Here is a 121,896-nt window from a genome sequence, read left to right on the forward strand (position 1 = left end):
AAAATGGAAATGGGGTGACGAGTGCAAGCAGAGCAAAGAGCAGCGATAACTGCAAACCAAAGGACAGGTTTTTACGTGAATGAGGGACTCCTGGGCTACCCCTCCCTGACAGCGCTACGTACCCACTTCCCCATTCCCCACTCCGTGTACCCATCTGCGTTAGCGCCGGCCAGCCACTGGCCTCCTCCTTGGTCTTGGAAGACACAGAGGCACGCAGATGTGCAGGATATCTTTCAAGTCATCTTCCATCCCCTCGGAGCGAGAGAGGCCTCGAGGCCTAAGGAGACAGGCCAGGCTGTGAGTCAGAGTCAAGAAACCTGCAGTCTAATAACTTATTCATGACCAACCTTTTCAGAGTTTTGCAGTTTACAGAGCGTACTGACCTGCAGAATTTCACTTGATTCTCATCTCAGCTCAGAGGGACTGGCTCAAGGAAGACATCAGATAGGAAAATGCTTGGAAAACTAAGCAGTGCTACAGAGTGGAAAACATCACCATAGCAACGCTAAAATCTTTTTATTTCAGACTTCATTGATTCAGAATTGGTGTTAATTTGCACAAGGGTCCAGGCTGAAAATTATCTTTCTGCCCACTGTAATTAAAAAGCTTTGCTAAGCAAACTAACGGCATGGCCAAGATTGCCAGGGGTGGGTATTGTGGCACTACTGCAAGCGCACTGGACTTCAATTAATTTTGAACAATGCTCTTTTCATTAAAGCAGTTCTGGCGGGACTTTTACAAGGCAATAAAACTTTGTCAGTCATTTGTTTGAGCTTCTGAATATTCTAAAGAGTAAGAAAATTACTAAGCAAATGAGTTTGGGGCCTCACAGAGAGAACGTGTTTGAGAAAAGACTGGACAACCATTTGGCCAGGATGTTGAAGAGGAGATGCTGGTACCAGCTTGCAGTTTGGATTAATTCTGGCAGTGAAAACACTTCCTTTTCCTTTCCCCTAAAAGCTCCATGATGCTGACTCATGCAGAGCGATTCCGGCTGCCGTGAGGGTGGATCCTCGTGATTTCTCACCTCTAACCCCACTCCTCTCAAGGCACCTTGGACCAGGCGCTGAAGCACTCCAAAACTTGGGGACATTTAGAACGTCTTTGAATCCTGTGTCTATAAGCTTATGGAGAACTACAATAAACGGCAGCCAACACTTATTCAGAGCTTATTCTGTCGCAGGTCTTTGCTAAGTGCTTGTTTCCACAGATGAGAAAACTGAGGTTTTGGTGGCTTGCGGGATTTTAGTTCCCATGACCAGGGATCGAACGCGCGCCCTTGGCAGTGAAAGCTCAGAGTCCTAACCACGGGACCCCAGGACAGCGAGAATCTACTTTCTCTCTCCAAGTCTTGGCCCCAGGGGCTCTTCCACATCACCATGGAGACCGCCCTCCCCTCCTCCTGGTGTTGCTGCTGGAACATCTGTAACCTTATACTATCAGGCCCCCTGCTGCCTCCATGGCCCTGCTTGACATCCTACTCTCTGCGGATTCTTTTCAGTTTCTCTTTCTGCCCCCAAACCCACCAGCCCTCTCTCCATAACCTCCAGTTCACATTCCTGCTTGGCTAGAAATCTCTTGCGATATTACTTGCCCACTGCTGGTCCAAAGAGCGACAGCCAGATGGTCCCAGTCACGTGGTATCACGGTGGCTTCTGATGAAGGAATGTCCCTTCGTAGAGGGCTTTGGGCTGGTTCCATCACTCCCACCTCCCCCACCTGTCCCCAACCCCCTGAAAAGGGAGCTGTAGGCACTGGTGCATTAGGAGGCCTATCCTGCCCAGTTAGGGACTCTGCTTTCAGACACAGGCTCTGAGTAGGAGGGGCCTTAAAAGTCATCTAGTCCAAAGTCCCTATGAGACGGAGGTCCCTTGTACCACAGCCTGGCCAAAGCATCATCCAGCCTCTTTTTAAATACCCCCTGTGACAAGGCACCCACGCCTTCCAAAGCCATCCAGTCAGCCTGTGGTCTACCCTTCCTGTAGAAGGAAATTCTCCTTCTATTGAGTTTGAATCTGCTGTAGCCTGTATTCCGCCAAAGATACAATCACTGGTCCTATTCTATTCTTCCAGGGCTTAATGGACCAGTTTAAGCCCTTTTAAATATCATGCCCTCTTAGATAATAGAGGACAGTTTCCTTGCATTTTCCCTTCAAGAATCCAATTCCCCCCAGTTCATACAAGCATCCCTCATGTGACTTACTTTGAATTATCTTAGCACTTACCATCCTGCCTGGAACCTGCTCCCATTTACCTATTTCCCTCTTAAGATGCGGCCCCAGAGAGGAGCAGTTGTCTGGGTGACAAGCTCCCAGCCAAGTGTGGCTAAGCCTGCTCCCATTCCAGATCTCTGGTTGTTCCTCTTACACTTTATTCTAGCCGGGGCTTGCACGGTCCCTGCTGAGTGCTCCTGCTGAGTGGCACATATACTCAGCAATGCTTCTGCTTTTAGGATGTGCGTATTTATTAAAACTGAACCAGCCAAAGACCACCAGGGACAACCGTGGTCTGGGACACGCACGCACGCACGCACGCCACAGTCAGACTTCCTGGCTTGCTGCAGTGAGGGAGGACACTCCAGAGGCACGGTGGCCAAGAGGGAGGAGAGAAGCAGCCTCCACCAGGAGTGTGTTCCTGCAGAAGGATTCTGAGGGGGCTGTGAGGGGAGAGCGCTCTGGTCTGGACTGGTTGCCTTCTGATTCAGACTCAGGGGAAGTGGAGGGATGAAGGGCCGTGAAGAGACCAGAGCGGCTTAGTAACTGGGTGTCCGCAGTACTGAGTGGGTTTAGCAAAGCGGGTCTGGGGCGCCACTGGGAAGAAAGTGGTGGTCGCTCGTTCTACAGCCACTACAAGACCTTGGGAGAAACCAGGTCGCCTGTTAAGTTTGCAGCTGCTTTTATCTGCATCCTCCCAGCCTGATTAACTAGAGGAGTCCTTTTTCCTCTTTCAGTCTGCGCTGATTTTCGCTCTCTCAATCCCAGCTTGACGCGTATTCTTTCAGTATCTTCATGGATTCAAGAGGCTTTGGGAGGCAGGAGTGGCACTGAGCGTACATCCTCACATTCTGCCGTGTGTTTCCAATGAGAGTCCCAGGTAAACCACGCAGGCCCAGTGGCGGTGCTTGCCTGACCCTGTTCTCTTACTCCTCCTACTGTCATTCTTAGGCCTCACTTGGACTGTGGCCACAGTCTCCAAGGGCCCCCAGACCTCTCATCTGAGCCCCAGATCCATTCATCCAACTGTCTGCCCAATAGGCCCACTGGGAAGTCCAACAGGCCCTTCAAATTCAACACCCCCAACTCACCTCTCTTGTCTCCCCCCAGCCACCCTTGATCACTTGCGCCTGTCTCAGGGTTGCTATTGGGTGCACTCGGGCTCCATCCACCCAAGCACCCTCCTCACCCAAGACGCCTCCCTCCCCACCACGTACAAATTGTGGCCATAGCTTATTGGTTCTTCCTCCTAAATATATCTTTTAAACCTGCTTCTCTTCTCTCCCTCGGGTCCTTTGATCCTTTGCTTGGATTAATATAAGAGCCTCATGGGACTTCCCTGGTGACGCAGTGGTTAAGAATCCCCTTGCCAATGCAGGGAACACGGGTTCGAGCCCTGGTCCGGGAAGATCCTACATGCCGTGGGGCAACTAATCCCGTGCGCCACAACTACTGAGCCTGCGCTCTAGAGCCCGCGAGCCACAACTACTGAAGCCCGCGCGCCTAGAGCCCGTGCTCCGCAACAAGAGAAACCATGACAATGAGAAGCCCGCGCACTGCAACAAAGAGTAGCCCCCGCTTGCCGCAACTAGAGAAAGCCTGTGCGCAGCAACAAACCCAACACAGCCAAAATATAAAAATTAATTAATTATTTTTTAAAAGAGCCTCATAACCCCCCTCCCCCCTCCAGTCTCGTCTCCCTCTAATCCACCGAATGCCCTGCTGCCAGAAAGGAATCTTAAACATGCACATCTGATCCTTTCCCTACCTGTGTAACGTCCTTTCATAGCATCTCATCACCTGGTGTGAGACCCGAAATATCTTACACAGCTCACGAGGCTTTTCATCTGATGGGCCCATTTCCCCAACCTTGTTTTCTACCAACCTTCCCTTCACCAGCCACAGAGAACCACCGACTCCCTGGACTGGCTGCCCTTCATCCTCTCCCACCTTTGGGCAAGCTGTTCCCACTGTCTAGGATGTCAGAAATACTGACGACATTGTTACCAATGGTAACGACACTGTTACTATTTATTGATCACATACCGTAGGTCAGGCACTCTGCCAATGAATTCACATGCATCAACGTAACAATTCTGTAAAATTGGTGCAACTGTTATCTCCATTTTACAGATGAAGAAACTGAGGCTTAAAAGAGGTTAAGAGACTTACCCAAGGTCACACAGCTGATAAGTGGCTGAGCCAGGATGTGAATCCAGGTTTCAGTGAGACAGATTCCACTGCATCTCCTCCTGCGTACGTGATAAATTCTAGTCATGCCCTAAAACCCAACTGCCACATCCCTGTAGCCTGAACCTGTCTCTCGCCTCTCCTTCATAAGCAGTTAGTTTTCCACCTTCCTGCCACTGCATCTTGTACCTAACTGTGTTATATCAACCATCTCCCTGCTGGCCTGGGACTGCGGGTGGTGCCCACCCATGCGTCACAGTCCTCCCCAGCTAAGCGGCCAAGCTCCACACCGTGGGTTTTGCCTACAACCCAGGCTGTGGCTGACCAAACGTGGAACAGACATCTAACCCCAAAGGGCTAGTGTGCGGGCTTGGACTATAGCTGTGATGCCTACGTTTATCTGCCTAAACTGAGAGCTCCTGGAAGGCTGTGTCGGCCATGGAGGTGCTCCACTCAGATCTCCTTCCAAAGCTCCTGCTGTCGGAAATGTAACTGGCCGACAGCCTCCAGCCGCTGCCTTTTATACCTACCATGGCGTTCCCGTTTCTTCCAGTCTGTCCTCAGCCAGTGAGTACACCGCAGGTACTGGGGCTGGTCTGTTCCTGCCCCAAAAGGGGCTCCTCCAACTGGCAACCTTGGCTTGGGAAGCTCTCTGTCGGCCTGGCTGAGACCTTCTCGGACCTGCATGGCGTCTGATGCTCTTCCTTCCTGCTCTCCTTTCACAGGTGTCAGACGTGCATCAAGTCTGAAGACTCTCCCCACCTGCCCCTGCTCTTTCGTCCTTTAGCTTTCATTAGCATTTCCCCCAGTAAGTTTCTTGCACATCACATTCTGTTTTGGTGTCTGCTTCGTGGAGGACTCTAAAACGACATAGAAGCCAAAACCATCTTTATACAGCTGACACATAGCAAGTGTCCAATAAATGTTCGTTGACCAAGCAGTCTCCCTGTTGCTGGTTCTCCCCCACCCATCCCTATACCACTTCCAGAACAGTCCTCCTAGAAAGGACTGTGTGCACGTCACTTCCTTCCCTCCCCACAGGCAAAGTAATAGCAGATAAAAGAGGAAAAGATACAGTGGTTTAAAGTATTTTTAAATGTGGCAATTAATATTAACAGTGATACTAGTGATGTGGAATGCAATTTCTCAAATTGCATTATGAGTTTTTTTTAAAGGAGAAATTCAAAATGGCAGGATAACTTTTGACCATTGAGTCATGAAAATGGGTTTAAAAGTGGTTTTAGAAAATGGGAACTTCACCGGAGTGAAAGTGCCTCTGTTCCTCCCACCCCAACATGATTCCTTTGGGAGCTGTATGCGCCAGGCTTGGGTGTCTGCCTGATTGCCTCATTGCTCTCCCCCTGGGAAGAGCTCAGAACACTCGGCTATCCCCTGAAGCACCTGTTTCCCCTGTCATTAATCTTGAATTCAGGTTTCAGGGTCTTCCACAGTTGCCCACTTCCTGTGGGTGGCATCAGGGCTGCCAAGTGTTCACTCCAAGGGGGTACCATTCCCATCATAATTTCTCTGGATGGCAGCCCCTTGAGTCACACGACGCACAGCTCTGTGTGGACTCCTCTTCCCCAGGGCAGCCTCCAGGAAAACTTCTTTCTCCCCCAGACTCTACAGCTTGAAACCAACCCAAAACAATTCTTCTGTGATCAGATGCATTCTGCTTTCCCTGGCAAATTTCCTTGAAAAAGACTCTTCATGCAGTGTTTTTGGCATGACAGTCCAAGACAGGGTTATAATAAGCATCCTCTTGAAGCCTTAAATACAGTCTCTGGCGCTGCAAATACCATTATGACAGACTTGCATTCTCAGTCCCAAGAAATGTTGTGGGCACTGGAGCTCAGAAACGTCCTAGGCGTGGAAGCAGGCTTTATTCTTATTCGTGTCTGGGATCCAAGGAGAAAATGGCAGGGTTCCAAGTGCCAGTTCACACAACACTCTCACGGAGGCCGAGGGAGGGTCTCTGCAAGTGTGCTTCTGTGATGAGAAGGTGAGCAGAACACATCTGGGTGGGTCGCGTGGTGCCTCTGGGCCACGGGGCGATGGGAGTGCAGTATCAGGGTCTCAGGTTAGCACGTTAATGGCCAAAAGCAGAAGCTGGGGAAAGGCCTCAGCGTTGCCGAGTGGTCAGAAACACTCATGGTTACTGCTGGAATTGGAGACACGCGGCTCAAATGACATCGGAAGGTTACCAAGGGGTTACCTCGCTAGAACCACGAAATCGAAAGGGTGAACGTCAGGCTCCCTGTGTGCCCCACCCTCCCCAACTCCCACCCTTCCCTCATTCTCTCCGGGTAGTTGCCCTGGGGCCTAAAACCAGCCATTCCTGGGGCCCAAGGCAGACTCCTCCTCCCAAAATCAACTCCGATACTTATTTCAAATCCACGTGTACCTTTGTTTCACAGAAGATGAATGTGTTTGAGGAATTCAAGTAAAAATACAAAAATTTTGAAGCCTTGTATTTTTGTTAGGAAGGAAGGCCTAGTTGAAAGGACTTCAGTTGAGAGTATTTTTATAAATCACACCCAGTTTGGAAAGCTAGCTTTTTCATCCATTGAGTTCCTTAAGGCCTGGATAAAACTGCATTTTCTTAGGAAACTTGGAATCCTTGTGAGTCGCCTTAGCTTTCAGGATCTTTCAGAGAGGGACACAAAGTTGGTGGCCCATGAGTTGGCTGTCTGGGGGGCACTGTCAGCACCTTAGTGCTTGCACAATACCAGCCTGGACAGTGGGGTGCAGTGAGACAGGGCCAGAGTCCCAGGGGATGCTACTGCCATGGCCAGAATGTCGGCAGTTTCCAGGGCACCCCTTTTCCCCCAAGGGCAGCGACTTGTCTGCTGCAGCCCAACCTGGGCTTCCAGGCTTCACCAGAGGCACGGTCTGGGAGGGACGAGGCAGAGGATTTCCTCCCATGAGCAAATTCTCCATGAGTGGCACCTTTGCGATCATTTTTACAAGGTGATATTGTAACACGATGGTTACTTACACTGGAGTGAAACTTCATTGCCAGAAGCAGAGGGAAACTGAGGGTCAGCCTGCTCAGCTAGCCAATGACACCTTAGTGATTGTATTAGTCAGCACCAGCTGCCGTAACAAATACAACAGTCTGGGTAGCTTAAACAGCAGACATTTACTTCTCACAGTTCTAGAGGCTGGAAGTCCAAGACCAAGATGCCAGCCAATTCCGTTTCTGGTGAGAGCTCTCTTCCCAGCTTGCAGACGGGGCTACCTCCTTGCTGTGTCTTCACATGGCAGAGAGAGGGCAAGCAAGTTGTCTGATAACTCTTGCTATCAGGGCACTGATCCTAACAGATGAGGGCTCCACCCTCATGGCCTCATTGAATGCTAAATACCTCCTTATAGGCACTATCTCCAAACACAGTCACACTGGGGGGTTAGGACTTCAACATATGAATTTGGGGGTGGGGGGGATAAACTCAGTCCACAGCAGTGGTCAAACAGTGAAACATTCAAGAATGATGGTACCCTTTGAGGTATTTGCTGCCCTTCCAATCAAAGTCTCAGGCCTCATCCTCTGGCCTACCCACCTGAGGCTCCTTCCCCCATCTTAGAATCTGGTCATGCTTCTGCCATATCGCCCAGGGGCAGGGTGGGCACCCCTGAAGCCTGGTGCAGGAACAGGCCAGCAGAGCTGTCTGGACAGCAGTCTGTGGGGGGAGCCCAATGGTCAGGTCCTGGGTGAGCCTGGAGGAAGGGGAAGAGGAAGCAGAGGGACAAACCTCATCTGTTACTCAGCAGAAGCATGAAGCCACCTGGGGTCAGGACCCAGCAGCCTTATAAAGTCTGTCCTTGGGCAGACTTCCTCATACATTTCACAGGTTAAACCATTGAAACTTGGGGGCTTCCACATGCCTGGCCTATAATGTGGAGACCATTCATCATGTGTTAAGGCCAGGTTAATCTGCTAAATAAGAAACACTTGGGTTGGGGGAGGGACGGAGTGGGAGTTTGGGGTCAGCAGATGTAAGCTATTATGTATAGAATGGATAAACCACAAGGTCATACTGCATAGCACAGAGAACTATATTCAATATCCCGTGATAAACCGTAATGGAAAAGAATACGAAAAAAAATGTATATTTATGTATAAGTGAATCACTTTGCTGTACAGCAGAAATTAACATTGTAAATTAACTATACTTCAATAAAAATTAAACAAACACCTGGGATTTGTCTATCATTACCAACAGCTCAAATTATAAGCAAAGCAAAGTCTCCAGTCCCCTTTATTCTTCCCTTTTCACCCTGGAAAGTTCTGTGGTCTCTATTCCTGTTCTCCTCAGCCTGCACTCCCACCCCCACTGCTGGCTGCTGTCCTTTCTCTGCCTTTGTTTTATAGCAGTGAATGGTAATGACCCTCAGAAGCTCAGGGGACATTCTTCCATTGTTAGAGAATCCAGCTACGCCACTCAGGCTGCCCCCACTCAGGACTGTATTCTTCTAGCCGTGAGTCACTGCTGCCATCTTGTTCCTGTGCTTCCTGCGAGGAGATAAGAGGAGGAAAAAGAAAGGGGCGGGGGGCACCCGGCCGGCTCATGGAGCACCTGGAGGCCTGGGTGGGCTCCGGCCATAAAAGTCTGCAGAAGATGGAAAAGGCAAGAAGGGGAACTGGGCTGTTGCCCTGAGCAGGGGCAAAAGCCGTGCCTCTGTGGGGGCAGGGGTCACATTGGGCCGCACAGTCCTCTAGGTAGGGGGCCTAGGGCAGTACCATTAACACAAACGGCTCTGGGCTCCAACAGGCCTGGCTTTGAAGTCCAGACTTACTGCTTCTAGCATCCTGGACAGGTTCCCCAGCCTCCTGGAGCCTTCCTTTCCTCATTTGTACAATACGGAGCCCGGTCCCCTTCATAGGATCATGGTAAAGGCTGAGGGACATGACCTATGCAAACCACCTAGAACACGGCCTGGCATAAAATAGGAACTGGGCATTTAGTAGGTTTCCTCTTTCTCTCTCAGATCTTCCTTCTCTCCTTCCTCCTCCTAATGGGAGAGCAATCATCCCTAAGCAAGAGTACCATCCTCAGAAAGGTTCAGCAGTGCCCAGCCATCTCACAAATGCTGGCTGCCACACACACAAAGGGACTGTTTTTGCTTAGAAACGGAAACAACTGGGGGAAGGTCTGGGAACAATGAACCTTGCCCTACACCAAGGGGGACCTCAGCCCTCTCATTTGTTTGATCTCGACTCTGTTTGGCAATGGTTAATTCTCACATCTCAGATTCGTGGCAAGAATTTGAATCCCCATTTAAAGGCAGCTCTTATCATTCAGCTCCATAATCATCATTCAAATATTTATTATGTTCAGGGCCTTCTTCCAGACATTATATATTTCCTTCAGTCTGGAAAGTGGAAGGCTGAGAGGGGCTGCTGAGAGGTCCATAAAGTCCCCAGGGACACACGGGACTTGGGAGCAAGTCCTTGTTCACCCAATCCCAGCAGCGTAGGTCCAGGAAGAGATTGGTGACATTGGAGCAAGAGGACTTTTAGGTTACGTGAAAGGAATGTATTTCATTTCCAGCAAGTAATAAACTCATAGAATTCATTACCCAAGAGGGAGCTGAGTGTAAGCATAGAAAGGACATCAAACGAACTTTCAGGCAAATTCATGGTTGGCTGATCTCTGCGTGGGGTGTCCCCTGACCTTGCCACCAGGAAGGACATCCAGCATTTGGCAGGACTTAAAGAAGGAGAACTCTGTCCCCTTGGGCCTTGGGTTCTGGTCCGTGCAGCAATTCCTATGCCCATGAGAATGTCCTAAATTTCTTAGATTTGTGATTTTGCAGTGTCATTCATCTGAACTGGGGGAGAAAGGGGGTAGCAATCCTGGAGAGAGGGGACTTTCAACAGTGGCATAAGAATCTCCCAGGCAGCAGACCTCACTGTCATTTCTTTTCTTGTCTAAAATCCCAAAGGCCTACACCCTGTTAAGACTGAAGCAATTTCATAAGAGCCTGGAGCGTTTGCATTGGAAGTGAGTTGCTGGACCATTCCACGTACTGCAGTTTCTGCCCTGAACAGTTCTGTGCAATAGCAATTAGATTCAGAAATAGAAACAGTGACGATGCTAGAAATGCAGTTGCTGAGCTATGTATCTTTGAGGCAAAGAAGTCTATATACCTGAGGACTGAACGTTTACTTATTTATGCAACAAATATTTTGAGCACTAACACTGAGCCATGTGCTTTGAATACAAAGATGAATAAGACATAAAAATATCTGTCTTCTGAGAGGTAGGCTGGTGGGGAAAACAGGGAAACGGCTCTCATATTGTGGGTGTTATGAGAACAGGAAAAACAGGGGGTCCATCCATCTCTATCTGCAGGAGTCAGGATTCGAAGGACTGCCAGGGGTTCCCTGGTGAATGTGAGAAGGGGAACCGGGATTCACGCAGACAGGAGAGTGTGGAACATTTGAAATGCTCAAAGTCACTACAGGGGGAGCTCAGGCCACCTGAGACAAGTGGGAAGGAGGGGATTCTGGAAAGAAGACACTGAGGGTGGTGGTCCAGGCTAAGGAGCGGGGCGCTGATTTTTGAAGGGAAGCTGGGAAGTGTATAATCAGATTCTAACCGTAGGGAGATCATGGGATGACCTAGATGAGGATGAAGCTAGAAACAATGACGGGAGTAAGGTGATTTGCAGGAGAGCAATGACTGGGGACCGAAACAAAGCCCTGAGGCTGGGCCAAAGGTAAGATCAACGGGCATAAGGGGGAGGGAGAGAAAGGGGGCGTTTGGGAACGACTTCATGATTTCTTTGAGTGGATGGAGGTATCATTGAATGGTAACTGAATGCTAAGGGAAGAATGTGACGGAGAAGATAACGATTAAGTTTGATATGCTGCACTTGCTTTCTGTATGAGGCAGTCAAACTGAGATACCCGTCAGCTGGTGTATATAGAGATCCAAGTCCCAGAGAGAGATGTGGGCTAGAGATCCCCGGTCCCAGGGGCATCAGCAGGTGGGGATGAAAGTTTGCCAAGGGAGAGTCCAAACGTGGACAGAGCAGTCAACTGAGGGTGCTGCGCCACAGAACACTGAGGGCAGAGGAAAGTGAACTCCCCAAGGAGAGCAAGCAAAGAGGTGGGAAGAGACAGGCTTCTCAGAAAACAAAGGAAGGGTGATTTCTGAAGAAAGGGGAAGTGTCAAATGATGTGTCAAATGATGCAGAGGTCAAGGAATGTAAGGACTGAAGAGAAGCCATTAGACCTGGCAATTAGGACCTGGGTCCTTATTGCTGACCAGGTGGAAGAAGATTCTGTGGGAGATGCGGGGAGAAGCCAGAAGGCAGTGGGTCAAGGAGTGAATGAAAGGCAGGAAGTGGTGACAGCAGGTAGACTATTCCACCCAGAAACGCAGCTAGGAAGGGAAGGAGAGAGCTTGGAGGATGAACCAAGGGGGAAAGTTCAGTAGAGGAGACTTGAACATAATCAGAAACAGACTGTTAAGGAGATTTAAGAGAGAGAGAAAATAGATGGATCAAGCACGCGGAAGATGCTCAGAGTGGAGCTCAGCTCTCATGTGTCAATTTTCCCTCCCTGTTCCATTCCTTCTCTGCAACCCTATGACATCCATTTGGATCACTCGTCCGTCTTCAGACACTGCTTTGCATTATGGTTATTTGAGTGTATATCTTTATCTTCTGTAATTAATTTTGTATCTCTTTCAGGGCAGGAACTCTGTCTTTAACATTTTTGTTGTAATCCATGGAGCTTTTAATTTTTTTTTAATAGAACTGAATTTCATAGTATTTTTTAAATTAAGGCATAACTTACATACAGTAAATTACTGGACACAAAGATAGTACAGCTTGATGAATTCTTACATACGTATAAAGCCATGAAACCACTATTCCAACATACAAATATTTTCAGCACACTTGAAGGCTCTCATGGTCCCACCCAGACCGTATCCCACATCGAAGTAACCATCATTCTGACCTCTACTGCTACATAGTTTTGCCTGTTCTTGGTCTTCTTATAAATAGGATCACCTGGTGTATGTTCTTTGTTGTCTAATTTCTTTCTCTCAACAATATGTCTTTTGTTGTGTACAATGGTTTAAGTTCTTTTTTTTTATCTGTGAAGTAGTCCATTGTGTAAATATATACCACAGTTTTTCTATCTGTTGATAGATGCTAGGGCTTCTTCCAGTCTGGGGCTATTAGAAATAGTGCTGCCATGAACCTTCTTGGCTACATACATTGGGGTCAGAGCACTCATTCTGTTGGGTGTATGTCCAAGAATGGTACTGAAGGGTAATAGGTTGATATTTGTTCAGCTTTAGTAGATGCTGCCAAAGTGTTTGTGCCAATTTATATTCCCTTGCAGTGCACGAGTGCTCTGGCCCTATAGTATTTTTTATAGTATTTTTAAATAAAATGCAATTCAATGACGAATGCTTAAAACATTGAAAAGAACCACCGCTTTTAAGAACCATCAACACTCCAGAAGTATCTACTGATATGTTAACAATTACCGTGTAAATAACAGATCACTTCCCTATCCACTAAGACTTCTATCATAGAACCCCTGGTTGGTCTAGTTTGAATTGAGGTAAGTTCTCGAATATAAAATAAGTGCATTTCTATAAAATTAATTTCTATAATGTACTATTGTCACTAATTTTAAAAAAGGTTTCTTGCCTCACATTCAGATCCATGAGATTTTATTTTAATACTCCATCATGGATCTGATTTTTCTGGGAGCTGGCAGAACCGCCTTATCCTAACATGACGTATGCATCCTGGATGTCTCAAGAGACAGCGTTAATTCAATTATTTATTCATTTGTTCACTCTGTAAGTATATACTGAGCAGCTACTCTGTGCTAGGCACCGTACTAGTCACTGGGGGGTGTGGGGCGGGGGATATAAAGAGTCCTCTGTTATGGATTCTGCCCTCAAAGAACTTGGTCTAGAAGAAGTCTTGGATACAAAGAACTTAATACAGAGGAGAAAGTTAGCAAGGCTCATACTTCATCGAAAGCTTTTCTATGAGAGCAGAGCCGTACCAACTTCGGCGGGAGTTTAGCAAAAGAAACTGTCCTTTGATAGGTCAGTTATCTGTCTGAGTGGAGACAGCAAGTCCCCTGAGGGCAGATCTTTGTTTTCAAGTCACTTGAGCGTTCCCTCAATGTAAGCTTCATAGGCGCCCATTATCTAGAGGGGAAAAGACATGACAAGAACTTTACTGGGTGTGACAAAGTCTACTCTTTTAAAAACCCCTAGGGAGAAACTTCCTTGCTTGAAGTCAAGGAATCTCTGGGAACCTAGAAGTCCTAGACCCTGACATGCTTATAATCTTTCCAATTATTGAGATGGTTCCAAATGGTGTTAGCTGGCCGTAAAGGGCCCAAGGACCCCCAAGAGTACCTCAGTGAACTCAACGCGAGGCCTAGCCGGTTGCTGCAGGAGTGCTGATTCTGGCACGGTGAGCAACCAGGGACAGAAGCTTTGCTCTCTGGACCCACTATGCCAGCACAAAGGACCTGCTTTGGAAACAGCAGCTGAGTATGCCAGTGTGATCTTGGAATCCAAGTCAGAGCATCCTTAGCTGAACATCATTTGGCACAGAGTGGGAAGTGAACATTTAAAAGCTGAATTCCTATTCACACTTCAAGCTGCTGAAGAGCTGCATACCAATTATAGGCTTAGCAGATACTACTGGTTATTGTGGCAGAGTTTTCATCCCATATTCCCTCTAGACCCCTTTATTATTTCTTGAGCACATAGGCTTCTGAGGCCTTCCTACAGGAAAACTGTCAGAGAAAAATGACGGCTATGTATATTCTGCCTCTCACAATATGTATTCTGGGATTTTTCTGTACCATCCTCCTAGAAATACTTTTACTTCTCTCCTGTGTTGAAACTTCTGCTCCTGTTATATCTTTCCCTTTCTCATGTAAGGTTGCAAGGGAAATACATTCTTTGAGACGTTGGGTGTCTGAAGATGTCTTTATTCTATCTTTGTACTTTCTGGATAATTTGGCTGGGTATAGAACTCTAGTTTGGAGAGCATTTCCTTTCAGAATTTTGAATGCATTGCCTCATCTTCTTTCTGTTTCCACCGATGCTATTGCGAAGTCCAAAGCCATTCTCACTTCTGATTCTTTGTATGTGACTCTTTTCTTTCTCTAGAATCTCGTAGACTCTATTTCCTCCAATTTTTTGAAAATGTCCAGTGAGGTACCTTAATATGGATCTATTATTATCCAGCGTGTTGGGTATTTGATGCATTGTTTTAAGCAGGAAACTTTTGTCTTTTTTTATCTCTGGGAAATATGGGGGAGTCATTTCATTTGTGAATATCTTCTTTCCATTTTCTGTTTTTTCTTGTTCTCTCTCTAGAACTCCTATTATTTATATATTGGACTTCTTGAACTAGTCTTCTAATTTCGCTTTTTCTTCCCAATTTTTAAAAATCCTTTTGATTTTTTACTCTACTTCCTGAGAGACTAACTATTGAGTTTTTTATTTCTGCTGTTTTTAATTTCCAATAATTCCTTTTTGGCCTCTGAATGTTCCTTTTTTGTTTCACCCTGTTCTTTTTTCTTGGATGCAATATGTTCTCTTATCTCTATAAAGAGGTAATTTATATACACTTTAATTCTCCTCTCCTTGCATGTTCTCAGTTCCCCCACACATTACTTTTTTTTTTAAGTCTTTATTGAGTTTGTTGCAATATTGCTTCTGTTTTATGTTTTGGTTTTTTGGTCCCAAGGCATGTGGAATATTGGTTCCCTGACCAGGGATCAAACCCTCACCCCCTGCACTGGAAGGTGAAGTCTTAACCACTGGACCACCAGGGAAATCCCTACCCATACACTACTTTTATTTTTAATTGTTGTTTGTCTTGGTGTTTATTGTCCACATTATTAGCTCTCCTCAGATAGTAGTATTGGGATATCTGTTCATGATTAAGAGAGTAGAACTATTAATCTGATTGGAAGTTTGTAAGTTGATTGAAAACTCTGGGCAAGTGGGTGAAGCTTTGGACTTTGTGCTGCAATGTAGGATTGTTGGAGAACCTCCTGTGTCAGTACTCCTACTCTGTCCCTTGCAGGTTACACAGATTCCCTAAGCACTCTAAGTGTTTAAAAGAGTGCCTGACACATAGCAAGCAAGTACTCAATACTTGTTATTATTCTGAAAGCTACTGTTATTGTTATTGTAGAAAATACGTTCACAGAGAAGCAAATATATACACAATTCAACTAATCAAAAGCCAATACCCTTGCTTGGATCTTCGTACAGATTCACAAAGGTGCAATCATTCTCAGAGAGTTGGACACAAACTTTAAATGGTGCTCTGATGCTTCGTGGTTGGGTGGATGATAGAGAAGGTGAGTGGAAGGAAGATGTTTGGGGCCAACCTAGGAGAGGTGGGGAGGCAGCTGATTGAGAAGGAGGAAGTGGCTAGAAGGGATGCCAAATGGTCATGGTGGCTTCCAGAGAATACTAGTGGTTTCCTCATTTAAGCTGGTATCTAAACAGTCGCTATCTTTGCAGTTCTAGTGGAATGGGTTTTGGCACGCTTGGGGGCAGATTTGTTAATTAGCTCCATGTCTCCTTGGGTGGCCATCAATTTTATGGGTGATAGCACCAGAGGACCAGCTCTGCCAGGGGAGAGAAGGAATATTCCATTAATCTGGCTATGGGTTATTAAGCCACTCTTTCTTCCTGTCACCGACAGATTGTGAATAACACTGTGTTCTCTCCCACCCTCCTCCTCTGCCTCCTCTTCTCTTTCCACAGCCTGGGGAGCACAGTGAATCTAGAAAAGCCTCGCTGTTCTCAACCTGGTGGGTCCTGGCCTGTCTGGCCCTTGGTAATGGGAAGGGCCCCCTTCTTCCTCCATCCTACACCTGTTGGTCCCCAGCCACCTGGGAGTCCCCTCCAGAAACCTGACGTGCAGCTTCTGCAGTGCCGGACCGCTGGCCAGAGTGGTGGATTCCTCCCGGGAGTTGGTGTAGCCTTTGGCACGGGATCAGCTCCTCGGGTCGTTGATTTCAACTGCTCAGCATCTTGTCTCAGCTCTTCTTGTGCGTCTGCCTCTCTCAATTCAATTCTAATAACTTTATTGGCACAAAGATGCGGAGAAAGGACTGCCAAAGTCAATAATCAAGTTTCTGCAACCGAGATAATTTTTTTTTTGGTGGTGGTTGTTTCGTGCAGATAAGAATTGTGTGGACTCATATTGGGTTTTATCTTTGGATTATTCTCTCGTAAGACAGCACATATTAGGAGGTCTGAGTCAGATCATTTCTCTCAGTTATACAGCCTCATCATGCTCTACTTCTTGGTTTACGCTTGTTTGTTTGCCTGTCTCTTTTTAACACAATTATTTTAATGACAAGAAATCAGGTAAGCGAATTTTTATTGATCACCTACTACGTCCTAGGCAGTGTGATGGGGTATTTAAAAACATACACTATATTTTATCAAGAGCCACAGTCTGGTGCCAGACAGACTTGATTCAAATCTTGGCTCTTCCCTTTATACATGCTCTGTGATCTCGGACCAGTTACTTAACAGCTCTAAGCCTCAAGTTACTCACAAGTAAACATGGATAGTAATGACACTACCCATCACTGCATCGTCATAAGGATGAAACACAATAGCATATAAAGAGCTCAGCCTGGTGACTGGTACAGAGTAATTCTGAATACGTGGAGATTAATATGGTTTTTATACTAGTTTTTGGTACTTTCTTTTACCCATCCTCATTTTATCCTCAAGACATCCCTCTAAGAGAGGAAAGAGAGATTCTTTTATTCCCACCACCTATTCATAAAGGTTAACTTAGCATCATAGCTGGCAGTGGGACCTGAACATACAAAGGCTTCAGTGACCCTAAAGCAATGCTCCTTCTCCTATACTTACACCTCAGGATTAAGAAAATCTGAAAATGTCCTCAAAATCGAGAGGGGAGGGGAAATAAAGAAGAAAAACTGGGAAAATTCATAGGGTCATCACAAACTGAAAGTTGGAGTGATGTATTTGTTAGACACATTAAATCAAAATGCACACAAATGAAGCAGAGATGGAAGAAAGAAAGTTCCATGTAGCCCCAGCAGGACCAAACAACAAAAACAATGTGAAGCACGCTATCTATAGAGAAGGACAGACAAAACAATAATCAGAAGCTCCCTTGTAAGTTAAGGCCAGGAGAATGGTGTAGGGAATTAAACACTTTCAGCTTATCCCAGATCTGGTGCAAAAACAAGACAGGGAGAGGGAAGGGAAGAGGGCCATGGAGTGAAGGATCAGATCATTCTCTGCAAAGACTGTGCATTGTCACGAAAATGGTTCTGAAGATGAACATGGTTGCTAAGATCATAAACTTTGCATTCATGTAACCACAAGCTAGGAAGTCAGTGCATTCTGGGATTGTTCGTTAAGTCAGGATGCAATCGGATGAGAGGAGGGAAAGGTGCCCATTTGCTATAGATCCTACTTTTCCCTCTCCTCCCAAGGCGCTGCGAATCTGGAGGTCCTGCACAGTCAGCTGTCTGCTTGCATTGGGAGAGGCAGGGGAGAGTCCATGCACTGACTGCCTACTCTATGGAGACAGGAGCCAGGTCTGTCCACCTGGGACCTCAGCACCTTGGACAGTTTGCCACCTTCTGTAACTCTTTGTTGATGGATCCCTTGGGAAACTCTACTGGGCATTTTGCTATCCAGTGGTAAAGGGACAGCTGCCAGGGCAGTATGGCATGACAAGGAAAGAATGCTATGAAAATCTGAGAAACAAGAAAGGAACCTGGGCCTTTTACACTGAAAGAAATTTGGGAACGATGGGAAGGAGTGTAAGGTGAAGAGTGAGACATGGGTACCACAGTGAGGGAACAGGAGCTGGCATTCCTGTCTTGAAGGGTCTGAGGGACTTGGAGCAGATTCACAGAGGGGACCAATCATGGCCTGGGATAATCCCAGGGGTGGGTGCTCGCCTGGGACAAGCAGAGGAAGGAGCAACTGGAAGACTGTCCTGGTCTTTCAGCTACATTGGCATGTCCCGACTTCACCTACTGGGAATAGTGCTTGTTGATGGGTTAGGGGTATTTCAGTTGGTGCCTTTTTTCAAAACAGCTGCTGAAAAAAGGTACAGGGCTCATCCATGAGCTTGAGGAGGACATTTGCTTATGGAGAAGGAATCTTCTGCTCCCTGAAACCACAAAGCCTACTTTCCGGCCTGTCCTCATGGGGTACACTGTCTTGAATTCAGTAAATTAAATTGGGAAGTAAGAGCCATCACACTGTTTGGATTTACTGCCATTTGAGTTTTTAAGCCAACATTTGTAAAGTGCTGTGTAATTTAAAACAATCTCGTACATTATCCACTTGGTTCTTGAAATAACTCTGCTAGTTCCATTTTATAGAGGTAAAATCAAGGTCTTAAAGATTCAAATAAGGTGCCACAGCTAACAAATGTCCATCAGACTTCCTGATTTTGCTGTTTTGTTTTGCTCATTTCCTCACACATAATTTTTTTTCACTATACTAATCAAGGTTATCATGAGGCTATAACTTAGAGTTCATGAATGAGTGACAGAGCATCAGTGAATCTCCTAAAATTATTTGCAGAATTTGCCTAAGAGGGCATATTTGCTCTTTTTTCTGGGGGGGAGAGGTCACAGTTTGAGCAGATTCATGAAAGTTTTCGTGATACACGAAACATTAAACAGCACATCATAAAAAGAAAAACTGTATTGCTGAACACTTTTGCATCCAACACGTACCCCCATCCACTCCAGTGCAAACTTAGTCCAAACTAAGCCCTTTATAATTATTCCAATATTTGGAATTGGGCTACATAAAACATTCAGATCAATTGAATCTTCACTTTTATTGGAATGTTTTGGCTCTGTGTAGACACAGCTTAGCTCTCTCTTGTCCTCACTGTTCCCTGTGTCTTTTCCTCCCATTTACCACCCAGCCTGGGGAAGGGAGAAGGTAGACAGGCAAGAAATGACGTTTCTGCTAGCCTCCAGCCCAGCCTCTTTAACAGACATTCTTGGTTTCCCACCCAGAATCCCAGTTTGTCTGTTTTTCCTCCGGGTGGTCATGGACTTTCCTGAACTTGGCCCTATTCCCAGGCCCAGCACATCAATCTTGATAATCTCACCAATTATGGTAATTTTATTCCCCTTGCTAGGAACTGGCTTAAGAAGGAACATGTGGGACTTCCCTGCTGGTTGAGTGGTAAAGAATCTGCCTTCCAATGCAGGGGACTCGGGTTCGATCCCTGGTCGGGGAACTAAGGTCCCACATGCTGGGGTTGGGGGGCGGGGCAACTAAGCCCTCGCACCACAACTACTGAGCTCGCACACCTCAACTAAGAGAGTCTGCGTGCTGCAAACTACAGAGCCCACGCGCCCTGGAGCCTGCGTGCCACAACTAGAGAAGAGAAAACCCACATGCCACAACTAGAGAGAAGCCTGCAAGCTGCAACAAAAGGTGCCGCAAGCCTCAAGGAAGATCCTGCGTGCCACAACTAAGACCCGACCCGACACAGCCATAAATAAATAAATAGATAGATAAACAAATAAATCTTAAAAAAATAAAAAGGAGGAACATGTAACTCAATTCTGGTTAACAAGATTGGAGGGTAACTCTTCTGGGAAAGATTTTTAGCCTTTTAAAGAACTACAAAGAGTACAGAGGTCTCTTTTCTACCTCTGAACACGGCTGCACACAGATCTGATCCTTGGAGCTGTAGCAGCCATCTTGTGGCCACAAGGGAAAATGGCCAACAAGGTGAAGACGGCTGAGCAGAAAGCACAGAAAAACCCTAGGTCTCTGATGAGGTTGTTGAAATATTGAATCAACCAAGGAGCTGCCCTCCTTTTAAATCCTGTGTTATATGAGATAGCAAATGCCTTCATTGTTTAAGCCATTTTGAATTGAGTTGACAGTGACTTGCTGGCAAAAGCATCCTAATTAACATGAGTCCCTTGCCATGGAACTCCTTCTGTGGAATGTCTTAAAGTAAGATCATTTGTTATTTTTGAGTTAGACCCGACTTATAGAGAATAAAGAGCCAGTGTAACTGGATGAACGACCAAAATAGGAGGGGTTGGGTAAGATCTCATGAATTAACCTATATGACCCCAGATTCCAAATTTTAGAAGAGACTTTTGAGATAATTTAGGTGATTTTTAAAATTCTGACCAGTGGACCCCTACAGTTATGCAGGGATGCTTTAGAAATCTACAAATGTTTGATTCAAATTCATTTAGAATTGTGTTCTACAATTTAAAACTCCTCAATTAAAAAATCACAGTTAAATATTTCACACACCAAATGCTTATTACTGGAGACAACCCAGGCATTAAATTGTGCTTCTGTGTATACAGTTCCTAACATAAATATTTTGTAAATGTTCATTTATTCAGAATGTGCAGCTCTGTACTGGTTCTTTCTATACTATTATTATTTAAATGCAGGCCTTCCCATGTCTGTTTACATAAAATTATACACATGAGTATCAAATATACCATGCATGGGCCCTGTGAAATTGTCAGGTGAAATATACCTTTACTCAGCCCCTGTGTGATCATGGTATAAGTTTTTATAAACTAATTAGGCAGGTGTTGTGGTGCAAAGATTGTGTCACCTTACATATAGTTTTAGCACCTATTATAAAATGTGAATGCTTCTCTCTTCCTTTTACAGATAATAAGCTCACCTCGGCAAGGTAAAGCTTCTGGGTTAATCCTAGGAAATTGGTCAGCAAAGACATTATACCTAAAATACAGATTCAGTGTTCCAAGCAAAATAAATGTGTCTATCTTAAAATTTTGAGTAAATATCTGACAGAGATAAGCAATGGAGGAGCTGAGACATCATTGGATATAACTGCTTACGGTTGTTAATATGATGTATCCAGCACTGTTCTAAGGTCTCACCTGTACTGACTGATTTAAACCACCCACAAACCTTGTTAGGTTGGTACAATTATTGTGCCCCATTTTACAGATGAAGAATCAAGACAGAGGCACTCAGCCAGCAAGTGGTAGTCCAGGATTTGAACCCACAAAGTTTGCCTCCAGAATCTGGACTCTCATTCACTACATCGTATTTTCCTTCAAACAGTGAAGGTTTACTTGGTTGAAAAAGCTGTTCACTGACTCCCTCCCTCCAGATTGGATGTTTGCCAGTTAAGGAATGAGAGCAGATCTTACCTGCTGTTATTGACTCCACTTTGAAGGGAAATTCTCCTCATAGCCTTCTTTCAAACTTTTGGACCTGAAATTGTAGGGTGAAAAACTGATATATTTGCAACCACTTATTTGTCTGAATTAAGGTTTTCTCAATACGATGCAACTAAAACAAATTTTTCAAATACATTGAATGAGAATTATTTACAAATTGCTAAGATGTGGAAGCAACCTAAGTGTCCATCAACAGATGAATGGATAAAGAGGATGTGGTACACACACACACACACACACACACACACACACACACACACACAATGGAATACTACTCAGCCATAAGAAAAATGGCTGAGCAGTATTTTGCCATTTGCGACAGCACGGATGGATTTGGAGGGTATTATGCTAAGTGAAGTAAGTCAGATAGGCAAAGACAAATACTGTAAGATATCACTTATATGTGGAATCTAAAAAATACAACAAACTAATAGCACAGGGAGATCAGCTCAGTGCTTTGTGACCCCCTAGAGGGGTGGGATAGGGAGGGTGGGAGGGAGGGAGACATGAGGGGGAAGGGATATGGGAACATATGTGTGTGTGTGTGACTGATTCACTCTGTTATGAAGCAGAAACTAGCACACCATTGTAAAGCAATTATACTCCAATAAAGATGTAAAAAAAAAGAAAAAAACCTACATATAACAAAAAAGAAGCTGACTCACAGTTATAGAGAAGGAACTAGTAGTTACCAGTGGGGAGAGGGAAGGGGAGAGAGGTAGGGCACTAAGAGGTACAAACGATTACATGTAAAATAAATAAGCTACAGAGATATAATGTATAACACAGGGAATATAGCCAATATTTTATAATAACTATAAATGGAGTATAACCTTTAAAGATTGTGAATCACTATATTGTACACCTGTAACTTATATAATGTACAGCAACTATACATCAATTAAAAAATACATTGATGAGGCTGATATAAAATTATAACTGTCATTGTTTTCAAATTTTATATATTCATTGGAACCTTTTTTTCTTATAGATTAACATGGTGACAAGTAATTGTTACAAAACTCAACTTATAAAGTGAATTTATGGTAATGTCCACCTCTGTCCTATTTGATAGATGTGGACCTGTCCTTCCTGTTTTGGGCAATGAACTCTGGAAGGTTCTGCGGCTGGTAGAGAGCAAATATTAGAAAAGCACTCAGGAGCAAGGAATAAAAACTCAGTGGCTTAAACAAAGAGGGGTTTGTTTCTCTCACATAACAAGAAGTCAGGAGGTAGGTGGTGCTGGTGATGGTCTGGCAGTTCAACAATATTAGGGCCAACATCTCTGTGATTCTCTTGGCCTTTCCCTCGTGGGCACAGGAAGACTGGTGTCGGCGTAGCCAACACATTCACCCCCTAGACAGGAAAAGGAGCAAGGACAGCACCTGCCTCCTCTTTCCCTTCCATCAGGAAAGCAAAATGTTTATAGAAAATTCCTGCAGCTTCTGCTAACATCGCACAAGCCAAATCTGTCACCTGGTCACTTCCAGTGCAGGGAGGCTAGAAAAGCTTCCCTGGGCTTTATAAACAAGGTGGGCAAGAGAAATGAGGCTGGGAAAGGATGCTGAGTCTACCACAGAAGCTGCCACAAAGAAAAACGAAGACTTTCCAGGTTACCTTGGGCAAATGGTCCTTTAGGGAACCAAACGATGTTGGCTTTGAGGGATTTAATAAGTGGGACATACGTACACCCATTTTAAAACATTTGATTAACTGCTTATTATGCATCTAACACTGTACTGGGTGCTGGGGAGTCTCAGAGGTTTGACTGTAGAGGCTTCTCCCACCTGAAGGAGGAGATGAGCTTGCTAACCAATTTTCCACTGTGCTAAGGAATCATGGGAAATTCTCAATCTCCATTTTTGTATAAACAATAGGGTTAGATCTATAAGAACACTTCAAACTCTAGAGTTCTCTGATTTTGCATTAAAAAAATCACTTAAGATGTTCTCTGTCCCTACTTCAATGTCACTATCAGTGTTACTGTCAGCAACATGTAATGACCCATATTTTTCTAGCAGCTTACGTGTCATGGCATTAATTTGATATGATGGGAGCAACCAGAATGTTACATGGGAATTATATTTTAATGGGAAGTAGTGCTACAATCTTCAGAAGCAAGGACAGATGGTAGAAACTTCGAAAAGAAAGGAAAAAGTCAACATTAACAGAAAATAAGGATTTAGACTATGAAGCTAGTATCAATAAGCAATTTACAAAGACGAATTTTTGTCCTTCTAAGATTCTATCACTCGTTAGACCCCCTTTCAGGAACAAGTGGCATACCTGTTTCTGAAGGTGGTTGCTCTTCGTACGACCTCAGGTATTTACCCTGAGAGACCATGTAGACACAGTCCTTCACACATTCAATAAACCTGCAATGTTGGGCTTCCCTGGTGGCGCAGTGGTTGGGAGTCCGCCTGCCGATGCAGGGGACGCGGGTTCGAGCCCTGGTCTGGGAAGATCCCACGTGCCGCGGAGCGGCTGGGCCCGTGAGCCATGGCCGCTAAGCCCGCGCGTCCGGAGCCTGTGCTCCGCAATGGGAGAGGCCACAACAGTGAGAGACCCGCATATCGCAAAAAAAAAAAAAAACCCCTGCAATGAGCACCTATTATGTTCCAAGCACTGTAGTAGGTCCTTGGGACATAAACACAAAATAAGTCTTGGTCCCTTACCTTAGGATGCTTATGTCTACTGGAAGAAAAATGGATACTTTGACTCAAATTTGCAACAAGCTGCCATAATAGAACTGTGCAGGGGAAACCCTGCAGTGATCCAGGTCAATCCCACCTGATGCAGGCCTGGGGCAGGGAGGGGTAGGGAGGTGGAGGAATGGGAAGAGTCTTCACAGGCAGAGGAGAGGTAACTTTTGAGCGGTAGGACGAGTGCAAAGACATGGAAATGTGTTTGGAAAATTACATGTCATTTCATGCATCTCCTAGAATACAGTGTACATGGGGGAGAAGGGTGAGTGAAGCATTTGGAGCATTTAGCTCATTTTGAAAGTGTTTTGGGTACCTTATACACAAAAGGATAGGCTAGTAAATTAAGGGAAAGCTTTGCTGGATATTGGTTTTTCTTGATTTCTTTTTGCAACCAACTTTTATTTCTACTATCTGTTTATTACAGGGGCTGAAGCCTGGGAACTACTCATCCCAGCCTCCTTTACCTCCAGGGTTTTGAACACCATTAACAGTCAGCCAGTGAGATGCACTTGCTCACATTTGGGGATGGAAAGGGGCTGTGTTATTCTGTCTCTGGCAGTGGCTTGTGTGTGTTTGGGTTTTGGCAGAAACAAGGATTTACAGAGTCCTCAAAGCAACCCTGTCGACTACCCGCTTCACTACCGTAGGACGGCTGTGATCATCAGTGGCAGCTTCCTGCAGTTTCCTGACCCGGATGTCGACAACAACTTTCTAATTTGTAGGACCACGGCTGCCACGGTGAACCTAAAAGCTAGCGGTAGCTCTCCCTATTCTCATTTTCGCAACAGTTGTGCAAGCATCCAATCCCCTCTATTAAATATCGCTGCTTGGAATACCAAGAGCAGTTTCTCTTTTCCTGACTGAATGTTGACTGACGCCATATAAATATAAATCAAGGTAAGGGACAAAACCATCCTTAGTGGCAGGCAATGTACTTGTTCATGTAGAAAATCTACAGTTAAATTTTAGAGCTGAAAAGAATGTTCATCAAGGTTGCTGGATATTAATATAAAAAAATCAATGCACACATCACAAACCTGGATGTCATCCTTGATTCTTTCCTCTCTGTACCTCCCACATCTAACCAATCACCAAATCTTGCTATTATACCTACTCAATATTTCTAAAACGTACCAACACCCCCTGCCACCACCCTCAACCAGACCACCAACATTTTCTCCTAGATTACTTAGTCCCTCTGGGATGCTATTTAAGGAATACCATAGATGGGGTAGCTCATACACAACAGAAACTTTTTTCTCCCTCTTCTGAAAGCTGGGAAGTTTAAGATCAAGGTGCTGGCAGACTGTGTGTCTGCTGAGAGTCTGCTTCCTGGTTCATAGATGGCTTCCTTTTCACTGTGTTCTGACACAGCTGAAGGGACTAGGGAGCTCCCTGGGGTCTCTTTTATAAGGGCATTAATTCTATTCATGAGGGTACCACCCTCATGATCTAATCATCTCCCCAGAACCCCACCTCCAATTACCCTCACACTGAGGGTTAGGTTTCACCATGAATTTGGGGGGGACACGAACATTCAGTCTATGGCAATCATCACATCAGTCTCCTAACTGGTCTTCTGGATGCAGTTTTACCTTCCTGCCTTCCTCACAGCATAGCTGGAATGGTCTTTCTAAAACACGAACTCAATCCAGGCATTCTCCTGCTTCAAAGTCTCCTCATGACTCTTAGGAACAATTCCAAACTCCTAAACATGGTTTACAAAGTCCTTCACCATCTGCCCCCATCTGCCTCTCTAGTTTGTTTGTTTGTTTTGCGGCACGCGGGCCTCTCACTGTTGTGGCCTCTCCCGCTGCGGAGCACAGGCTCTGGACACGCAGGCTCAGTGGCCATGGCTCACAGGCCTAGCCACTCCGCGGCATGTGGGATCTTCCCGGACTGGGGCACGAACCCGCGTCCCCTGCATCGGCAGGCGGACTCTCAACCACTGCGCCACCAGGGAAGCCCCCTTCCTCTCTAGTTTTATTTCTGCCTACACCACACTTCTCTCTTGAGAGCTCCAACCATACTGTAATTCTTTCACATTCTCAAATAAACCTTTTCCTAAGCAGTTGTCCATGGCATCCTCTCCATAGCCCCACCCCGCCCCCTCCTTGCCCCTTTAGCTCCTAAACAACCTTCAAGCTTGGGATTGGACCTCATTTCCTCTGACTTGGTAAACTAGGCCAAGAGTCCTGCCAAGTGCTCTCATAACTCCGTGGACCCCCAGCCCCATCATGGCGCACACCATACTTTATTATTGTTGCTTGGTTAACTGTTCTCCTTCAGCCAACTGTAACCTCCACAAAGGCTGGAAGTGTGTGCATCACTGTACTTCTGGTGCTGACACACAGAAGATGCCTATTAAATATATGCTGAAAATAACCCCCTATTCTAGGTCCTTTTCAGAGGTTGGATTAAAGGATGAGCGGGTTTGGGGAAAAGGGTGAAGACCACCAAGCCTCTACTGATGGGTTATGGTCCTGCACAAACCACCACAGAGGACCACAGTGAAGTTCATCTGTATCTCAGTAAACTCCAGAATGAGGTGAAGCACTTGCCTTGGGGGCACAACTTAGGGAGGTACCAAAAAGCTCAGGAATTGAGATACAGAATACTTTACTGCATGTGATAGCCATAGCAGAGCTCGAGGCACAAGGAAAGACCAGGAAAAATACTGAGCCTGTCTATATGCAAAATCTGCCTATTTTGTATATTTTGTTCTTCAAGTTTTTGCTTTTAAAATACTGCATTAAAATACTATTTATTCTACCGATCACTGAGTTTTTTGGCATGCTCTTAAATTTTGGACCTCAAGTAAGTTCATCACTCAAGTAAGTTCATCACTCACCTAACCGTAGTCCCAGCTCTAAGGTATCTGTAGGGTGTTTTACCAGACTCTCATGGGGAGGCTTTTTCTGTCTCCTTGTTCAATATAATGTTTGCTGTAGGTTTTTTTTTATATATATACCCTTCATAAATTAAGAGCTTCCCTCTTATTCCTGGCTTACCAAGTATATTTATTAGGAATGGTCATTGAGGTTAACAAGTACTTTTTAAGTATCTATCAAGATGATTATTCGTGTCTCTCCTTTAAGAATGTAGTGAATTCAACAGCCAAGACATGAAAACAACCAAAATGTCCATCAACAGATGAATGGATAAAGAAGATGTGATACATATATACTATGGAATATTACTCAGCCATTAAAAAAAGAATGAAATAAAGCCATTTGCAGCAACATGGATGCAACTAGAGGTTATCGTACTAAGTGAAGTCAGAAAGACAAATACCATAAACCGATACCAAATACCACTTATATGTGGAATCTAAAATATGACACAAATGAACCTATCTACAAAACAGAAACAGACTCATAGACATAGAGAACAGACTTGTGGCTGTCACGGGGGAGGAGTGTGGGGGAGGGATGAAGTGGGAAGCTGGGGTTAGCAGATGTAAGCTATCATATATAGAATGCATAAACAACAAGGTCCTACTGTATAGCACAGGGAACTATAAAAAGAATATAAAAAAAGAATGTATATATATATATTATATATATATATATAACTGAATCACTTTGCTGTACAGCAGAAATTAACACAACATTGTAAATGACCTATACTTCAATTAAAAAAAATTAAGAGAATGTAGTGAATTACATGGATAACAAGTTATATTTTTCCCAATTAGTTTAATCATAAATAAACAATATGCATATCTATGGATCAATTATCTTCTGTCATTTGAATTATAACCTTAGGTCAAATCCCCTATTAATATTCTCATAAATTAGTGTGTTGCCATTTTATTTTCAGCTTTTTCATTTTAAACTTTTCCCAAATGCAGCACATGTTTTTAAAAAATGCTATTATCAACGCAGCAGTCTTCCTTCACTAGTGGTCAGGGGGAATTTAACAGGTTTTCATTTCCTAGTGCATCTTGTTTTCTGTCACATTCTGTGCTTGAGGGAGGGCCTGGCAGTACTGACAGTACAATAACCGTTAAACCTGAAATTTTCACTACCTTTTACGAGAAATAAGAAAAAATCTCCACACGTGGCAGAATTCTGCCAGGGAAATTTACTCCCATAGAATCCTCTAACACGTCTGAATGCTGCAGAAAAATAAAGTTGGAGCTTAGGTAGCCAACTCTTTTATGTCTTCTCTTCATATCTTGGCTGGGAATATAAAGTAAAAAATTATTTCATGACTGACTCACCAAGGGCCGTTCAGACTCTTCTTTCTTTTCTAGGAGAATCTGTTGACTGTTGGTTAATTGGATAAGTCAATGTGAAGCCCTACATCACAAGATGCAAGAGGGAACAGCTGCACGGGGTAAAGCCAAGGAAGTAAATGAGATTGTCCAGGAGAACTGTGGACAGTGGTTGTGGAAGTGGGCTAGACTCGAGTGTAAGCTTCAGGAGAGCAGGGGCCTCGTCTGTCTCCATGGCTGCGTCTGCTGCATGTAGCACACGAGTACTCAGTAAATACCTAGCAATGGATAAAAGAATGAACCACTAAATCCTGCCAGACTCCACCGTCAAGGACTAGGCTAAGGGGAGGAACATGAGAAGGGATCAAAATATCCAGCAACATAGCGTCATGAATGCCAAAGAATGTTTTAAGTGGAGGGAATAGACATTGTGTTAAATATTGCCAAGAAGTTGTAGCAATTACTAAATGGTTGATTAGAAGTAAAAAAAGAAAAGTACCACAGCAATGACTTTAAAAAATAATGGTTTTGGGACTTCCCTGGCGGTCCAGCAGTTAAGACTCCACGCTTCAAATGCAGGGGGCAAGGGTTTGATCCCTAGTCATGGAACTAAGTTCCCACACGCTACACAGTGTGGGGAAAAAAAATGCTTTTGATGTTGTTGTTTGTCTGGTTCATGACAGGAAGTTCAGGAGGTAGTCTAAGATGGGGCAGTGGCTCAACAATGCCAGAGACCCAGCTCCTTTCTCTCTGCCCTTCGCAGTGTGCTGGACTTCCTTCTTGTGTCACAAGATAGCTGCTGCACCTCCAGGTGTGTCCACATCCGCAGCAAGAGGAGGCATGGGCAAAAGGGTAAGGGGCAGGCCAGCTGAGTCCGTCCATTCTTCTCAGGAACACCAAAACTTTCCCAGAAGAAGCTTTTACTTTCCTTTCTTTGTTGAGATTTGGGTCACATACTCACCTCTTGATCAATTCCTGACCAAAAGTCTTGAGGTTGTGTTACCCACCCAGCAATGGCTCGCCGCCTGACGCGCATAGAAGCCAATACTATAGCAGCAGCTTTTGAAAAAAGAGCGAGCTTTGGGGCTTCCCTGGTGGCGTAGTGGTTGAGAGTCTGCCTGCCGATGCAGGGGACACGGGTTCGTGCCCCGGTCCGGGAAGATCCCACATGCCGCGGAGCGGCTGGGCCCGTGAGCCATGGCCACTGAGGCTGCGCGTCCGGAAAAAAAAAAAAGAGCGAGCTTTATCACGAGATCGGGAGACAAGGAGACAGGAGGCAAGACTCTCAAACCTGTCTCTATGATCCAGGGTTCAGGGTGATTTTTAAGAGGTTAGGAGACTTTCAAATTTGGAAGCTGATTGGCTAGTCTTGAATTAGTCCATGAGCTACTCATGCTGCTGGAAGCCAGATTTTCCTCACTGAAGAACTTCTGGCTTCTTAAAGGGCTCTGGCTGCAACATCTCTACTCTTTGAGTTCCGTAGACTGAAGAGTCTTGGTTCCGGGTCATCCTGGAGACAGGCGTTCCCACCTTGCTCACGCGCAGTGCTGCCTCTGTGAAACAACTCCAGGTTTGATTAATCAACAACCTATTTAAGGAGGCAAAACCAGTTTAAGCTGGTCAGTTTTACGTGTTTTAATCAGATTCGTTCCCTGCAGCTGAGGAAGGGCCTCTCCCTGCAGTCAAGTGGTCTCCAATGGTGACTCAAAAAAATGGGATTCTGTTGGAGGGAAGAAGGGCAAATGCGTGTTGGGTAAACAATGGGTGTTGTCTGTTGCAAATGTTACGTTTCTAAAGGACCCAAGCAGGATCGGCAGCATAATTTGCGGGGTTCAGTGCCAAATGAGAATTTAAGATTCCCTATTCAAAATTTATTAAGAATTTCAAAACCACAACAGTGAAGCGTTAAACCAAGCACGGAGGTCCTTCTGAGTGTGGAACCCTTCTGAGTGTGAGGCCCCGTGCAAATGCATTTATACCACGTCCATGAAGTCAGCCTCAGACCCAAAGCTGCCCATTGAGCTGGGCAGTTGGGAGATCATTGGTCAATGCAGGTGACTTGGGGAGGAGAGAAGGGGAAGAGAATGCAGTAGGCAGAGGATTGAATGGGAGGTGAGAAAGTGGAGATGGCACCAACGTTTCTTGTAGAAAATAGACATGATGCAGTGGGAGAAAGCTGGCTAAATAGGGAAAGGAAGTAGAGAGTGGGCAGAGGCTGCACGTCCCCAGCAAGCCACTGCCCGGGCATTTTCTTTTTCCTTTTTTTTTATAAACGTTTTAAAAACTTTTATTTATTTGTTTTTATTTGGCTACGTTGGGTCTTCGTTGCTACACGTGGGCTTTCTCTAGCTGTGGTGAGCCGGGTCTACTCTCCATTGCGGTGCGTGGGCTTCTCCCTGTGCTGGCTTCTCTTGTTGCGGAGCGAGGCTCTAGGTACACGGGCTTCAGTAATTGTGGCACGCGGGCTCTAGAGTGCAGGCTCAGTAGCTGTGGCGCACGGGCTTAGTTGTTCCGCGGCATGTGGGATCTTCCTGGACCAGGGCCGAAACCCATGTCCCCTGCATTGGCAGGCGGATTCTTAACCACTGCACCACCAGGGTGTCCCTGCCCAGACATTCATTTATTTATTTATTTATTTTCTTTCTTTCTTTCTTCCTTTCTTTCTTTCCTTTCTTCCTTTCTTTCTTTCTTTCTTTCTTTTCTTTCTTTCTTTCTCTTCCTTCCTTCCTTCCTTCCTCCCTCCCTCCCTCCCTTCCTTCCTTCCTCTCTCTCTCTCTCTCTCTCTCTCTCTCCCCGCCCACCAGGCCAGTGTGTGTTGGAAACTGCGCGTGACTTTCACGTAGGGCAGATAGAGAGGGGCTGGGGCTGAGAGCTCCACTCACCTTTATCAAGGCCCATGCCATCAAACCAGGAGACATTGGATGCAAAGGAGAGAGCCCTGGGTCAGAAAAGCTAGGTTCAAATCCCAGTTCTTCTAGGGACTAGCAAAACTAAGTCCCTGTCCCTTAATTAGCTCAGCAGAGGACAGCAAAACATGTGTCGTGTGTTTTGTATGAGAGTGACTTGCTGCAAAGGGAAAGCAGGGTTGTTGCCCTTGGAGCAGACGCCCTCCATACAAAGCCTGGGCATCCCCTTCCTGCCTATTCCTCCACATTACTGACCCCACCCCCTCAATACTTGTTATAAGAAGGTGTGTCAATTTTAAGATATTAATTATATAATGATACTGTAAATACAAGTGGTGGGTGAGATGGGGTGGGGGTTTGTGTTGGGGGAGGGGAAGGAAGAGGTAGACCGGTTGGTTTATGTAAACCCACTCTGTTCGCTCCCACGTCCCACCTTTGCCATGCATTGGAGACTTGGGCTCTGGGTTTATGCCACTTGGTGATGTAATCAGTGCTTCAGTGATGTCACCCCCATCAATGCCAGGAGACATAAATTTCATTTCCCAGATGCAGCAGACAGCTTCTGGGCAAACAGTGACTCCAGCAATAAATATTGGCAGAGAAGAGAGACTTTTAATGGAAAAGCTTTGTGAACCTAGAGTAGCCAGGCTGTAAATCCCAAAACAAAGAGGGATTTAATACCTTAGATCAGAAGACAGAGTCATCAGAAGCAAAATAAATCATTCCAAAGCCCATTTGAAGCAATCAACTATTTAAATCTAAGTATTAAATAAAACCACAGCTAACTCAGGTTAAAAATATATATATATATATGTATATATGAAAATGAGACCGAAACCCCCTGTCTAGAAAGAAAAACGCCTTGCCTAGGCTCTGAGCTGTGTGGCCAGGCAGAGGGGCGTGTCCTCCCCCAAGGAGGGAGAAAGCAGAGCCATTCAGGAGAGGGTGGGCAGAGCCCCTCCTCTGGGGCCAGGAAGAAGGATGGGGCCAGGAGAGCCACAACTTTGGATCACACCAGATGGAATCTATCTGATGGCTACAAAAACTGAAAGTATGAAGGGAGGATAGCAAAACAAACCGAAAAAGGACATGTTGTAAGCTTACATAAAAATCAGAAAGTGTCCCCCGAATATCATATGTCAGTGAACTACATTAGGAAACCGAGTTCTATGACATATTAAGTAATTTAATGTGAATTTCACGTTGTATTCCTCTGCAGTGAGTTCACTTCAAACACTGAGTGATGCAGGAAGAAACCTGAGGCTTGTCTTCATCCTAAAAGATGTCTGGGCACCTAACACCTAACAGACCCTGACACTAAATCCTGGTTCTAGGAATGACCTCCACCACCTGGACGGAAGGAGTGTCCTCTAAGGTCTGGAATCCTGAGCAGGCAGAGGTGAAAGAGGATGCTCAGCTCATGAGAGTCCCAGCTAGATACTGATACACTCAGGACAAGAACCAGGTCTTATTCACCTTTATATTCCTCCTGCTCAGCACATCACCTGACCTTTGGTGCCCTCAAAACTTGAATAAATGAACAAATAAACTCTGGATAAAATACCTGTATCTGGGGCTTCCCTGGTGGCGCAGTGGTTGAGAGGCCCGCCTGGCGATGCAGGGGCCACGGGTTCGTGTTCCGGTCCGGGAGGATCCCACATGCCGCGGAGCGGCTGGGCCCGTGAGCCATGGCCGCTGAGCCTGCGCGTCCGGAGCCTGTGCTCCGCAACGGGAGAGGCCGCAACAGTAAGAGGCCCGCGTACCGCAAAACATAATAATAATAAAAAATAAATAAATAACCCGTATCTGAGTCTTGGCTCTGCCACGTAAAGGCCGTGTGACAGTAAGCAAACACCAAAGCTCTTCAGACTATAATTTCTTCAGGGAAGTCATGCCTGGGGTTGTAAGGAATAAGTCAACTAAAGTGTGTGAAAGAACCTGATAAAATGCACCCAAAAGAGTAAAAATTCAAGAGGAATCACTGCTAACATTAGAAATCCTTTTCTTGACCACTTACTATCTTTCCTTGCTACCCTCTCTCTCTCCCAGGTTCACACTAATTTATGGTCTCCCACTCTGACCTAAAGTGCACTGGTGTGATGGTGGGTGGGGGAGGGAGATAAATCAGCCTCAGGTTGCTAACAGTCTACACAGCTCTCTCTCCCCTAGAAGTAACAATATTTCTAAAAGTGCATCTGCAATGTTCATGGACCCGGAGACTGCCCCCTTCACACCCTGGTGTCCAGAACAGTGGCCGTGTATTAGATGGATCTGTGTGTGTGCATATGTGCACACACACACACACACACACACACACACACACACACCAGGGAGGAGTGTGGATGATCCAGCTGTTGAGGCACGGTATCTCCCAATGGCTATTAAGTGACCCAAAAGTACCCACGGAAGATCTAGGTTTACTCCCACTGAAAACAGGAAGTGGGCCTTTTTTGATGCCAAGGGTCAGTAAACTATAACCTGTGGGCAAAATCTGGCTTGTTGCTTGTTTTTGTACAGCCCACAAGCTTAAGAATGGCTTTTACATTTTTATTTTATTTTTTTATTTTTGGCTGCGTTGGGTCTTCGATGCTGTGTGCGGGCTTTTTCCAGTTGCGGCGAACAGGGGCTACTCTTCGTTGCGGTGCGTGGGCTTCTCGTTGCCGTGGCTTCCCTTGTTGCGGAGCACAGGCTTTAGGTGCGCGGGCCTCAGTAGTTGTGGCTCGCGGGCTCTAGAGTGCAGGCTCAGTAATTGTGGTGCATGGGCTTAGTTGTTCCGCGGCATGTGGGATCTTCGCGGACCAGGGCTCGAACCCGTGTCGCCTGCATTGGCAGGTGGATTCTTAACCACTGCGCCACCAGGGAGTCCGGCTTTTACATTTTTAAATGGTTGAAAAATCAAAAGAAGAATATTTCATGACTTGAAAGTTCCAGGAAATTCACATATCAATGTCCATAAAATAAAAATGTATCGGGACATCACCCCACTCCTTTGTTTACATATTATCTGTGGCTGTATCACAGTTGAAATAGGGCTGCAATAGAGACCATATGGCCCACAAAACCTAAAATATTTACCACTGGGTCCTTTACAGTAAAAGTTTGCTCACCCCAGGGGTAAGTCTTTGATTCAACAAACTTTCAGTGGGAATAGATTCTCGTGAGTCAGTCTCTGGGCTCATCCCCAGGGGTCCACTGATATATAATGCACTGCCTCCGTCCTTGTAAGGCCCAGGGTCCAGTAGAAGAGCATACAGGTTAAGCACATAGTCCTCTGTGTTCCTAGAGGTGCATGGGCCCATCCATCCTGGGACCCTGGATTATACAGAGATCCCAGAGGTAACGTGGCTCCTGCTAGAGGTCGTAGCCATTCATGCTCTCACGGAGGGTACAGTTCTGTGGGAGAGCAAGCTGATTCCTTGAGGCATACCCAGCGGTCCCTGTGAGCGCTGCAACTAAGACCCGAGGCAGCCAAAAAAATAAAGAGTTCGCATGCTGCAACTAAAAAACAAGTGAGCCTTAAAGGTAACTAAGGATGTAAAAGAAACACCTCTCGCTGCTGAATGGCAGGGAGATGAGATGGTCAGAGGGAAAGGCCCCCAAAGCAGTAACTGGCAAGGAGGGGAGGAAGAGTGGTGGGGCAAACAAGGTGACCCCGCTGGAGAATCAAACTCTGGTCGGATGCATAGGAGGGCTCAACGTGGAGGGTGAAGGTGTGTGTGTGTGTGCCTCATCCAGGAAGGAAGGTTGCCGTGGCAAAGGCGTGGTTTTGCTTGTTTCGGAAAGAGGCCCTCAGGATGCAATTTGTAATCTTGGGGGAGAGTTGAAATGGGCTATGGAATTTAGAAGCAGGTGAAAGATTTCAATGGGGCGAGGGGTGGCAGTTGTGGAGTTTGCTCTTTCGCACCTGCTTTCAGGGCCTGTTCTGCCCAGTTGGCTGCAGAGGGCCCCCGCTGTGCTGAGCCGCGGGGGTGGGGGGGGGACGACTGTGTTTACCAGTGTCTCTGCGCTCTCCAAGGCCACCTGGTATCCTGAGACAAAGGATTCACACGGGGACAGGCCGCTTGACGTTGGAGTAGCAACATCAAGGAAACCCCCAAATGCATTGGCGCTTCTACCCGCGCTATACCTCACCGTCAAGAAAACTGCACATGAGCAAACTGTGTATAATTTGAATTAAAATACAAAGGCACTAATGCAAATAACACTTGTAACTGGCATTTGTATAGTGCTTTACAATGCTAGAAGCTATTTTCAAAGGCATGATCTTCCCTAGGTCTTTACACTAATCAGGGAGGTGGCTATTATTATCAGTTCTACTGTTTCACAGTTAAGGACCATGAGACCGAGTGTGAATCCATTACTTTGCACAACAGTAAGTCCAGAGGTGGGGAAGCTCTGGGTTAGTCCAGTGGCTCAGCATCATTAGCCATAAGGGCTTTCCATCCTTCCACTCCACGCTGCTCACCTCTTGGCCTTGTCCTCAGACTGTCTTCCTAGATCAGAAGACAGCTCCCACATCCTCATACCACAACCCCCGGCAGCGTAAAGGGATTGTGTCTTCCTTGAGTTCGTTTTTAAGATAAACGGAATCTTCACTGGAAGCCCTTCCCTGCAGACTCTTCCTCCTGCCACACGAGCTAGACTAGGGTTATAGGTCGATTCTTAATGGAATCGCTGGAAGGGGGATGCATTATCAGGATGGGCTGGGATGAGATGCACTGACTGTCCACTCTAAATTCATGGCCTCTCACCTCAAGAAGGTTCGGGCTTCCCTGGTGGCGCACTGGTTGAGAGTCCGCCTGCTGATGCAGGGGACGCGGGTTCGTGCCCCGGTCCGGGAAGATCCCACGTGCCGCGGAGCGGCTGGGCCCGTGAGCCATGGCCGCTGAGCCTGCGCGTCTGGAGCCTGTGCTCCGCAACGGGAGAGGCCACGACAGTGAGAGGCCCGCGTACCGCAAAAAAAAAAAAAAAAAAGAAGGCGGCGGCGGCTCTTACTGCCGCTTTGCAGCACACCGGAGACTCCCAGACTAGTGCTTTTCACACTTGAGTGTGCATCAGTCACCTGGGGGGCTTGTTCAAGCAAGACTTGGCACCGGCGTGTCTGGTCCAGGAGGTCTAGCGTAGAGCCTGAGAATCTGCATCTCTGACAAGTTCTCAGGTGATGCTGATGCTCTGGGTCCTGGGACTATACGTTGGGAACCACTGCTCCAGATCACTGACCTTTACTGTCTTAGACAACACCATCAGCCTCTAATCTTTTTTCCTCAAACATCTAACACCTCTCCCCACTTGCTTCTTCATCTCAACTAATACCTTGCTGCCCAGTTCATTGAGACTACCTTGTTGCTGCCACCATCACATCTAACATGGTACTCATACACTCTGGTTTCCTTTCTGTAACTCTGGATGAGTGGCCATGCTCACATCGAAGGCCAATCCCTACATCTGCACACTCGACCTCATCTCATCTCCCCTATCCAAGAACATCTCTCCAAAAAGTGTTCCCCTTGTTAGCAAACATGCTCTGATACTGTCTGTCCCCAAAGAAAACAAAACGCAACCAAAAATAGAAAAACTGGACTTCCCTGGTGGCGCAGTGGTTAAGAATACACCTGCCAATGCAGGGGACACGGGTTCGAGCTCTGGTCTGGGAAGATCCCACGTGCCGCGGAGCGACTAAGCCTGTGCGCCACAACTACTGAGCCTGCGCTCTAGAGCCCGCGAGCCACAACTACTGAAGCCCACGTGCCTAGAGCCCGTGCTCTGCAAGAAGAGAAGCCACCACAATGAGAAGCCTGTGCACCACAACAAAGAGTAGCCCCCGCTCGCTGCAACTAGAGAAAGCCTGTGCGCAGCAACGAAGACCCAACGCAGCCAAAAATTAAAATCAAACAAAAAACAAAACTCCCTTGACCCCAATCCCTCCTCAACCATTACCTCAATTCTCTGTTTCCCTTGACAGCGAAACTCTTGAGATCTTCATTCTCACTCTCCTCACTTCCTTTTTTCATCCTCTCTTGAATCCAGTCCCATCCAACTTTTGTTTCCACCTTTCTGTTGAAACTGCTCTTGTCAAGGTTAACGGTGACATCCCGGTTCCTAATTCTAGTAGTACTGAAGTCCCCGTGCCCGTCTTCCTCAGCCTGTTAGCAGCATCTGACACAGCTCGTCACCTCTCATTTGGAACCACACTCTCTATTGGCTTCTGGCCACTGCTCTCTCTTGGTTCTCCTCTCTCCTCTCCGGCTGTTCCCTCTCAGTATTTCCTCCTGAGTTTTCTTTGTTTCACTGAACTCTAAAGACTGGAGAGTCCTAGAGCTCAGTCCTCTCTACCTACATTCTCACTGGATGTAGTTTCATTCAGTGTCGGGATTTTAAATGCTGCCTACCTGTCGTGATCCCCCCAATTCATATCTCCAGCCTAGATCTCTCCACTGAATTCCAGACACATAGACCTCATGGCACGTATCTCCATTTATATAGTGGATATGTCAACATTAACATTCCCCAAAACTGGGCTCCTGCTTCTTCCCCAGCAACCCAGCACACATATACCAAGTTTTTCTTCCTACTCACAGCAAATGGGGACTTCATTCTTTCCGTTCCTCACGCCAAAATCTTGGAGTCATCCTCGACTCTACTCTTTTCTCTCCCACACCACATCCAAACCATCAGCAAATGCCATTGGATCTATCTTCAAAATGTATCCAGAGTCTGACCCCTGACCACAGCTTCTACTGCCACTGATTCTGATCCAAGCCATGCTCCTGTCCAGCCTCCACTGTTACAAAAGCATCTTAACTAGTCTCCCTGCTTCTTCCCTTGCCTCCCGCCAACCCCCATCATCTATTCTTGACACAGCCAGCCAAAAGATGCCATTAAAATGTAAATCAGATTATGTCACTCTTCAGCCCAAAGTCTGGCTCAGAGCAAAAGCTAAAATCCTTACAAAGGCCTGCAAGGGATCTGGCCCTGGAAGTTTATCTGATGTCATCCCCTTCCCCCTTCTCTCGCTTCTCAGCTGCTAGGCTGGCCTCCTTGTAGTTCCCTGAACCCATCAAGCACATGCTTACCTTACACTTGCTGTGACTCTGCCAGGGGTACCCCTCCTGCAGAAATCTCTGAATCTAGCTCCTTCACGTTTCTGCTCAGATGTTTCCTGATCAGAAAGACTTTCCCTGACATCCCTAAATAAAATAGGAACAATTTCTTACTCTCACTTCCACCCCAACACTTTCTCTTCCGTTTAACTGGCCCTAATTTATGCCTAACATATTCTATAGGTATCTGCTTATCATGTCTCCCCACTAGAATGTATGCAGCATGAGGGCAGGCAGTTTGAGCCCATACCAGGTACCCAATAAAAATTTTGAATTTATTAATGGAAAGGCAAGTTCCCACAGAAAACAACAAATTAGCAGCTAACTTTTTGTTGTTGTTTTTTGTTTTTTGCGGTACGCAGGCCTCTTACTGTTGTGGCCTCTCCCATTGTGGAGCACAGGCTCCGGACGCGCAGGCTCAGCGGCCATGGCTCACGGATGTAGCTGCTCCGCGGCACGTGGGATCTTCCCGGACCGGGGCACGAACCCGACATGTCCCCTGCATCAGCAGGCGGACTCTCAACCACTGCGCCACCAGGGAAGCCCTAGCAACTAACTTATACTTTGGACTCTTGTGAGTTAGATTAGATCAGTCCCACAGAGCTCTGTCAACTTTATTTTCAGTCTGAGCTTCTGGATCTGCATGGCCAAGAAACAGACTCTGGACTACATTATCTCTCTGTAGGTGTTGTCATACTCAGAGACCTGGCCAGCAGGCTTTCCTCAAAAGAGCTCCATTTCGAAAAGGGAACCCTTGTACCCTGTTGATGAGAATGTAAATTGGTGCAGCCAGTATCGGAAATATTATGGAGGCTTCTCAAAAAACTAAAAATAGAACAACCATATGACCCTGCAATTCCACTCCTGGGTATATAGCCATTAAAAAAAAAGAAAACACTAATTCGAAAAGATACACGCACCCCAATGTTCACAGCAGCACTATTTACAATTGCCAAGATATGGATGCAACCTGAATGTCCATCCACAGATGAATGGATGAAAAAGATGTGGCATATATATATATATACACATATATATATCTCACACATTCGGTTAGCCAAAAAGTTCATTCATGGTTTTCCATGAGATATTACGGAGAAACCCAAACGAACTTTTTGGCCAACCCAATATATATACACAAAGGAATACTACTCACTCATAAAAAAGAAAGAAATTTTGCCATTTGCAACAAAATGGATGGACTTAGAAGGTATTATGCTAACTGAAATAAGTCAGACAGAGAAAGACAAATACTGTATGATATCACATATACAGGGAATCTAAGAAATAAAACAAACTACTGAATATAACAAAACAAATAGACTCACAGATATAGAGAACAAACTAGTGATTACCAGTGGGAAGAGGGATGGGGGAGGGGCAAGATAGGGGTAGGGGAGTAAGAGGTACAAACTATTAGGTATAAAATAAGCTACAAGGGGCTTCCCTAGTGGCACAGTGGTTAAGAATCCGCCTGCCAACAGGGGATGTGGGTTCGAGCCCTGGTCTGGGACGATCCCACATGCCACAGAGCAACTAAGCCCATGTGCCACTACTGAGTCTGCGCTCTAGAGCCCGCAAGCCACAATTACTGAACCCGCAAGCCACAACTACTGAAGCCCGCATGCCTAGAGCCCGTGCTCCTCAACGAGAAGCTGCCTCAATGAGAAGCCTGCGCACTGCAACGAAGGGTAGCCCCCGCTCGCCGCAAATAGAGAAAGCCCACGTGCAGCAACGAAGACCCAAAACAGCCAAAAATAAGTAAATAAAATAAATTAATTTAAAAAAACAGCTACAAGGATATATTGTACAACAAGGGAATATGGCCAATATTTTATAATAACTATAAACGGAGTATAACCTTTAAAAATTGTGAATCACTATGTTGTACCCTGGAAACATATGTAATATTGTACATCAATTAAAAAAACAGGGCTTCCCTGGTGGCACAGTGGTTGGGAGTCTGCCTGCCGATGCAGGGAACACGGGTTCGTGCCCCGGTCCAGGGAGGATCCCACATGCCGCGGAGCGGCGGAGCCCGTGAGCCGTGGCCGCTGGGCCTGCGCGTCCGGAGCCTGTGCTCCGCAACGGGAGAGACCACAACAGTGAGGGGCCCCCGTACCAGGAAAAAAAAAAATTACAAAAAATAAAAGCACCATCTCCTCTCAGATTCTCCAAGTCCCAGCTCCTTTAGTATTTAAAGGAACTGCTGTCAGGGACTTGCCCGGTGGTCCAGTGTTGAAGAATCCACCTTCCAATGTAGGGGACGCAGGTTCAATCCCTGGTCAGGGAACTAAGATCCCACATGCCACGGGGCAACTAAGCCTGGGTGCCTCAACCCGAGAGCCCACGTCCACAAGTAGAGAGAAGCCCATGCGCCACAACGAACGATGCCGCATGCCTCAATGAAGATCCTGCATGCCGTAACTAAGACCCGACGCAACCAAAAAAAACCAAAAACACTGCTGGCAAATTCTTCTGGCAAGCAGATAATCCCTCCCTGATTGATCAAGCTCACAACCAACTAATTTTTGTACATTGTTTTCCCCAAAGCTGGCCACACACGTATGCCCCCACAAAGAAACCTACCTGGCGTGGTTCACCCCCTCCTTTCCTGCCACGAGATAATACACTCCTTCAAAACCACCTGGGGCTTCCCTGGTGGCGCAGTGGTTGAGAGTCCGCCTGCCGATGCAAGGGACACAGGTTCGTGCCCTGGTCCGCGAGGATCCCGCATGCCGTGGAGCGGCTGGGTCCGTGAGCCATGGCCGCTGAGCCTGCGCGTCCGGAGCCTGTGCTCCGCAACGGGAGAGGCCGCAGCTGTGAGAGGCCCGCGTACCGCAAAAAAAAAAAAAAAAAAACCTGGTCGGCCAGATGAGGATCATTTTGGTGATTGCTTCCCATCACAGTATAATCACCTGTACCTTGACAAGTAAACCGAGTATTCTATCAGGATCCTTTACTTTTTTATCGGCATTGATGTGACTTTCTTCTTTCACATAAGCCAAAACTTTTTCTCATCCCGACAACGATGTTCTTTTGTTAAAAATAGAGAAGTTCAGCATCCTGTGAAAATGACAAGAATGTCCACGAGGAACTGTCTGGGTTGGAGCGTTGCCAGAGTGGCATTGAATACCTGCCTGCACTATCAAGAGACCTGAAGTGACCTCCCTGGGTGATTTTTTTTCTCTTCTATGAAAGACCACACTAGAGATTTTGGAACAATCCGTCAGATCATGAGATTGGCAAAAGGATGCAGAAGGACTCAAGTGGGAATGAGACAGGGCAGCAGCCTGACCCCTGCTGCACCCCTCCACTGAAAGGGATTAAATTGAACTAATTGGATTAGAAGCTAAGGCACGAGGTCTGGGATGCTGGGAGGGGTGGGGAAGGCTTTCAGTATCCTGCCAGTGGTAAAGCATAGGTGTAGCTGGTTTAGAGCAAGCCACCTGAAAATAAGGCAAATTCCAAACTCACGGGTGAAATCTTTGCCAAATGAATCATTAACTCTCCTCTTTGTAAAAAGAAAGAAAAATCTCCTTAGGCAAGAAACTCAGAGCTAGCTGGGGGCATTTAGTTTTGAGAGCAGTATGAAGGGGGTAATCAATACATGAAGTCAAAATAGAAACTTCAGAAAAGAAAAAAATACAATAAAAAAAGAAAAGAAAAGAAACTTCACCCAGTCTGGAATAGGGCCAAATGCTATGAAAATGGCCTGGGGTCACCCACTGGTAGGAGTGAAGGGAATTGAAAGTCATAGATACTCCTGATAGTTAAGTGATTCCAGTTTTTACTTGTGCTTGAGTTAGGTATTTCAACATTTTTTTAACAGATGTAGAACCAGTTGTAGGTAAAAGTGCTTCATAAACTGCAAAACCAAACCAAACCAAAAAAAAAACCACCAAAAACAGAACTGTTGTGTTTGTTATCTAGCTGCTATTATCCAAATTCATAGTTTATGTATTAAAAAGCTCAGGTGAGTTCCTGTGTTACCAACATCTCAGTTTGTGCCCATGTCCAGTGAGTCATCACAGCTACTATGCCTGGGGGCCTCTGCTCACCTTGTGAGACCATCAAGATTCAGGTGTCCAGGAGAAATTAACACTCAGAACTTAGGTCAAAAGTAGAGCCTGTCAAACTGTACTGTGCCTTCAAATCACCTGGACAGTCCTGTTAAAATGCAGATTCTGATTCCTTGGGTCTGGGGTGCGGCTCGAGAGTCTGCATTCTAACAAGCTCCCAGGTGATCCCAATGCTCCTGGTCTGCAGACCACACTTGCAGGAGCAGGGCTTTGGGCTATGCCATCTGCGGCTTTGGTTCTCTTTTCAAGGATAGAATTTCCAAGTAGGTGGATTCAGAGGTAACTGGTTAGGTCAACTGTTTGGGGCAGTGGTTCTCAAAGTGCAGTTAGTCCAGGGACCGGCAGCATAGCCATCACCTGGGAGTTTGTTAGAGAGAGGCTAATTCTTGGGCCCCATCCCCAGAGTTTCTAAACCAGAACCTCTTCGGGGGGCAGGGCAGTCGGTAATCTGTGTTTTGATAAGCCCTCCATGTGATTCTGATGATCATTAGCATTTGAGAACCACTGCTCCAGCACATTAAAATCACCTGAAGAGTTAAAAACCAAATCAAGACCTGAGTCCCATCCCAGAGAATCTGACATCCGTGGAGATTCTACTGTGTAGTCAGTGTTGGGAATGGCTGGGCTGGAACAGAACGCTGAGCCTGCTCCTAGAGGAGAATTCACGTAAAGCATCTCAGTGAACCACAGCAGGCTCGTTGCAGGTCTGGACATCTATCTGAACAGGGTGCATTCTGGGTCAGAGTATGGGTGATGCAGCATTAAGTCCTCACTTCCCTGGCTATCCCCTGTCTCTCCTTTTGCTCACCATGTGCTCTGGCTAGAGCAGCCTCCTGCTATGCTGCCACCAGTCTACAGTTTCACCCATCCTTAAAGACCCATGTCAGACCCAGGTCTTCAGAAATCCCTTCCTAAACTCTCTCGCTGGATTACATTTATTATTCTGTAGAGTTTCATGGCATGTTATTTGCAATTCTTATTTTCCTGTATTACCTTCATTTCTTGACTCTTCCTCTCCCCTGAATTGTAAACTCTTAGATACCAAGAACTGCATAAGATTCAACTTTGTATCTCTTCCTTCAGTGTAAGTGCTGCACTGTGAACCTAGTAGGCATTCAGTAAATATCTTGTTGAATCTGGAGTTAAAACAGCTGGGGTTGAGACTTCCCTTTGCAGCTAGTGACTGTGTGACTCAGTTCGTTAGCTCTCTCTTAGCCTCGCTTATCATCTGTAAAATTAGGATGTGGAACTAGATGATGTTTAAGGTCCCTTCCAAATCTCAGGTTCTATGCTTCTGTGTAGTCTATTCTTATCCCTGGAAAAATAAGTCTACACATAAACCCTACTGATAATGGGTGTAGTTGGCCACTGGGTTAGGGATGGACACAAATTCTTTGACCCTCCTCCCATAGACAGGCGGGGTGTATTTCCCCTCCACATTATTCTGGGCTGGGCTGCACTGTGACTTGCTTTGACCAATAATAGACTGCAGTGGACGTGACATTATGCCAGTTCTGGGCACAGTAAGTGGCTGTCCTGAGCAGGGTCAGGGTGAGGTGGAGGGAGGGAAAGGGTGAGGAAGAAATTGGGAGCGTTGGGACTCCAAAGAAAAGCCTTTAATAGGGTCTGACAATTGGGGCTTTAGGAGTCCCAGAACCCTTGGTGTTAAGAGATCTGAACTGTAAGAGGCAAGAACAAACCTGACTCTGTATTAGATTTGTTTCTTTTACTTTAACCTTTGTATTCTATTGCTTTTGCTACAAGTTAAGAATGTTGCCTATAGCCTGAAATATACCCGATAGTCCATTGTCAAGGCTCTGACCTTTAAAGGTGTAACACTTTTCCATTCACAGAGATAAAAAGTTGCAGAACAGAGAATAACATTCTCTTCTTGGAGGTTTATAGGAACCTTGTGACCCGCGGACAGAACAAAGGATTCTGGCACCAAGAAGTTTGCAGGACGGGACTTACCTGGTGGCGCAGTGGTTAAGAATCCGCCTGCCAATGCAGGGAACACGGCTTCGAGGCCTGATCCGGGAAGATCCCACATGCCGCGGAGCAACTAAGCCCGTGCGCCACAACTGCTAAGTTTGTGCTCTAAAGCCCATGAGCCACAACTACTGAGCCCACGTGGTACAACTACTGAAGCCCGCGTGCCTAGAGTCCATGCTCCGTAACAAGAGAAGCCACCGCAATGAGAAGCCCGCGCACCGCAACGAAGAGTAGCCCCCGTTCACCGCAAGTAGAGAGAGCCCACGCAGCAACGAAGACCTGATGCAGCCCAAAATAAATAAATTAATTAAAAAAAAAAAGTTTGCAGGAGCCACCCACACCCCCTCCTCTTTTAGTATAAAAGAAGCCTGAATTCTAACTCAAGAGAGTTTCTTGGGACCCTAGTCCTCCATCCTCCTGGTCTGCTGGCTTTCCAAATAAAGCCGCTATTCCTTGCCCCGATAACCTGTCCTCAATTTATTGGCCTGTCATGTGGGGAGCCGTATGAGTGGTAACAGCTGTTACGTAGAGTCTGGCCACCTGGCTGGAGAGACTGTACAGAGAGGGCTTGAGTCTACAGGAAGAGAGAGGGGCCCATGGAGTCCACCCTTCCAGCCATCCCTGCCAAGGTGCCACATGTGTGAATAAAACTGTTTTGGAAACTCCGGATTAGCCCCACTAACTAGCTGAATATCACCAGGTGATCCCAGTTGACACCACCTGGAGCAGGGGAATCAGCAGCTGAGCCCCGCCCTCCTTCCTGAGCTACAAAATCACAACAACCTAACCAAACGGTTTGCTGTTGAAGTCACCAAGTTTAGGGTAGCTCCTTATGCAGCCACAGAGAGCCGGGACACTGTGTTGATGGCATTATGTGAATTCTTTGCAGTTTAACATGTAAATATTTGATAGTTGTTGGAGAAAACATATAGGAATACACACGTTCAGAATAGTGGGTTGTGGGGGCTTCCCTGGTGGCGCAGTGGTTGAGAGTCCGCCTGCTCATGCAGGGGACATGGGTTCGTGCCCCAGTCCGGGAAGATCCCACATGCCGCGGAGCGGCTGGGCCCGTGAGCCATGGCCACTGAGCCTGCGCGTCCGGAGCCTGTGCGCCGCAACGGGAGAGGCCACAACAGGGAGAGGCCCGCGTACCGCAAAAAAAAATAAAATAAAATAAATAGAGGGTTGTAGAAGTGGATGACATTTTGTGCTATTTCCACTGACTCTGATTTCTCGAGTCAATTATATGGCTTGTGGACACATTTCTAGAGCAAACTGCACACCCACTAAAACAAGGGCCTCCTTGAGAGAGACGCTCAAGGCCTGTGACGTAGCCCTCGGCGCAGTGTAGGGACATGTCCGGCGGATGCAGTGCGAGTCAGGGAATTGTAACGAAGGCTTGATGAAGGTGGAGCCCTCAATCAAAGAGGGCTTTGTCTGCTCCTGAACACAGTATGGCCATTTCCTCAGGCGAAATGTTCAGTTTGGGAGAGATTTGCAATTTGAAAAGGGGGATTTTATTTCCTCCACTCCCCAGCTAATTTAAACTTCCGCCGATCCCAAGGGAGATTTTTAGTGCAGTATAATAAGGAAACTTTCAGCATCACAGCCTCTTTTTCTGAATGTTTCTTACGTAAATGCTGCATCAGAGCCATTTCCCTCTTCTTTACACTTTAATTCTGCTTTTAAAACCTGCAAAATAGAAACACAGAGAAAGACACCTTGAAAATACTTTGGGTTTCATCTCGTTTCCATTTTTACCTCAGGCTCCCCACATTTTTTTTTAATCCTGTTCTTCAAGTCAAGCATATTTTAAAATCATCTCCTGTTGAACTGGGAAAGCAGGGGGAAAAAATAAAAAGATGATTCCTGCACATTTAGGATGCCCAAATATACCATGAAATGCAGGGCACTCCATAATGATCTAATAATCTTCAGAATGCTGCAGTGAAGTCGGGTGGCCCTGAGCATGGGCATCAAGGGACATTCAAAGAGGCCCCGTCCGAGCCCCCGGTGCGCCCCTCCCCCATATCACAGTGGTTTCTGGAGGCAACGCGGGGGAGGGGGAAGAAAAACGCCCGGCTGAACAGGTCTCTTTCAAAAAGGTTTTCTTTTCTTCCTGGCTCCCTTCCACTTCCCCACCGCCTGCCTACGTGGAATTGGCCACGATTTAGCGTTTGTGGTCGGCTCACAGCACCCCATACGGCAACTATCATACAACACCTAACTGTAGTGATTTGCTCATGTCTATTCGCCTTCTTGGGAGCATAAACAGTGAGGGGAGGATAATATCTCATCTCCATATCCCTGCACACAGCAAAAATCATAAAGAATAAAAATAGGCTTAAGGAATGAATGAATGGGTTTCGATTCCAACTCAGGCACTTCCTAGGACTCAGGCACTTCCTAGCAGCATGTCCTTGGGCAAGTTCTTTCACCTCTGAGAAGACCCCGGTTTCCTCTTTCTGTGAGATGCGGAGAGTAGCGACCACCTCGTGGGTAGCTGTGAGGGATCGAGGGGTAACATTTACGAAGCGTGCGGCAGAATGTGCCAGGCACGCAGTAGCTTCTCAGCTAAGGTCCAGCCACTCCTCTTTTCCCCGTAAAGCCCAGCCCACGGATAGAAAGGGCCCGGCTTCTCTAGCGGCTGCGGGGGGCCGGGGGGCGGGACTGCAGGGCTTGCTGCGCCCACAGTACCGCTCTGCCTTCTTGGCTGTCACTTAAATCAGTTCCCTTAAGACATGGCTCTTTCACCTGAAGCTTAGATTCTATTTAAAAGGCAAATCCTGGGGAGGGACGAGAAGGGGACACTTCAGGCCTGAAACCTCACTGTGGGTGGGATAAGGAGAGAGAGGGGGATGGAGGAAACTGGGAATGTTGGGATTGCAAAGACAAGAATCAGGAGGGGCTGCCTGGTATACAGGAGAGATCATGGTTCCATTCCGAGCTTTTCCTGCTGCTGGAAGAGTGCAAATTTCTTAACCTCTTTGAATTGTCGTTTTCTGATCTGTAAAAGGGGGCTGTAAAAGCTAATATACGGGGTGACTCTGGGGATTAAATGAGGCAGTATAACAAATGCTTGGTACATGGTTAGTGCTCACGCACAGCGAGTGCTAGAGAGAAGAGCGCGAAGCGCGGGCGAGCTCCGCCACTTAGCAGTAGGTTAAGTAAGGCTCTCTTTGTGGCCCATGCAGGCCATGTTATTATTTCCTTTCCATGGCCTCAATTTCTCAGGCTCTGCTCTTTGCCTGGGGCCAGCCGTGACCACAGTGACAGCCACCTAAATTAATTACGAGAGAATGTACCTTCTCCATTCTCAAATCCCAAACCAGAGTCAAAAGCGAGAGTACAAGAATAGTATTTCATACCAGCGGAGAGAGTGGGCCTCAACCTCAGCTCCAGGAAGGAAATGGTGAAAACATTCCACCATTCAACTGAAAGCTAGGAGAAAATACCAGTACGTGGGAGGCGATTCAGCGGGCGGCGGCGGGATGCGGCGCAGGGCCGCCCGGCGCTGGGGGCGCAGGTGGGAGCCGGCCCGCGCCCCACGCCACCCCTCCCCACCCCACCTCCCAGGGCGGCGTCAGTAAAACCTCCCGGGCCCTGTGCTTCCGCCCCTTTTCCTCCCCAGCTCCTTCCTTCTCCTCCCACCCCAACCCTGCCCGCGGCTCCCGCGCCCCCTCTCCAGACGCCCCTGCGGGGATGGCGGGTCCCACCGGCTGCAGCGCGGGCGCATCGGAGCGCGGGGAGCGCCGGCCGCATTGCGGCCTTTGTCGCCCTCTCCCCGCCCTTCCCCTGGCTCCACCCTCTCTTCCTTTCTCTTTCCCAACTTTCTCCTTCCCCTTACTCTCCTCCCCCGTACCATTCCCCCCTTTTCTCCCCGCCTTTTTCTTTCTTCTCTTACCCCCCCGTGCAGCCTCCCTTCCCACTTCCACCCCCAGTTTAGAACGCCCCAGGAGAAACCCGGTGTCCTGACAGCGATCCCAGCACCCCGCTGACCTTTTCTCGCTTTGCTATGAGAAGGAGTTGGAGAGACTTCTCTGCAGCATTCTTTGGCTGGCTTGTCCCAGTCGGCCCGCTGAGCTGTTGGAGACCCGGAGCCCGAGCCTCCTCCTGGGCATTGCACAGCACCCTCACTGTCCTGTGTGCCCACTGGGCTGGCCCCAGACCCAGTAAACTAGTCAGCCTCGATGGTCCCCATCCACCACCTCTGAGAGCTGCATGCAGGGGGACGGGGTGGGGGGGGGCGACGTGTAACAACGCAGAGACAGCTTCTCCTGTCCCTCCTGGCCTCTGGGGACAGAAATGCTGCCACGGGGCTCAGGTTCACCCCAGTTGGGGTGGGGGTGAAGGTGGGAGAACCAGGTGCACCCCTGGGGTGGGACTGGAAAGGGGCCTCTCAGTGCAAAGACTGGAGGGCCTTCTGGCGAGGCTGGACCCCAGAGCAAAGCCTTATCCAGATTCAGTGCCACACTCTGGAAGCCTTTGACATTTCCTCCTCTGTGGGGATGGGTTTCTCTATAGGTCACATTGCTCCGGGAAAGAAACAAGAATCGTGATCGGAATTGTTGTGGAAAGTGTGTATTTAAAATCTTATTAAGGTTTATTTTTAGAGCCCGTGTCTGCTGCCCTTATCACCAGAGATGAATTCTAGAGGGGTCTCTCTGCTTTACTGACCTTTAAGAAAAGACTTCAAAGATGAGAGAAGAGCCCAGAAAGACAGGTCCTGTCCTGGGAGGGTAGGTTTTTGCGATGCTTGCAGCCCTCACCTGCCTTGACAGGGAGGCGGCCCTGGGCTGGGTCCACCAGGCATCCCAGATGCACCCAATAATTCCAGGACAGTGTGAATCCTTTCCAGGGGTGAAGGGCATTGACGCTCCCTTCCTCCAAGGCTTGACACCACAAAAGACAGGTCTCCCTACCCTCCCTTACCCCCCATGCCCTGCGAACCCTGGGAAAAGGCCAGATTGACCTCTGGGATTGTCTTAATAGTAGCAAACAATTGTTGAGTGCTTTCTACGTGCCAGATACTGCCCTAAGTGCTTTCCATACAGTAACTCAACTCTCACCACCACCCTGTTACCATCCCCACTTTACAGATTAGAAAACAGCCACAGAGGGCTTAAGCACTTTGTCTGACGTCACAGAGCTTTCTGATTGTTTTCCCTCATCCTAAGAGAGTCCCCAGCTGCAGGCACCCTGTCTAAGCCCCACTGCCAAAGAGCATGGGGGGTGGGTGGTCAGTCACATCCCGAAGCCCCGGGCACAGGTGCTGAGGAGGAGGGAGCGCACGAAATCGCGCAGGAGAACTGCTGCAGAGGGAGTGACTTAGCATCCGCCCTCTGGCAGCCGGTGCCAAGAGCTGCCTCTCCCTGCCAGGCTGCAGAACCCATCTCCCACATCTGCCTCTTGAACTGGTACTTCTCTCCTGACATCCCATCAGCAGCTTCGCCTTTCCCTCTCCATCAAAGTCCAAATAGTCACAGGTTGTCACAGCCCTGACAGTCCCCAGTTCTCCCAGCATTGAGGGCGCCGTGGAGGCTGTGAGTACAATCCTCAGAGATCCAGAGAGGAGCCCCGAGGCATCTCGGAGGGTCCTGCTGCTCCCCACTGCAACCAATCAGAGGCAGAATGACTGGAGAGGGGAGGGCCCTCCCCCATGAGTTGTGCCCACCTGGGTTGGGGGGAGAGGCTCAGATCAGAAGGGGATGGAGCGTGGAATGCTGAGGTTCACGGACATGGTCCTGCCATGGCGCCGGGGACTCTTGGGCGCTGTCTTTTCTTTAGCTCAAAAGCTGCCTCCAAACCAAACGTTTGCCAGCTCCCTCTGATGGGGCCCAGGGGGCAGTCCACATGGGGGGGCCAGAGCAGCAGAGGAGAGCAGAAACCAGTGGGAGTAGAGGAAAGCTGGAGGGGCTGTTCCTACAGGAACGGAAGCCAACCAAGAACTAAGCCACTTCAGTGCTTGCCTGCTCTGCGAAACAGGGCCCAGATGGTCTTGGAACATTGCTGGGGGCCTTGGAGCGGCACAGGAAGAATGCCAAGGTGGCTATAAGCCACTAGGAGTGTGCTGAGAGCCGCTAGGCGAGTCAGCCCACTCGCACACACGTGGACGCACAGCTACATACCTCCAGCCTCTCTGTTCCACACACACAGACTTTGACACACTTTATGCTCATGTTGGTACATACCCACATTTGACATAAGCCACACACACACACACACACACACACACACACACGTGGGGGAAGATAAAGACACAAAGGGACAGCCAGTGAAGAACACCCTTGTGAAATACACCTTTGTCTGTTTACACAGACAGGCCCAGCCCCAGAGGTACACAATGACAGACCCCAAGATGTGTCCACTGGGTGTTCCTGGGCAGGGTCCCCGTGGCCTACTGCTGGCCGTGCCCGGACAGCTGGTCCCAGAGCCCGGGCGTCCAGTACCCAGTTGTCCGTAGCTCATTTACTCAAACCAAGTCTGGTTCTAGGAAGCTTTGAGAATTCCAGGAATTGCTCTGGAGGTGCTGGGCTTCCCACAGGGATGTCAGGCACAGCAGCTGGGGTTACCTGAGAAGCTCTGGGAACATCTCAGGGAGAAAGGAGAGCTTCATCCACTTTGAATGGCCTAAGGCTTCCACAGGGCTCCTCTTCTCACGTGGGAGGTCGTCTGCACTGATCGACTGTGTCCTCGGCTCCACGGTGTCCGCTGGCCCGATGCCACCTGTCACGTACCTCCAGTTTGTTCTGTATGTAGAGCCACACAGAAAAAGCACCAGACCTGGGGGCTGAATAGCACGAAGTTAAAAGCACAAATGATGGAGTCAGACGGCCCGGGTTTGAATCTGCTCTGCTGCTGACAAACTATGTGACCCTGCGCAAGTTACTGAACCGCCTGATCCTCTCCAGGCCTCAGGTTTTCTCAGCTGTGAAATGAGAACAATAATAATACTTACCTCCTAGGGCTATTGTAAGAATGAAATGGGTACATTGGAACAAAGTGCTGAGTGCTGTACACTGTGAGTGCTCTAAAGAGGTGGTACATGGGTGAGAGGGCTGGAGGCCCAGGGGCAGGCGACAGGGTGGCTGATAAGGAGAGGAGTGTGGGACCGGGAGAGGTAAATGGTCTGAAACTGACCACAGACCTATGTCTCTGTGCTGTCAACTTTGATATTCTGGAGAGAAAATAAATAAGAGCGTATTTCCTCACAGAGTACAGTGTGCTCAACCAGAAAGCCTCAGAAAACAGGAACACTGCCTCATTATTATATAATAATAGCAAAGGTAATGCCTCCTCCTCAAAGGGACCCAGAGCAATTAGAGATTGCATAGTCAGAGACCGACCAGCGCGGGCCCTGCGCTGCGGGGCGGAGGCTGCCGGCTTACCAGCTCGGGCTGCTCCTGCAGTGGGGACAGCAGCACGTGGGCTAAGGGCATCCCGGGGACCCCACCACCACCATACTCAACCTGAGGGCTGCATCCTCAGAACTCCCACAGCGGGTTCGCTGACACATGGCCAACCCACACGGAGAGGCAACTGAACTTGCAGGTCACCAGCAGCTTAGAGGCCTTGGAAGGGCTCCACAGAAGGAGGGGAGCTCTCTCAACCCACTGCACTGTCAGCAGGAGGAATGAGCTGACGGGGTGCAGACCTGCCTGCAGCCAATTGGCACTTCCTCCCCACCTCTCTTGCAGGCGAAGTTTGTGTCTGAGAAGGTCCCAGGAGCAGAGCAGCTAGAGGGATGCTCTACAAGGGAGGGCAGGAAGTGACTCCCCTTCTGTCCAGCGCAAGCCCTGGCTGGGTTGTGGACTCCACTTCCAGGGCGGAGAAACCCAGGTGGGCCCAACTCATGGGTGAGGGCCTCCCGTGTCTGTCCAAGCTGTGGATTGGACTACACGCAGAGAGGGTATGAAGAAGCAGAGACCCACGGAAGGATTCCACGAGGCCAAAGCAATTTCAGAGAGTTGCTGAGTTGATAGGGCCACTGAGGCAAAGAAAAGCTGTCCAGGATCAAGCGTGAGTCTGGTACCATGAAGGCTTGATACTTTCCTCCACTATTAAACACGTTTGGTATTTTCCTTTTAGGAGAAAGTGGGAAGCACGTGGCTTTCGACTTGAGGAGTTCTTAATGCCCTTCTTTTGGCCAACCTGCCTCCCTGGGCTCTCAGATACCCACTCTTACGCTTGCAGCTGATCCTAAGCAACTTCAGCAAAGGATGGCTGGATCATTACCATTTCCTGAACGCTCCGGCAATTGGCACCAGGGAGCCCCATAGTCACAACCCTTTTTGACTGGCTTTCTGTGAGGCCTACGTCTCGTACAGGTGTCATAAGACAAGTAAGACCACTGTATTCCTGGTGACTCACGTAAAGGCAGGTACACAGTAGGTGCTCACAGTTTTTCAGTGCCTTCCCATCACTGAGAGCATAATAAGAGCAATGACCTCAGCAACAACAACAATCACCACCGTTCGCCAAGGGCTCATTATCGGCTGGCAAAGTTCTGCATGCCTTGTATGTACGGTCTCATCTAATGCTCTCAGCAGCCCCATGGGACAGGTACTCTTCCCAACCACATGTTACAGATGAGGCACCAAAGGTTAAGTACTTTGCTTAAAGCCACGCAGGTCCTAAGTGACGGGGCCAGCATCTGAATCTGGTAGAGTCCAGCATCTAGCTGTGAGGCACAAACTTCAGCGCCCCGCTCCAGCTTCAGCCCGTGACACTCTCCACCTCACGTCCCGCTCACAACTTTTGCACCCCTCTGTCTCTCTCTCTCTGTCTGTCTAGGCTGTTTTCTACCTCATCACCCTCCCCCCACTTTCTCCTGGCTAACAGCTTCCTCTCTTTCCAGACTCATTTTACCTGCTGCCCGCTCTTGGAAGGATCCCCCATCTGCACGCCCTCAGTCCCAAGGCTGAGCTGGGTGACCCTCATTGGTGCTTCCCTAGCAACGTGTGTATGACCCCACTGCACTTGCTGTGAAGGCTCATTTATTTTCTCCCACACGGGTCAAAAATGATGTCTTACCCGTCATGGGATCACCAGCGCCTGGCAGCGTGCTTGGCACTTGGTCATTGCTTGTTGAGTTGTGAACATTACCTATAAAGGGCCAAAGAGTAAATATAGACTTTGCAGACCACATGCAGACTCTATTGCTGCCTCTCCTCTTCCCAGTTCTTTAAAAATACGAAAACCATTCTTAGCTTGAGAGTCACCCAAAAAAGCAGGCCATGGGATAAATTCTGCCTGCGGTCCATAGCCTGCCAGCTCTTCTGTCATTAGGTAAGATATTTCTAAACAAAAAAATCACTAGTCAAACTAATTCAGTGATTTTCATGTGAGGGCCATATGGGTATTTCAAAATGGCAGGAGGAGGTTGGGTGGATGTGTTTGGTTGTCACAGTGACTGGGGAGGGGGGTTAGCAACACTTGGTACCCAGGCACCCGGGATGCTAAGCATCTGGCAATGCTCAGGGTGGTCCTGGGCAATGTGACAGCAACTCACCGAGGGACACGGGCTGGCCGGTTGATGCTTCTTTCTCACGGCTTCTGGTAACGTGAAATAATGTTGGGAATTCACTGAAAGAAAAGGCATTAGAGAACCAATTCCTTCGCAGATCCAATTATTTAGGTAGTACAAACAGGAGAAATGAGACTGTATGCCTTGAGGCGAGGACACTCCTGGGTTTTTCATGGGATCCCAGGCACAACCTCAGGACCCACTATAGCTTACTGTGTCTTCCGAGGCCTGCCCTGAGCAGGGTTATCCTGGTAAGATCACCTGGGGAGTCTGAACGGACGCAGGTATTCCTTAAACTGTGTCATAATCTGTCCTGAGCAGGCCAGATCCATCTGCGAGGCCTGTCCCCTGTTGAATTTGGGGAGGCACGAAACTGCAAGTGGGCAAGATGAATCGAAAATGGACAACCAAGTGGCAGGAACCATGCAGTGCAGAGGCTTGGTTAGTGGTCAGTCCAGGAAGCCCAGAGCAGCCTGTGGAATAGCCCACCTGACTCCCTCTTCCTCCCCCACTTCATCCCATTATATACTTGGAGTTTAAGCACACGTTGCAAACTAAGTAATATAGGTAAACTCTCACATACTGTCATCATGAAAACTAATGAAATATTAGTCTAAACTATGACTCAGATGCTTGTAGGCACTGTAGGAAAATGCACAATAAGTACAAAAGGGTTCAGTCATCTTTTAAAGAGCTTTAACCATAGTCCTCTAGACCATAGAGACAGAATTGGGCATAAGAGTCTAGGTTTGAGACTACTTCTAGCCCTTATTAGCCATGGGTGAGTTCTTTACTCTCTTGGAGTCTTCACTTCCCCATTTGTAAAGCCAAAGTGATTGATCCCTTCCCAGCCTTTTCTCTGGGGGTGATTTTGGAAATGCAAAAGAGATAAGGCATGTTAAGGTCATTTATGAACTATAAAGCACCATAAAAAATAGAAAACCCCTCAGGACATCTTGTTTTTGCATAAATCAGAAGCTAGTTCTTTATAAAAATTCTTGCTGCTTTAGAATTACCTCTCTTTAAAACAAAGTAGTTTGCACAAGAAAACAGGTCATGTCGACCTTTCATCTGGGGGCCAGATACCAAGGCACCACGATTAGTTCCAATTTTATAGCATTATATGGAAGTTCCAAGATAGGACGTCATAAGGCGTTGGGGTGATTTACTCTGTCATTGATTTATTCATGCAGTTCATATCCATACCTTGGTTCTGCACTTGCTCAGCAGTGCAAGGTGCTCTTAAGATTGCTATCTTATCTTCCCCCACGTCATGGCAACCCCATGAGGTAGGTTTTATTATCTCTGTTTTACAGATAAGGAGACTGAGACTGACAGAGTTTAAGTAACTTGCCTACAGAAATTCAATGAGAAATTAACCATTTTCTTTAAAAACAATTTTTTTAATAAAATTAAATCTAGTTATTTTAGTCTTTGCTAGAAGACTTAAAACAAGTATTTCCTTCTTGTTAAATCACCAACACATGTACAATCATTCTTCAGTAAAAACAAAATATGCAAGTGCAAAATAAATTGATGGAAAAAATGCAAATTCCAAATTTTCAGAAACCTTGGTTTTGTTTTGTGTTTATGTGCTGAAAGCAGACCCTGCGAATCATCTTTCAAAGAAAAATGGGAAAGGAAGTGAAATATGACTGGAAACTTCAGGAAGAATGAAAAAGACGTGGTTATGAGGACTTATGGCTATTAATTCTCAGTTTCTCCAGAAGTCTTTCTTGTTGGTTGACCTCTCAGGTGTCTGGAAGGGATGGGAGCTATTTTCACCTCACATTTTCCCCTCTGTTTCTTCAATGAGCTGGAGACCTCCGGCCTGAAACAAATGTTTTCTTTCCCACCCCTTGTCATTCTACTCTTCTCTGGCTTCAGCGACTCCAGCATTTCCTGGCTTCTGTGGGCCAGAGAGGCCAGAATCCCAGAGGTAATTTGACTCACGGTCACAACCTGGCAGCGTGTTCCAGGGTCTGCCAATGAGTCGCTCGATTGTCTCGAGTCCTTGACTTCCACGTCCTTAGCTCAATTTCTGACAAAGCTGAAGGACCAGCTCTGTCTGTGAGTTTGCAGGATGGAGGTAGAATATTCTTTTGATCTTCGTTTTTATTTTTATCACCCCCACCTTTACCTCTGCTGGCCCAGAACACACACAACAATACCCCTTTCTCTAAAGGCGTTGGGAGCTGCCTCCAACCTTTAGAAGACCCTCAGTCTAGTGAGTCTCACGAGTCCATTCCCCAGATACGTGTGGACTGAGCAGGTCAAGTGTGCCAAGTGGCAGCAGGCTCAGTTGGGCACGGGAGGAGAGGTGCCCACAGGGCAGGAGCTACTGCCACTGCCAAGCAAAGTTCTGTCTAACTAGAAATGGCCTTCCCTAAGACCATCACTGTAGAAATCGTACCCATTTTCAAGGTCCACCTCACACTCTTGACCTTGACCACCTCAGCTGGAAGAGACCCCCACTGCCGTGCTGCTCTGCATCACGCAGAAGCACGTATCACCGACCACCATGCATCCCACTTATTTGCCAAAGTCTTGGCTTCCCTCCTAGACAGTCAATTCCTTGAAGGCTGGAATTAAATCTCATGCAGCCTTGGACCCAAAACAGTACCTAGCCTAGTGCCTTGCACACAGGAGGTGTTCAATAAGTTATTGAGTTTTAAAACTAACGGCTTTTGGGGCTTCCCTGGTGCAGCAGTGGTTGCGAGTCCGCCTGCTGATGCAGGGGACGCAGGTTCGTGCCCCGGTCCGGGAGGATCCCACATGCCGCGGAGTGGCTGGGCCCGTGAGCCATGGCCGCTGAGCCTGCGCGTCCGGAGCCTGTGCTCCGCAACGGGAGGGGCCGCAACAGTGAGAGGCCCGCGTACCACACACACACACACACAAAAACTAACGGCTTTTTAAGATTTCTGCAGTATTCCTAGGTTTAATGGTCATAGAAGCATATGTGAGAAAATCTCTACACTCTTGGAAATTAAATAAAACACTTAAAAATAATCCATTAGTCAGAGAGGAAGTCTCAAGGAAAATTAGAAAATATTTTGAACCAAATGAAAATGAAAATATAACGTATCAAAATTTATGGGATGTACTTACAGCAGTGCTTAGAGGGAAACTTACGGGATTAAATGCTTATAGTAGAAAAGAAGAAAGATAACAAATCAATCATCCAAGCTTATACCTTAGGAAACTAGACCAAGAAGAGCAAAATCAATCCAAAGCCAGCCGAAAGAAGGAAATAACAAAATAAGAGCAGCTATCAGGGCTTTCCTGGTGGCACAGTGGTTAAGAATCCGCCTGCCAATGCAGGGGACACAGGTTGGAGCCCTGGTCCGGGAAGATCCCACATGCCGTGGAGCAACTAAACCCGTGCGCCACAACTACTGAGCCTGTGCTCTAGAGCCTGTGAGCTACAACTACTGAAGCCCGCATGCCACAACTACTGAGCCCACATGCCACAACTACTGAAGCCCGTGTGCCTAGAGCCTGTGCTCCGCAACAAGAGAAGCCACCGCAATGAGAAGCCTGCACACTGCAACAAAGAGTAGCCCCCCCTAGTTGCAACTAGAGAAAGCCCGCGCACAGCAACAAAGACCCAACACAGCCAAAAATAAATAAATAAAATAAAATTTTTAAAAAAGAGATGCTTCAAAAACAAACAAAAAGAGCAGATATCAATAAAGATGAAAACAGAAAAACAATAGGGAAAAATCAGTGAAACCAAAAGATGGTTCTTGGAAAAGATCAATAAAATTGATAAACGTCTAGTTTAAAAAGGACAGAAGACACAAATTACCAACATCAGGAATAAAAGAGAGATATCACTATAGACCCTGTAGACATTAAAGAGATAATAAGGGAAGTACTATGAACAACTCTACACACACAAGTCTGACAATTTAGGTGACTTGGACCAATTTCTCAGAAACCACAAACTATCAGTTCAGTCATGATGAAATAGATAATCTGAATAGTCCTATAATGACTAAAGACATTGAACCAATAGTTTTAAAACCATTTGAGGGGACTTCCCGGGGGGCGCAGTGGTTAAGAATCCACCTGCCATGGATTTCTCTGGTGGCTCAGTGGTAAAGAATCCGCCTGCCAATGCAGGGGACATGGGTTTGAGCCCTGGTCCGGGGAGATCCCACATGCCTCAGAGCAACTAAGCCCCTGTGCCACAACTACTGAGCCTGCGCTCTAGAGCCCGTGAGCCACAACTACTGAGCCCACGTGCCACAACTACTGAAGCCCGCGCGCCTAGAGCCCATGCTCCGCAGCAAGAGAAGCCACCGCAATGAGAAGCCTGCACACCACAACGAAGAGTAGCCCCTGCTCGCCGCAACTAGAGAAAGCCCACGCGCAGCAACGAAGACCCAATGCAGCCATAAATTAATTAATTAATTAATTTAAACAAAAAGTTTGAAGAAGAAATCTTGAGACTTCCCTGGCAGTCCAGTGGTTAAGACTCCGTGTTTCCACTGCAGGGGGCGCGGGTTCGATCCCTGGTGGGGGAACAAGATCCTGCATGCTGCGCAGTGTGGCCAAAAAGAAAAAAGAAAACAGAAATCTCCAGGCCCAGATGGTCTCACTGGTAAATTATAACCAACATTTCAAGAAGAAATAAGGGCAAAGAGAAGAGGAAGAAACACTTCCCCGCTTATTTGATGGGGCCAAAATTAACACTGATACTGAAACCAGATGAAGACATTACAAGAAAATAAAACTTCAGATCCATATCTCTCATGAACAAAGATGTAAAATTCTCAACAAAATATTAGCAACTTGAATCCAGCGATGTAGTACAATAATAACACAGCACGACTAAATGTCCTTCAGTGAATGAATGAGGCAATGATATTCTTCTATATTCTCACTGTGGTGATGGTTACACAAATCTATAAATGTATCGCAAGTCATAGAAATGTACACACACACACACACACACACACAAACCAATTTTACGGTATGTTAATTTCTACAGTAAAGTTTAAAAAATTGTGTGGTGTGTGTGTATGTTATCTTTGTGACAATTGTAACTAGCATTTGTATTATACTTTATTGTTTTGTTGAAGTAGAGTTGATTTACAATGCTGTGGCAATCTCTCCTGTACAGCAAAGTGACTCAGTTATACACAGAGACGTTCTTTTTTTATATTCTTTTCCATTATGGTTTATCTTTTGATACAAAGTGTGCTTTCAAACACATTTCACAAAATCCCTTCAACTACAGTCGTATGAGGTATGTATTACTGGTCTCATTTTTGCAGACGGGGAATCTGAGTCTTAGGTGAAATGTCCTCCTGTGTATTAATGAGGAGAGTCAAGCTACAGGCGCAGACCCTCAGTGGAAGGTCTTATAAGCCCAGATTCCCACTAACACTCCCCTGGCTCTGTGCTTGTACCACCCGATGGTGATGGCAGTGAAATTCCTTGTCCCCTGGATAGAAAGCGAATCCAGGAGCAATCCTGCTCAAGGGCAGTGGCAGCTGGGACCTCACTGGAGAAGGGGTTGGGAGCTCACAGCGCAGGGAAGCTGTGGTCTAGCTCCCGGCCACGACAGGTAACTCCATCCCCCTGAGAGTTCAGTGCACCTGCAACAGAGAAGCCTTCCGCTCTTTAAATGCCTGCTCTCCATGCGGTTTCTTTTCATCTTATGATTTTCTTTCCTACAGTGAGGGTAAGGTATTCTACCATGTTCCAAGGAAGCAGCGGGAGGTGTGAGTGGAGGAGCGAGAATGAAGATTGCCACGGTATTCCATCCTATCAATATTTTCTCTAATTCCCTGCAACTTCATTAAACCCCTTCTCTTAGAGATCCTCCCTCTACTCCTCACCCCCACCCTCCTCAAAAAGCATGTGAGTTAAGGGCAGAGGAGAGAGCAGGACCTGGGGAGGCACAGCCCCTGGGGGTCCTGTTGATGGAGGTGGTCCGAGAGGAGTGGGTTATGCGCCAGAAACACACCAATGAGAAGCGTGCTAACAGAGCGATTGTATTTTTTTTTGTATATCTCTCCCCTTCTTTCAATTCAATTAGTATTTATCAAATATCAAGAGAGGTATTTGATACAAGTAATTGCATATATCCCTTCTTCATCAGAGAAGTAGGTCTTACTGGCCAAAAGCCATTTTCAAAGGACTTAATTTTAAAATGGAATCACAGCTCAAGGCTCTGCAGGAAATTTTGCCAAAATGCTAGAACCCATCAGGAAACTCTGGACAAGCAAGGGGCCGGTTTATTTCCCAGTGGTCACCCTATTGAAATCACATCTTGCTGGAGTGATACAGTACATCAGGCTTGATTCTGCCAGCATCCCGAGGCTGAGTCATTCCCTACCATTCCAACCTCACGGGAGTTAAGTCTGGCATGGGGGCTGCAGGGATGAGAGCATTCTGGAAGGCACAGAAGATGTAAAACTGAGTCTGAGGCTATGTTGGAAGGGAGCAGTAGGCTAAGGGAGAAGTTTGCAGGGTCTTTGTAACCTGTGCTTTGTGAGCAGAGGGTACGGGCGAGCCATATTTCATATACCAGCACTAGCAAATCACAGCAAAGGGCAAGAGATGACTTCCCCTTGTTTTTTGGGAGCGTGAGGCACGGGGACATGCTTTTTAGGGAAGCCAATTGTGTGGCTCCCCTGCTTGAAGCAACAAATCCTAATGGCTGGAGGAGGCACAACCCTAGGAGGACATGTTTTAAGGACGAGTAAGAGAGAACCCAATTGCTTCTCAGGCAGCCTGAGGTTATCCTGGGAACCCAGGACTCTTTCTTCCTTAAGAATCAAGAATGGTAGATTTAGGGGACTGCCCGGTGCTCAGTGGTTAGGACCCTGTACTTTTACTGCCGAGGGCCTGGGTTCAATCTCTGACTGGGGAACTAAGTTGATCCCGCAAGGTGGGGTCGGGAAAAAAAAAAAAAAGGTAGATTTAGAAATAATATTTTAAAATATCCCTATATCCAGAAGCTTTCTTCTTTGGGGGGCAGATAGCCTGCCTTAGTGTTCTGCAAAGAAAGCCAGTACAAGGCCCTAGAATAATCCTGAATTAATTTCAAGATTATGGGGTACTTTAGTTTAAGAAGCAATTTCTCACATGCTGCCTCATTTGATTTTCCATTTCTGTGAGGCAGGTTTTATGATCCCCTTTTGAGGAAGCTAAGGGTCCGCGGGATTAAGGAACTTGCTCAAAACTCTCCAGAGTCACGTGGTGAGGCAGGGACGAAATCCTGGGTTTGTACAGCACCCTTGCCCTGCCCTATGTCGCCTCTCCTACCTGGAGTGAGGTTCTCTCAGCGAAAGCCATCTCTAGGGATTGCAAAGATGACAAATGCAAGATAAGAACATACTGTGAATTTAACAAATACAGCTCCACTGCTGGCTAGGCATATTTGTTCAATGTTTTCCAAATCCCTGTCTTCTTTCCTCCCTTCCTTTCTTCCTGTCCTTCCTTCCTTCTTTCCTTCCTTTCACAAACACACACTGAGGGGCCACTACACAGAAGGGATGATGTTGGCATCCTGGAAGTTCCAAAGAGAAGTGAGACTCAGATTCTTTCTTCAGAGGGTTTACCAGGTAGTGTTTGAGGACAACTAAGCACGTTACAAGTAGACTGTAATCAGGGCCGGTGACGCCAAGAGTTCCCCCACCGTACTTATCAGAATCGATCATTTTCTTGTCTGTTTGCTTGTGTGTGTTCTGTCACCCTCAACAGTAAGCTCCCTGGGAGCAGAAACTCACCTACCTCATTCGCCCCCAAATTCTCAGTGCCCAGAACAGAACTTGGGGCACAGTTGATCCTCAGTAAATACTTGCTGACTGAATGAATCCAGGAGAAATTGATCCTTCATGGGGGCCTCCTAGAAAGTTTCAAGGAAAACATAGCATTTGTACTGGGCCTTGATGAAGAGGTTGTTTCTATAGGCAGGTACGGGAGTTGTCCGTGTTCCAGACAGAACAGGAAGAGCGTGGGGACGATGAACAGTAGGCTGGGTGAGGGACGCGAAGTTTGGCTGAAGCAAAGGGGGCGTGCGAAGGGGGCATTAGGTTGGGCCTACATGGTGGGGGGCAGATGGTAGTTTGTTCATTTGGCCACAGGAAACCATTCAAGTGTCTGTAGTGGGGAGAGGCTGGCTAGAGCCGGAGATTAGTGTGGTGATCCAGTAGTGACACTTCCTATGGGTGGAGTGAAAGTGAAAGAGAGTGAAAGCAGAGGGGCTGTTGAGGGTGCGAGGGCAGTAGTGAGAGCTCCTGTGACAGGTAACAAGGGCCTGAACTGGGTAGAAGTCGTGAGACTATGCAGAAGAGGGGCACGTCACATAAGACAGCCTGTTCAGGTCTCAGCAACTGAATGAATTATGGAGGCTGAAGGACAGCAAGTTTGCAAAGATGGTTTTGAGGTGCCCAGCTCCCGGGCTGGGAAGAGAAAAGGGGAAGTCAGAGGAGTTAGGCTGAGAAGAGGGGCAGAAGGGAGGGACGTGTCTGCTTGGGGCATCTGAAGATGGAGGGCCCACTGGGATGTCTAGTGAGAATGTCCAGTCAGCTGTCAGAATGTTAGAGATATGGGTATAGCCGACAAGCCCTCTAATCACTGAGCCAAAAATAGTCAACGGAACAGAGCTGGGGGAGCCTTTGACGGCAGCCGGCAGGATTACGGGCTGCAGAGCACTGGCCTTGGAAGGGACCTTGGAGCTCACTCCTCCTCTGTACAGGAGGGGAATCTGAGGTCTAGAGCGGTTGGGTGACTTGCCCAAGGTCACACAGCCAATCTGCCTACCGAATTCTTACAGGAGGTCAATGAACTTTAAGGTGATTGAAATGTTAAAATAGAACAGTCCCTAGCTTGCATCTCTCTAAGTGCAAAGCTGATTAGGGTACGTAGTAAGGAAATGATCTCTGTTGGTAAACGTAGCTGCCACCCAGATGAGAGCAAGCTCCTAAAGGAATCAGGTGCAGGATGGGTGGTGACTTGGATTTTATTTGTTTTTTGTTTTTGGTGCTTTGTCTCCTACATATAGCACTGCCCCCTCCCCCCAGGGCCACAGCTATAGATGATCAACTTATTCTGAGTCCTGAATTCATAACCTCTCACTGAGAAAATGTTTCCAAACTCCTGGGAGATGGAGGGCAAGGAAGAAAACCAAGCTCTGTCCTGAACCCCAAATTCCTTTCTTCCTCACTGAAAGGACATTGGTCCAATTACAAACTCCAGGATTTTTAAGAAAAGCAAACAAAAGCCCAACCACATGGCAAAGATCATCTGGCCTGTGGAGAGAGTGAATGATTAACTCCTGAGAAAGTGAGTTTTGAGGATTTTTTTATAGCGTTCAAAGGTGCTGTTTAGAAAATTTTAGCCCAGGGCAAAATTGTAAGAACAGCTCTCTCTCTCTCTCCCATCCTCGTGCCATGTGCTCCACCCATCCCCCCTTCCCTGAGGACCTTGAACCCTGTCCATGTGAGGAATGTCCTATGTCCAGAGCAAAGGGTGTGGGTCCCTTCCTGCCAGGCCCCTCTCCCTTGGTTCCTGCAGGCTGGTTTGGCTGCAGAGCCAGCTGGAAGGGCAGAGCCTTCCCCTTGGAACCCAGGTCCTAGTCTGCTTAGCTCCACGTGTCTCTACTGTCACCTACACTGTGAGAAATTCATTAGGCCAAGTGCACAAAACATGGCCCTGTTCACCTCCAGCAGGGTGACCTTGGGGGAATTTCTCTTACTCCCTCAGCCTCCATTCAGCTCATCAGCAAAATGGGTTGATGATGCCTACCTACCTCAAAGAGCTATTGAGGGGATTAAATGAGAGAAAGCATAAAACACTCAGCAAATGTGCCCGGCACAATGGAAGTGTCCACATGCCTTGTTGGACGTCCTTTCCTTTCCGATCCTGGAACATTCACCCTCTCCTCAACCCTCCTACCGGGACGCCTCTGGGCTTCTACTTTTCCCTCGCGTTTTCCTACAGGCATTATCTAAGGAAAAGGGGACCACAGGAGCGCGGCAACTTTCTTCCCTCTCCCGTGGCCGCTTCAACCTTGCAGGGAAGGCGGGCGAGCGACCTACAGCGGCACAGATAGGTCTGTGCTGGAGTGGCCATGCCTCTCCTCATGCAATAAACACTCCCCACTGCAAAGAGGGGCCCAGGGAGCACGGCCCGCCCTGTGGATCGGCACAGCCTTGCTGGGCACTGGGTGAGCTGTGGATGCAGGGCCCGGGTGGGGCCGCTGGGAGCGGGTGCTGCAAGCTCCCGACAGCTGGAGAGGGCCGAGCGGCGCCGAGGTCCGCAGTGTCCCGGTCTGGTCCCCGCGGCCGGCTGGCTCTGGGCTGGCGGAATTTCCCCAGGTTCCGAGCTGCGGAGGCGGGTCCGCTCGAGGGAGCCGCGGGCGCCCCCTGCTGCCCTGCACCGCAGCGCCACTGCCGCCCCGCCCCACAGATCCCGTCCTTTTCATTACCCACCCCACCACCCGTCCCCAGTCCCCCGCCCCCCACCCCCTGCAGCCGAGCCCGCGGAGGGTTTTACCAGGCCCGCCCTGCGCAGAGCCGAGGGTGCCCGCTTCCACCCTCTTTCCTTCTCCTCCTTACTCCTTCAAGAGCCCAAGTCCTGGGTACCAAGGGCACCAGTCACTAATGGTAGCCCCTGGCCACAGTCAAGGGCAGGGAGCATTCTTGATGCCCCTCGCATCTCACTGTGTGGGCAAACATCCCGGAAGGAGGCAGGAGAGAAGAAAGCGCAAGGGGAGAGGAGGGGCCCCGCCTGAGCGGCTGTGGCGATGGGGATAAGCGCAGGGCAGGAGCCAGAGCTCAGCTCCCTTTGACCCCTGCCACCACCCCCGCCCGAGCAAATGTCCCCAGCTGTGCCTTTCTCTCCTAGGGCAGCCTGGCTTGCTTGGCTGGTCTCCTAGGTCTCAAACGACGCGTTGGGGCACTCCCTAGCGAGCACGCAATATCCTGGGTGCTGGACCCAATACCCTAATATCCTTTTGTGCCCTGAAGAGGGAAGTGACATTTCACGTGATCACGAAGGGTTCTGCATTAGGTTGTCCAGGCGTTTTGTTCATTTACAACCACATTCTCTCCCACAGGAGCACTCTCACTGGTCTTTTGCACCAGTGTTCAAGGAGTAGGTCCTGACCAGAGAGTCACAGGTTACAACGTCCAAGCACAGAAGATATTACGTTCACAGAAGAAGTCACACAGCCAAAAATAAAGCTGGCTGAATGAGCGGAAATGCATGGTCTAGACTCGGAGACTTTCTGCCACTATTATTCGTTGCCACGCTTGGCAGGAAGGGAGGGTGAGGGCCTGAGGGCCTTTGTTTAATGCAAAGTGTGTGTGTGGCTTACAGTCACAAAACACATGTGTTGGATGCTGGCTGACTAGCTGTATCTGGCAAACACTCTACAACAAATATGTGCCCGTATCCCCACTGGCGGTGGAGGGAGGCTGAGATGCCACCGTCGCGTCTGCAGCATGAGTGAGCATCCTGGCTTTGCCGCACCACTGCTGTGCTCTGCAACGAGAGAGGAACCAGGCCCTTCCTGGAAAAAGGCTTCTGGAGCCAGAGGTAATTCCTCTTTCTCTAAATCTAAAGATGTGATTCTTCAACCCCTCAAAATGTTACTTTGTGCGGGAAAGAGCCTGGCCCGAGAGTCAGAAGACCTGGGTTCAAGTCCAGGCCTTGTGAGGAAGCAGATGCCTGTCACGGAGCAAAATCATTCACTCCTTCATCCATTTAACCAATATGCATGGAGCCCTTGCTCTGCACCAACATTGTTCTGGGCGCAGGAGATACAGCAGTTAGCAAGATAACTAACCCTCTGTTGGCACAGAGCTTACATTCTAACAGGGGACCAGCCAACCTACTACGGGGAGAATAAAGCAGGGCAAGCACAGAGGGATGGGTTGCTAACTGTTAGACGGGTCAGGGAGGAGTGGGCAAGGGATTTCTGAGCAGGGGGGCAGACAGGTATAAAGGCCCTGGGGCAGGAACTTGGTGTTCACTTGGTGTGTTTGAAACAAAACGAGAGAGCCAGTGTCCTGTCCCCGGCACAGAGTGAAGGGGAGTGGTAGTGGGTGAGGGCAGAGAGGGGAGCAGCAGATTGTGTGGGTCTTGTGAGCCATGGGAGGGAGTTTCAAGTTTTTTCTAAGAGTGATGGGAAGGTGGTGGAAGGATTAGAGCAGGGAAAACACATGATTCGATGTGCATGTGGAAAAGACCACTCTGGCTCTTGTGTGGAGGAGGCTCTTATGGGATGGGGTGAGGTGGCATGAGTGGGTGTAAGGGACCAATTAGGAAAACCCCGCAGAGTCTAGAAGGGAGAGGAGGACAAAGTGGCCTGGCAGTGGGGCAGCTTGGGGGCTGTGGGGAGTCATACTTGGACTATATTTAGAAAGTACAGCCGAAAGGATCTGCTGGTGGATTGAGGGTATGGGTGATGGAAAGAGGGCTCGAGGATGACTCCTAGGTTTCTGGCTGAAGCAAACAGTTGAATAATGATTCCATTTACAGAGGTGAGGGCAGGGTTGAGAGGGGAACTCGAGAGTTCAACTTGGGACATAATAAATTTGAGCAAATCATTTTCCATCCTCTCTTTTGGCCTCTGCCTTCTCAGCTATAAAATAAAGAGGATGCCCATGTGAGCCCCAGGATCTCTCTGTGGTCATTAGGGTTATTCTTCTTAATTCTTCCACATAGTCATGTCTTTTAAACCCACCAATATATTTTGAATTCAGAGAAAAGAAGTGACAGGACTCTTCTAATTCTTCTTTGGGGAGAGAAAGAGATAGAGATAAAAAGAGAGAACAAAAGCAAGTCTCCATGTCCCACAAGGGTTCCCACCCATGCTGTTGTCCTAACAACCAGGAAAAAGGAAACAGGGTAGAGGGTGAGGGGAGTGAATCAGAGCAGAGGGCACAGATGAGAAAGATCACCAAAAATGTATGACTGGCCAGTGTGACACTTCATTTCCTACATTTCTTAGGCTTGCACTTGAGAAGTTTCAAGGGCTTTTGAAAGGAAAAGCACTTTAGCCTTTGAATTACAAACTACCTCAAAGTTTGTGATTTGAGCCCAAATAGTCATTCAACCTGTCTGAACCTCGGTTTCCTTTACTGTAACTGTAAAGACCTCCACTATCTCTTCAAGCTAGAACATTTTGTGATTCTATGGCTTTTAAGGAAAGAAAAAAATCTGAATGCATGTCAAAGTCCAAGAAACTTGAGACCTGAATAGTTAATTTTTGAAAAAGTTTTGCAAACATTTTCATTCAACACATTATTTATGGGGCACTTACTATGTGCCTAGGGTTGTAAAGATACAACCTTGAAAATACAGATAGAAGTCCCTTCCTTATGGGGTTTTCCCTCTGGTGGTAGATAGATAGATAGATGATAGATACATAGATAGATAGATGGATAGATAGATAGATAGATAGATAGATAGATAGATAGGGCATCCAGGTGGTGATAAAGCAGAGAAGGAGGGTAGAACATGTCAAGACTTGGGTGAAGACGGGATGGGGACCAGTGATACTATTTTACGTAAGGAAGTTAGGAAAGGTCTCCAGACAGAGGGGACAGCAAGTACAAAAATCCTAAGGTGAAGTCACATTTAGAGTGTTCCAGGAAGAACAAGGAAGGCAGCAGTGTGACTGGAGATGAGTGTGAGAAAGGGGAAAAGCAGGAGGAGATAGATTTATAGAGGCAGGGGCTCCAGGTCATCCAGGACCTTTGGATTTTCATGTGAGTGAGATGGGAAGTGACTGGAGGATTGTGAGCTGAGGACTGACACAGAAGAGTAGAGTATCCCCTTGAGGAGTTTTCTATAAGAATTACGTGATTCTGCCTGAGCCAAGTCAGGGTGCTCACCTTTGGGGGTGGGAGCAACACGTTAGGTTGGAACAGCCTGTGAAACATCAGGTGGAGGCGGTCTGTGGGAATTATCTGGAATTCACAAGGAAGGTTTGGCTAGAGCTATGCACTTGGACATCCTGGGATGATAGATGGTATCTGGAGCTATAGGAGTGAGTCAAGTTGCCTAGACTGAATGTGTAGAGTCTGAAGAGAAGAGAGCTCAGGACTGAGCCCTCAAGAGAGGGATGACAACATTTAGGGGTGAGCAGAGGAGGAGTCAGAAAGGAGACTAGGAAGGAGCAGAGGGAGAGGAGAGAGAGGGGCGTCACAGGAACCCAGAGAAGAGTGGTGCAAGGAGAGGTGGACTGTGCTGAATGCTTCCCAGAGGTTGTGCAAGATGGGAGAGGAGAAGTGGCATTCAATTTGGCATGCAGGGTTGGGCAGAAGTGACATGTGAGTTGATGTTTGAAGTTTCCAGCTGCCTTGGGTCGTGCTAAGTAGCCAGTAGTATAGCAGACTAGGTATTCTGGATGACTCCCCTCCACCTGAGAGAGCTAAAATGCTGGGTTACATATATATTTTTTAAAACCATTATAAATGTCTCCCGGAGATAGAATGAAAGTAATAAATCCATAGACTTCAGAAATGAAGTAGAACTAGGAACCCTGGCAGGTGAGTGAACGAAGCTCGCTTTTACCCTGAGGGTTGCTGACCCTTAGAGATCTGGACCTTTCATTGGCAACTGTGCAAGTCTAGGGGACAAATGAGATCATCTAGGGCCTGCCCCAGGTGGGAAGCATGACAGTATTTTCCTGCATAAATCTGGACCTCAAAAGGCTGTATCCTCAGAATAACGGTGAACAAGGAATAAATGTGCCATGAAGAAGGCGACTAGCTTGCCTTGACCTTGGCACTGGGTGGAGGGAAAAGAATCCTCCCAGGATTCCGCAGCCATGAGCTAGCCTCAAATATTTTCTGTCTGAATTTATCTGTCTGTTGGCCTGAAAAATCTCAAGCATTTAAATTTAATTTAAATGGCCTTGGGTTGGTAGTGCTCTCAGATAACTGGCAGAATTAAAAAGAAATCCTTTCCAGGTACCGCAAACAACTTCAATCCAGACCTCAAACAATTCTCACAGGTAAAGTTTTAAGAAAAAATGAACAGTTCACCTTAAATACTTACAAAACACACAAGGAAACAAGCTCTATGACTGGTAATCAGTAAAAACAAACAAACAAACAACAGACAGCAAAACAACCAGTCAAAGATTTCAGATATTTGAATTTCAGATATGGAATATAAAACAATTATGTTTAGTATGTTTAAACAAATTAGAAGAGAACTTAAAAACATGAGCAGGCATAAGAGATTTTAAAGACTGAACAGGCAGGCTTGAGAAATAGGCCCAAATGAGAACTGAAAATAAGAACTGTAACACTAAAAATTTAAGACTCAGTGGATGGATTAAACATTAGCCTAGATGCAGCTGAAGAAAGAATTAGTCAACTAGAAGATAGATCCAAAGAAATTATTGAGAATGCAGTTTTGAGTGATAAAAAGATGCAAATTATAAAAGAGAAGATAAAAGTACAGAGAGTGGAATGATAGAGTCTACTATGCATGTAAATTGGATTTCCTTCTAGAATGGAATATAGAGAGAATGGGAAGGAGGCAACATTTAGCATTAAATGCTGATAATTTTTCAGAAATACTGGAAATAATTCCTCAGACTCAGGAAGCCTAACAAATCCAAAGAAAAAGAAAGAAGGGAGGTGGGAGGGAAGGGAAGAGAGAGAGAGAGAAAAGAAAAAGAAGGAGAAGGAGGAGGAAGAGAAGGAGGAGGAGGGGGGAAGAGATGGGGGAGAGGGGGGAGAAGAAATTAAAAGCAGCCGGAGAGAAAAAGCAGACACCCCACAAAGAAACACCAAATAGTCTAGTGATTGACTTGTCAAGAGCAACACTGAAGCCAAAAGAGAGTGGAAAATACCTTCAGTGTGCTGAGAAAAATTGTGTGAACCTAAAACAAAACACTCAGAGAAACTCTCTGTCAAGAATGAAGGTGAATAAGGACAATTTCAGACAAGTAAAAACAGAGAGCTTACTCTTGTGGACTCTCACTATAGGTCATGTCAGAGCATACAGTCCAGGCAGAAGGAAAATGATCCCTAACAGGAAGTTTGAGATTCAAGGAGTGGTGAGTATAAAGAGTGGCAAATATGTGAGTAAAATAAGAAAATAATAATGATTATTTGTATTATTTATAAAATGATAGTATAATATTATTTTATACTGTAATATAAAGTTATAATATTTTTAAATAATATTTAAATATTTAAAATATTAATTAATAATATTTTATACATAAGATTTATAATATGAATAGATAATAGTATATTATAATACATGTATAAAATAAAAATAAAATTTCTGTTTTACATACGTGGCAGCAGGGGGGATGGCCAACAGGCGAGAACCAAAATCCTGGCTCACAGCAGCAGGTGCTATGGGACGGGGAATGGCAGGAGCCACGCCTTCTAGGTTCCTTGTTAAAGAGGAGAGTAAAAGTGTTGGCTAAATTTTGACTCTAGAGTTTAGTCTATATGGATAGGCTTTGTAACCATTAAAAGGACAGAGATAGGATACGAGCCTTCCAAACTAGTAAGGGGGGAAAAGGAATGAAAAAAAGAAAAAGAAAAAAAATCAAGGTTTTAAAAGGCCAGAAGGTGAGGTGGGAGGCAGAGGAAGACATGGGTCAAGTAGAAAGTAAATGACAAGAGACAAATGAATCCAAATACATTATTCACCGGAAAAGACGCACACGGACTAAGCATTAGAGTTGCAGATCTCAACTGTCAGATGGGATTTTTTAGAAAATCCACCATTTACAAGAGACAGTTATCAACCACACAGAGACACAAATAGGTTAACAGTTAAAGGATGGTAAAAGATATAAGAGGCAACAGGGACGCAAAATAAAGTGGTGTCCCTATATTAAGACCAGACAAAATCAATGTTTAGGCAAAACATTTACAATAGTTTAAAAAAGGTCACTTTATAGTGACAGAATCTTTAACTGGGAAGATGTAAAAATTCTAAATCTGTATGTCCCTAATAATATCATCTCAAAGTGTGTTAAGTAAAAGTTTGACAGAATGATAAGGAGAAATTGAAAAATCCACACTCAATGGAAGATTTAAAAATAACTCTCTCAGGACTTCCCTTGTGGCACCGTGGTTAAGAATCCACCTGCCAATGCAGGGGATATGGGTTCGATTCCTGGTCCGGGAAGATCCCACATGCCACGGAGCAACTAAGCCCGTGCGCCACAACTACTGAGCTTGCGCTCTAGAGTCCACGAGCCACAGCGACTGAGCCCGCGTGCCACAACTACTGAAGCCTGTGGGCCTAGAGCCCATGCTCTGCAACAAGAGAAGCCATCACAATGAGAAGCCCACGCACCGCAACGAAGAGTAGCCCCTGCTCACCGCAACTAGAGAAAGCCCATGTGCAGCAACGAAGACCCAATGCAGCCAAAAAAAAAAAAAAACCTCTCTCAGTAAATGTTGGAAAATGCAGCCAAAAGGCAATTTGTGATACATGGAAAATTTGAGCAGCGCATGATCTAACTGACATTTCTTGAACATTTATCTAAACTTGCATCCCTTCTTTGTATGACATAAAATAAGGAAGAAATGCTAGGCTAAAAAGCTGACCTCGAGGGGTATCAGAGGATTGAGGCCTTTCAGACTTTCTCTGACTATAATTCAATTTAGTTAGAAATCAGTAACAAAAACATAATTAGGAAACACAATGAATTTGTAAATAATACTTTTTAAAAACTTCTAAGCACCTCATAATTCAAAGAGGAAATCATGGCTGGAATTAGAAAATAAATAGAACTGAAAAAAGATGAAAACACAATATACCAAAAGTTGTTAAAGTCCACTAAAGTGGTATGAAGAGGAGATTTATATAGTTAGAAAAGAAGAAAAACTAAGCATTAATTTAAGAAGTTATAGAAAGAACATCAGGATAAACCTGAGGAAAGTAGAGGGAAAGAAAGATATGAGCAGAAATGAATGAAACAGAAAACAAGTATACAATGGATAAGATCAACAAAACTCACAACGGATTCTTTGATAAGTCTCTAACAGATTATCAAGAAAGATGTGTACAGATGCATCAGAGTTTAAATAGATAATAAAATATTATGAACAAGTTTGTCAGTAAATTTGAAAACTTAGATAAAATGGGTAAATTTCTAATAAAATACAAATTGATAACACTTGCTCAAGAAGAACTAGAAAACCTGAATATCCTTTATCCCTAAAAGAAAATAAATAGTTTAAAGTCTTCTGACAAAGAAAACAGAAGGCCCAGTCGGCATCTTAGGTGAGTTTTACCAAACTTTCAAGAATAATTTATGCATGAAATAGAATAGAATAGAAAAAATAGAGGGCACTTCCTAAACCTGGTGAAAGGTACAACTATAAAATTTTAGAGAACAATATAGGAGCATATCTCCATGACCTTAAAAAAAATGAATGGGAAAGATTTCTTAAACAAGACACAAAATGTGCTCCGTTATAATGGAGAAAGTCACTGAAAATTCACCTATGCTAAAACGAAGAATTTAGATCAGTGTTATCACTTCAGAAAATGTGTTGACATTACCTCATAAACTTAAACACACATTTATTCCTTGAACCTGAAAATTCACTTCTATGTATGTACCCTTAAAAGACTTGAGAGCATCAGAAGACATATATAAAACTGTGCATAGAGACAGTTCAAATCACTGAAACTATAAACAACCCAAATGCCTTAATTGCAGTAATATAAATATATAAAGTGGCATAATCTTACAGAGGAATATTATACGGCAGCTAAAAGGAACATACCACTCCACATGCATCAACATGGGAGAGTCTCAAAGGTGTACTGTGGACATAAGAAGCAAATCAGACAACTTCGTTCAGGATGGTTGCATATACATAAAGCTTAAAAACAGGCAAAACTAAAAAGACAATTGGGATGTACGCAGGTCACATGTTTTAAAAAATGATTTCTGACTGCATCTGTATCAAGAACAGTATTTCTTTTATTTTCTTTTAATAAATGTATTTATTTTTGGCTGTGTTTGGGTCTTTGTTGCTGTGCATGGGCTTTTCTCAAGTTGCAGTGAGCGGGGTCTACTCTTTGTTGTGGTGCGTGGGCTTCTCATTGTGGTGGCTTCTCTTGTTGCAGAGCACAGGTTCTAGGGGCACGGGCTTCAGTAGTTGTGGCATGTGGGCTCAGTAGTTGTGGCATGCGGGCTTCAGTAGTTGTGGCTCATGGGCTCTAGAGTGCAGGCTCAGTAGTTGTGGCACACGGGCTTAGTTGCTCCGCGGCATGCGGGATCTTCCCGGACCAGGGCTCCAACCCGTGTCCCCTGCATTGGCAGGCAGATTCTTAACCACTGCGCCACCAGGGAAGTCCCGCAGGTCACATTTTGTTGATTCTAAAATTTACTTTTTCACCTTTTAATCTCTAAAATTAGGATGCATCTTATAATCAGTGGTGTTTTGTAATTACCCTTAGCAGCACTTTTTCTTTCTTAGACATGAAGTAATAATGCATCTCACAATTGTTGGGGGCTTAGGTTCAATGAAATATGATAGGTGGTAGAATGAAAGAAAAGCAGCAGAATGACTAACCTAAAATTTGGGATCACAATTACCTACGTTCAGGGAGAGAGGGGGCTAAGGAACGGAAGGGTCACCTAGGAGAATTCTAAAGTATTGGCAAAATGTTATTTTTTTCACCTAGACAGTGAGTATATTGGTATTTGTTTTACTATAATTCTTGAAACAGTTTAGACTCTCGCATGTATGATATTTTTTACAATTAGAAAAGTGTGAAGAGGTAAGGAAGTGGAGACACATGTATAATAATTCGGGAAGCTGGATAGAAAGGGAGGAAGAGAGGCAGGTGGTGGTTGGGGTAGGGTGTGGAGGATGCTACAGGGAAGACGGCCCTGAGAAGCCGGGGGGGCCAGCCCATCAAACATGGAGAAATCAGGAGAGATATTCCTCTATTGCAACAAGAGTGACAAAGGAGAAGATGGGTTTATGGAATATGTGGTGTATTTTGGGCATGTTTTCCTTGTGATGGTTTCTAATTTCTTTGTGAAGAATTTATCTGTGGGGTGGTGGTAGTTATCAAATGGACAAACGGACATGAGGAGTAGGCATCTAAAATGCTACACATTTATTCCACAGTTATTCCATGCCACGTCTAAACGAAGAGTTTTGTACATCCATTGCTCTATTTATTCCCCCATCAAAGTAGTGAGGTATATATTCTCTTATGATGTATTCATTTCCCAGGGTCGCCATAACAATATACCACAGACTTAAACAGCATGGCTTAAACGACAGAAAATTATTTTCTCACAGTTCTGGAGGCTGCAAGCCCACGATCAAGGTGCTAGCCTTGCTGGTTTCTCCTGAGGCCTCTGCTCAGTTTGCAGATGGCCTTTTTCCTTTGCACCCTTGCCCATGGTGTCTCTCTACCTCTTCTTCTAAGAAGATCAGTCCTATTGGATTAGGGCCCAAACCCTAACGGCCTCATTTTAACTTCATCACCTCTTTAAAGGCCTTAGATCTAAATACAGTCACATTCTGAGGTACTGGAAGTTAGGGCTTCAACATGTGAATTTGGAGGCTGGGGGCCACAATCCAGCCCATAACAATGCCCATAAAGAAATGGAGATTTAGGGAGGTGGAACAACTTGCCAAGGGCATGCAGGTACAGTGTAAGAGCTGGGATGCGAATGCAAGCAGATCAGTTGCAGTCTCTGAATGCCAACGATTCCACTGAAAAACAGTCTGGGGCCGAGAAGAGTGGAGATGCACGAAAAAAGGCTTTTGGAGAATTAAAGAAAAAAAGCTTCCGAATAAAGGAGTACTATTATATTATTAGACTTTCAGAGCTGTGCAATCTGTCCCAGGAAACAGACTAGATGAACTGTCCTCTCATACACTCCCTTTTTAAATCTGAGCTTTAATCAAAAAGACTATAGTTTTTGACCAAAACGGCAGTAAAGGCCAACAACTCAGCTGAAGTCCTCAGTCCCTGGTTCCCTTTTTGGAGAAGCCCGGTGTAAATTATGAGCTGAGGAGGGCGACACCTGCTGGGCTCTGCGGTGCGTGGGTGGGAACCTGGCTCTTTTCATAGGCAGTCCCCCACTGCTCTCTGCTGGCCAGCAGTTAGGAACACCCAGGAATGTGCAGACAGCCCTACTTCATTCAAAAACTACAAATCCATAGGGAAAGGTGGGAAGAATCTACTGGAATCAGACTGTGGAGTATGTCAGTCCCACTCCTTCCCATACATATACATACATTTCAAATCAATGGTACAGTCAACTTTCACTTGGCATTCCGTGACTGTGCAGCTGTTTCAAAACTTGTGTCAGTTGTTTTCATCATTAAAAGATATATAACTGCTACCTTCTCGAAAATGTTTCTCAGGATCCAAGAATATGAGAATTTGCATGCAGGTTTTGATGACTTTATAAAATATTGGTTTGTTCATACTTTCATGTTTTCAAAAACTATAGACTGATTGTAAGTTTGTTCAACATTTTAAAACCATGATTTCCTATGTGGCGGTCCAAGGACCCCACCACTTGGTTACACTATTTTTGTAAAAATAATTGTCTTCCTTTTCATACGTGACTTTTATTTTAAAAAGAATCAGCAGTTCTTGCTTCTAGAAATTATTTATCTAGGGAAAATGTTCTAAGTAATAAGGGGTTCCCTTGAATTGCGAAGCGTAAGTAGGTGCCAGAAGAAACTACGGCTCTCCAGAGAACGCCTAGAATTCCTGGTGTGTGTGTCACAGGATGTGTGGCCTCGAGGACCTCGGTGAAATTCAAAAGGAGTGGGCTCAAGGGCCTTCAGCGTCCCCATCCTCGTGTGGGTCCCCAGACCCCCTGTACACAGTTGCCGGAATGGGCATTTAAAATGCAAATCAAATCATAATACCCTTCTGCTTCTGGAGAGGTCAAACATCACACATCTGATTTTAGAGTAAAATACAAACTCCTTACCGGGTTTACAAGGCCAAGCGATCTGGCTCATGCCAGCCCCTCTAAGTCTGCCCTTGGCCCCCTTTTCTTCCCTTTCAGCTGTTTGCATTTTCATCCTTCAAGGATCTCTCTGTGGCTCTATTTCCATATTCTGTTTCTTCAGCCCACTTGCTACAATTTGTAATAATCAAATGTGTTTATCTGTTGTTCATTTCCTGTCTTTACCATCAGGCATCATCTGCCTCAGGTGAGTCCCTGCCCATCTTGCTCTTGCGGCATCCCCAGTACCTAATGCGTATATATTTATCAATGAATGAGGAAGTGAACCGCTAAGTGAGCAAAGGAAGGAACTGAGAGGTGAGTGACACCAAAGTCATTCCATGCAGGTCACAGTACCGAGTTCATTCCATAAATAGAAGGACGTCTCATCCCTGACCCACGGCATGGGACGCAAGGAAGGGCAGTCACTGGGGTTGCTGTGCTCTCATCTTTGACTGCACTAGTCATCAAAACCACTCCTGCCTTCTTAGAGAACACCAGGGAAGCAGGCAGATCCACAGTTTAGGAGAACTGGAGGGCACACGGGCATGCTCACCCATCGGACGTAATCATTTAATCAGTGGTGTAGATACTGATCCTGAATGCCAACACCAGCCACTGAACCAATGAGGAACACTTTGTGTTGGTCCAGCACCTTCCCCTTGAAAGGGCAGCAGCACAGTCCGTAGGCTCGCAGCCCTGCTCTGAGGGAGGCATATGAACAATCCCATTTTACAAATGGAAACATAATGAGCCCATGGTCAGTGGGCTGGAGAACCACTCGTGGGCAGCAGGCTGATGCCTGACCTTCCGGGGGTTCTCTCTACATCTTCCCTGACAGACAACCAGAGCCTGAGCAAGGGAAAATAAATTCAGAACTGTCATCGGTTCGGAAACTATGGCTTGGGGAAGCCTGATGAGAGCCGTCTCCCAAAGAGGTAGCTAGTCGGGGCAGAAATGGTTGCTTGGCTGCAGGGAGGCCTGGACCAGACATCTTGGGGCACAGGTTTTCCCCCCTGAAGTGCTGCTGGGTGGATGGAATTTTCCTCTGCCGTCCGTTGCTTCTCTCCTGGGCAGGATGCTGGCCTCTGACTGAGGAACAATCCACAGAGAGTGAGGTCAAGCTTGAATGAACTGTCCAAGAGCGTCCCACGCAGGGCAGCATCAGGGCAGGCTGACCTGGGGGTTCTGCAGGAAGAAGGCCAGCTTCTGGGCCAGGGCCCCCAGCTCGCCGGAATTGGCGTACCGCAGGAGGTTGCTCTTCCGCACGAAGTAGTGTTTCAGAAAGTGCTGGCTCACGCACTTGTGCAGCTTCCTTACTAGGCGCAGGAACGCTCTGCTGAAGACCCGCCAGTCCTTTGGGTGGGGATACTTCTCACAAGTCCAGAACAGCACTGTCTGTGGAAGGAAGAGGCGGTGTCAGACATCGTCCCGGTCTATTGAGGAGAGTGTCTTCAGGAACGTTCCTGAGCCCACGTGGCCTTGGAAGGAGGAGACGGGAGCCCCAGGGGCAGGCTGGGTCTGCCGTGGATTTATGGTCCCCAGCCTTGGACGGGCTCTCAGCCTCCTCCTGCTGGTCTCCTATGCCTCTTTGGTAATTTATTCTCTCTCCACTGGCATTTCCAACGATCCCCACTCTCCTAAAATTCACGATTCCCCACACCTGGCAGATGACTTTGCCTCCTTTACAGGGAAAATGCCTCGTGCGTGCAAACCAGCCATCGTTCCTTCATTTGGTATCTTCCTCTCCGCATCCCCCTAGCCTGGGAAAATCCCTCTGCAGGGCTGGGATCTCCCCTTCCAGCAACTGTAAATGATTGAGTTTCTTCTTCCTCATTGGCTTTTTATATCTATCAAAGCTCTCCTGCTCCCCAGGTGCCACATCTCCCTCCTGCCCTAACTCTCACCTCTCTGCAAATCCAGGTTTCTGCAGAGAATCATCTTAATAATTTGTCATTTCCTCTCCTCTGATGTCCTGCCTTAACCCACTCCAATATGGATTCTTCTGCTATCAGTCCTCAAAGGCTGCTCTCCTGTCCAGCGATCCCCATGTTTGCTAAACCCAGCAGGCTCTTTCCAGCTCTCACCCTACCTGACCTTTCAGTGGAATCTGGTTCTCTCATGCATACCCTCACTCCTGAGCCATTCTTCACTTGGCTTCCAAGTGGGTTTCTCTGAGCAGTGCAGCCACGCCTTGGAGCGCTCACCCTCCACCTGCCCTAATGCTGGAGTTTTGGGGGCTCCGTTCCAGGCCCTCTTCTCCCACTAAATATAGATAACTTGCTATTTCTTTTCTCCAGTTCACACTTCTCCTCTGACCTCCTTACCTGGTATCTCTTGGCCATCTGAAAGTTATCTCAGTCCATATGTCCAACCTGAACTCCTGGCCCTCCCCCACATACCTCGTGTGCTCCCAGGGTTGTTTATCCAGCCTGTTACGCAAGACGCAAACCTAGGAGTCATTCCCCTCCCTCACCACCTCCAATCAAGTCCTGCCAATCCTGCTGCCTGCGTATTTTTCAATCCACCCAATACGATCACCCTCTCCCACCGTGTCTTGCCCGAACCTCTGCCACAGCCTGCACCTCTTCATGTCACCATCCTATCTGTCGTCATCCACACTGCAGCCAACGTGATCTCTTTGAAATATAAATCGGTCTATGTTTCTTCTTGTCTAAAATACTTCAAAGTCTTCCCATTGTTTGTTAATTAAAAAATACCATCCTTAGCATGGTTTAGTTGACAAGGTTTGGTCCCTCCCTTCCTTTCCAGCCTCATCTCGCCCTGTGTTCTCCCTCCCTCTTTCCTTCTAGCCACACTGGCCTCGTTTCATGCTCTCTTCTATCACAGGGCCTTTCACAACCCACTTCTTCCGCATGGAGCATACTTCCTTCCCCAGCTTGTCCAGGAAACTCATCCATCACATCAAGCTTCCCTATGACACCCATTAAGCACTCTCTTCATCCCATACTTCTCATATGCAGCAATGATGACAGTGGTGGTCGTTTTCCTATGTGTTTAGGTGATTCCCTACCAGATGGCAAACTCTATGTGAGCAGAGGACTAGACCTATTTGTATTCACGCTGATGTTACTACATTCAGCAGAGGGACTGGCCCACGGGAGTCAGTCAATTGACATTTATTGACTGAGTGAAATAATTAACGTTTGGGTGTAGACGTTGAGTATTTTGAAAATATAGACTTTCCTAAAAAGTAGAAGAGCAGTTTTAGGTTCAGAGCAAGACATTGAATGTGTTTTCATTTGGAGTACACTGTTTTGAGTAAATGAGTTGGAGATAATTTCATGCTAGTCAAGATAACCTAATAAAAAACATGTTTTAATTCCTCTTGTAGTTAAGCTTTTATCTCCCTAAGCAAACAGAAGCAGTTAAGCCTATTATAAGCAAGGCTCTGTGCCTTTGAGCAGGTTTAGGAATAAATAAGCCAATGAAAGATAAGCTCTTTCTTCACATGGAATTGCTATGGGGGAGAAGCCTCTTTGGGGAGGAGGTAAAGACCTTCCAGGAGGTGCCCATGATCGGCACATCCTTCCTGATGCTGTTTTGCAGCCCAGTGTCTTCCACTTTCCCCAGACTAAAGCCTTGGCAAGGATCCTGCACACTCAAGCCATCATCCAGGATGGTATCTCACACCCACACCAGCAGCCACATCCATCCCGATACCTCCATGTGAGAGAATTCTACCCTTGGACAAGGGTGGAAGACGAGGGGGAAAGGCAGTCAGTACTGTTTCGGTTTCTCAACAAATAACCCCCTTGTAACTGCTCGTTCTTGAGAATGCACAATTTTATTATGCCGTGTAGGTGGGTTAGGGAAGACTAAAACAGGGGACCTTTAAGGAGTTGCCCTGAAATCCTCTAGGTGACTTACAAGTAAATCCTGGATGGAATGCAGTTTTGAGAGCAGTCAAGGGCTGGGAGGCCCGTGGTGGCCCTATTCAATCTTTCTAAAATACTCACGGTACTTAAAGTGTTTTCATCCATCCTAATTGCGGAGCAGTGAAGTCAGTGGTTAGTTAAGAGTATGAGATTTGATATGAGACCGCCTGGAGTTTCCTTCTCAGTTCTGACTTTTCCTAGTGTGGCCAGTGGTAAGGCAAGTAAGAAAGAAGCTAAATCCCCGAAATGAATTAGATTAGCTTCAGAAAGTACGTGTCCTCGATCCAGGAGAACAGGTGTGTGTTTTAGGGGGACGTGTTTGAGGACACTTTAAGAATGTTGAAACTGGAGAGAAAGGCCCCAGTATGTGCAAATGAGATGTTAACAGATTCTTGGGCAGGTCAGGGAGAACAGGTTATCAGAAAAGATAAGAAAGCAAAACAAAGATGAACAATTTTGCTGGGGGGGAAGAGTGGAGTAAAATGTGAAGTCATTCATTCAGATGATCAGCAAATATTTACTGAGCAACTACTACATACAAAGCATTGGGAGAGATACCAAGGGATCGCTATGAGTTGCCCTTAAATAGCTTGTGTTAGGCCTGAAAGAGTAACACAGGGCTGGGAAATGGTTGTCTACTGGACGAGACGAGGCCCAGGTAGGAGCATGCAAGGAAGGCACCACACACTCCAGGGACATGTGCTCACCTGTGTAGAAGGTTGGGGAGAAGGGCTGAAGCTCCAGGATGGATACTAGCTGGGCTGGGGCTACTAAGAGTCTGATACCTCCCCCCACCACAGTGTGCTGCACGCAGTATTACCTGAGCATCCAGTTCACCATGGGTGGTCAGAAATTTGAGAAAGGAGCTGAGAGTGTGATCAAAGGCCATCTCCCCAGGGGGGACCCCCTGATGCCCTGGTCCAGGTCAGGTTCTGCTACCCTGAGCCTTCCTAGAGCAACGCTCCTCTCCACCCCAGCATTCCCCCACGTGGCACGATTCCACGCACACCTGCAGACTGATTGACCAACGTCTGTCTCCCCTGCTGGACCACAAGCTCCATGAGAGCAGGAACCACATCTGCGTTTGTTCACCTTGTACCGCCAGGTGTAGAGCACACAGCAGGTGTGGGGGCAAGGGACTGGCCCACGGGGATCTCAATAAACATTTGCTGAGTGAGTGAGTGAATGCATTTATGGCTGTCTAATGGTAAGTCCTTGCCTGGTGATTTGCAACCCGGAAGTTCAGGTTTGCTGCCAGGTTTGTCAGGTACCACAACAGTTCCTGGTTTTCTCCTCTGCACAGAGTGCGTGTGTGAGTGTGTATGTGTGTGCGCATGAATGGCTGCACTTGGGCTAGAATGGGGACTGAATGAGTCATAACGTGACGGAAAATGCAAATCCATCTCAGGTGTGAGGAACTCCCAAGATTTCACCAGGCTGTAGATTTCTCAGGGGCAGAGACTGCATGCTGTCATTCATTCCTGAACCTCAGCCGGGTTTCTGGCTCACAGTGGGTGCTCGTGTTGGTTTGTTGAGTGAAATAAAAGGAGGGGAGAGGGAAAGGGAGAGAAGGCAAGGCAGAAAGGAAGAAAGGGAAGAGGGAAACTGGGAGAGGGAAGAAAGGAGGTGGAGGACAGGGACCCTGGGCAGGGATGCTGTGGACATGCACGCGTCTGGGGCTGTATATCTCCATAAGGAGTACGAATTTGTGAGATGGCAAAGATGGACACTAGGCCCCCTCCTACTCATCACACACACCCCCGTTGTGAGTGGCTCTGGTGACCCTGCAGAGGCCGCAGAGGGACCTACCCAGCCCCAGCCGCCCTGGCCCTCTAGGCCGGGGTGGCACACTCACCTGAAGGTGGTAGGATGTGATCACAGGTCTTTTCCCTGGACACCAGACGTCCTCCTTCATCTGCCTCATGGCCTGAAGACACTTCCTGCGGCAGCCCCCGTCCTCATCCAGCTGCTCCAGCAGCACCCGTTCAGCCCGCAAGAAGCTCAGCTGCCAGTGATAGTTTGAACAGGCCAACAAGCTAAACCCAAATGACTGCGGGAAGAGAAAAACAGGGAAACGAGAAGCATGATGCTGGTGGAGGAGAAAGCCATCTCCAAAGCAGTCCACTAGGAGGGGGGACCTGCCACTGGGCGAGCAGCACATCCCACGTGGGGACACGGAGGGAGCCTCAGGGGAGCCCCTTGCACGCAGGCAATTAACTGGGGAGGCTGCGTCCACTTTCTCCTGGGCAGTGGTTCTCCAACTTGAGCCTGCCCCAGAATCACCTGGAGGGCCTGTGAGAACACAGATTGCTGGGCCCTGCCCACCGAGTCTCATTCCCTAGGGCCAGAGCAGGGCCCTGGAATCTGCATTTACCACAGATTCCCAGGTGCCGCTGCAGGTTCTGGGGATCTAGTGAAATTTCAATTTTCCTTCCGAAGCTGGTTGGTGGTTAGTGATGCTGTGGTTGGTTAAGGTGAGAGCATCTCTGGTGAGCCGGGACCCTGCAGGCTAATACCTTGATGCACTGCACTCTCTCTGCAGAAGGCCAGCGCTTCAGACACGAAGGCCACCGGGCTTTCTTGGACCAGGCGGTGGGGATCTCCACTGAGGGGGTCAGCTCTAGTTCCACCAGACCTGTGGAGGTTTCCACGGCAACTCGAACTGCAGGGCGGTCCATTAGCATGCTGACCTTACCTGGTGGTAAATGACAGACAATGGGAAGACAAAGCTTGGCTCAATACTAGGGTTCAAAGAAGGAATTTGTGAGCTGTGGCTCCTACCAGCTCCTTGTAACTGGTGGGGCAACTTTCAGAGTTTCAGTAGCACACCAGGGCAGCGTGTTTATGTCAACACTAGACAATTAGCTAAGTAAATATTGATAGAAACATTGCTAGAAAAATCTCATTGTTGGTGGGGTTTACTTTTTTCTTTCATCCTCCATCCCTATCTTTTCTAAAACATTAATAGACTCTTTCCAGAAAGCTCAACTGAAAGAGACAGAGAATACAAGGAAAAGGTGTAGCTTTTGCTACTGTAAGATGAAATCCAAGCATTTTTCTATAACCGCCCCCATTCCACCCAGATGTCGACCCCATTTAGGATAGCCTCAGACCCCTTACTTACTCATTTGCCTTTGGTGGGGTTCAGCTTAACCTGTCTCTTAACTAAGTCACAGTCTCAGAGACGGTATTTGTTCCCACCACCCATTGACCAGCCTAGCCTCAGATGGATTTATCATCATAAGCCTTGAAATCATAAAATACTTCAAAGTGTGGCATAGCCGCTGGCTTGAATAGTCAAGTAAGCAGAAAGAAGCCCTTCCTGTCTTTTCCAACCAGGCAAAGAGAGGGAGAGAAAAGGAATGGATCAGGGAAGGTTTTCCAGCTCATACATTAGAATTCATTTCCAGTTTGTTCCCCTTTCTTTCAACAGATACACAGTAATGTTTTGTTTGTTGGCTTGCCTTCGTCGTACATAGGGATGAGCCGTCTTGAATCAGGATCTGTTATTTTGCTTTTCCTTGCTCAGAGAAGGAAACAGAAACTCATTTATTAATTGTGTTAGGCTGTTCAAAAGGAAAACACTCCTCTCCTTGGCTGGGGTGTGATAAAGAGCTTATTGTCTGCATCTCATCAGAGCTGCACAGACAGGAACATGACAACGTCTGGCACTGCAGCATTATTTACTGAAAGTACCTCATCAACCTGGCCCAGTTTGAACCTCTTATATGCACTTTCACCATTAACAGTGTCGCAGAGTGAGGAGGTGAGCACATGTTGGCCCCAGCCTGCCTGGCCCACACCCTGCTTCGCCTACTCTGCCAACTCGGTGTGTGACCTTTGGCCTGTTACTTAATCTCTCTGAATCTCAGTTTTCTTGTCTGTACAACAGTTAGAAAAATGATCCTCACTCTAACAGGGTTGCTATGAGTATTAAATGAAATAATCCATGAACGCACCCTCTACATGGTAACAGTCCATTCAACGCGAGCTATTTCCATTACAGAATCTTTCAGAACTATTCTGTCTAGACAAGCAAAAGTACATTCAGATCCTCTTCTTTCTTTACAAGTGGAGTTGCATATTATTCAGCAATTTGGTTTTTCACTTAATTATGTTGCACAGGCATTTTTCATAACTCTGTGTGTGCATATATACACCACACACACCCCATTCTTTTTTTAATTCTAATTTATCTTTTACTTCAATTTACTCCACCAATGAGAAATATATGCAAATGCAAAAGTCAACAAAGTATTTTAAAAGGGAAATGAAAAGGAGGGATTTCTGTTAAAGTCACATGTTGGATTGGAGATCCCCAAACCCACTGCCAATAAGACATATAAAAGTTTAAAAACATTATTTGTATGTAATGAGACTGCCAGAAAGTAGGAGAATCATTTGAAACTAGCAATGAAGCAAGAACACCTACCCAGGAAAGTACTAAGTGGGAGAATTGCCAAAATACCCTCATGGCGTTAAGCCTCGGTACTTACAGCTTCTGTGTATAGAAACTGCACAGAGAGGAGGAGAGGAGGTCTAACGGGCTGAGGCTGGGGCTTATGCTAGGTGGTAAGCCTCACAAGCCTGGAATCAGGAAAAGCTGTACCTTGAGGGAAATTATGAACTAAGAGAAATAGACAGATTTTCTCGTGGGCTCTGGATAGTTGATTTAATACAAACAACAACAAAAACCAAGCGCTTCGCTCCTCCCTAGAATTTCAAAGGCGTTAGTCACCATCCTGTGTTTAGGGCCTGGATGTTTACTTTCCCAAATCATCTAGGTAAGATGGTACTTCTGAGAGTACCAGGAAAAATCAAATACAAGTCTTCTCGGAGAAACACACCCCGATATGCACATGGAGTGTGAATGGTGTTGCATAGACAGGGGGTGTGGGGTTCCAATCCATTATCGACACACCTCGTGCTTTTTAAAGGCCGCGTAATAGTCCACTAGGCAGAGGGAGCATAACTGATGAAGTCAGTTTTCCTTTGTTAGCCATCAGATGATTTCTAATGACTTACTATTACAAAGCCAATTCAGTAGATATCCTCATGCATATTTCTTTGTGTATCTGCAGGAATGTATCTTTAGAACTGGAATTGTTGAATTGCCAAGTAAGCACGTAACAAAAATAAAAATGGACTAGCTGCCCTTTGAAAAAGAAGGTACCAATGTACACTTCCAAGAACAATGCATGAAAATGCCTATTTAACCATACTCACTCCTGCACTGAGCATGATTATATGTCAGCCTACGAGGTGTTTTAATGTATATTTCTTGGAATGTATGTTAGATGGAGCATTTTTTATTTTTACTAGCCATTTACATTCTTTTTCTGTGAGCCGTGCTTTTCGGTCAGTATTTCTATTGGTCTGCTCATAGCTTTTCTTATTGGTTTATAAATACTCTTTTATAATTAAGGAAATTAGCCATTTTCCCAGTTTGAAATTCACCTTTTTACTCTGTGTGAACAGAAACATGTGTGTGGGCAGGTGTGCACATATGCTACACTGTACAGTAGCTTAGGATTTTGGGGTTGTGAGAAAATTATAATTCGAAAAGATTCATGCACCCCAATGTTCATTGCAGCACTATTTACAATAGCCAAGGCATGGAGGCAACCTAAATGTCCATCAACAGATGACTAGATAAAGAAGAGGTGTTGTGTGTGTATATATATATATATATATATATATATATATATATATAATGAAATATTGCTCAGTCATAAAACAGAATGAATAATTTGCAGCAACATGGATGGACCTAGAGATTATCATACTAAGTGAAGTAAGCCAAAGACATATATCACTTATATGTGGAATCTAAAAAAAGGAAAAAAAAAGATATAAATGAACTTATTTACGAAACAGAAATAGACCCATAGACATAGAAAACAAACTTATGGTTACCAAGGGTGAAAGGGGTGTGGGGAGCGATAGATTAGGAGTTTGGGATTAACATATATACACTACTTATAAAATAGATAACCAACAAGGACCTACTGTATAGCACAGGGAACTATACTCAATACACTGGAAACTAACACAACATTGTAAATCCACTATACTTCAATAAAAAAGAAAAGAAAAAAAAAGATTTTGGGGTTGTCAAACATAATCAGTTCCTTATGGCTTCTGGCTTTTTGTATTTTGGTATGTCAGTGGTTCCCAGATGTGCTGTCCCAGCACACTGGAATACTGCAGTCAGTTGGAGGCGGTTGTAGTGGAAATGTGCTAATAACAAAGATCTGAGGTTGATGAGTAATTTGCGAAAGTACCCAGGTTTTGAAGCTAACATCTTGGAAACGGTGCCTAACCCAAAGACTGTCTTATCTACGCCAGGGCAGTAATCTCTTGAGGCCACGGAAGTGTGTTGTGAGTATGAATTCCATTCTGTGTGTCACAGCATAAAAAAGAGCTAATTCATATTATGGGGATTAGACAGATGTAAAAAACACATGATTGTATCCTCAATCTAGGGGCGTGAGCTTCAGGAAACACCCAAGCAGAGGGGTTTTTTTAGAGCAAAATGGAAATGCCAGACATTTTCCTTGTACATTTCCTGATCGGCTCACCTGACAGGTGACAGGTTTCAATCGCGTTTTCGACCAGTTTCCGGAACACCTGGAGGACCTTGGCGGGCACAATGTCTCCGTCAATGTTCACATCTGCCTCGTGCCACTGCCACAGGCTCTTCAGAAACTGCTCCACCTCCAGCCACTGCTGCAGGCCCTCTGGGTCCCGCAGGGGGCAGGGCAGCCGGGCGCCCTGCAGGGTGTAGTAGCGCCAGCGCTGCTGCCGGGCCTCCCTGTACCCGGCCAGGCCTCTCATGGGGACTGTGATGAGGAGCTGGGTGGGGGCCAAAACCTGGGGTTAGGAAAGGAGGGAGAAGGAGTGTGAGTTCATAGACTCGGGAGGCGACAAGCCCTCAGGGAGCCGCCCTGCTGACCCAGGCCGCTCAGTTAACCACTCAACCCTTAGCAATGTGACAAGGAGGACAGAACTGCGCCCACCTGCCCGCCTGCTGGCAGAGGATTCCGTCTCTGTTGTGCCACTAGCCCATTGTAACGCTTCGGGCAAAGAAATTAACTCAGTGAGGCCTGGGTTTCATGGATCTGCAAGGAAAAAGAGTGAAGTGGACCCGGAACTCTAGAGGCACCTAAAGCTTGAGGGGAGGGGGACAAAAAGCAGGGAGGGGAACTAGCAGTCACTGCTTTCTGCACCTACCAAGCACTGCGATTCTTGTGCATTAGCCTATCTCATGTTCACAGCTACACATGAGGTAGGCTTTGCTAACATTTCCCAGATGAGGAATCTGAGGCTCAGAGGGGCTCCAAGACTCCCCAGGGACACACAGCCAGTCAGTGGTAGAGCCAGAACTTGACTTTAGGTCTTCCGATTGCTTGTTCAATGGTTAATTGTCTCTCCTGAGCTGGTTCTTAGTCAAGAATCAATGACCCGGGATGGGTGAAAGATCCGGTATGAATTAAGGGTGGGAAGAGATGGGAGAGGACGTGAAAGAATTCTGCAAAATGCCTCCCTTTCTTTTTGCTTGTACTGATGACCCACAGACAGTGTTAATGACTAATCCTTACAGAATCACAGGTGACATGAAATCCTGTTTGTTGAGACAAGGTGAGCTATTGAGATGATTCTAAGTTTAATGGGAAGAAGTAAACACTAAGAATCTACTTACTCTGTTTCTACAGGAACCGGGAAAGCAGTGGTCAGGCCAATAGTCCAAGAGATAGAACAAATTAGTCCACAGTGCAGTACCACCAAAGGGAAATGACCTTTAATCACATCACACAGCAGCCCACTCCACCCTGCATGTTTCCCCATCACTCAGCTATACACTGGAAGAGCCACCTCCTTTCCACGGTAAGTTCTGACAGTGGAATTTGAATAACCTTTGCCCAGGGACCAGTCAGTGGCGAATTCAGGGGTGAACACCGAAATCAGCAATAACTCATTCTGCCTCATTTTCATGGAACAGTAGTATGGATGTTTAGATGATGGGTGCACATGATTTCTGGTGTCCATTGAAATGTGGTGGGATTAAAACAAGGGAGGGGGGATCTAAACTATGGCATTTAAAATCTATATAGTTTGGGGGACTTCCCTGGCGGTCCAGTGGTTAAGACTCTGCGCTTCCACTGCAGGGGGCACGGGTTCCATCCTTGTTAGGGAAACTAAGATCCTGCATGCTGTGTGGCATGGCCAAAACAAACAAACAAAAACAAAAACCCCCAAATCTATACATTTTTTGAACCCACTTTCATATGAATCCAAGAACACAACTATCATGTTATTAGTCACAAAAATGGTGGTTAATAAATGCTTATTGAATTTGGGCCAAGATAAAATAAAAGCATTTTTATATGCCCCACTGTAACTATTTTCAAAACTTATATAATATGCAGGATACAGTGTATATAAATGCAAGATATACTTTAAGCTATGAATTCTAAGTGCGACCACAGAAGGAAATTTCTCCAGATATAGCTCTAGGAAAAGTGGTGTTATGTTTCTATTCCTAGTCACTTGCCTATATTTGTCCTGTTTAGGTTGGCAAGGTAGTAGAGGTGGGCAGATGATGTTCTGACATTCCAGGATCCAATCTAATTTTATAATTTTCATCCTGGAGTAAATTTCTTAAAGTCTGATTCTGTCCCCAAATCCACAAGTCCCAGCATCTTGTGGGTGGTCCTTGTACCCACCAAACTTGAAATGTACTGGACTAGCAATGGTCTTTCGTTCAGGTACCAATTCTTTTGATTCCTCATTCATTCAACAGAAGTTGAGTGTCTATCATGGGCCACACACTATGCTGGGTGCTAGGAAGGGAGCAATCAAGAAACATGATCCTTATGAGCAAGGAACTTACGGTCTCGTGTGAGAGCTGGGGCATGCATACACATAAGTTTAATACTTATATGAAAGAGGTTCTTGTGTGTCACAAGAAAAATCAAGATAAAGGAACACAGAGATTCAGAATGATTCAGAGCCTCATTTCTCTCATCTCTAAAAGGGAGCAAACCATAATGTCTGTTCCACTAGGTTGTGTGCAGGTTTGGGTGAGATCATTTCTGTGAGACTGGCTTTGCCCACACTACAATGTTGCATGAATGCTGGTTGTCACACACGGGCCCTGGGGGTTTAGAGCTCTGTGGGATTCCTCAGCAGAAACAGAGTTGCCAGGCTGCTCCTGCAGTTCCTAAGGGCCACCTCTTCCAGTTTCTTCCTTGCCCCACCTGTAGCCCATCCACTATCACTTTCAACTCTTTTCTCACCAATGCCTTGAGTTCCCTGTACCCAGTCCCCAATCTATTAAATGGGTGCTTAATAAATGAATGTGTGCTTAACTGAACTTTAATTGGTACAGTGGAACATGCTTTGGAATCAGAAGCACAGGTGGAGTTCTGGTTTTAGTGCCTAATATGACTTGATCAAGTCATTTGACTTTTTTAAGCCTCCATTTTTATCATCTGTAAAGTAGGAATGTAACATCTATGCAATGGGTGTAAGTGGTAAATACTAAGAGATTTTGTTAGTAATCTTAGTGGTGCGAGTTCCTGACACATGCTGAGACCACGCCCCCGTTTCCTGGCTCGCTGGGTGGGCACTTAGAGCCAAGTGACCCACGTACCTTAATGTTCTCATTGTACGTGTCAGAGTAAAGGACGGCTTGAAATCGAATGTCTTGGTAGCTGATTTCTGTGGTCAGACGATGGACAATTTTCTGCACCTCTTCCACCGTCTGGGAAATCCACTGGCGCCTCAAGTCCACCTGGGTGTGAAAGGATCAGCAAAGGCCGTTATTCCCGGATCAAGCCCCAAGGAAGTGACGAGACAGGGCACAGCTCAGAAAATCCTGCCCTTCCAAGAGCTCCGGGAGAGATGAACTTAGGTCTGATGACACTCGTTGGTGCCTCAGTGTTCTCTTCTGAAATAGAAGCGTTGCTCAATATTTATGTAGTACCTGCCTTGCGGTAGGTGCTTTCTAGGTCCTCGGCATGACCGTGAACAGGACAGCAGCGAACAAGATAGAGATATTTGCTTTCTAGTTGAAAATACAGGACACATGCGTATGTGTGTGTGTATACATACATACCTACACACAAACATTTATACATATATGTGTACACACATATGTATAATGTAAGATCAGGTATAAGTCCCAAGAAGAACAATACAATAGGATAAGGGACTAGAGAATAAAGGGGCTGCTATTTTAGACTGGTGGCCAGGGAAGGCCTCTCGAAGGAGGTGACATTTGAGCGAGCCCTGATGACAGCTTGGGAAAGCAAATTCCAAGGCCCCTAAAGCAGGAGCAAGCTTGGCAAGGCTCAAGGGCCAGCAAGGAGGCCTTTGCTGTGGTTATAGGAAAAGAAGAAGGAGGGTGATAGGAGATGAACTTGGAAAGGATGGTGGGGGCCAGGCCATCCCACAGGGTGTTGTGAACCATGGTGAGAGTCTAACATGGGATAAGAATGCCCACTGTCCGGGTTGGTGAATATAAAATAGTCTAAGGCACGTGAACATGCGGCGGATCGTCTTCTGTATGTCATCAATACATGACGGTTCCCTTCTCCCCTGCGCTCACCCTGTCCTTTGGCTCCTAGACCCTTAAGAAAAGGCGTGCACTGATGTCTCTTCTGACTCTGCACGGCAAGTCTCCAAGAACTGGAACGGGCTCTTTGTTACGTTGCTCCGGAGGCACCTGCAGGCTGGTGTTTGATAAGGGTCTCCCTCAGAGATGCTTCAGAGCGTGTGTCTTATATGACCTTAAGTACGATGATCAGGTCTATACTAGCTTTTAATATCATCTTCTTGCCACCAGCAGCCACCCACCCCTCTCCGTGTGTTCATCTCAGAGCATTCATCATGGGAGAAGGGACAAAGGGTAGCTTTTTTGAGCATCTGTAAACTATCGAGATTCTGCATCTTTTGGAGTATGTAAGTGGAAGAGAGAAGGTAGTCACAGAGAGGGGCAGGTCATTTGCCATGTCCAAAATAAAGGCAAGTGCTCGTAGAAGCATAATTAAGGGTCTCTCCAGTGTAGGACTTCTCTGATGTGCTGGGATTCAATTCCATTTGACCAATTTTTGTTGAACATCCACTTCATGCCAGGTTCTGTGCCTACAGTGTTGTCAAGAGGTTGACAGATAAGATGACAAAGCAAGACCAATAAACTGGAAATTAAAATTACAGCCATTAGTGCTAAGTATAGGTTTGCAAAGGATGCTAGGGGTACACAAAAAAGGGAAACTGCATCTAGCCTGGAGGCCTTCCTGAAGGCATGGTATATCAGAGTTGTATCTTGAAAGGTTAGCAGGAGTTAGCCAGAAAGAGAAGGTTGTTCTAGAAAGAGAAAATGGTAGATACTTAACACAAGGAGCACAAGGGGAGAACTGCAATTGTTTCTACTTTGTTGGAGCAGACGTTGCCTTGGAGGAGAATGGTGAGGTGGGAGAACAAACGGTGAGAGGTCTTGAAAATAAAGGAAGAAGAATTTCAAGAACAAAGTCAACAGTAACTGGCTGAGTGAGATAAGGCCCCCCAAATGCCCGTAGAGTTTGGTAACTAGAACAGGACTGATGTGTTTGGGGAAACCGTGGGCGTCAAGCCAGACGGCAGTGGGTTTAGAGAGAATGGGAAACCAGCAAGTGAAGTCAGAGGTAAGCGACTCCTCCCGCAAGCCTGGCTGGGGGAAGGAAAAAACAAAAACAAGGACAGCAACGGCTTTTTTCAAAAGGACACACAGGTTCGAACATGTTTAGATGCTGAGAGAAAAGAGCCAGTGAAGAAGGAACAAGGCAGAGAGCAAAACCCCTGAGCAAGGGTTTCCCAGCCAGGAAGCATTATGGAAGTCCAGAAACCTGGTGAGGAGCTCGTCTCCGTGCGTCAGAAGGAAAAGAAGATGGGTACAAATGCAGGTAAAAGCATAGAGATTTCCTGCCTGACGTCAGCAGGAGACAAGGCAGTGCGTTGAGAGTGAGGTGAGAAGAGGGAGGCAGGGGACTTCAGGGTGACAGACATTGGCAATAGCTTCTCTAAGGGATGAGGGACCATTTGGGCACATGGGTAAAGGTTGCCAGGCAGAACCAAGACTCAGCTCTGGGTGCATGAGGCTGTGGGATACCAGTGGGCTCATTTATAAGAGGTTGTCCAGTACCTCCCGGCCCTCCAGGGGTAACAGTGGAAGTGCTGAGACTAGAGTTTGCTGGCAAGATCTGGAGGAGAGCAAGGGAAGAGATCAGTGGAGGGCCATGTTTTCGAGCCTAGGCCGAGAATGGTTGAAGCCAGTTTGGTAGATTAGGGGACATTGGACAAGTTCAGGGGCCAGACATCTGATCAGGAATACTGGGAAAAAGTAAGACAAGGGCTAACTAGATAGAACGCTGCAGTCAGAATGGTTGGGAAATAGTAATCTTGAATAGTGAAGTTCTCAGAATGTGTTGAGGACTAAGGCTAATTTCCCAAATCTTCCAAGTCCACTGATGTGAGTCCATAGAACTTGACTGTTAGTAACACAGTGGTGACTCTATATATGCAGATACATTTTGTTTCCTATGTTAATAAACTAATGAAAGATTCATTACCGTATTGATACTATCAAATGATTTTTAACTGATAAAAGCTTGAAAGTGTGTGTGTGTGTGCGCGCGCGCGCACGCGCGCGCACCTAGTGGGAACAGTTCTCCATTGTGAACCTCATCTACAAATTATGCTGCCATTTGATGGGAGAATCTTCTTACTGGCAGGACAAGTTCAGACACCCCTTAGAAGACACCTATAATTTCTCATTCATTATTCCTCTTTATGACCTGTTCTGACGTGTGAAGATAAAAGTCAGAATAAGGAAATACTTTTCTGGGCCTAGAGCCACAAATTCTGGTTTTAATTTTCTTTATCTGTCACTTTGGCTGCAATTTAAACCCAGGATCTTAGAATTGGAAGAGCCTCAGAAATCATCTTGTCTGGTATCCTTTTACAGAAGGCCAGAGTGACACGGTGGCCCTCCTAATATCACACTGGTACTTAGCAGTATGACTAGACCTAATGCCCAGGTTCCCCAACTCTTCTTTCTGTCACACTGTGCTACACCCTCAATTAGGAGTTCCAGAAATAATACCTACCTTTATCCTCTTTCTGAACCTGACCATGCCCTCAGTTTGGAGTTCATGAAATAACAAGTCCAAAGTTGTTCTGACATGCCACAACACTGACTGCTCTGGCATGCCACAGACACGTAAGGGTGACACAGCAGGGGTCGGACAGTGATGCAGGGCTTAACCAGGGCTGCGGAGGGAGAGCCCTGCCTTGGACAGGCCTGCCCCAGGACCCAAGCCCCTGGAGTCAAGGGGGAGCCGCTTTCCTGTTAGGTGATGGGCAGCCCCTTCCTGCCTATGTCTCTGGATACACTTCCTGCCATTGGTTCTTAGCAAACAGGATCACAGAGCTATTCACCTGCCCCCAAAGGGGTTTGGGCTGGGGGTTTCCCAGGCTCAGTCCCACGTACCTCTTGTCACTCCCACGGTCTAAACCACAACCCAGAAGCCCCAGGCTGTTTCCCTCCGCTTGTCCTGACCATGCCTATGGGTAAGAAGATTCCATTTCACTGTGTGGAAAAGCAGGAAATGGGGCCTGAGGCAGCTTTACAGGGAGTGGCCCTGGTGAAAGAAGGAGGCTCTACTGGTCGCCAGCCCAATGTCAGAATCCCTTTGTTGCCTCTCAAACTTCAGGAAGCAAGCTAAGATACCCGTTGTAACCTTGAAGCAGCCTTGTCACTAAATTTATTTCACAGCAAAGCTTTGAAACAAACTTAAGGAGGAAATATGATAATTTAAGAAGATGGATCAAAGCCCATTTGGTCCAAATTTTTTTTTTTTTTTTTTGGCCGCTCCCTGCGGCTTGTGGCATCTTATTTCCCTGACCAGAGATCGAACCTGGGCCCTAAGAGTGAAAGCGCCAAGTCCTAACCACTGGACCACCAGGGAATTCCCTCATGCAGTCCAAACTTGACCTTGAGTGACTGTTTAAGTTTCATTCACGTCCTCTGCTGATTAGGTCAATGCACAAAGGTTGGGACTTCCCTGGTGGTCCAATGGTAAAGAATCTGCCTTCCAATGCAGGGGATGCATGTTCGATCCCTGGTCAGGGAACTAAGATCCCACATGCCAAGGGGCAACTAAGCCCACGCGTGGCAACAACTGTGCCCGTGCGCCTCAACTAGAGAGACTGCGTGCCGCAAACTGCAGAGCCCACGTGCTCTGGAGCCTGCGCACCACAACTAGAGAGAAGCCCTAGTGCCACAACGAAAGAACCTGTGAGCTGCAATGAAGATCTCGTGTGCTGCAACTAGGGTCCGACATAGCCCAAATAAATAAATAAATAAATAAGTAAAAGAGACTTTGTCTTAAAAAATAAATAAATAAAGAGAAACACTTTGTTTCTAAAGGGAAGCATTTGTGGGTGTGGCAGAGCAAAAGCAGAAATGAATTGTGGTAAATTAACCAGGCCCATGATGTTAGATGTGGTTAGATCATCTAATCCAACCCCTGCATTGCACTGACCCTGCAAAAGTTATGCCACACTCCTTAGCATACAGATTTAGTCACTCTAACTAAGCAGAGTTTACGCAGAAACAGTCATTAGAGACTGTTGGCACCTTTAAGGTTGCCATCCATTTTTTGTGGGCCTCCCTCCAGGGCTTGTCTGTGTGCCCACACGCATGTCCACCTCCCCGGTCACAGCGTCAGGCCCATTGTTGTCCCACATCATTTGCTGCTATTAATAGCTCAAGTTTGTGAACAATTTCCTGTTTCAAATAAAAATTATTGAGAATTCAAGGTTATTCCTTATAATTACATCAGTCTGACTCACTTGTATTCCCACATGCTTTCCTGAGAGGGAGGTAGGGGGTATGCTAAATAGTGCACCAGGAATGCCACACAGGCCTGGCCACACCCAGGAGCATGTGGCCAATGCGAATGTCATCCATGGTGAGTGCCACTGGGGAAAAAGGCTGAGACCTTCCTTCTGGACAACAGGAAGTCAGACTTTTAATTCTGGAATTGCATTAACTCCAATAATCAGTTTAAAAAAGTGGTGGGGTGGGGGGCGCAGACACTGACTGTCTCTGTCTTCCAGGGGTTAATAATTTAAAGGCACGGAGACTTAAATTCAGTGATCCATACAGATAAGACATCACACTCTCCATCTTTTTAGACTAATTCTTCCATGAACCAAATGCTTGGGCCCCACAGGATATTTGCAGCTCCCAACAGCAGAAGCCATAGCAACAGCAGCACCGTGGAGCTAAGACTGGTGAGGCGCTGCTGTGCGCAGGATACTTTATAAGGGTTCGCTCCTTTGAGACTCCCGATAAGCCTTTAAGGTGGATGCTGTGATAATCCCCATTTTACAGAGCACGACACTGGAGTTCAGAAAGTGTAATAACTTACCCGGGGTCCCGGAGTCAATAAGTCACAGAACAGGAATCCACACCCAGGCGGTGCCCTTGTTCATAATCACTGCACCGCTCTGCCTCCCCAAGGACAAGGAGACTGGGAATGAAAACCGCTAACTGCTTGAATGGGGTTCCAGTAGCTGGAAGGCCTCTCCTCCACTCGTTAAAACCCTATGCATTACGCATGCGCTAAGGCTTTGTCATCACTCCTTCTGTGAAACGTCTCTCCCATCAGAGGTCACACTGCTCTCTTCCCCTCCAGCACCTTGTTTAAATCTCTATGTAGTGGGCTTCCCTGGTGGCACAGTGGTTAAGAATCCGCCCGCTAATGCAGGGGACACGGGTTCAAGCCCTGGTCCGGGAAGATCCCACATGCCGTGGAGCAACTAAGCCCGTGCACCACAACCACTGAGCCTACGCTCTAGAGCCTGCGAGCCACAACTACTGAGCCTGTGTGCTGCAACTACTGAAGCCTGTGTGCCTAGAGCGCGTGCTCCACAATAAGAGAAGCCACTGTAATGAGAAGCCTGCGCACCGCAATGAAGAGTAGCCCCCGCTCACTGCACCTAGAGAAAGCCCGAGTGCAGCAATGAAGATCCAATGCAGCTGAAAATAAAATTCAATAAATAAGTAAATCTCTATGTAGCGCTTGTGATGTTAAGCATTTGCTGTCTGCATGGGGAACTTCCTCCTTTTACTTTTGGGGTTATGTGCAAAATCTGCAGGTGAGATAGGGTCACCCTTCAAGATACCCAAACACAAAATTTCTCTCTCACTAAGCAGGTCACATCCGGACCTGTGTTTTGGGCACTGTGTTTTGCACTGTGTGTGTTTATGGTGATATAGAGGGTTTAGCAGATGAAATGTGGTTTGGTGTAAAAAAAGAATAGGCTGAAACCACAGCATCTTCACCAACTGTGTGACTTTGGACACGCTGTTTAATCAGCACGAGCCCTGCTTCCCCCTCTGTTAAAATGGAGGCAATATGCACGTGTCACATGATTGTTGATTAAATGAGACACTGTAGGGCCTCAACCTGCTAGCACCTTTAACACTCGTCTTGCATTACCTTCAATGAGCCCTGAAGATACTTCTGACCACATACGTGCAATGATACTATGTGAATTCAAAGGGAATAAAGATATCCGAGACACTGTTCTTCCCTCTGGAAACTTATAAAGAATAAAATGATACACTATTTAAGTTGCCACCAAGATAACAACAGGAAAGGCATCAGGAGTCAAGATACAATTGATCGCCAAATAAATACGATCAGTGATCATTACGATGGGAATTCACAGGAAGACACAAACGTTTTGTGTTGGGGTGTCAGATTAATCTTTCATGAGCAAGTGGACTCTGAGCTGAGTTTGAAGGATGAGAATGAGCCAGAAAAATGAAGAAGAGACAGGATACCTCCCCAGGTGGGAGGGAGGGATGCTTTGGCCTGAGAACTTCTCAGGGCACAGTTCTTGTGGGACAGGGCTGTCAGACTCAACCACCTACGGGGCGGAGTAGGGGACACACATGGGGCGGGGGGGGGGGGGGAGGCGGATGTCAGACTCCAGCAGTGCCGCAGCCTCCAGTGGGACAGACACTCAGCTCCATCCCATGGCTGCCAGGTAAGAAACTGGGACCTGTGGTTGCCAGATAACCTGATTTTTTTTCCAGAGAAGATGGAAAGCTGGATTTCTATGCAAAATCTCACTATTTTGAAATGTTTGTAACAAATTTGACAAAATTTAAAAATTCTCTGCAGGCCAAAGAAAACACATGCTCAGGCTGGATTCCACATAGAGAGCTTTTGTTTAGAATTTCTGTGATTGAAGATGCAGGGAAGCAGAGAGTAGAAAGATAAAGTATTATTTGAATGCCAGGCTAAAATATTTGGATTTTTTTCTTTCAGAAAACACAGGACAATGGGGAAATGCCAGCTAACGCCCCTTCCACTTATAGCCCCCAAAAGCAGAAATCATTTTGTTTGCTATAATTTTTATTATGATAAGTTTTCCCTATTTACCCTCTTAATGGTTTTGCCTAAGAAATCAACTTGACTTATCATTATAATAATGAACTCTGCTCTGTTTACTCGTAAAGGCATGAAAACCCTAGACTAGGGCCTCTTTGTTTAAATGTTTTAGTTTTAAGGGTGGCTCTGTGTCTTAATCGCTTTGGCTATAAATGGAAAGGCTTAAACTAGATAATATTTAATGTCCCTTCAAGTTCTAACATCCAAAGAGCCTATGACTCTATAGAGAAGAAATTAAATTAGTTCTTAATTGATGCATTCTAAAAATACAGTGGTAATACATATTTTAATCTAGCAGTTCTACAGTTTTCAAAGAGCTTTCTTATTTACTCTTTTTCAAAGACCCCACTAAGATCCTATTATCACTCCCATTTTACAGAGAAGAAAACTGAGGCTCAGACAGGTTAAGTGTCTTACTCATGACCACCCAGGCATCAGTGGCAGAGCTGGAGTTCCAGCCCAAGTTCTAACTCTTCCTTCCACATCCTATTTCCAATGTACCTCTTGCACTAGAACCTCAAAGAGAGGACTGAAATATGGTAAGTCCCTGGACACTGTTATGGGTGATGGTCTTGAGTTCCTGAGGAGCATTTTCTGTATCTTTGGAAACAAGCTGAAATTCTTTCTGCATCAAGGTTGGTGGGGCGGGAGGGTGGGAGGGGCGCATGGGAGAGACCCGTATCTGTCCTTACCTTATTCAGCAGGCAATCTTCTAAGTTTCCTTCCATTAGGGATTTCATGTCTTCTTGGACTATGCCGAGCAGAACAGCAGAGTCTTGGTTTGTCTCTCAGCAGAGAGAGCACTTGTGCATAGATTTCTCAGTGATATTAGTCTCTGGGTGCTGAATTTCTCTGGGACTGTGTATGTGGACCACAGACTTGCCTTCTCAATTCGTCATTCAAGCTCTCATTTCCAAATTGTGAGCATCCATCTTTCATCTTTTGGGAAATTAAAAAAAAAAAAAAAGAATTGAAGGAGAGTTGATGAAACTGCATTTGAGTCCAGCCAAATTTTACTCTATTTAGCTCTGTTCACTGGGGTGTTGACCGAAGGGCAATTTTCTAAGTTGTATTTCCCACTCAAATACTCAAAAGTTCCATTCAAGACGGAAACGCCCTGTAGTTGGCTTCTTCCGAGCTATTTATGCTCTTATCCTGACACTAGATGCACCTTTGAGCTCAGTATCTTATATCTCCTTGTTCTAACCCTGTTGACAGTAAATATCCCTTGCCCTCCAATCCAGAAAACCCCACAGATGGATTTACCTTCTTTACAATAAACAAAACTGCCAAACAACCAGCCTGGCACCCATGATTATGCCTACAAACAAGTGATCAGGACACAGCAATTCGCATGTGGAAACACACACACACACACACAGGCATGGACACACACAGGCACACACACACACACACACACACAGGTATGGACACACACAGGCACATACACACACACAGGTATGGACACACACAGGCACATACACACACACACACAGGCATGGAACACACAGGCACATACACACACACACACAGGTATGGACACACACAGGCACACACACACACACACACAGGCATGGACACACACAGGCGCACACACACACACACACAGGTATGGACACACACAGGCACATACACACACACACACAGGTATGGACACACACAGGCACATACACACACACACACAGGCATGGACACACACAGGCACATACACACACACACACATACACACACACACGTATGGACACACACAGGCACACAGAAGCACACCCAGGAATGGCAGGACAGGATCCTTCCGCTCACCTGCTGACCTTTAAATCTCCCTCTTCCCACCTGAAAGCTAGCAGTAAAAATAAAGTCAGTGTAAACAGGCTCCTCAAGAGCCGAGGAAACACTCACATCTGGTTTTGCCAGCAAAACTATGCTGGAAAACAGCTCAGGCAGCAAATTCCCAGTCTGGCTGGCTGGGGCTAGTTTTATTACAGAAAAAAAATTTCACAATGGCTTGATCTCCCTGAAACTGGTAAACATCAGAGTCTGCTATCAGATGATCTAAAGGTATTAGAGCACTTCTGGGAGCCCAGCTCAATTCGGAGCAATGTTGCAAAGGCAAGTGTTCTTCCCAAACCCACCTCTGAGTGCATCCTCTGGGCGCTCAGCAACCACGTTGGGCGCCCGGGCTGCTCTGTGTTCTGTAACCACAGCATTCGCATATCTCCCCGAACTTGGCACCATCTGAAAGCCACATCCACATCGGAGCTCCGGCTGCTCCGTGCTCCACCCACCTCACTAATAATCCCAGGGTTCCGTCCAGCTTCTGCAGCTCCCCTCTGGGAACCTGCAGTCTGATATGAATATGGTAAAGCCGCCCCTTCTCAATACCGCCTCGCCTTTTCATTTTCTTCCATTTGTAATTTTAAACCTCCTTCTTTTGATAGCAAGTGTTCCCAAATATTTCAGAATTTTCTTTTGCCTTCTCTTACCGCTGGTCAGTCGTTCCAAACTACCAGTTTTTCACAGACCAAGAGTCTCTCTCCTCTGTGCTTCTTGCAATTCAGAGTTCTCTTTCCACCTCATTTTCAACTTCACCAAAGTCCTCCTGTTTTTCCCAGGTGTTCTTGCTGTTGTCCTTACTTCTGCTTCACTGTAATCATTAACACAGGAGTCCCTCTCCTCTGGTGGGGCCTTTCCTACTGTTCTAAGGTTACCCCAGTCGCCCGTCATCAGATGCACAAACTTTCATCCTTTTGTGCCTGTGGTGGCCTTACCTCGATTGCTCCAGTACCGCAGCTGATCAAAATGCTGAAAGTGGCATTCTTCTCTCGTGCTAGGGTCCGGTGACACTTGCCAGTTGTGAGCGGGGAAAGCAATGAACAGGGACAACTGAGGAGCCTGGGAGAAGAAGAAGGAGCACGCGCTCAGGGTGGCTTACTAGAGTCTAATTTTACCTGGATGCTGTACCCAGGAAATGGGGTGTTGTATAGACACAACCAGTTCCCTGCTCCAGGATGTTCCTTATGGGCAAAGGTTCTGAAATACAGGGCAGTCCCACAAACACAGGTACTCTGACAGATTGGCAAAGACAAAATTTCTTTGTAGATAGAGATCTCTGGCTAATTGGATATTGGATCAGCAAATATTTATTGAGCAACAGATTGCCCAAGGCACTCTGCTGTGTCACTGAGAGGGATTAAACATGGACTCAGATTTCCCTCTTTCCTCGGGAAATAAATATCCTTGTTTCTCATGACTCACACCAAATGCAAGTATGAACATGTAAACCAATTTTAGCTCAACTTCTGTTGTGAGGACCAAGAAGTTATTCTTTAAAGTCAGTTGAACAAAGGCATTCAAACCCTAAACCATCAATATAAGAAGCCCTGGGAAGATCATGTCACCTGGTTCACCAGCAAACGTGTTTGTTACTGATTTACCTTAGGGGCCAGGATTTTCATACCAAAAAGGGGAAGGGTTGGCTTGATTCAGATCAATCTTAAATATACAAATTTGTTAAACTTCACCAAGATTACAAATTCTGACTTATTCTTTCAAAGATTTCTTTTAATCCCAGGGTGACTCAAATCTGACAGTTCAGAGGACCAAATAGAGATAATTGTTTAAGCTGTGAGGAAGCCCCCAACAATGAACAGACCCTGTCTGTTCTGTGTCACCTGTGTAGCCCGGTACCTAACACAGGGGTCCCCAACCCCCGGGCCGTGGACCGATACTGGTCTGCGGCCTATTAGGAACCGGGTCACATGGCAGGAGGTGGGCGGCAGGTGAGCGAGTGAAGCTTCATCTGCTGCTCCCCAAAGCTCTCATTACCACCTGAACCATCACCCTCCCACACCCAGCCCCCAACCCTGTCCGTGGAAAAATTGTCTTCCACAAAACCAGTCCCTGGTGCCAAAAATGTTGGGAAGCACTAACCTAGCACATAACTGACGCTCAATGAATAGTGAATATTTCTTTGCCTTAAACATTAAAGTGACCATTCTAATAAATAAAATACTTTGAGATGCATAAAACAGCAAAGATGACCTGTTACAACATAGTATATACTCAGTGATCCCAGATTGGGCTAGAGGAAAGGAAAGGAAAATATCTAGATCTGTGTCCATCTGGCTGTGTGTCCACCATTTATATTTCTGTGCACTGGAATGTCATTCTGGATCTTCCTCACTCAAATGGCCCAATGCTGAAAGGCAACCCAGAAACTTATTTTTAACAGAGACCAGCTGTCAATGTAATAAAACTCCTGCTATGGCTTGGATGACACTTTATTTTCAAATTAAATAGTAAGGTATTTCCATGTTCATATCTCTCTACCTGGTAAACAGAGTTATATTTTCATCTGAAACTTTTCCTTAAGTCAGGGTGCAACTCCCTTCCCTCTGTTCAGAGTCATGTGAGCCTGGCATATTTTTCAGTTGACATCACCAGGAAAACACTGGGCGTGAAGAAAGCCTTTAAGGAAGAAGACATTTGGTTGTATTAATTTGTTATACCATGAAACTAACTGGTTCACCTAAGTTTCTGTGATACCTGAGTTAGGAAGTGGCAGGAAATAGGTGATGGGAGGAATTAATTGTTCCTAGTTCTTGGGAACACAGGGGGCTGCTTTCCCTCCCCCCTCTATGGCTCATGACACATGACAAATTTATCTGTTTTTAGTTAAAAGAGACCCAGCCAGAAGATAAAGACATAGAGATCGAGGGAACAAAAAAGAAAGTCCAGAAATAGACTCACACAAACACAGTCATTTGATCTTTGATAAAGTGTAAACACATTTCAGTGGAGGGAAGATATTTCTTTTCACTAATGTGTATTAGAAAAATTGGTTGTCCATAGGAAAAGAAATAATAATATATATTATTGATTATTGATATAAATCTCATACCTTACATAAAGATTTACCTCAAAATGGATCATAGATCTAAATGAGAAACATAAGCTAAATCCTTGTGACCTGAGTTTAGGCCAAGAGTTCTTAGGAATGATTAAAAAAAAATGGATAACTTAGACTTCATCAAATTTAAGAACTTTTGTTCTTCCAAAGATACTGTCATGAGAATGAAGAGACAAGATATGGACTAGGAGGATATATTTGAAAACTACCCACCCAACAAAGGACTTGTATCCAGAATATGTAAAGAACTCTCAAAATTAGTAATGAGAGAACAACACAACTTAAAAATGAGTAAAGGGCTTGAACAGACACTTCACCAAAGAGGATATAAGGATGGCAAATAAGCATGTGAAAATATAGTCAGTATCATTAGACATTCAGGAAATGCAAATTAAAAACACGAAAAGATACATACTTAATTGAATGGCTAAAATGAAAAAATGGTGACAATACCTAGTGTTGACAAGTATACGGAGCAACTGAAACTCTCATACATTTCTGATGGGAATGAAAAATGGCTTGGTAATTTCTTATGAAGTTAAATATATATTTGACCCCCAGCAATTCCACTCCTAGGCATATAGCCTAGAGAAATGAAAACCTGGTTTACACAAAAACCTGTACATGAATGTTCACAGCACTGTTATTTGTGACAGTCAAAAGTTGGATGCCACCCCAAAGCTTCTCAACAGGTGAAATGATAAACTGTGGTACATCCATAGCATATAATATACAACAATAAAAAGGAACAAATTATTGATATACACAACTTGGATGAATCTTAAATACATTGTGCTGAGTGAGAGAACACAGAGAACTTTCAAAAAGTTACATATTGTATGATTCCATTAATTTGGCATTCTCAAAAATTCTTGAAAAAAGACCAAGTTTTAGTGGTGGAGAACAGATCAGTGGTTGCCAGGGGTCTTGGGGTGAGGTGAGGGTGTGACTACCAAGGGATAGCATGAGAGAGGTTTTTGGAATGGTCTAACTGTTCTGTGTTCTGATTTTGGTGGGGTTTTCATGAATCTGTATATATGTTAAAATTCATACAACTTTTCACCAGAAAAAAAAAGTGTTACTATAGATCATTTTTAAATAAAGAAACCCAAAGATATTAATTATAATGAAAATACAATCAAGTTACCAGGTCCTCATAGATAATACATTTTGTGTTATTTTATGGGAAAATGTAAGTATTGTGTAATCAAATAGTATCTTTTTTTTTTAAATATTATTTTGCATTTTATTTATTTATTTTTTTGTGGTATGCGGGCCTCTCACTGTTGTGGCCTCTTCTGTTGTGGAGCACAGGCTCCAGACGCGCAGGCTCAGCGGCCATGGCTCACGGGCCCAGCCGCTCCGCGGCATGTGGGATCTTCCCGAACCGGGGCACGAACCCGTGTCCCCTGCATCGGCAGGTGGACTCTCAACCACTGCGCCACCAGGGAAGCCCCAAATAGTATCTTTTTAAAAAAAATTTTTAGAGCAGTTTTAGGTTCATAGAAAAATTGGGAGGAAGGTAGAGATTTCCCATATACTCCCTCCCCCAAGACATGCATAGCCTCCTCCATTATCAACATCTGCCACCAGAGTGGTACATTTGTCACAGATGATGAACCTACACTGTCACACCATTATCACCCAAAGTCCTAATTTACATTATGGTTGACTCTTGGTGTTATGAATTTATGGGTTTGGACAAATGTATCTATCATTATAATATTGTACAAAGTATTTTCACTGACCTAAAAATACTCTGTGTTCTGCCAATCATCCCTCCTCCACCCCCATCCCCCACCAACTCCTGGCAACTATTCTTTTTTACAGTCTCCATAGTTTCACCCTTTCCAGAATGTCATATAGTTGGAATCATATAGTAGGTAGCCTTTTTAGATTGGCTTCTTTCACTTAGTAATATGAGTTTAAGTTCCTCCAGGTCTTTTCATGGCTTGATAGCTCATTCTTTTTAGTGCTAAATAATATTCCATTGTCTGGATGTACCACAGTTTATTTATCCGTCGCCTACTGAAAGACATTTTGGTTGCTTCCAAGTTTTGGAAATTATGCATAAAGCTGCTACAAACATCCAGTTACAGGTTTTTATGTGGATATAAGTTTTCAGCTCCTTTGGGTAAATACCAAAGAGGGTAATTGCTGGATCGTATGACAAGGATATATTTGGTTTTGTAAGAATCCACCAAACTGTCTTCCAAAGTGGTTGTACCATTTTGTATTTCCACCAGCAATGATTATAATTTCCTGCTGCTCCACCTCCTCTCCAGCATTTTGTACTGTCAGTGTTTCAGATTTTACCCATTCTTATAGTTGTGTAGTGGTATCTCGTTGTTTTAATTTGCATTTCTCTGATGACTTATAAGATGGAGCATCTTCTCATATGCTTATCTGCTATCTGTATGGCAGTGGTGAGGTGTCTTGCTGAGGTCTTTGGCACATTTTCTAACTGGATTTTTTGTTTTCTGCTTCTTAAATTTTAAGAGTTCTTTGTATATTTTGGGTAATAGTCCTTCATCAGATGTGTCTTTGGCAAATATTTTCTCCCAGTCTGTGGCTTGTCTTCTCATTCACTTGCCATTGTCTCTCATAGATCAGAAGTTTTTACTTTTAATGAAGTCCAGTTTATTCATTAGTTCTTTCACAGATGGTGCCTTTGGTATTTTATGTAAAAAGTCATCACCATACCCAAAGTCATCCAGGTTTTCTCTTAAGTTATATTCTAGGATTTTTACAGTTTTGTTTTTTACATTTAGGCCTATTATCCATTTTGAGTTAGTTTTTGTGAAGAGTGTATGTGTCTAGATTCTTTTTTCTTTTTTTCTTTTGGCATATGGATGTCCATTGTCCCAGCACTATTTGTTGAAAATATTATGTTTCATTGTATTACCTTTGCTCTTTTGTTAAAGATCAATTGACTATATTTATAGGGGTCTGTTTCTGGGTTCTCCATTCTGTTCATCCATCTATTTGTCTATTCTTTTGTCAATACTACACTGTCTTAATTACTGTAGCTCTGTAGTAAGTCTTGTAGTCAAGTATTGTCAGTCCTCCAACTTTGTTCTCTCCTTCAATATTATGTTAGCTATTCTGTGTCTTTTGCCTTTCCATATAAACTTTAGAATCAATTTCTCAATATACACAAAATGACTTGCTGGGATTTTTATTGGGATTGCATTTAATCAAGTTGGGAAAAACTGACATCTTGACAATATTAAGTCTTCCTATCCATGTACATAGAATATCTCTTCATTTATTTATGGATCTTGTACCTAAGTATTCCATTTTGGGGGGATGCTAATGTAAATGGCATTGTATTTTTAACTTCAAATTCCACTTGCTCATTGCTGATATATAGGAAAGCCATTGGCTTTGTATATTAATCTTATATCCTGAAACCTGTCTATAACTGCTTATTAGTTGCAGGGGTTATTTTCTGATGATTTTTTCAGATTTTCTACATAGAAGATCATGTCACCTGAGAACAAAGAAAGTTTTATTTTTCCTTTTTAAATCTGTATACCTTTTATTTACTTTTCTTGCCTTATTACATTAGCAAGGACTTCCAGTATGATGTTGATAAGGAGTGGTGAGAGGGGACATCCTTGCTTTGTTCTTGATCTTAGTGGGAAATCTTCTAGTTTCTCACCATTAAATATGATGTTAGCTGTAGGTTTTTTGTAGATATTCTTTACCAAGTTGAAGAAGTTACCCTCTATTCTTAGTTTACTGAGAAATTTTATCTCAAACAAGTGTTAAATTTTGTCAGATACTTTTTTTGCTTCTATTGATAAGATCATGTGACTTTTCTTTCTTAGGCTGTAGATGTGATAAATTATATTAATTAATTTTTGAATGTTGAACCAGGCTTGCATACCTGGGATAAATCCTACTTGGTCTTGGTGTATAATTCTTTCTATACATCGTTACTGATATTTTGTTGAAGATTTTTGCATCTGTGTTCATAAGAGATATGGGTATATAGTTTTCTTTCCTTGTAATGTCTTTGTCTCATTTGAGTATTAGGGTAGTGCTGGCCTCATAGAATGAGTTAGGAAGCATTCCTTTTGCTTGTATCCTCTGAAAGAAATTTTAGGGAGTTGGTATAATTTCTTCCTTAAATGTTCAGTAGAATTTACCAGTGAATACATCTGGGCCTGGTGCTTTGTTTTGCAAGGTTATTAATTATTGATTCAATTTCTTTAAAAGATATAGGCTATTCAGATTGCCTATTTCTTCTTCTATGAGTTTTGTCAAATTATGTCTTTCTAGGAATGGGTCCATTTCATCAAGGTGATCAAATCTGTGGGCATAGAGTTGTTCATAGTATTTCTTTATTATCCTTTTAATGTTCATAGGACCTGTAGTGATATCCCCTCTTTCATTTCTGATATTAGTAATTTCTGTCCTCTCTCTTTTTTTCTTAGTCTGGCTAGAGGCTTATCAATTTTATTGATCTTTTCAAAGAATCAGTTTTAGTTTTGTTGATTTTCACTATTGATTTTCTATTTTCAATTTCATTTATTTCTGCTCTAATTCTTATTATTTTCTTCTGTGTATTTTGGATTTTTTTCCTAGTTTCCTAAGGTAGAAACTTAGATTATTGATTTTAGATCTTTCTTCCTTTTTTTTTTTTTTTTTTAAGAAGTGGATTTATTTAGAGAGAAACACACTCCACCAGACAGAGCGTGGGCCATCTCAGAAGGTGAGAAAGGCCTCTTTCTTCCTTTTTAATATATCCATTCAATGCCATAAAATTCCCTCTAAGCACTGCTTTCACTGCATCCCACAAATTTTGATAGGTTGTATTTTTTCATTTAGTTCAAAATATTTTAAAATTTCTCCTGAGATTTCTTCTTTGACCCATGTATTATTTAGAAGTGTGTTGTTTATTTAATCTCCATGCATTTGGAGATTTTCCAGTTATCCTTCTGTTATTGATTGTTTTTTTAGTTTAATTCCATTATGGTTTGACAGCAGACATTGTATGATTTCTGTTCTTTTAAATTTGCTTTATGGCTCAGAATGTGGTCTATCTTGGTGAGTGTTCCATCTGAGTTTAAGAAGAATGTGTATTCTGCTGCTGTTGGATAAAATAGTCTGTAGATATCAATTACATTTGGTATTTTTATTATATAAATATTTAGTTGTTTTTTAACAACTGACAACTTTTAACAAGTTGATGGTGTTGTTGAATTCAACTATGTGCTTACTGATTTTCTGCTTGCTGGATCTGTCCATTTCTGATAGAGGAGTACTGATGTCTCCAGCTACGATAATGGTGTCATCTATTTCTCCTTGCAATTCTGTTGGTTTTTGCCTCACATAGTTTGACACTCTGTTGTTAGGTGCATACATGTTAAAGACTGCTATGTCTTCTTGGAGAATTGACTCCTTTATCATTACATAATGATCTTCTTTATCCCTGATAACTTTCCTTGCTTTGAAGTCTGCTGTCTGAAATTAATATAATTATTCCTGCTTTCTTTTGATTAGAGATAGCATGGAGTATTTTTCTCCATATATTTACCTTTTATCTTTATATTTAAAGGGGTTTCTTGTAGACAACATATAGTTGGGCCTTGGGTCTTGTTTTTTGACCCACTCTGACAATCTTTGTCTTTTAATTGGTGAATTTAGACTAGTGACATTTAAAGTGATTATTGATATAGTTGGATTCATATCTAACATGTTTGTTACTGTTTTCTATTTGTTGTCCTTATTCTTTGTGCCTGTTTTTGTCTTCCACTCTTTTTTCTGCCTTTTGGGGTTTTAATTAAGCATTTTTTGTGATTCCATTTTCCCTCTTTTCTTAGCATATCAGTTAATTAATAAGTTAACTTATTTTAACATTTTTTAAGTGGTTGACCTAGGGTTTGCAATATACACTTATAACTAACCCAAGTCCACTTTCAAAGAACACTATACCACTTCACAGGTGGTGTGAGTACCTTATAATAACGAAATAATCCTAATTTCTTCCTCTCATCCCTTCTATCCCTTGTATCATTGTTATCATTCATTTCATTTATATATAAGCATACATAAATGTGTGTGTATATATATAAATGTATTATATATATATACATACATATATATATAATATACAGAAATACACATAGTCAAATTCATTGTTGCCATTATTATTTTGAACAAATTGTTTTGTTAGATCAATTAAGAATAAGAAAAATAAGTTTTTATTTTCCTTCTTGTATTCCTTCTTCAATGCTCTTCTTTTCTTTATGTAGATCCGAGTTTCTGACTTATATTATTTTCCTTCTCTAAAGAACTTCTTCAACTTCTTTAACATTTCTTGCCAGGCAAGTCTAATGGCAACATATTCTCTCAATTTTTGTTTGTCCAAGAAAGTCTTTCTTTCTCCTTCATTTCTGAAGAATACTATATTGGTGGTTTTTATTCTCTCAACACTTTAAATATTTCACTCCACCCTTTTCTTGCATCATTTATGAGAAACCAGATGTAATTTCTTTGTTCTTTTATAGGTCAGTGTTTTTTTCCTTGTCTTTGATTTTCTGTAATTTGAATATGATACACCTAGGTGTACTTTTTACGGCATTTATTACACTTGGTATTCTCTGAGTTTCCTGGATCTGTGGTGTGGTATCTGCAATTTATTGGGGGGAAATTACCAGTCATTATTGTTTCAAATATTCTGTTTGTTTCTTTTCCTTCTGGTATTTTCATTTTACACCTTTTGCAATTTTCCCACAGTCCTTAAATATTTTTTTTATAGTCTTTGTTCTCTTTATTTTTCAGTTTGGGAGGTTTCTATTAAGATAGTCTCTAGCTCAGAGATTTTTTTTCCTCAGCCATGTCCAGTCTACTAATAAGCCCATCAAAGGCATTTTCATTTGTTTCAATGTTTTGGGGGTTTTTTCATCTCTAGCACTTCTTTTTGGTTCTTTTTTAGAATTTCCTTCTCTCTGCTTACATTACCCATCTGTTATTATATGCTGTCTACTTTATCAAATAGAACCCTTAGCATATTAATTCTAGTTATTTTAAATTCCCTATCTGAAAGTTCTGACATCTCTGCCATGTCTGATTCAAAGTGTGTTTTTTGTTGTTTCATATGCCTTGTAATTTTTTCTTGTCAAACATAATGTGCTGGGTAAAAGTAACTGATGTAAATAGGCTCTAGTAATGTGGTGGTGGGGAAATATTCTAGAGTCCTATGATCAATCTTTTAGTGAGCCTGTGCTTTGGACCATGGACTTCACTAGTGTTTCTCAGGGTTTTTTTCCCTCCTTCCTGAAGTGGGACAGGATGGCTAGAGTGGGCTGGAGTTGGCTATTCTCCTTCTCCCTTATGGAAGGCTAGAGCTTACTAGAGTTGGATATTTCCCTTCTCTCAGGTCTGATAATACCCCAGCAGGTTAGGTTTTGGTTAACCAGTTTCTGCTGAGGACAGGCCTTGCTAAAAAGAATAGATTGCTCTGGTTCATCTTCCCTCCCCTGCAGGAAGCACGAGGGATTTTTGGTTTTGTTTTGTTTTGTTCTTTTTGATATTTACTGTGAGGACCTGGTGGAGAACCTAGAGGTAAGTCTCACAAAGTTGTGGAGCCCCCGCCATGACCGGGTCACTGGAGTTTTCTGCATTGAGCTTCCAGCAATTCAATTACAGTGCAGGTTTCCCTACCTTGGTGCTGGTTCCCATGGTGGTTTCTACGTCCATGCCTCTGCTCTGTGACTCCCTGTATTTGCTTGTCTGTCTCTTCAATTTGGGGGAGAGTGGTCTGCCTTGTGTTATCTCCTCTCTTACTAATCCAAGAGGAGTTGTTGAGTTTTCAGTCTGCTCAGCCTTTTTTGTCATTGTGAGGGTCGAGTAGCAACTTCCAAGCTCTTTACATGTGGAACCAGAGACCAGACATCCAATAGTGTCTGTTTTGAACTCTCATTAATAGATCTCAAATATTGCTAGTTATTAAAATGCTAATAGTAATTTAAAATTTTAAAATCAGACAGCTAACAAGTCAGATTTAAATAATTAAGTCTAATATTATGAGTGAAAATCAGGCGGGTAATTCTACATAAGTAAATGTGCTATTACTGCCTTGGACAGTGGTCTTTCTGAATGATATATTTTAAACAGACATTTTGGAAATTTTTAAGAATATGTAGAAGAGGAGAGGGAGAAAAATATGCAATGAAATTAACAGTTGTTATTTTTGGATGGTGGAATAATTATGGGCTTATTTCTTTTTGTGAATTTTTTTTATACATTTTCTACAAAGAGCATATGCTATTTATAATCAGAAAAAAGGTTTAAATGCTACAAATGCTATTTAAAATAAAACAAAATGAATTCATTTCTTGATGCTTCTTTTTATATTTGCTTTCCAGTTTTGCCAACATTATTCTGCATAATCAGAAAACAGACCCAATCTTATAAATGTTCAAAAGTAGGAAAATACTATTAGCGCAACTGTAACGTATATATTTCTATGTTGGTTTTCTTTATTAAGATGTATCATGCTGAGGCAGGAAAGATATAATCAGAAAAAGAAACAAATGTAGGTCAGAGGCAGTAAGAGAACATTCATAAATCATTTTGCGGTACATGTCTATCTTTTCAAGGTAGCTACACAATTTCAAGGGCAAGCATTTAATATTTGAAAGTACACTGGGAAATTTTAAAAGAATCTTCAGATGATACAACCAAACTCATTGCTCTCATGCTTTGTCCAAGTCCTGTGCTGGGTGCCCAAAATGCAAAGATCCTATTCATTCCATAGGTTCCTCCCTCAGGTAAAATTAGAGAGTTGAGGCCATAGTATAAAAAGCAGTTATCATCAGTCCTATACTGAAGAGTCAAGCCCCAGCTGGCCCAGACAGGAATTGCTGTAGGGAAGCATGGGAGGGAAGGCTGAGTGTACACCGAGGAAGTGAGTGATAAGAGAGGTAGGTGGGAGGCGGCATCCTAAGCCAGGGGTAACAGCTGGACACAGGTATAGAGACGTAGCCAGGGACTGTGGTCAGAGCAGAACACCTGAAGGATGCCAGATTAGTTTGAAGAGATTACACAAGGCGCTGAATTCAAGGCTAAGGTATTCTGATTTTTCCTTGTAGGCAATGGAGAGCCTTTGAAGGATTTTAGACACTGATAGGACAGAAATTGTTCTTTAAAGTGATTTATTTTGCAGCTAGTTGTCTATGGGATTATCCATCTCTATTAGCCTGTCAGCCTTGCAGGCATAGATTGTGTCTGATTCACTGTTGTTGTGGGACTCAGGGCTGATACTAGCTGCTTTAACAGCATTGTGCAAATCAGGAAGGGTGGCCCCTCTGGGTAGACTCAGTCCTACAAGGCCAATGCTTGGTGAGCTGACCATACCTGTGTGAAAAAGATCTTCCAGGAAGAAGCAGTCCTCACAAAGGTTTATGGCTTGATGAGGAAATAGGAGAGAATTATACACAATTTCTCTGTATCTCCCTAACAATACAGTGTGGAAATTCCCACCCCCTTACCCTGCCATGTTTACTGCTATAGACAGAATTCACTCTTTAAGCAGTTATATAATAGTCTATAGTACAAGCATGTCACAATTTACTCCACTTCTGATGGGCATTCCCTTTGTTTCCAGGTTTCTGCCTGGAAACAATCAATGCTGCAATTCATCTATATTTTTTGAGAGTTTAGAATGGCTTAAATAATGTAAGGAATGTCTTTTCTTCAAAGCTTAGATACAACTCAGCTGCCAAAGCATTTTGGCTTGGTCCTTTTAAAAATAAAAAAATCTATTTTTGAACATCTCTCAATACTAATGATATGTTTAATTTTTCTACCTCTTCTAGGGTCAATGTTGGCATTTATAGTTGACTCAAAAATCATCCATTTCCTCTAAATTTTCAAGTTTATTGTCACAAACTTTTACATAATAATATTCCTTTATGATTATTTTCATTTCTTCATACTAAACCCTCGATATTTCTCCCAAATCTGCTTTGCCCAGTTTTATGGAGATCAGAAAAAGGAACCATCATCATCCCAAATTTAAAGTCATCTTTGTCTCTTTCCTATCCTTCACCTCCCACATTCAATCTTCCATTCAATCCTGTCTGCCTCTAAAATAACTCTTAGGTCCATCCATCCATTCCTCCTGACCGCCATTGCCATTGCTTCTCTACCTCACCCTTGGGAATCTAATTCAAAGAAATAATCATATATGAAGATACCAGATACAAGTAATAATGACAATACTATCAATAATAATAGCTAACATATATTAAACACATTTTATATGTCAGATACCATTTAAAATATTTTACAAATATTAAGCCATTTTACCTACATGACAACCCAGTGAGATAAGTACTATTACTTTTCTCATTTTACAAGTGTACTAGAAAATGTAAATACAAGGATGTTTATTACAGCATTATTTATAATAAAGACAAAAGGGTTGCCTATCATTGCTGGAATAGTTGAATAAAATGTGACCATCAAATGGAAGCAACCTGGGACTTCCCTGGTGGCACAGTGGTTAAGAATCCACCTGCCAATGCAGGGGACACAGGTTCGAGTCCTGGTCCAGGAAGATCCCACATGCTGCAGAGCAACTAAGCCCATGCACCACAACTACTGAGCCTGTGCTCTAGAGCCCACAGGCCACAACTACTGAGCCCGCGTGCCACAACTACTGAAGCCCATGTGCCTACAGCCCGTGCTCCACAACGAGAAGCCACCACAATGAGAAGCCCGTGCACAGCAACGAAGAGTAGCCCCCACTCTCCACAACTAGAGAAAGCCCATGTGCAGCAACGAAGACCCAACGCAGTCAAAAATAAAATACAATAAAATAAATTTTTTTTAAAAATGGAAGCAACCTGAGTGTTCAACAACAGATGAATGGATAAAGAAGATGTGGTATATATATACAATGGAGTACTACTCAGCCATAAAAAAGAATGAAAATTTGCCATTTGCAGCAACATGGGTGGACTTGGAGGGTATTGTGCTAAGTGAAGTAAGTCAGAGAAAGACAAATTCTATATGATATTACTGATATGTGGAATCTAAAAAATACAACAAACTAGTGAATATAACAAAAAAGAAGCAGACATATAGAGAACAAACTAGTGGTTACCAGTGGGGGGAGAGAAGGAGGGAGGGGCAATATACGGGTAGGGGAGTAAAAGGTACAAAGTATCAGGTATAAAATAAGCTACAAGGATACATTGTATAACACAAGGAATATAGTCAATATTTTATAATAACTATAAATGGAGTATAATCTTTAAAAAAAGTGTTTAGGGACTTCCCCAGTGGTCCAGAGGTCTCTTCCAATGCATCAGATGTGGGTTCGATCCCTGGTCGGGAACTAAGATCCCACATGCTGCAGGGCAACTAAGCCTGAGTGCCACAACTAGAAGGCCCGTGCACCACAACTACAGCGTGCTCTGGAGCCCATGCACCACAACTAGAGAGAAGCCCACACACCTCAAGTAAAGATCCTGCATGCTGCAGCTAAGACCCAATGCAGCCAAAAATAAATAAATAAATATTTTAAAAAGCTAAAAAAAAATCAGACCATCCATACCATACAACAGCGTGTAACTATTTAAAAGAATGATTTGGATTAGTTCTCAACCCTGGTTACACACAGAATCATCTGAGTAGCTTTTGCAAAACATGCTTGGGTCCCACCCCAAACCAATTAAATCAGTCTCTGGGGGTCAGTTAGGGTGACAGTCATTGAGTTATATTTGGCAGTTAACTTGGAGGGATGTCCATAACAAATTACTAAAGATGCCAAGAAGGTTGCATTACATAATGCCATTTTTAAAATTTTATTTATTTATTTTATTAATTTTTTTGGGGGGCTGCATTGGGTTTTCATTGCTGTGCAAGGGCTTTCTCTAGTTGCGGTGAGTGGGGGTTACTCTTTGTTGCGGTGCACGGGCTTCTCATTGCGGTGGCTTCTCTTGCTGCAGAGCATGGGCTCTAGGCACACAGACTTCAGTAGCTGCAGCACATGGACCCTAGAGCTTGTGGGCTTCAGTAGTTGTGGCACATGGGCTCAGTAGTTGTGGCTCACAGGCTTAGTTGCTCTGCGGCATGTGGGATCTTCCCGGACCAGCATTCGAACCCATGTCCCCTGCACTGGCAGGCGAATTCTTAACCACTGAGCCACCAGGGAAGTCCCCATAATGCCATTTATTAAAACAATGACAAACAAACACCCCCAATCTGAGTGTATATCTTTCTACTACATTTATATTTGGTGTATATAGAAACACTATGTAGATATAGATACAATATATATACTTATATAAAATGTCATATATATAGTATATATATATATCATATATAATAATACATGGGAAAAGTATATATATGTGAACATGAAAAAAGTACAGATATATACACACATTGTTATTAAGAAATGGGGTACAGGGCTTCCCTGGTGGTGCAGTGGTTGAGAGTCCGCCTGCCGATGCAGGGGATGCGGGTTCGTGCCCTGGTCCAGGAAGATCCCACATGCCGCGGAGCGGCTGGGCCCGCGAGCCATGGCCACTGAGCCTGCGCGTCCGGAGCCTGTGCTCCGCAACGGGAGAGGCCACAACAATGAGAGGCCCGCGTACCGCAAAAAAAAAACAAAAAGAAAAGAAATGGGGTACAAATGGCTTGTAAGTGGGAGACAGAGAGGGAGGAGGCGGAGGGAAGATGGGAAGAAACTAAAAAAGCAGAAGAAGCTTGAGGCTGCTCTTCACCAGGTAAAACAGCATATATTCTGATAGTAGTTATCTCAAGGAGGTAAAACTTCAGGTAATTTTTTTTACGGTTCCCTGCGTAAAAAGCATTTTCTATAAGCGTGCATCATTTATATAATCAGAAAAGACTTTCACATTATCTTCTTTTTTTTAAAGCTGTCTTTTGCTTATGGCTTTAGCACACACAGTGCTCTCTGCTGGAACAATGCTCCTCTGATTCTCTGCCTGCCTAACTGTTCCTTATCCTTAAGACCTCAACTTACATGTCAGTTCCTCAGAATTCCTTTGAGTTGGATCAGAATGCGTTCTCTCTGTCACGCTCAATCCTGTCCTACTGCCCTTTGATTTTAGAGCACTTATCACAGTTTGAGATTAAATGTGTGGCATTTAGACCACATCTGTTTTCTGCTCTAGAGTGGAAGCCACAAGAGGTCAGGGACCAGGTCTGCTTGGCTCTCAGTAAACTCCCAGTGCCTTGCCTAGGGCTGGACACACAGAGGTCTCAGAAAAACCTTGGTAAATGTTTGGATCATTTCTCTGAACTTAATAACTTTCCCCATGTTCCTACCTTGTGCTTTAATGAGATTTTGTGCTCTCTGATGTCTGGGACTGTGTCTTCCACCTCTCAGCACTCTCCTCAGTGCTCAGCAGATCTCTGGCTGATTGCACATGCTGATAAACCTTGATGTCCCCAGGAGCATAAGCATATTTCCTACCATTCCACTGCTGCTGTCTCCTTCTCCTGCTGCTCTGGGAGAAAGATAAATGGGGATAGAGTTCCCAACTACCCCAGAGGTTTCAGTTATTTGGAATACACTTCAACGCTTTTGACTATACTTAGATGGTCATTAGTTGCCAAGTATTGTAAATTACAGGTCTGTTTTTGGGGGGTGGGAAGTGGGGGAGGGCCTTCCCTTATATCCCCTCTTATTATGAACTTATGTTGCCCCCCCTGCTCAATTCATGTGTTGAATTCCTAACCCCTAGTATCTCAGAATGTGAGTGTATTTGGAATCAGGGCCTTTAAAGAGGTAATGAAGTTAAAATGAGGCCATTTGAGTAGGGTACAAATCCAATCTGACTAGTGTCCTTATAAAAAGAGGGAGAAACATCAGGGATGCATGTGAACAGAGGAAAGGCCATGTGCAGACACAGTGAGAAGGTGGCCATCTGCAAGCCAAGGAGAGCCCTCAAGAGAAACCAAACCTGTTGACTCCTTGATCTTGGACTTGTAATCTCCAGAACCGTGAGAAAAGAACTTCCACTGTCCAGCAGCCACTGCACACCAGTACTCCTCTGTTGAAGACCTCATGTGGGTTCCCCAGGGCTAAACAGGCCTAAACAAAGGCACCGCCCTTTGTTCACTCCCTGACACGAGTCAACCAATTGCCCCAGGAAGGACAACAACATTTCAGCTGGTGTCTGCTGAAGGGTGAGTTTCTTACTTTTCTGGGACATGTTTCTGCTACTCTTTCCACCTCTACCAGAAGCTGGGGACAGCTTTTTCTTTACTCAGGACTTTCAATTCTACGACCACAGAAAGCTCACTCTTACACCACAATTCCTCCTTTGTTATTTTTCTTCAAATGAGTCTCCCAAAAAGTCTTGATAACATTCTTTTTTTTTAATTAATTAATTAATTTTTGGCTGCGTTGGGTCTTCGTTGCTGTACGCAGGCTTTCCCTAGTTGTGGTGAGCAGGGGCTACTCTTCGTTGTACTGTGTGGTCTTGTGGAGCATGAGCTCTAGGTGCGCGGGCTTCAGTAGTTGTGGTGCATGGGCTTCAGCAGTCGCAGCTCACGGGCTCTAGTGCGCAGGCTCAGTAGTTGTGGCAGACGGGCTTATTTGCTCCACGGCATGTGGGATCTTCCCGGACCAGGGCTCGAACCTGTGGCCCCTGCATCGGCAGGCGGATTCTCAACCACTGCACCACCAGGAAGTCCAATAACATAGCGTTCTTGATTTAGACCCCCAACTTGGAACCTACTAAAGTAAAATCTTTCTTTTGAGCTTTCTCTCAGGACTTTAGGAAACCTAGAAAGCCCACAAAGGCTACATGAGGAACAATGCCCTTTCTTTCCTCTCAGAGTGCATGCTGGAGGCTTCATCACCAAAAGGAACACTCAGACCCCCTTCTCTGCTTCACTACTCAGAAACCACAATATTTGTTCTTGAAACATGATTAAGGAAACCAAATGCCAAGGAAAACATAGCTTTTTACCATGGGTTTATGGAAGTTTATAATCTACAGTCAATGTTGAGAAAAAAAAAATTTGGCCTTTTGGGCAGATGTGCCTTCAATAAAATGATCAAGGTCAACCCATCCAGAGAAAACAATAACAACAATAAGAAAAGAATGAATGAAGTCTGATTCCTAAACATCAAGGAGTCTTTATTATTAAACATTAAACAAAACAAAACAAAACAAAAAAAAAACAGGGCTTCCCTGGTGGTGCAGTGGTTGAGGGTCCGCCTGCCGATGCAGGGGACGCAGGTTCGTGCCCCGGTCCGGGAGGATCCCACATACCACGAAGCGGCTGGGCCCGTGAGCCATGGCCGCTGAGCCTGCGCGTCCGGAGCCTGTGCTCCGCAACGGGAGAGGTCACAACAGAGAGAGGCCCGCGTACCACAAAAAACAAAACAAAACAAAACAAAAACAAACAAAAAAAAACATGGTGGAACAAAGTGCCAAATGACTGGTACCAATTGAAGTAACTCTTTTACATGTTGCTTTAGTTCCTAAACTTATCATAAAACACCAAAATTTTTCTTACTCCCAAGTCTCTGTCTCAGTATGTAAGCCTCTTTAGGGTCATGGGATAATGGAGTGAACACAGAGACAAGTCTGATTTGCAGAACCATAGGATATTTTACTGTCTTCATTTTATACTCTAGCATCAGGAGAGGCAACATGATATTACAAGCCCTATTCAGAGGAAGGCTATAACAAAGTCCTATTAACAAAAGATATGTAGGTTAAGTCCTATTCTTCCACACTGCAATGTCTATCACAGATCATTCTCTCCCATCACCATAACAACCCCCATCAGTCATAAGCAGCCTGAACACTAACAACCAAGAAGTAAAGAGTAAGCCTTTATCCCCAGCTTGTGTGGGTTTATTTCAAATAATGATCTTGTTTCTCAGTAAATTCTTGCCTTATTACATTGAGTAGCCAGTCATTAGCACTGGAGAGATCCAAGGGCTTCTGGGCTCTTGGCACCAAAAACTCCTTAGATTCCGATTTCCTCTTTAATATCCAATTAAGGGTAAGATTACATAAATCCTCAGCTTCCCGGTTAAGTCTAACTATACCACAATCATTAAATGAGACTAAAATGATCTAAAATAAAAGGCAATGCTGAATGACACTGGGCAACAAATTAATCATACACAGGCCTTACTGAAAAGGAAATGAAAGAAATAGCACAAAGGCTAACCAGGTCTGCAGTTTTTGTACCTCAGCTTGGGGACCCAGGATAGCTCAACATAACTCCTTTTGATTAACTACTTCTAGAAGCTTCCTAAACCAAAATATCTGTTAAAAATATTTCAGGTTAATTGAGACGACCCAGGTAAAGACAGAACAATCCATGGCTGTAATTATGAGGGGATTATAACAGCTTTTGTCCACAAGCTGGGGGCAAAGTAATTATTCTTCATATAGTTTTTAACCCAATCACTCACAGCAAGACTGCTATGTAGGGCGGATAGAAGAACACATAACTGACAAATCTGTCTGCCATTTGGAGGTCTATCAATAAGTAGGTTTCAATCTTTTGATAAGTGAATTTTGAATTTTCTACTTTAAAGCCTTAAGTAAAATCTTTCAGGGTAGCTGTGTGCATTTAAGTTAAGCTGTAGAACACTGAGAACAATCTTCTTCACATTAAACACGGCGCCACACTGAAGAGTTCCAAACCCATGGAAGGGAAACAGAAGGACTGTTTTCATGGTGAGAGAAACACAGACACTTAATTGTCATACAAGGTGATAATAAGTACAACAGTGATAAGTACGAGCAAGACCATTAACGGTGCTAAAGTAAATAAGATCAATACTGCCTGGCAGGTTAAGGAAAACCTCACTGAAGAAGGAACACTTAGACTGAGTCTTGAAAAGTTAAAAAAATTCCATGAGGGAGTTTAGTAAAATGATCTCTATATGAAGATGACATAATCTTGTATATAAAAAATCATAAGGAATCCACACACACACAAATCTATTAGTGCTAATAAACAAGTTCAGCAAAGTTGATGGATATAAACTCAAAACCAATATACTAAATCAGTTAAGTCAGTTTTATTAATATACACTTAGAAATGAACAATCTGAAAATGAAATTAAGAAAATAATTCAATTTATAATAGCATAAAAAAGAATAAAATATTTAGGAATAAATTTAACAAAAGAAGTATAAGACTTGTATGCTGAAAATTAAAAAACACTGACAGAAATTAAATAATACTTAGGTAGGTAGAAAGATATTTCATGTTCATTGAATGGAAGACCTACTATGGTTAAGATGGAAATACCCCCAAATTGATCTACAGATTCAGCACAATTTCTACAAAAATTCCCGCTACCTTTTGGGGCAGAAATTGACAAGCTGATTTTAAAATTTATATGCAAATACAAGGGACAAAGAATAGCCAAAGAAATCTTGAAAAAGAACAAAGTTGAAGGAATCATGCTTCCTGATCTAAACTTACTACAAAGCAACTATAATCATGACTGTGTGACACTGGCATTAAGTACAGACATCTAGAACAATGGAATAGAATTCAGAGTTCAGGGGAAAAGACCCATATGTCTATGACCAAATGATTTTAAATAACAGTGTCAAGACAATTTGATGGGAAAGAACAATCCTTCAAAAATTCGTGTTGAGACAATGGATATTCATAGGCAAAAGAATGAATGTGGATCCCTACTTCATACCATATACAAAATTAAATAAAAATGGAACAAAGATCTAAGTGTAAGGACTATAAAACTCTTTGAAGAAAATATAGGTGTAAATCTTCATGACCTTGGAATAGCGATTATTTCTTAGACATGATATCTAAAGCACAAACAATTAAAGAAAAATAGATAAATTAAAAACTATTGTGCTTCAAAGATCACTATTAAAATGTGAAAAGATAACCCACAGGATGGGAGAATGTATTTGCAATTTATATTTCTGAAAGAGTCTGGTATCCAGAGTCTATAAAGAAGTCTTAAAAGTCAACAATAAAAAGACAGTTAATTAAGAAATGGCCAAAGGATCTGAATACACATTTCAACAAAGTAGACATACAAATAAGCCAATAAACACATGAAATGATATTCAACACCATTAGTCATTAGGAAAACGCAAATTAAAACCACAGTGAGATGTGACTTCACATCCAGTAGGATGGCTATACTCAAAAAGACAGACAATAACAAATGTTGGGAGGATAAGGGGAAGTTAGAATCCTCATAAATTGCTGGTGGGAATGTAACATGGTGCAGCCACATTGGGAGACAATTTTGCAGGACCTCAAAAGTTAAACAGAGAGTTATCTGATGACCCAGCACTCCTAGGTATATACCCAAGATAAATGAAAACATATGTCCACACATAAATCTGTACCTGAATGTTCATAGCAGCATTACTAATAATAGCCCAAACGTAGAAACAACCTAATTGTCCACTGACTGATGAATGAATAAATAAAATGTAGGGTATCCATACAATGGAATATTATTTGGCAATAAAAAAGAATAAAATACTGATACATACATGCCACAATATGGATGAAGCTTGAAAACATGCTAAGTAAAAGAAGCCAGACACAAAGGGCCACAAGTTATATGAAGCATCTATAATAAGTCCATAGAGACAGAAAATAGATTAGTAACTGCCAGTGGCTGGGAACAAGTGGGAATGGGGAACCACTGCCAGTGGGTACAAGGTTTCTTTTTGGGGTGATGAAAATAATCTGGAATTAGAGAGTGGTGATAGTTAATGCTAAAAAAAACAGTGAATCATACATTTTAAAAGAGTGGATATTATGGTATGTGAACTACAACTCAATAAAAAAATAAAGAAAACATGGAGTCATAACAACTTTCCTAAAGCATATTCTCTATATGTTTCCTGCTATAGGAGTTATCAAAACTGGATTGATAATAAAACTGATACATTTCTGTGTCTCCTCAATCAGTCTTAGAAGATCCTTAAAATTAGAATTTATTAGAAAGATTCTGTTTTCCTAGAGTCCAGCATAATGCTTAGCAGAACGTAGGCTTAAGGTATTTAAGCAACTGGAATGAGTTAGTCGTTGCTGGAATGAGGTGAAAAAGTGGTCGGATTTGAGACCCTAGAGGTCAGCACCGTCCAGATAATGGCTGGGCCTAACATGAAGCGGCATCTGAACTTTGTCCTGTAGGTACTGGGGAACGCTTGAGAGTTTTTAAGCTGGGGAGTAAAATGATAACATTTGCATCTAGAAATAAATCCCTCTGATGGCAGAAAGATGGCAACCAAATAGAGATATTAAGTTAGGAGGCACTAAGTGACCATAGACTTCCAATCAAATGACAAAATACACCCAGGCATCACAAACCCTCCTCCACTCTCACCCCCAAGCCAACTGAATTGACTAATGAAAAATAAAAATATGTTTGTTTTTTAATTCACATTGGAACTAAGATGTGATATTAT

At 45.0% G+C, this 121,896-nt stretch overlaps 1 protein-coding gene across 4 annotated transcripts; it reads right to left on the reverse strand.

The window, feature by feature from the left end:
- Window positions 1–46,218: 46,218 nt before the first annotated feature.
- On the reverse strand, window positions 46,219–100,441 carry MAB21L3 (mab-21 like 3). 4 transcript variants are annotated; one of them, XR_009538823.1, is made up of 11 exons: window positions 100,314–100,441; window positions 98,241–98,487; window positions 89,694–89,834; window positions 86,620–86,911; window positions 82,555–82,733; window positions 81,894–82,088; window positions 76,122–77,537; window positions 54,164–54,237; window positions 53,686–53,757; window positions 51,225–51,442; window positions 46,219–46,344 (listed from the first exon to the last, which is right to left on the reverse strand). XR_009538823.1 is itself a non-coding variant. In XM_060139249.1 (7 exons), exons 2-7 carry the CDS (start codon window positions 98,286–98,288, stop codon window positions 77,304–77,306), a joined length of 1,089 nt encoding a protein of 362 aa, XP_059995232.1. In that variant the 5' UTR covers window positions 98,289–98,487; window positions 100,314–100,441; the 3' UTR covers window positions 73,560–77,303. The 4 variants fall into 4 exon arrangements, 1 of the variants encoding a protein (XP_059995232.1); XR_009538821.1 differs by lacking the exon at window positions 46,219–46,344 and having other exon boundaries at window positions 50,831–51,442; XR_009538822.1 differs by lacking the exons at window positions 46,219–46,344; window positions 100,314–100,441 and adding an exon at window positions 99,678–99,789 and having other exon boundaries at window positions 50,831–51,442.
- Between the last annotated feature and the right edge of the window lie 21,455 nt (window positions 100,442–121,896).

Source organism: Lagenorhynchus albirostris, chromosome 2, assembly GCF_949774975.1.
Source record: "Lagenorhynchus albirostris chromosome 2, mLagAlb1.1, whole genome shotgun sequence".
Classification (NCBI taxonomy): Eukaryota; Metazoa; Chordata; class Mammalia; order Artiodactyla; family Delphinidae; genus Lagenorhynchus; species Lagenorhynchus albirostris.

Bases quoted from the DNA above. Each gene is read 5' to 3' on its own strand.
- MAB21L3 (XM_060139249.1), bottom strand. From the start codon at position 98,288: ATGAAATCCCTAATGGAAGGAAACTTAGAAGATTGCCTGCTGAATAAG. The intron at 89,835-98,240 runs GTAAGGACAGAT...TTTCACACCCAG, and splicing joins AAGATTGCCTGCTGAATAAG to GTGGACTTGAGGCGCCAGTG. The intron at 82,089-82,554 runs GTATTAGCCTGC...CTCTTCCCGCAG, and splicing joins AGAGAGTGCAGTGCATCAAG to TCATTTGGGTTTAGCTTGTT.